Source organism: Vanellus vanellus, assembly GCF_965231255.1.
Source record: "Vanellus vanellus genome assembly, chromosome: 1".
Taxonomy (NCBI): domain Eukaryota; kingdom Metazoa; phylum Chordata; class Aves; order Charadriiformes; family Charadriidae; genus Vanellus; species Vanellus vanellus.
In genome coordinates this window covers 66,746,361-66,890,539 of record NC_138905.1, presented here as the reverse complement: position 1 = coordinate 66,890,539, position 144,179 = coordinate 66,746,361, and the positions used below count along the sequence as shown (strand labels likewise).

The window sequence follows — 144,179 nt, the reverse complement described above, 5'->3', positions numbered from 1 at the left end:
GAGAGCTGTCTCCTCAGTGAAAAACAGATATTCATAACAATGGGATTGTTTTGCAAGTGTATACCCCGTAACCCTTGGTACTTGTCCTTCAGAGCAGCTCTGCAGTGGTGTGCTTGTATGTAGCCTTAAATGTGAGGATTAGAGTGGCCAGTGGTGGAAGGGGCTGTAGGGAGCTGTGGTTTGGACCAACACAGTGGTTGGAGATGACCTCAGCTGCAGTGAATGACAAGCTGGCTGCTATATTCTGATTCATGTTACCCGAACTGACAAGGCTGGATTTGAAATCCCACTTTCTTTCTCCTGCTGGGATGAAAGTGTGCCAGCCGGGGGTCACATGCTGTGGGAGCTGTGAACAATAAAAGAAAGTTACTTGCAGTAGCTTCTCTTTTCAGTTAATCTTTGCGCTTTTTAAAAATGTGCATTTTCACTGTTCAAAACTCACTCTAATATCTTTGTATTCTACCCTGGGGCACAATATCCAGTTAAATATCCAGTATGCCAGTTAAAAATTGGTTTAAAATTATTTTAGTGACTTTCATTCTCTCTCAAATAAGGTAATGTTTTCAGAACAATTCTTTAATTTGACTTTTTTGATCACTGCTCCAGTGTCCTGCATGTTGTATTTACTTCATGCTAGGTGTAAATTTAAATACAGATTATGCAATGAAAAAGATCATTAGAAAAGATCATCATGCAGTAGAAAGAGTACATTTCTCTGGTTGGTACTTTGTTCTCTAACTTGTCCTTTAACCTTGATACTGCTTCAATTTCAAAGAGCAATGCAATTAATAGTGACAAAACTTCCATAGTAGCTGAGGCATTAGGCAAAACAACTTACAGTAGTCCCTCCTCCTCCTCCTCTCTCCAGCAGTTTGTAGGTTACATAAGCTGATTTCTTTGTTTTTCCTCTTCAATAGTGAACAGACTTCACTCTCTTCTCTACGCGGACTGGTTTGCATGCTTACGTTTTTCCTCTCAAAACAGGCTTGCCTTCAAAGAGGAGGAGCATAGGGTAATTGAAAGGCTCAGCATGTAAACTGTGGGCATATACTGAACATCTGGTGAGAAGTCCTTTCTGGCAGCTTGTAGGTCTTGTAAATAGGATATATGTGAGCCTGTCATAGCGTTATTACCACTGTGAAATCAATTCCTCGTGTGGTGGTACTGGATTATATTTATAAACAATGTCTTCTGAACCAGGTAAGACTGAACGGGATGCTTCTGCTAAGCCTTTGTGTCTTCAAGACTTGGGGTGTATTTGTGTCCAGAGACACTAAGAGTTAAACTTTCTAGTTTGAAGCAAACAAACCGGTGAACATCCAGCTGCCTTGTGATGCAATACAGCTGGAATGCTCTGGTGGCTTTTTTCCTCCTATTCTCAGTAAATGAGCTTTCAGTCTCTTGAACCGCTTTCCTGATACGTCTGCTGCACCGAGAACTCTGTTACTTTTGGCTCGTTTTGCTGCTGCTTTCACCAGTTTGAGACTTTCTTAAAAGCAAATCAGTTTTGTGATGTTTATAGTGGTTTCTGTTCCCGGCTCATTTGCCAGATTCATCGAGCTCTGTTCATAGCTGCAAGGTTTCTATAGGACACTTCTATAAACCAGCATTGGCTCTAAGAATTATATATATCATTGTTCTAGGAAGTAGGTGCATGCTTCTGACTTAAGCTGAGCTTTTCAGTATAATGTCGCAATAACCTGTTTAACAGATGCTTACACTACATTTAATGTACAGAATTGGCTTCAGAATTAAAGAATTCTTTCTTTTCTTGCACCATCCAGCAAAAGGTTTGGATTTTTTCCATTTCAAATATGCTTGTAACTTAATTTTTAGAAATACCATTAAAAATACTGCTTTACTTGTGAGTGCATTTTTCAATTCTGAGAAAAGTTCAACTCGGGGCAAGTTAAACGAAAAGTCTTACCCAACCCTAACAGCTTAATATAAGGCAGTAAATATCCTGAATTGTTTTCCACAGAGAGATAGATGAAACAGGTCTGTGGAAGGGTTGAGTTTAGAATGCTGGTCCTCTGAGATTAAAAAGTCCTCTGAGACTAAATAGAGGGAAGGGAGTCACTGGCTGAGTGAGTCGGAGAGATTTGCTAGAGAAGCTTGAAGTAGATGCGTGCAAATAGTTCTACCCCAGGTCTCCTGATTTCAGTACTTGTGGGCATCTGATTTTTCTTTGGCACAAAGAATACTTCTTTTAAAATCATTCTGTTGGCTCCTTATCTGTTTCATGATCAAGTTTGAAATTGCCCTTCATCTAGATTTTGATAACCAATCAACAGAATGGGAATCACACCTTTTGTCCCACTACTTATGTATCATTTTTCTGCATCCTGAGAAGAATCCACGTGTGGATGTAGGAAACTTTTTTTCACTAATCTGGCTCTTAAGAGCTGTTTTATAGGATCTGTAATGCATATTCTTTTCCTGTAAATGTAGCGTAAAACCCTCGTGGATTTTCAGGAAGCTCAGTGTGGTAGCATAACTACTATTTTTGGTATTACGACTCCTTTTCCCTCTTGCCCTTTGGCTTACTTTGGATTATTTCAGTTTGCAGAGGCCTACAGTATGCTTGCATAGAACAGTGGCAGTCTGAATGTCAAATATATTGGTGAAGCTGTGATCCTTGATTGTTTTGAGAGATCAGATATGTGAAGTACAAATATATTTGTATGTGCTCTAAGGTCACATAGGTTATACTGTCATACTATCATGGTATTATCCAGGCAGCATATTTGCCCAGGCTCCAGTTAGAAGCTATATGAAAGCAGTTACTGCAGGAGTGGACTATGGTGCAAATACCTGGTTTGAAGGGCAAGAAGGGGTGAGCTTCTACCAGCCTGTGGAATAGCATATAGATACCTCCTAATGTCACCTTCTCAGAATGGTGTCTTGATACCTAAAGATGTAGACAGTACGCGTAGAAGAGGTGACAGCAAGTAGTTCCAGGCTGTGTGGGTTTCCAATTGAGTGGGCAAATATCCCTTGACACTCCTAAATAGTATCTGAGAGAAGCAGTGGGTGACTGCTTTCTCAGTCACTTGCTGAAGCACCTCCAATCTGAAACAGAAAGAAATCCTTCCACTTCTGACTGCTGGGACTGGGTGAGAGGGCAACAGCACAGATGAAGGGACAGTGCCTATAGGAAGGTATAATTTCACCTGGAGTTTATTCATTGCTATCGCAACATGCAATTGAGAGTGTGGCTGGGTGCCTGAGCAAAGCAGTTTTTCCAAATAGTAAAGGCCCATAACAAATATGGAAAACATATAGAATGTACCTTTGCTGAAGCCCTGATGTTTTTGAAGACTGGAACTTTATAGATTTTTTTTTTTTTTTGTAGTAGTAGTATTCACTATAAGGTAAAAACATCACTGAAAAACTGTTTTTAAGCAATGTCATTTTGAAAGGCTCAATGATACTGTGACCCAGAAGTCAACAGAGAATTAAGTGTTCTTCATTAGTACCATCGCTACACTTTGCTTTGTGACTGCAGCACCCAAACCTCATGTTACTGTTTTATGTGGTAGGTGCTATATAAAAGAAGACAGACAGTCTAATGGTTTACATCAACACTTGTAAACCTAGTGAATTTGTTGGGTTTTTACCAAAAACTCAAAATAGTTACAGAATGCTTCTCTTCGTCTCTCTCTCCTCCTGCCCTGGGTTTATTATTAGTCTAAAACAAAAGGGTTAAATTCCTTTAACATTAAGGGTTTGGAAATTTAGTGCCTGAGTATTCCTTACAGTTTGACAGGCAATGCTTGACCTTGAGAAGGGTAGGTAGTTAGGAAACAGAATCTTTCCTTTAGATTGCCATAAAATATTTAACACATTGTGACTGCTCTTGCTTGCTTGTGAAAAAGCCCTTACAATCATAACCTATCACTAAAAAAAAAAAAAAAAAAAGGGGAGAAAAAAAAAAAAGAAAGAAAAAGAAGCAGGGGCAACAACTGGGTTAGGTCATCTAAGGTCGAGGGATTGGAGTATTGCCAAACTTTGTATTACAAAAGAAATTAAATGTTTAGCCTTAAACAAATGTTATTTTTTTAAGAGTAATTTCATAGATTTAATTTGCTCTTTGCTTTGGAAAACTTTCTTCCCCAACGTGCAAGCCATCAGCTTTTTTAAATGAATATTTTAATACTCTTTCTTCTGATGCCAAAATCTGAGGCTCTAAGGAAAACAGTAAATATTGCATAGGAGTCAGCAACATTTTGTTGGGCTGCAGTTCTGTGAACAGCTCAAGTGATCCAGTAGGCAGTTGCTGCCAAAAGGTTGCCCAGTCCCTCCCCGGGACTTTCCCAGACTTTTGGTTTCATCCACGAGCCAATTCAGCTCACTGACACAGCACGTAACTCTGATGATAAAACCAGTGTCCAGTTGCCTGCTGGCTGCTGGGGTTACGCTGGCCTCGAGAGAAACCCAACGAGTGCCCGAGCTGTGGTGAGCAGTGGGAGCTACGGGGATGTGGAGGGATGGAGGGGATAAAACTTTCTCTTCTTGGTGGGGGCTGTCTCACTCTGTCTGGGGTAGCTGCGGTTTGGGTTTGAGCAGCCTTTTTTGGTCAGTCCTGGGGCCTTCAAATGTTTTCATTTTCAAAATGTTCACGAAGTGAAAGGTTGCACGTCCTTCAGACGTGTTGGACAAAACTTGAGTTACTACAAAATTACTTCTCTTCCTGAAATGTTGTTGGGTTTAATGTATTTTTACATTGCATGACTTTTTTTTTTTTAAAGCATTTTCTATCCATTTGCATGCTCAAAGATAGATATATGACTATAAAGCTGTTTGGAACAGTATGGTAAATGTTCATCCAAGTCTGCATCATCAAACAATTTTAATTCTCTAACTTAAGGAGTTTTATGAAATGACATTTTAAAGTCGTAATTTGGTTATGCTTGTGTGTTTTGTTTTTTTTTTCTTTTGAAAAAAGTATGTTTTAAATGGGGGTCTGGAAAAAGAGAGGAGAGAGAAAAATTCCATTGTTTCATTCTGACTTTGTATCTCTCAGCCAGTTCATAGCATAAAATGTGAAGCTGTTTCAATCTGTATGATGTTCAAGAGCCAACTGTACTGATGTGCAGGTCTGTTATTATTGAGTGAATTCTGAGGACAGCGTGAACTGTGGTCGTCTCTGGCAATTTAAGGCTAAGGGATTTTTTTTTCCCCACTTGGATTCCGGGCAACTTGCATTTGAATTCCTTCCATAAGGATGTTTATGAACCAATGAGTTAGTGTGAAATGTTGATCTCTCTCTTGTTCCATATGGACAGGAGACCCTGTAAAAGCTGGCATGATTATGGTAGGCTTTAAAGAGCCTGGACAAGGAAGGTCCTTCTTGAATGATTTCACAGGAAGGCCCTAAAAGTACTTAAACCAGGCTTTTTGTGGCTATTCTTCCTTTCTTTTTTTTCTTTTTTTTTTCTCCAACCAGGTCAAAAGCAGGAAGCACTTGAATTCTTGTGAGTTGTCCAGCTTTGGGTTCTTTATATTTCTGTTTTGGTGCAGTGAGCATTCCCAGGAAGCTGCTTGTTTTTCTGTGATTTGTAGATGATGGTGGTTAATTACTTGGCAGGGAGACTGAAGTGCCTGGGGAGCCTGACAGTGGGCTGCCTGCCCCTGGCTTGGGGGAGGAAAGGCATTTGCCACCGAGCAGCCGGAGTGCTGCACAGCTGCACCACTCGTGCTGCTGTAAGGGACGAGCAACCACGTGTTCCTCTCCACCCACGCTTTGTTCTTTATCAAGTTCATAATTTTATATTTCCTTGTAATCTTTCAAATAACGGGGAGTAGTGCCTGGTAGCCTGTTGTGATGCTATTGTGTCATTAATACCGTGCAGCCTGTTCCTTAATTAGGGCATATTACTTTAAATCTCAAGCCATGCATTTTTAGAGAATAGTTTTTAATTTTCTCCCCTTTTCCTACTGTTTGCTTCAACCCTGTTGAGATGTGATTCAACAGAATTAACATTATCTAGCGGCTACTTGCTTCTGGAAAGGGAGTCGGGTCTTCCTTTCCCCATTGCTAAATTTGCATCTTTGCCCAAGCTCCAGTGCATCTAAGGTGATGAATGCGTGAAGCTGGCTGCTTTTTTTTTTTTTTTTTTTTTTTTGCGAGGCTACATTTCTGATGGCTTAACTTTCCCAGACTGCATCCTGGGGCTAAATGCATGCCAGCACTGATGCACAGAAAGCGGTGGGAGCAGACAGCCAGGACGAGGGACAGGGAGTGGGTGGAACAACTCATGTCCGTGACAGCTGGCTGCTGGATAGGCTTTGGGTTGTCAGGTGCTGGCTGGACACATGGACTGCCTCAGCAGCTGGAAGTGGGAAGCAGTTTGCATCTATCAGTGATAATTTTATTGGCTTGTATTTAATAATTGACTTCTGTTTGGATCTTTTGGCTGTTCTGCATTTTGGATATATTATATTATGTATTTATATCTTTAAGTTACTTGAATGCTATCAGTGTGTTTATTTATACAACTGCTCAGATCTTTTGAAATAATAGATCAGTTACAGTTTCAAACTTCTAATTAGATATTTCCCCCCCTTTTGAGTCTGTGGGTTTCTTTTTAGTTTGGGTTTGGGTTTGGTTTTCTTTTTTAGCATCCTATTTCTAAAAACGCTTTCTTTTAACAGTCCTTTTATCAACAGAAGTAGCTGATTTCATGTCTCAAAGCATATGGTTATTTTCTAAAATAGCTCTAAGTTGAGATGAATGTGATAGATAACTAAGATAGATAATGTGAAATAACTGTGCAGGTGACTGGGCAGAGTAGAAGATGAAAATGTCAGTGACTGACTTGTTAGAGAAGTCTTCTGAAGCCATGTATACTGAGCAATTTCTAGTTAGATCAAGTTTATCAATGTTTTTTTGAAAGCCTGTATTTGTCTCAAAATCTAAACACACTGTTCTTTCATAATGGCTTATCAGTTATAGAAGAGGAGGACTTTTTGTCATTCCCGGAGTTATCACCGCACTTGCATAGTAAGTATATGTTAACATAGCATCTTGAATCGTTCCAATGGTTTGTGAGATACAGTCAACTGCATCTTTTCCTCACATGACCCCAGTAGTGCAGGTGCTCTCCTTAACGTGAAATGTTAGACGTGCTGCCCAGCATGATGACATGCTGGTTATTTTATATATGGTAACAGGAAGAAAATAAATGATCTTAAGACTTGACTAATAAAGCAAAAGAAATACATAGGGCTCAGTGCCACAACCCTTGCTCAGCAAAGTGATTCTTCTGTTATCAGTGAGTCTACTTATACAAATGGGGTGCCTTATTTATTAAATAGGAGCTCAGGACGTTTAGAAAATGACGCTTGCTATCTGTGCAAAATATGCTGATGTCAATTGAACACTCAGTGGAAAAAAATTCAGTGTTAAGGGACATTGCTCACCTCACACAGCTCTACACGGGAAACTAAAAGGAAAAAAATAGATTGAGGAAAATTCAGTGGAGGTGCGTCCTGTTCATCTTTTCTCTTGCTAGGGTTCATAATCAAAACGGCTATTAATGTCGTAGGAACTCAAAGCCACACAAACCTTACCCAGCCCCTTCTTTCATTAAACGTGTAGGAAGCTGTGAAGAGCTCACAGGGTGGGGAGGGGAGGAAATGACCCTTGGATACAGGGCTCACCAATGTCCCTGTGATCACGACAGGGGAAGAGGTTGACATACGTAGTCAGGATGCTCCTGTGACTTTGTGAAATACTGCCATAGGAGAAGCAGTTCTTGAGCTGAAAGTTGCTATCATATGTTATGGAACTGGCAAAAGGCTGTGCTGACAAGGAGGGAGGAATTACCTGAAGTTACCTGGTGTAGAAATGAGACAGTAACAGCAGGGTAGCTGACTTTGGTTACAGGATCGATTTATCCTGCCTTATCATGGAGCAGTGAAGCTGCTGCTACTTACTGTATCCATTTTCTTTTTTGGTGTGTTTTTTTTTTTTTTTTTGTGGTAACCTTGTGGTTCTTAACTACGTGAAGCTCATGGTAGATGGCTTGTAGGGTCAGGAACTGTGGTCACCCTTAAGTCTCGTACATAGGCTTAATAAAAAGAAAAAAAAATATTGTCTAAAACTGCTGAAAGATATATTGACATTTTTATGAAAAACAAGCCGTGAAAAGTCTCTACAATAAAAGAACACTGTTGTGTATTTTTTCTTTAGATTTGGACTTGATAATATGTGTTCAAAGACCAAAGTGAAAACAAGGGTTTGAGGGAATGTTTTGTAATACAGGAACTAAGTACGTGAAAGAGCAGCTCTTGGTTCCTGTAAACCAAACTCCTCATACTCGAAGCTCTTCCTTCAATAGTATGTCTTGTGGCTCCAACATGGCTTGTCTCTGTTCATATAGGAAACCTCCATTATTCATTAAATAGTTGATGAATGACCATCATCAGCAAAGCCATTGTTCCAGAGTGTAGGTGACTCATAACCTTCATGTAAGAGATGCTGTGTTTTTGGCAGAAGACCTCAGTCATAAGCTACTACTTTCAAACCACAGGCTGCGCATTGGCAGCCTATTCTAAATCAGTGGTTTCCAGTCAAGGGAGATGCCAATGTGCTTCAGCCACCGAGCTGGGTAGTTCTGCCTGCTCCTTCCAATGCCACTGCTGCCCTGTGGAGTGGGGGAACAGCACTGGCAGGTTTCTGGGGATCCTGCCAGCTGGAGCAGATGCAAGGCCTGAAGGCTTGCTGCCTCCCCTCCCTACAATGGGGGAAGAGGTAGGAGTAGAAAACTGCAGCAGCGATGTCCAGGAGCAAGGTTGTCACACGTTATCTCCATGACTTGCAGCCTCTGCACCCTGTCCCATGAGCCGTGCTCTGTAATTCCAACTGTGCAGTCTTTGGTAGCCCTCCCGCCCCTCTATCCCTGAGGTGCCTTCAGCATCAATTTTGCTGCCGGTAGCTTCCAAAAACTGGGTGATTAGAGAGCAGTGGCACTGCTAGACTGTAGATGACAGTATGAAGGCACTAGTCCAGCAGGGGAAAGATGTAGAAGATGGTGACTGCAGGGGTACTTGATCTCAAATGGCTCAAAACTATGTCTTTTTAAAAAGTTGCTCACTGTTTCTTTTTCTGTTTTAGTTTACACAAGTAGTTAACATTCATAGTATATACCACTTAGACTTTTATCAAATTAACTTTGATTTTAAAGACTCTGAGTCAAAGGTGTTTTTTGACTTGCTTTGCATTCCTTTCCCTCGCATTGCATCTCCATTTTCCAAATTGTGCCCTCTCTGATGAGGAATGTACTGTAATCAGTGCATGTTATATGCAGAAAACATAATTATTTCTAAGGAAATAGTTTTGGGGGCTCTGTCTCGGAAAACAGCCATTTGAAGTCCTGTACAGTGCTTTTTGTTTTGTTGGAACAGCACCAGCAGCGCATGGTATGTTATTGTGCTAATGCAAAATTTAGACAAATGTTGAAAGATAATCCAATTAATTGCTGACTTATTCATTTTGCCAAGACTCACAGCAGATGTGCAGGCCTGCCTGCATGGAAATGGCTATCAGATCAGCCAAAAGAACAAAGATCACAGCCAGACAGGACAGAAGACTAAGGCACACTGAGTCTTCCTGCTGTAGCCAGTGTTGGCAGGACATTTGTAGGGAATGTGAACTTCACCTTGCGGTCCTTTACTTTGCATGATATACAATATACTGAGACTGAGATCAGAAGATGATGGATGTTAAATCTTTTGTTAATATTTCAGTGCTTCCTTTTAAAGCTCGGACTTTATAATCTTGAAGCAGGTAACCTTTTTAAACATGACAGCATCCGTAGCTGGTAACTTGGCAAACTGTAGCTCTTCAGTAGCAGTTACTATAAGCTCTATTTCAGTCTAAAAATGAAAGTTACTGTGGGAAAGATGCATGGTTTCTTCCAACCAGAACAACTATAAAGCTTGACAAAACATAGAAAGGGCGACATTGAATGCTTGAGTCTTGTGAATACCCACAAACCAAACCAGTGCAGTAATGTCTCGTATTAAACTAAGCAGATATGGGTATGTATCTACTTTGAATTGGATTCTATCACTGACACTCTGCATAACCGACCTTAGTTTATTAGAAATGAAATTATTTCAAAAGTAAAGTTGTTTCTCTTCTTAGAATATCTTTTGTGTGTTGTGTACAGTTAAACTTACTGAAGTTTGTTTCAGTTCTCCTTCTGTATTACTGCTCTGTGTATTGTTGCAAGTGGTTCTCACACTCGGTGTTACACATACCACAATTTGGAAACCTCTGCTCTGTGTTACTATGTAAGGTAGCGTGTCTACCAAGAAGTTAAATATTTTCTAGTTCTTAGCAAGCGTCGTGTAGCAAGTGTTTGGCCTGCCAGTTTTAAGTTCAATATTGTTTCATGTGTTTAACTTCACCATCAGATGTTGTGAGTGCATTCACAGGGGTCATTGAACAAAAAAGAGCAGTATCAATAGACTTTTTGCTATCTACAATTTATACCTACCATATTTACTTGATGATTTATTTACTCTCTGTAATAAATGCTATGAAAGGGAGGAAAATATTTGTTCGGCAATCTTAGGAATGTTCCTGTGGAGGGAGGAATAATAGCCTTGAATGCTTTCTATCTTCATTATTCCCAGAACGTGGTCTACCTTCTTCTGTTGAACTTAGAATATTTTTTTCCTATGCCTGGAGAATAGCTTTGCAAGAAAAAAAAACCTACATTTTTGCATTTTGTTAGCGCGTGTATTTGAACTAATCCTTTAATAGAACCTGATCTGTGTCCTATGCTTTGCCAAGATTCCACTCTTCAAAGATAATTCTAAACCTTCTGATATTTACCTTTTATTTTTTTGGCTAGCACCTTCTGGCCGAAAGAAACCCAGTTTCTTCAGCGAGACAGGCCTCCTGACTTCAGCAAAAGTTATTTTTTCTCTTTTTACAGCACTGGGTTATCAACAGCTTGCAGTATTTCAGCAGTGGTGCACCACAGTAAAGGCTGGCCTGAAGTGTAACCTTTAGAGCTCATCCGCACAGAACAGGATTTCAGTATGAAGTTTTTGTACTACTCTGCGGCTGCAAAGTGTTCACAACTGTCACCACTGTGATGGGAGAGGTGAAAAGATGTTGAAACACAACTGTGTAATTAACTTGAGGATAGCATTTAATAGAATATGGAGGAAGTTAGGGTGTTTTTTTTCCATGAGAGAAACTCAGAACTCCAGACTTCCTATTATTCTCCTCCATACTCCTAATTTTCAGATGGCTTAGCCTTAATCCAGACAATTATTCTTAAAATGTGTCTGGGTATGCATCAGTAGTGTAAGACTCTTAGTAGTATGTCAGTTCCTCTCACAAACAGGACAAACCTGTGGAGGGTAGGTACCAAGTTACTATAAACTTAGTTTTGAGGGCAGGTTTGGACACGATTGTGGGCAAAATCCATGACCTGATTTACTTGATTTCCTGCTCAGGCCTCAACAAATCCATTGTTGTAACTCTCCGGGTGAGAGGCCGCTGTCTGCCTTCTAGTTTGTGCTCAAGAAGCTGCTCGCTCTTGTCCTGGCCTTGCTCCAGCTCCTGTAGTGTTTGGTGAGTCAGTGGATGGGTTGATTTTAGTTTCTTGTAGTGTCAGTGCTATTTCACACTCTTCTGAACTGATCAGGAGATTGTATGGCTAGGTTACTGGGGCTAAACCGATGCTTTGATAGACAGACTATTAGCTGAACCTCCACTTATGTCCAGGGATGAGTAGGAAGGGTGAAGCTTTGCATCCATCTTACATGAAAAGATCTGCAGTAGAACGTCAAGACTGCAACCACTATGGCAGGCATTCTTGGGACTTAACACACTAAGTATACATAGCTATATAATTTTAAGAGAAGTAATGTTGAGACTCTATGCTTCCTGGAAGTCACAAGAGAATAACCCTTTTCCCATAGACTTTGATTACATCCAGAAATGCAGTATTTCTTTCATTCAGAAGGTACAATCAAGAGTGGGATTGTAATGGCAGTAAAAATTAGACAGTGCTGGAACAGTTTAGATGCATTACATGCTATAAGTGGGACTGAAAAAAAAAAAGGAAGACCTAATGGTGTTGAGATTATCTTCTTGAAGCTTATGGAACTGCTGATGGAGGACCTATCCAATATTAAAACATTAGTTTAACCTTTTGTGAATATAAATAAGCCATGTTTTTTAATGTTACTTGCATTTCAAACTAGCTGATTATGTTTGTCTAAATGTTCATGGCTCCAATTTATTTCTAATTAGAATGCTCTGATAAAATAGCTAATGCATTGCCTAGCTTCAAACATTCTTGCAGATGCAAGCATGTTTGCAAGCATTCTAGTTTCTCATTTCCTTGCAGATGATAGGCAAAATAATTAAGTGCTTATGAAATTTACAGTGTTTATTTCTCTTTTCTGTTAGGTATTTATTACTTCCTATTTCTCACTTACATTCTTGCCTGCCCCCACCTTTCTTCCCTCTCCAGTTTATTTAACCATCCCCCATTATAAGAGCTGGTATTAATCATGTACTAGTGAACACAGTAGCTGGCTGGTAGTGTTTTGTTGTGCATTGCATTTCTGACTTCAAGTCACATTTCTCAGTTATTATAATGCATAGGAATAGCAGTAATATGCAAGTGTTTCTTTAATCAGGTCAAAATAATCACAATGGGAATCTACTTCAGCCCCGTAAAAGCTGCAGGTTTTTGCAGCATGTCTGACTTTTTGCATATATAATGGCATTTTAAGTTGTACTTAGAGCAACAACTGTATTTCTAAAAGGTAGTGTGTTACAGCTTACTCAAATGGACAGACTTGAGCAGCCCCACTGAAATGCATGCTGTTGATTGTTAAGTAAGTATTCGGTATTTTTGTAATGTGCTGAAAATTATGTGGTTTGGGCTTTTGTTATAATAGGCTTGCATTCAATACACTAGATAGAAGTCTGTGGTGAAAATTACTGTATTTCTGCCACAATTTTCTTGCCTACATCACCTGGAAGGTGGTATCTTTCACTGGCTGGAAACCAAGGCTCAGATTTCCAGGGATGTTAAAGGATGCTTTTTATCTAGAGAATTTGACTACTCAATTTTGTACAGAAGTATGGTGTGGCTAGATTTCCATTACCTTTTTTCCATTCCAGCTTTACACGAAAGCTGTTCATCCTGATGTGGCTATATTACTCTTCAAAAGATGTGGCTTGAGGACGTGACAAGATTAACAGAAGTACTAGTTTGAAATACAGGTTAAATGCCTGTAGCCTGCCCATCTCCAGCGAATATGGCTTCCAGACAGGGTGAATAATTTGTGTAATGGCTTGTATCACAACAATGCATTTGAAGACAGTCTGTTTCCCTGCACCCCCTTTGTGCTGAGTTGTTACGCCTGTGAAGTCAGAGCACATCTTGGGTCATGGAATCACAGAGTTTTCAGAGTTGGAAGGGACCTCTAGAGATCATCTAGTCCAACTCTCCTGCTAAAGCAGGATTGCCCAGAGCACATTACTCAGGACTGCATCCAGGCGGGTCTTGAAAATCTCCAGAGAAGGGGACTCCACAACCTCCCTGGGCAGCCTGTGCCAGTGCTCTGTCACCCTCATCGTAAAGAACTGTTTCCGTGTATTTGAACGGAACTTCCTGTGTTCTAACTTGTGCCCATTACCCCTCGTCCTGTCACTGGGAACCATTGAAAAGAGCCTGGCTCCATCCTCCTTCAACCCACCCTTTAGATACTTGTAAGAATTAATAAGGTCTCCCCTCAGCCTTCTCTTCTCCAGGCTAAAGAGTCCCAGCTCTTAACAGAACACCTCTTGGAGCTTTTGCTTTTGTTAAGCAGTTGCAAAAGATCCCGCTACAGAGAAGCAATCTTCTCTTTTGCTTGCGTTACAGTTTTGTATTACAGCAGACAAGCTTTACAAAATGGCTTTTGCCCACTGAAGGCAACTAGTATTTGCCAATCTAGTGGGAGGCATACGATGCTGACAGTGAAATTGAATTTTGCATTAAAGGTTTGTTTTCAGCTCTTCCTAGTTTTGCCGGACTTTGTATTAAGGCTGTGTGTATGTGTGTAAACCAAGTAGAATCCAAGTCTGAATAGGTACTTGAGGGACTGGGGTTGCGTTTAAATGGTTGCTTCAGGCCGATCTAAGTAAGGCTGCTGCTGAGAGGAGCTGCCGTGTCCCCTTCCAGCCACATTCCTGGTGTTCCCCTTGTGCCAGCAGTAGTGCTGGGGTGGCCATGCGGTCAAACCGATCTAAAATACACTCCAGCTTTCAACTGCATCGTTTCTGCTGCGCATCTGTCTGTGTGGTTGAACGAGCACTGGTGCTGGCATAGGGGAAGGAGTAGCCAGAAGCAGAAGCTGGAGCGGATGGTGACAAGGAAGGGGGAGGGGGAGTGGCAGACCACAGAGCTGCCCTGTTCTCAGCAGCAGCTCCACATCTGTCTCAGCTTAAGGTGATCGTGATAAACATGACTAAGTACCTTGATGAAGCTGTGTGTGTAAAATAAGTTCCTATTTTGACCCCAGCAGTACTTTGTTTTCTTAGGGAATCCTTTTAGTACATAACAAGGTACCTTTTTGATGGAGGTTTCTGGCCTCAGCCTGAACAGTCGACAGCAGCAATGCCCTCTACTGAGCTGCGGTTGGGGAGCTGGAGACCTTTAAGTGTATTAGCTGTCCAATCTGCAGTCAAAATAGTTTCCAGAAAGCTCTAAGACTTCACACTTTCACCCTCATTGCAAAGTTATGAGACTGATCTGCATGTAGATCTATAAAATATGTGCAGTTGCGTACCTGGCTTGTGCATGGTACTAATCCTGCAGGAGTTACACTTTCTTAAACTTGTTTCTGAATTGGGGATGCCCCAATTGGTGTGTAAATTGCTACAGTATGGTATGGGATTCTGCAGGAGAGGGAAATTCAGCCTGTTGGCCTTTTGATGGAGACAAGGAAGACTTGCTGGTACAACCCCTTGTACCATCACCTTGGTCTGCCTTAGAGCTTTTAGTACTCCCACCTCCATAGAAGTGACAGAAATGGCACTTAAGGTATCTTCCTAGGCATTGAGGAATGGTGTGGGACAGAGCTCCTGCTGCTTTAGTACAATATAACATTTTGTGTATGGAGCGATACCCAAGGAAACAGAACTGAGGAATTTCTGCCTAAGATCCCAAATGTCTGAGAAGCTTCCGTGCATGGTGGGCCTCATCAGATTATCCACATAGCTCTGAGACGAGCCACCTTTATGTTCTTGAGAGATCCATTGCTAACTGAATGAAATGGAAGAGGGAAAAATGACATGTTGCAGCTGTGGTGTCTTGCATGTGTTGTGATCTGTGTACTGGTGCTTTGGTAGGGTGGGTTGTTGAAATCTTGCCATGGACCTCTGCAAGTCTCCATGTTTGTAGAGGCAGCTTCTTGGTGTAGGTCCGCTTCACTGTTTAAAAGGAAAAATAAGAGTCTAAGAAATAAAGCATAAATACTTGAAAATACTGTTGGAATCCACAAAAGTTGAAGAATCTTTAAGCAGCATTGAGCAATACCTGTGATGTCTCTTTCCACTGCTGTTCTAAGAGCTGGCTTGGCTGTTGCTAGAAATGGCTTGATATGACGGATTTTGCCATGGGACAGGGAGATGGATTAGATCGGAGGATCCAGGCTCTGCAGAATCAGAGGATCACATTATGAAATGGTTGAGTAGGTTTTAGATTTGCTTTTTTTGGAAACGTGCAGAGAAAACCCCACTCATGCTTGCATTTCTACTAGTACAATCAAGCAAAGGTAAAATGATCAAAAGGTAATCATTTTGTTAAAAATGAAAATAATTATGACAACACTGCAATAAATAATAAATGGGGTTTCCTCCTCTCCCTTGTTCCTCTCCACAAAAAAAGCTGTGGATTTTTTTGGTCCAGAGATGAAGGAATATTTGCCTAAGTGAGATCTCAAGGGCCTTCATATTATTTCAAGTTTTTGATTATGTTCCCAGAACCAATTGTTTTCATACCCCAAAACAAAAGTGCATGGTTTAGGCTTGTGTAATCACATTCTAATAAGTGTTTTTATTACAGTTTCCATTGCTTTCTATTTTCTTCCAGATTTCTTACCAATAGCAGCATGTTGATCCTCTTAATCAGAATAAATACCATTTTGCTATGAAGACATGAAATGGAAGAGTCAGCTGGCTTTGTGCTTTGCTTTTTTCTTTTTTTTAATACTTACAATAGGAGCCCTTTCTTTAAAAAAAGTTGCAATATAAGTAGCTAATTTTTCTTTATTACCTTCCCTAACAAAATGAACTTTTTTGAATGTATAGCATTTTGTGAACAATTGGAATACAGAAATAGAATGGCTGAACAATAATGCTGTTTTTTTCTATAGCTCTTCTGTTGGGCAAGTATATTGACAATTCAGATTGGAAAAAATCTGTTAGAGATTGTAATCTTTCTATAGAAGAGCATAGGCTAATCATGGTGGAATTCTTTTTATATCCAGTTCTTCAAAGTTTAAACACAATAAATTTCAGTGAAAGGCAAAGCATGTTTTTAGAATGAGACACTTAAAGGGAAGATGAGTATTCTACCTTTCTCTGTAGAGAAGTGTTAGTACTTAATAAATGTGTTTATAGTCATTCTACCTTATATTTAATCCTGTTTCTAACTCTTGGGCTCTTGTATGTATTTGTTTTTCAGGCAGCAGCGTCTGTCCAAAGTCCTTAATATTGTCTAGATCTTGTACAGCGAGTGCCACAACCAGGCTAGTTGAGCAGAATGTACACAATGAAGCGGCTCAGGGAATAAATGGAAGTGTGCCAGTCAAACAGTCCCCGCGTTCAGCTTCAAATCCAAAGCCACAAGGTAAGTAGTTTCAAATATTTTTGTTAGGAAAATTTTTCTGCATCTTGGACTTTAAGAGGAAATAGAGCTCCTTGAAAGAACTGTATTTGTTAGAAAGAAAATAGCAAGGTAAAAGCTTGCTACTGAACTACAAATATTCTGTAAATGCTTTACAAATGTGTAATTTCTGATAATATTTTGCTGAAAAAGGTTCTCAGAAGGAAAGCTGGACTTGCTAATATGTTACAAGCACATAGGTCAAGCTACACTTTTTATCTCAAATGTCTAGTAATTTACTGTGTGCTTACTGCCAGGCAGCAAGTGTTAAATTCATTCTCTGCCCAAGAAGTGGCTAGTAGGTAGAGATGGGAGAATGCACTTAAGCCCCTTGTTTGTATTAAACTATTGCCAGGGCTTATTTTTCAAAAGGATTACTGTATTTGAGCTGGAAGGTTTTGATACTATTTTTGAATTGGAGTGTTCGGCAGGCTGGTTTCAAGGCACAGGGGTGGTGTGGAAAATACTCAGGGCCTTTGGGGTTCTAGCAGAGCTCAAGAGGAGCCCTCCTGCAGGAGCGTGTGGACTTTGTGCATAAAAGCTGACCAATAACGTCTGCAGAGTAGAAGCAGATTTCTCTTCTTCCTGTCCATAAACAGTATCTTCACTTTTAGAAGCTAAATAGTTCAACCTACATGTCGACTTTATGTATCTAAACCTCAAACCATCTGTTTACGTGGTCTTCTCAGTAATACTGATGATTCTGCTGAGGTTGATCACAGCAAAGAGTTACTATGTTCTGGAAGTCGTGGATTCAAAGTGCATCTGGACTGATTTCTTTTAGGAGTGATGTGCAATAGGAACTTCATTCGTCTCAAAAATTAAAAAAAAAAAAGTGCGTTTAGAAGACTGATATCACAATCCTGCTCAGTGAATTGGATTCTGAGACACAGTGCTGATATGACAGAAACTAGAATTACTTGCAGAAAACTATATCACATCTAAGTCGCATATAGAAACTAGAATCGCATAGAGTCATCATGTAGTGGATTTAACAATCTGCGTATTAATTAATGGAAAAATGCATCTTGAATTTTGTGTGAGTCCTGAGTCATGTTAGAGTTAAGGGGGGGGGGAATTTATTGGGGTGTCAAAAAAGTTTTGTTTATTTAGAGAGAATGAGAGCAAAATAAAGCTGTATTTTTGTATTGCTTGTTTTTATGGATTTTTTGTCAGTATTGTTCACTAAACTAAGATGTTTTTGTCAGTCACATGTAAACATTACTTATCTGAGTAGTCTTTCTGCTCCAGTTTCTTGGTCTCTGAAACACATTGTCTGAAGCTGAGTTAACAAGACAACATGTGTCCTTCCTAAGAAAAATACTTTAGAAATCTGGTAATGGATAAACAGAAACGGGCAATCAATAAAAAGATTTTAATTAAGCCTTTCAAAAACAAAGCCAGCCCATGTATTAGTAATTTTAGCTGTTAGATAAATTAGGAGTCGGATATTATTGAACCCCATTCATTCAAGTAGTTACACAGCTGTTGTTGCTCTTTCCTAGCCATGGCTTCTGTGTTTGTCAAAATTGCTTGCTCCAAAACGTGGCATAGCCAGGAATTGTTGTAGTCTAAGAAATGCAGCTGTGTAGATTATATTCAATAATACTGTTGTATATAGTATTTTGTGCCTGCTTTGTTCGTGGGCATATGTCTTTCTCTGTTTGTTTCTATTAAATATGTGCATTGTATCAAAGTTATATAGCATATCTTTTTGGCCTTTTTATTTAATTGAAGCAAAACAAAATAGAATGAATGAGAGAGCCAGTTGGGAGTCCAAATGATCCAACCAAATGAAATTGCTCTACTTTATTGGTTTAAATCTGGTTGCTAATTCTTTTTTTTTTTTTTTTTTTGGTTTTTAGTAGCAGGAAATGTTTTTTTCCAAATTATTGTTCTAGTCATGCAAATACTAAATGTCCTTTCATAGTGAAAGGAAACAAGATGACAGACCTGAATTGTAATGCCAGTGTATTTGGTTGTTGACGAACTAACTGCAAAATGACCTTCGTCTAGCCTACGAAAATATATATAATTTAAATGAGAGATATAAAGTTGACTTTGAGGTTGCATTACCAGTGGGGTACAGATATTTTTAGTAAACTTAGCTTTAATAGAGGAAATAGAGCTTTAATATAGAGGAAAAATGTCCAAAATCTTGCACTTGAAGTGAACCCTGGACTCTGAACCTATTTTGTCTGTACTTGGTCTCTGAGAAGTAGTTTAAATATTTGGAAACAGATCACTCAAGGTAGCTAGATCAAGTGAGTAAATTTCTGCACAGAATCCAATATAAAATTCTTTCTTTTCATTCTTTTTTTTCCCCCCTGGCATTTCGAGGAGAAAACAAACTAGCTGTCTGATATGCTGACAGTAAAAGAGCAATTTTTGTTCCCCAATAATTCCTTCCATCAACAATTTAGGGATTTGTATGTCAGATTTCTGTGTTGAGTACAGTTTGTTTCATGAAAGTCTTTGCAAAGTTGGAACAAAGCCTGAAACTGACTGAAGGCCGATGAGGGAGTTGAGCAAAGAAATCAGGACTGTGGAGAAAAGCAGTCGCAATGTGTACCAGCTGTGAAACACAGTGTTTTGCATTTGCATCAATGCATTCATTTTCTGATAAAGTGGAATAATCCAGACTGCAGGTAGACAGTGGAAATAGCAAAATAACACTACTGAGTTCCAAGGCAAACATGATGCATGAAAGATGAAGCAAATTGTTAAATAAATTGAAGTTTGCCCTTACCTACAAATACTTGGGCAGCGATCCGAACCTAACAATAGCAGAATGTACGTATTGTGACATGTACAAGTTGACCAGGTTTTTTTTTTATAATTTTTTCTATTCTCCACTTTTTGAACCTCTTGCATGAGTTTTATGTGAGGCCCAATTACAAAATCCTGGGCACCGAAACTGTTGTCTGTACCAGGCAGAATTATTGTAGGATGGAAAATATGTTGAAATGTCAACACTTCTTCAAAGCAGTGAAACGTCTTGTCAGTTCAAGACTGTGCATCAGTTGCTCATTTAAATTTTTCTAATGAGTGCTTAGGCGTACTTGTCTATCTCCTGCTGAGGCTGAAGAGGGATTTTTGATTGGGTTGGAAATGATTTTCCACTCCAGAAGATGACCTGTTTTGTGCCACTGTGAAATGGTATGGACACAAAGCATTCAACACATAGACTTCAGCAGTCAGTTTTAGTTTATGGTCTACTGTGTAGCATCAGTCCTGTCCTTCTTTCTCAGTTAATTATAATATAGTCTGTGGTTTTGAAGGTATTCAGTGGCCTTGGCCCAGAAAAGCTGAAAGACCTCTTAAAGGTCTGGGATGTCGGCTGTATTTCTCTGGGAAATTAAACTTTTACAATTAAAGGTGAATTGAAGTAAGACTGAGAGTTGTTTCTAGCTAGACTTCTCCAATCTTGGTATGCTTTAAGGAACCTGTAGCAATGTCTCTTTTATCAACAAAACTGCTAAATCCCAAACATTATCTCCAGGAAGAAGATAAATGAGAGAACAAAGCACACCTGATTATTATTGGTCTTATTGCTTAATATAATATTGGAAGATACTTGTTCTCATGTGATATAAGAATGTGGAAATAAACTTCCTAAAGAGGAGATGATTTTTTTTTTTTTTTTTCTCTCCTTCTGCTGAGTCTAGGTTACTAGTTGTGTTGTACTCTTATTGTGAGTGTAAATCTTTGTATCTATCCAGCTGTGCTCATTTCATCTTCCTGAAGGTGATGGAGCACGCAAAGAGGTGATGAAGGATGACTCAGCCAGGAGAGCTGTAGTTGCTTACCACAGGAACTTTTTAACTGTGTATTTTCACTGAATAAAAATGTAGCTGCATTTTTAACCAGCAGGAGTTAAACGCGTTATACTTTCCAAAAGACGAGGTAAACAATCTTTGCTAATATGCTTTGGAGTCAGCAAAGGTGGTTGCATCTTTTGAGCAATTTGTAGCGTTACCTCCCATTTTCTTATGTATATGCACAACTTGAATGCACAACTAGGCAGGGCAACTTAAATCTTGATTAGCTTTTTTGGCTAGTGTTATACAGTAGCGGCTACCTGAGTATACTGAGGAGTTTTCGTTGGGCAGAATACGCAGTTCATATCTCCTAATGAGCTCAAAATTCTACAGTATAGAGACAAGAGTATTTATAGACTCAAACAGAGCTCTGTATTATGCAGGCTATTACAATGGACCAGTCTTTTCTCTTTTTTTCTTTAAGATCCTTGCTGTGTGCACATTGAAAAATAATCTTCTTAAAACAAAACACTTCAGAAGTACATTCAGGGGAGAATTAATGGAATTTGTTTTCCATAATCCCTGTTAACAAGGCTGACCTTACAGGAAGGATTGTGGGGTTTTTTACACTACTGATTCTTTTCTTTTATATTGATCTTGTGACTGTCCTTTTCCCATTGCGCTATTTCTAAGACTTACAATAGCTACAGCAGCAGCTGATTAGGAGAAATGCTGTCTGTTAGATGGTAATAGGGAGTAAAGAAGAAAATATCTTGCAGTAGTGAGTTGCCTGGCTGTTACTTTGTGGTTCTCCTCTGAAGCCATTACAGGGATTTCAAATATACTGGGATTGTGCAGTTTAAACAGAGGTTCCTCGTGCTTGCCCTAGCAAAGTGCTGCTTAAACTGGAGGTTTTTTAGTAATAGCTGCAAAAGCGTGCGACACCTCCACAGCATGTCCTAGAATTTGATTTTTGTCCCAGTGGATCCAGTATAAAAATAGCTTCCAACTAATTTCTCCTGCTTTATCAGTAGACTTTAATTCCCTCAAGTTTAGTAGCTTTAATATATCCTTGTGAGGATATTAACATTTTATGAGATGTACAAAAGAATTGAAGAGATGTACGAGTTCCCTCAATAAGAGAATTCACAGGACTGCGGGTTATACAAAATCCATTGCAAGAGCAAGACGTCTTTCTACAAACTAGCATCGTGCTGGGCAGTAAATCCACCCAGTGTCCCCTTTCCTTCCGTCTCCTCCCTGAGGGAATGGCAGTGCCCATGCTCAATTATGTGTCCTGTTTTTTCCCAGCCTGCTTGTCTCGCCTTTTTCAGCTGTCCCACCGCCTTTGTTAGCGCAGCAAGCTATTCAGCGCTTGGACAATTATCTGATGCTCATTGGCCTAATTCTGCCAGACCTTCTCCGAACTCCCTGAGAAGAGGGAATATAGGGAGAGCTGCTCCACTGTACTGCAGCTGAGCAAATGCATGCGGCTTCTCAGAAGAGGCTTCAGTTACTACATATACTCAAGCAGTTACACAATTTAATATTCCGCTTGTTTCAGGATTGCACCGTAACTATTTGAAAATTGCAGTGGTTTAAGTCATCCTTTCTGCACTGCGTCCTCCCCCAAGCTTGCTTTTTTGCTTGTGTTAATATAGATAACATAAAGCTTGAAAGGACCAAAGCTAAACATATACACAGTAAAAGCATCTGATCTACAGTAATTCTCTTCCTTCTCCCTCTGATTATTTCATTTGTCATCAATTGCAGTTGATATGATTGAAATGTTAAGCTTCTTATGGTACGTTCATTTCTTCAGAGTCCCTCATGGTAATTTGGACTGCAGCTATCACTACAATCCCTCCTAAGTGCAATTAGATTATTGAAAGCTCAGATAAATATTACCTTCTTAAAATTTAATGTACGGTAGAGATGGAAAGTCATCCTAAATCAAGTGTTCCTTCAAGTTTGTCATAGTCTGTGATAATATATTTGAGAGATGTTTTTTCAGCAACACTTTCAAGCGTCAGTTGATAGGATTTAAGCTAATTCCTGTGGTGGACAGGTTTTCCAGGATAAATCCCTAAGCTATTCTAGAGTCAGTGATGCGAGGAACATGGCTTTTTCACATCCACCTATTGTGTATCCTATACTAGTGTTTACTTTTTCTACTATGAGTTGCACATGATTCCTAATGCCAATTCCTGTCCTCCTTCCCTTCACACTTACTCCCTGGCAGGTCTATGTAGTTACAGGAGGGCCGGTGCCTGTGGGACACCAGAGCGTGGTGCCTGTGGAGTGGTGGCCGAACCCCTGGGGCCACCGGTTCCACTGGCAGGGCATTGCCTACTCCTGCCAATTTATGTCTGCCTTTTATTAAAGGGCAAATATAGTCTTTGGTTTTCATTTTCATATCAAGTGCTTCCACTCCTCCCCACAGTATGTTTTGGGAGTGCGTGTGGGACTGAAGAGTTGTGTTGTTGGAAATTAAGGACCTTTTCCTTAAGTCTCACCTTTTGATGGAGCCATAGGTGCATTGCTCTGATTGTGGAACACATTTGGGCCCTGTCTGAAATAATTTTGCTGCTCATAAATGCTGCATAGTAGTTGCTTAAAGAGAAAAAGTTAATTTAAAGATCCCCAGCACTTGTGACTTTGTTTGCTTTATATGTTGCTGTGTCTGCTGCATTAAACAATGGCTGATCATTAGCAATCTAATTAGAAGGAATGGGGAAAAAGCAAAGAAGAGTAAAAAATATTTTCTGGGGGCTAGATTTTCAATAGTATAAATAGGCAAGTGTTCAGTGAGTAAAGGAAGCTCAAAGCTGAAGGTAAATACCTTTTCCAATGACTATTATTATTGAAGTCACAAGGGAGAAGGTAAAGAATGAGAGCACCAGAGTTTTGGGACAGTAATTTAAATCTCTCTGTTGAGCACCACAGCACAGCTAGATCCTCTGATTATGCTTAATTCTTTTTTACGACAAAAGCTGCATTTGTGGAGGCCACATACATGTTTATAACAGTGCGCTATAAAGAAACAACCAAACAAGAAAACGCCCTAATTTTCTAGCTTGTTAAAGTAGCACGTGATTCAGCTTTTATCCAGGAAATACAACAAGATGCCCGATACGACACAGTATGTAAAAGACTATATGAAGTCCTTGTATTCATAATGCAACTTCAAGTTAAGGAAAGACAAGAGCATCTCTTCTTCATTACTGTAGTAAGTTCTTATGCAAAAATCTCACATATGTTCTGGCAGTTCCAAGAACGAGTTCATGAGCAATTGATTGTTGTTGTTGTTTGCAGTGCCTCCAAAGCCAATTCATCTGCAGAAGGTATCAACTGTTACATACCAAATCCCTAGGCATAAAGCTTTATCGAATCAGAAACCAAGAATGGAGGAAGAGACACCCACCCCTGCTTCTAGTGTCGCAAAGGAAAAGTCCAGTAAAGTGTCAGATCTCATCAGTCGTTTTGAGGGAGGCAGGTACGTAAAAGAATTTAAATTGGTTTGTAACTCTGTTGTGTGTGGATTGTTGGAACTTGAACCTATGAGGACGAACGTTGGTACCGCGGTAGTGCTCAAACCCATCCCTTCCAGAGGAGTTTATGGCAAAACTGCATGTGTTTTGAAATGGTGCAAGTCAATCATATATTTGGCCTGTACAAGGTGTGCGTTTTCATAAGGTGCTAGTGTTAACTTTTCTTTAAAAACAAACAAACAAACAAACAAACTTGTAGCATTTTAAAAACACCCTGAAAAATGTCAGCAATTTGAAATCAATGCTGATTTTAGAAAGAAACATTGGAGCTAATCTTAAATTATTTTGTTCTTGCAGAAAAAAAAATATTTACTTTTATAAGCAAATAGAAAAACCTGAAAACCTGAGTTTCCTTTTATACTGTCTTAACCTCTTCAGATCATTCATGTGAAGAGGATGAACTATACGAGTTATTTGTATTGACATGGCATACATACTCGGAACTGTTTGCTTTCTAGTACCTGGTGGTTTTGGTGGAATAGCTTGGTGTTCTTGAGTTTTGATACTGCCTTTTACAGGAAACATTTGGAACTTTGAGAAACATAAGCCACGGTGAATTCTGCTTTCACAAAATAGTGTTACTTGTGTGTCTTTAATTAGACGTACGTGACAAGCATTATAAGCTCTGAAACTTAAGTTCTGACTACATCTGCTCTGTATAAAAAGAGTGACCTTCCAGAAAGCCCATGACAGAGGAACAGCTCAAGAAATAGTCCAGTGGCAGTTGATTGTTGCAAGATTTGGACATGGCTTTCTTGTGTTTCCTCGGGATACTGATGTTCTGAAGGGATGCCCCCTACGGGAATGAATGCGTGATGTACAACAGAGCATGTCCTTCTCAGGAGCCAGAGTATTAAGACTTTCATGGAAAGAAGTCCCCCTCAAGATGGGGGAAATTTAATCCTTTATACAGAAGCAGCTGAGCATTGCAAAAGTACGTTTGTCTAGTGGAATAGAAATCATTTCAGAGCTTCATCTGCAAGAAACTTCTGTCATTAGGCAGAGACTTTAATTGCATTGCTGTCATGACATCTGTCAAAAGATGGGGAAAAAGAAATTACTGCAGCACTGGAGGTCCTGTGAATTCTTCCAGTTCAGGTGTCCAGTCCTGTTGTCACTTTGTTTCCCAGCCTTCCTCCAAAGCATCATTCAAGTCTTTTTAACAGTGTGGTATACTTAGAAAAACAATTTTATCCTTTATGAAAGGAAACTCCTCAGGTTCATTGTGCTTTACACCAATGAGCCCTACGTTCCTTCCTCCTAGACATGCCTCCTGGTTTGTACAGAAACTCTTTCAATATTATGTAATTGAAGGAAGCTATAAAGAGAGTAATTAAAACTTTCTTATTTCTAGACTTTTAAAAATTTAGACATTTTGTTTTGGGGACTAGGGGAAGCTGAGTTGCGTTTTGGCCAACATAATTCATTAAGTACACCCAATAACATCTATCCAATGATTTAAGTTCTTAACTCTATGATATCTGCTTATAAGAAACTTTCATAATTCTCATGCGAGCTCTGGCATATCCTGCTGTGACTATGGAAGCAATTCCTGGTTTTTAAATGAGTTAGTTCACAAAATGTGTCTTCCATGAAGGTGAACTTCACTTGTAATTACTGGTCTTCAAATGACTAGGTGGCATGTTCATGAACTGCAAACTGTGATTGTCAATTATGATAACATATTTTCATTAGTCTGTACAGCTCGCAAACGTAAGCATGGAAAAAAGTTAATTAAACCTCTTTGCTTTGTGCATGCAGTTGAAAAATGTAAATTCTATCCTGGAGTTAAGCTTATTTAAAAAATAAAAAGGCATAATCTTTACACCACCAAAGGAAAACTGATTTAATTTTTTTGTTATATGATGGGAGAAGATGAAACTAGTGTAAGATACTTTTTGAGCTCTGTGTATGAAAGTGCAGAATACGTTTACAATATTTGTGTAATCTGTCCTATAAATAAGGAGTATATATATATAGTTTATAAGCAGTCTTCATCCTTCCAGAAGATTAATGGTCCATACTAGAAACATTATGTTAGAGTATAGTCGTGGTCATTCTGCAGGTTGAATACAGCTTGTTAAATATACTTTTGGCAAAAATGTTTAGGTTTTATTTTGGTTCCAAAGGTTTGTGCTTGTTTTTGTTTGTTTTGTTTTGTTTTGTTTTTTAAAAACTATGATGAAGCCAAGCACTTTTACAGAGTAGACTAACATTTATATTAGCCTAAAATTCAAAATCTCAAAAGTAAAACAGAGGAAGAGATAGTGAAAGGTATGATCAAGGAATAACGTATATTTAGAGCAGAGATGAAATACAGAGGGGAAAAAAACTCAGCAAAGATACAGCATGATGAAAGGACATGCTAAAATAAGGAAACAGGGAAGAAATGGGATAAGAACGTAAAGCTCCTTCTGCAACATGCTGAACTAAGGAAAGGGATGCGAAATATTCTTCGGTGTTTTTCATGCGTTTGTGTTAAAGAGCAATTAGGGAACAGGCTGCTTGTTAGTTTAAGCATTGGACTGGGACTTGGGAGACCATGAGTCTTTCTCTATTTTTGCCAATAATCTTCTGGGACGCTCTGGGCAAGTTGCTTCATGTATCAGTGCCTCAGTTCCCTTATCTGTTACGGTAGCTGATCATACTGCCTTCCATTTTACAATTGAGATTCAAGAGAGGTGTGGATGTAATGAATCAATATGGATGGTACTCTGGGTTTCTAGTAAGAGATGCATGTTTGTGTGTGTTTCAATGGCATAATGCAGTTCAAGTCTCGATGGCCTGAACTTCCTAATATTAACACAGGAAAAAATGGTTTGGGAGGAATTGGTTATATGGTGGAACTCTCCTACTCCCCATAAAGAAGATTTTCTATAATGCCATGTTTAACTTTTCTCTCATCTATGTTTTGTTTTTTTGGTGTTTTTAGACCGCTAAATCCTAGTGATTTGAAGAAAGATTCTTCTGTTCTCCACATTTCTAAATCTCAAGGAAGATATGGGTCAACACCATCACCTCAGCCAAAACTCCCCTCCCAGCACCCACTACAAAAACAGGGAAACAGTAATACCGACAAAACTCAGGTTGCACAGCTACACACAGCCAACGGAGTAGTAGCACAAGACCAGACAGAAGATGAGGACAGGAGATTACCTGACTGTGGCTCCGCTATGTCCACCACCGTTCTGGATAATGCCATCAACAGCAGCTTGATAAATGGGGAAAGAGAAAGTACTTCCAGAGAGTCACTGCAAAGTGTGACAGCTTGTGAAGGACAGATGCTTAACAGCTGCTACAGGACTCCAAGCAGTGATACACTGCTTCCAACTGAAAATGAAACCCTAGCAATTAATACTAACGTGAAGGAAGAACCAACTGAGGAAATCAGTAAGCAAGATCTACCTGTAGAAACAAAGGTAAAAACAGAAGTTGTTTCTTTCTTGCTATATTACTACCTTGTATATTCTTTAGATTTTTATTTATAAAAATAAGCTTCCTAGAGGAGGTCAGAAAGTTGAAAATCTTTGTTATTTTTCCCCTGAAACTGAAAATTTGTTACCATTTCCTCTACTGTTAAAAAAGGTTATTTAAAATAAAAAATCAGCAAGAGAGGTAAAAGTTTGACTATCCAGTGGCAAGTCCACCACATGCTTCTGAAACAAGCAAGAGAAAAAAAGAAAGAAGAAAAAAAAAATGGGAATTTTGTTTGGTGTTGGTAATTTTATACTGTTAACACTGCAAAATTAAACAAATTCTAGAGCAGAGGGTGTGCCACCAAAAATATATTGATGTTTTAAATGTGTTCTCAGAGTGTAGAAGGGAAAAAAAAATAAAAAAAAAAAGGAGAAAAAGCTTTGTTTGTATTTTCTCTTTTCCTTTTATCTTCCCCCATTAGTTATCTGAGAATTAAAAAAAAAAAAAAACCAAACCAAAGTGAAACTGAAATATTTGTACATGCTTAGCACCATGCTTCAGCTGTGTCAGACTACAAGGGACACATGTTAGTGGTGTATATAAAATAAAATTCCACGTGTAGTAAACTGCAGCGTCAGGGCTTCAGGCAGAACTGTTGTGTGAATCCTTAACTTGGATGTAGTTGTCAAGTCAAAGCTGGGAAGGCCGTGGCAGTCTGCTAGCTATCAGGTAGATGCAAGGTTTGGAGTATACTAAATACATGCCTTGTTAGCAAGGAGAACTTATATCACGGTGAATTTGAGCTTCCTTGTAAGGACCGTTTTAAATAATTAAGGGAAATAAGTGGGCGGAAGAAAATCTGTCTTGGGAAATTAATTGCTGAAAAATTGTGCATATTTCTACTTCTAAAAAATTGATTATACAGTTTGCTTTCTCGTACTGAAGCACTGGTGGTCAGTGAACTCTATTAACGGTTCTGGTCCAGTGATGCTATGCGTGAGCCACAGCAGAGAGGGTGGGCTGGACCTTCCCAGCCTTCCTCTTCACTGCAGAGCCAAACAGCTGGGCACTGATAAAGCCCTTCACTGCTTGGCAGGAGTACACCTGCATCACTTAACGACAGACCTCTCCAAGCCCTTGAGTTTGGTTAGCTAGGGGGGCCCGCAGGTACACATCCAAGGGTAAATTCCATATGTTGGAAAGGCGGGCCTCAAATTCTCATGTATTACAAGACAAAATATCCTAGATAATGACAAGAAGGCGTTGGGATGTGGGGGGTTTCTTTTTTGTTTTGGGGGTTGCTTTTGCCAGTAATGAATGAACATTATGATTCCTGTCTAAACATAAGCCTGGTCACGGTCCAAGGCACCTTTAACCCACCACACCTTTCATTATGGTGCTATCTCCTGTTCGGTAATGCCTGTTTCCCCTCTCTGTGCCAATAAAGTGCTGAATGCTCTGTGGGCAACGATGTTAAGCTTGAATCCAAGCCACACAGTAAGGCGCTGGCAGCGTTTTCAGGAAAAAGCACGAATGGGAGGCTGTCCTGTTGTGAGGTGCAGGAAGGAAGTGGGCAAATGCTAATGGCAGCAATCTTATCCAAATCTGTCTTTGAGCTGCTGGGTGACCAACATGTGTGATCCGCCTGATATTGGCAAAGAGTCAAATTGTGAGTTGTAGTTTGACTGTTACTATATGCATTGTTTGGTGGTGCTAGAAGGGTAAAAAAAAAAAAAACAAAAACAACACACCACACACCAAAACAAAACAAACCAAAAACCAAACTAAAACAAGCCCATGCAGGATGACTCTTAAGTCAGCCTCAGTGGAGAACTGAATCTGTAAAACTGAACTGGGTCACACTAGCACCTTCTGAGATGCCAGCTTGCTTGCGATACAAGGACATCCCCTTTAGTCTAGTGAGGTGAAGAAGCATGTCTACCGCAGATTGATCTCAGGGCTACTCTTTACAAAATCAAACACTGATTTTGTTTGGGTTAATGCAACCTCTACATTGAAATCAGCCCTGTGGAGGTCTGAGTAGCTGCTCCCATGCTGTCTGGAATAGTGGGGAAGGTGATGAGGAACAGGAGAGGTCTGGTAGAGCTTTAAGCAGTTTCTGCATCCAAGCAGGCACTGGGAAGAAGCAAGAGCATTTAGACAGACTGTGATATTGCTAAGCACCCACTTAGTCAGTAAAGAATCTTAAAACTGGGATGCAGTCCAGTTGAAGTTGCACTGCACTGACTAACAGCGCTCTTCCGCCCTTTTTAATTAAGCAAGTGTAGGTACAATTGAGTAAAAGCAATAGGAGCAGATGCATGTGAGTCATAGACGAACTTTAAATTATGCATCTGATGTATATATTTTGATACTGCAGCAAAGTATCTTCTTTGTCTCTTGCGTGCCGTATTTCCTAATTCAGGGAAGAGAAGAAAGTGGTGCTATTGCATTATAAATGCATACATGAGCAGCAGAAATAAACTAAGTCCACGGCTGGAAGGGGTGAATTAAATTGGGGTATGGTGCAAAACCAGAGAAAAAAATGCTTTTTAGACTTGGAAAAGAAAGCTTATTTTGAAATAATGTTGCTCTTAGAATTATTTTTTTTTTTTGTTCCTCATTGCTCTAGATCTGACTAAAGTCAGATTCTTGCAAGTTCTGGAAAGGTTTAGACAAAACTTAGTAAATCTTGCCATGTTCTGAAATGTTTTCCCCAAATGACAAGAGGAGAGTATACTTTATTTCTCTTATTTACTGTATTAGTTTGAAAGTCACAAACCACAAATATCACAAGCAAAAAAGACAATTTAAAGTGAAAAGTTTCCTGCCTTGCGGCAGAAGTACCTTCTGTCATAAAATTTGGTTTGTCTGAAACGCGGAGGCTCAGTAGTACAAGAACATCACAATCCATTAACTTCCTGAATAACATCTTGTGAGAAATCTGTGAGAGCTAACTGAAGACAAGACGACAAATGCTTCGGTTATTTGTTGTGAGACTGGTAGGAAATAGGGATATAGACTGCATGCATGCCACAGATGGAGAAGAATCCATTGCACATCTTTTAATAAAGTCCTTACTTGATGTCTCCTTTTAATGGCCATGTTGAGGTCTCCGGTATTTCAGATGCAAAACGTGGTGATCGTACATTTCTAAACAGAAGGTGAAGTTTTTTTTTAAATAGGGTGAAACTTCCTTACTAAATTAATTTTCTGCCAAGAAACTTGCAACCTTGAGAAAGAGAGGTTCTACCTGGTTCTACAATTTTATGTTCATCTTTTTCAACAGCGAATCATGAACAAAGCTGTATATCTTCAGCGCCCAATATAAATGCCTAAATCCTCTTGAGGATCATTGCCTCTTTAGGGATACCAGGTTTTTCACTGCTTTTCTTGGTTGCTGTGCAAGAAACTCAGCCATTGTTTGTGCAATGGACTGTTGCATAGAGTTTGTATGCCAGAAGGAGATGGTAGCATTTGGGATTTTCATTGCAGGTATTGCAAAATTTAGTGCATTCCTTGATTTCAGACACTCAGGGCTCAAGACATTAAAGGAAATCTTAAATTCTTATGGAAAATCACATTTGTATTCCCAATGCGTAGAGAAGAAAGCTTTGGATCGTGAAACACTTATGACATGAATGGTTTTAGAAAAGAATACCCCACTGTGTTACTTTCAACCAAACTCAGCACTACAAATAAACACAACATAGATTGAATGGTATTTGTTCATATTCTACATCTCTTACCCTGTTTGTGTTGCTTAATATATTAACTGCAAAGCCCTTGGGGCATGGGCTACACCTAAATAGGGGTAAATCATATGCAGCATCACAATCGTGTTGGTAGGTACAGTTTTGTTGACGGGAGATAGCTCCTGTTTGGTTTGGGTAATAAGTTATGGCTATATTGGGATTTAGTTTAATGTAAAGTCCGCTTTAAATTAGCGTAACTTTTTGCAAGTTTAGGACAATGGTAAAACAATGATAGGAAATAGGAACACAGATGCAAAGAGTTCATACCCTTAGCAGCATTTTTCATACCTCATCTTAACTTCAGAGTTCAAGAACAATTTAAGTAAAAATTACTTGCTTAATTTCTTAAGCATTCATAGTCATGTAATGATTCTAAGGATATGCAATTTTGTACTAAATAATATATAACTAAGCCCCGGTGAAATATTTACTGTAAGCATCCTATATAGGGATAGAAGTTTGCAGTCCTGCCTGATGAACTTTGCCAGATGTTTGGATAGAATAGAAAGTATGGTCTTGTTGAGATTATTAATTTTTAAATATCTTAGGTAATAAATGATTCAACTAAAATAATATCTGTTTTGGGTAGTTGGAGATGATGGTAACAACTGGCTTAAGTTACTTTCATATCCTGTCTTTGCTAAGCAATAAATTTTGTTCCTTGTTTATATACCCATGTTTAGCATAGGAACTATTTTACGAAAGAAATAAAAAGTTATAATATTTGGAATAGTTAGGCACCTTGTCAAATTTTATATGCTTATAGCTTAAAGATATGTAACTAGAAGTTGTCTAAAACTGGAGTTTTCAAAGGTTACTTTGTCCAAGACAAGGAGAACTGAGAGTTTCAGTTCAGCTGCAGCCATAGAATGAATAATAATGTTTTATTCAACTTTCACCTTTTATCTGGAAAAGAGTAGAGGTTCATTCTTTTAAATTGCTTTAGTGCTTAAAAAACTGCCTAAACATTTTTAATGTGCATTTTGCTTTGAAGTAGACACCAGGAACATAATATTACCTCACGCTTCTGATAGTTTCATCATCAATGGAAATACTGCACCTCTAATGTGAACACTCTATATATCACACTAACCATTCCTGATTGTTTTTATATGTTGAGTCACCCTGTGTTATGAATTGTCACAGAGGTTTGAAAAGTTCCATGAAATCATTGAGAAGTTGTCCTTGAAGTGATTGAATTATGTGTGCAGGTATACCTTGTAGTAAATTTTTGTCTCGGTATTTTTTGTTAACAGCAAGGAACCAATATAAATGCCGATGAACTAAAATCATAAAGGAATCCTAGGAGGGAAATATAAAACTTTTCCAGAAAAAAGTGTGTCCATATCTTAAATTTCTATTATCTTATTATCCTACTTGTGAAGAGAGATGTGTGCATTTATGGCTGTAATCTGTGAAAATAAAACTTAACTTGTTGTTTAAAAGAGAATTAAAACTCCCTTTAACTGTTAATGATTAGATTTGATACAGTAGTTCTTTAGGGAAGCATTGAAGCTCCTGGAAGTTGAATACTAACTTCGTATTGTCTATGTTTTGTAAAGCTTTTTCTTTTAAGACCTTTTCCTCTTTTTCTCTACAATCTTTTTCAAGGCTGCTTTGTTGTACAGCTCTAATAACGAATGGCTCTGTCATTCTTACTGCCACAAAACATTACTCGGGGTTTATTTCCAAATTATGTCGTAAGAGTTGCTTCTTGCTACTTGGAATAGCCAAATTCCTGTCTGCAGAAGCCGAGCCCCTTCCTGGGGTCTGCCTGCCCTGAGCCCATGGCTTGGCTGCCCCTGCATGCCTGCTTCAAGGAGGGGTGGCTGGGCAGCTGGAGGTAAAGGTGCAGCGCACTATGGCCTGTGCCACGGCACACCTGGGATGGCTGCGAATGAAGTCCCCAAAAGCAGAAAATAAATATATATGTATATATACACACACACACACGTATACACCAGCTGCAGTACTGGCTTTGTGCAATCGTGAGTCTTTCCACCGTATGTGCCTTGCCATGTAGCATGACGCTGCCAGGACCCATGTGTCCACCCATGCGTCTGGTCCCAGTTCACCCCATGTGCTCAGGACAAGAAAAGCTCTTCAGGAGACAGACACCACGAGCAGCAGAATAGCCTATGGCCTTTTGTTTCCAATCGGAAGGAAGCTGGCGTGACCTTGTGGAAACCAGGTGCTTTTCTTCGGATGGGATAGTAGATAAGACACTGCAGTGGGAGAATGCGTAGTGATGAGGGTGGAGCTGGCAGTAGAAAACACAGCTGGGAGTTCATGTAACGTGGGCAAATATTGAGATGGTGAGGTGGGAAACTGAGGACTTCCCTAAAAGAAAACTAGCCATACAGTTTTGTGTTGTTCTTGCCCTGATCTAACCTTGTAGGTGGGTGTTCTTATGCTGGAATAGGAACGTGCCACTGTGATTAAAAGATAACTGATCTGTGTTGTGTACTTTTTCCCACGTAGAAGATTCCCGAGTCAGGTATGTCGTTGGTGTAGAAAGGAGACTGAGGTTCAAGAGTTAGGAAGATGCGTAAGGTTGGTACTGAGAGGGTGGGAAAGCTGCGGTCAGTGTATAGTGGGAGAGTAAGAGGGATTTGCCCTGATTCAGGAGTGAGGATTAAATGCTTTTTCTGAATTGCTCACTTTGTGTGATATTTTCAAGTCTGTCTGCATGATTTTCCCTCTCTTAATTAGTTCAAGTAATCTTCTGAAAATTGTGGATTGGTTCTATAGCAGTGCTTTGAGGAGGAAAGTGAGGTTTTGCTGAGAGAGGAGAAAAAAAAAAAAAAAGAAAGAAATTGCCAAGGAACCAGTATCCTCCATGGTTTTGTTCCTCAAGTCCATATGCGAGATTCCTTGTAAATGGCTGCACTAAACGGGGCATACTGCAGCGGTAATAGCTAATCCTCCAGCTCCCTGCAATGTCTCCTGACAGCACTTAAAATGCTGTTCTGTAGGTTACTGTGGTTGCTGTGCTGATTTAAACAGATTTAATGAACAGCTTTGAAGTCACTATTGAAAGCCTGTATTTAGAGAGGAGGCTTGCCATGTAGCAGTGTGACTGTTAACACTGCAGATTAGAAATTAAATGTGTCCAAATTTGGAATACTTATTGAACACTGAAAAAGGGAAAAAAAAAAAAACCCGCTGAATTCCTTTAAGTGAAAAGACGGTACTTTAGTATTCAGTATTCTGCAAACCATCTTGATAAATGTACTTGCAAATGTTCATCGTACTGTTGTGGAAAGCAGTGTGCGGTTTGAAATCAGAAATAACTCTTTCAAGCTCTCCTATATTTATTTTTTTTTTAAGAAGAATTTCTACTGTTTGTCTAGAAAATTACCACTTTCCCATAGCACTGTGATAAGACTGCCATTTACTTAAGAAAGACTTGAATATTGTTAGATGTGAACACTTTTCAGCGCTAGCACTACATCTGGAAGAAAAATCTTGTAATGGAAGTGTCATTTTGTTGAATCTGACACTTATGAGCATGAGGCGTTTCCCTAATGTTTTAGTATTTCAGAAGGCTGTGCTTTCATTGTTTGTTTTGAAGTAACTTCTCAGAGCAACTCATGATTTTATATTCTAACATATTTAGTTTAATATTTAAATTTGAATGAACATTTTCAGTTCATCAGAGGAATCAGAAAAATATTTTGTGGAATGAAAAACTGTAAAGAGAAAAAACTTCCCTGAAGATGCAAAAGTGACTTCCATAAAGACCTAGCAAAGGAGTCCTCTAATTGCAGTCAACAATTAATCAGCAAATGAGTGTATTGAATGAATATAAAACATTTTGTACGGTATTTTTCAATAATTCTGATGTGCGAAGAACAGGCAGTTCAAATAACTTTCAAAACGGGGGCGGGGGCGAACACCAACTAATCCCATCTGTTCCCTCTTACTCTGCAAATCAGTTCTTCCAGCTCTGAAAGGTCAGTGGTACTCAATTACCAGGATGTGAGCTGATCTGTTAAGTAGGGAGTTGGTGCTCTGGCAAAGATCCCTGTACAAACTGAGAAATACTAAATGTTTTAGGCTTTGAGTTTTACTCAGCAGTTTGATTTTTATCCTCCTCTGACTTTCATGTTTGTTGATTGAACTGCTGGGAAGTTTGTATTTTTCAAAATGGGGTGTCTATCACTAAATGTGAAGCTTAGATTTCAGTTGCTTTTTGGACTGTAATCCAAATTACACGAAGGTAATCGTATGTCTTTTCAGCTTTCTTTTTTTTGTATTAAATTATGTTTCCTCCAGTATCCTAAGAGCTCTTCTTATTTTCCTCCAGGAGACAGATGAACAGAAACGTCACAAAATTGCCAGTGAACTTCTGCAAACAGAAAAAGCCTACGTTAGCCGACTTGACCTCCTAGATGGGGTACATTTTCCTTGAATTTGTTTTTATTGTCTTGCCTTGAATTCACTTAGATGGCTAGGCATGAATGTGTATATAAATTACACAAGAGATGGTATGTTTTTCACATTTTGCTGACTTTTCCAGTCATTTGCTCTTGCTGTATAACTTTGCCTATGTTTCTCTTTTAAGAACACTCAATTTTTAAAACTATTAGAATTTTGCGGATAGTAATGCAATAGGCTCTGTGTGTGTAGATGTTGCTGTAAGCAATAGCAGTGCAAACGTCATCATGGCAGCCCTTCCAACAAAGAGGGTAGATAACGTTTATGCTCACTCATCTCTTGGCTTCTGGTGATGCAGACAAGAAGAGTATCACTTTATAATACTGAAGTCATCTGCCCACTAGAAAATTACTAAATCTTTCAAATTTTAGCCACCTGAAGAGAATTCTTCTTTAGTGCCAAAGAGCCTAGCAATATGCCCGTTCTTATCTGTTACGCCCTATTTTCCTGCTCTATGTATAGACTAAAACCTATTGAAGTGAACAGAAATTACTTTTATTGCAAGGAAAGGGTTGAATTCTTGTGCTCTGTAGAATCAAACTGATATTTCTTAAATGTGGAAATCTGTAGTTCTTGAGTATTTTCCTTTTTAAACCTTGTTTACTTTCTCACGTAACACTATACTCATTTTACCTGGATACCTATAGCTATGCATTGCCTTACTCCATATTTCTCTCAAATGTCGCTGTTTAAATTTCTCAGGGCCAATGCATAATTTGATGAACAGTTGATGAAAAGCAAAAAGTCTCAACCGATACAATAATTATTCAGGCTGCTTGGAGATCTAAGTGATTGTCCTCATGAAAGTGCATTTGCGTAGCAGACCCACATTGGGATGCATGTATGGTGTATTTTAAAAGACAAAGTATTGCAGAAAAAAGAGCTTTGCTTTAGAGAAGTTTAAAAATAGAAAAGGAAAATGTTTACTTCATTCATAGGTTTTTCTGATGAGTAATGTACAATTATTTTCCTTGATGCAATCATAAGTGCATTACTCCTATGCCTGTTTTCCACATATTAACCGGACAGAGCTCTGAAGCATGAGTTTCAACCCCAGCTGCTCAACTGCTGCTAACAAGAGGAAATCAGAAGACTGGGAAGGGGCTGTTTTGTTTCTAAACTTGCTTAAAAAGTTATGTAACCTTTATAGTCTTCAAAGTAACTTGTCAAAATCAACTACCTCTCCTCTCGGAGATGCAGCAACGTGAACGTGTTTTAAAGCATATGTGAACACGTATGGCTTTTTTCCCTTTTAAGACACTTTTGCTGTCTCAGTTGGCATTATCAGAGTCTTCAGACTCTTTTTGTATTTCCCAAACCCTTACCCAAACTTCTGAAGACCTTTCTAGGGAGATGCAGTCTGTTCAGGCATGGGAGAGGGAGATAGAGGGACCATAGCTCCCTATAAGCACTGTTTTATGTGATATGCACGTTAACAGCTGCACGTGGGTCTAGACATTTTGTGGCTGCATCTAGTCAGGTAGAGCCCACTGATAGGGAAAGAATATATATATATTTTTAAAAGAGGTTATAGTAGTGTCCAATTAGAACTGGGGCCCTTTTGTACTTTAAATGGTATGTGGCGACTGCTCATAGTCTGCCAACTACTTTGATTTCAAAAGGATAAGGGGATACAGCATACAAGCAGAGTGGTTGTGCTCGTGGTGATCAGACATCATGCTAATTAAAAAGAAAGCAGGAGTGGAAAATACGACTGGAAGACTGGGGAAGCTGAGATGATCTAGCTGTTAAAACAGACAGGATGCCTGGAGTCGATCCAAAATGGCACTACTTCAGTTTGGCTTTCCTTATGTCTGCTCCGCCTGCAGCATTTTCCTGGCTCGCAAGAAAAAAAATGGGGCGTAAAGGGAGGAGAAGCTTTTAACTTTTGATGAGGGAAAGATGATAAATGATTTTGTCATTACCTGTCCACATTATTGAAACATTAATCTCGCCCCAGTTGGAGAAGGAGGGGTGGATAGGTCTTCATCCACTGATTAAAGATAATAGGCTGATAAGTTTGGGGTTCTTTTTCTGTATTGCAGGTATTCTATTCCAGACTTCTTGAGGAAGCCAACAGAGGCTCATTTCCAGCTGAAGTGATTAACAAAATCTTTTCTAATATTTCATCAATAAATGCCTTCCACAGTAAATTCTTACTTCCAGAACTTGAGAAAAGAATGCAAGAATGGTAAGAGGCGATTCACTGGTTAATATACTACTGAAACCGTATCTGTAGAAACTCTGTCACAGGGTTGAAGTAGGGAAGGTGCCTTCATAATTAAGTGCTGCAGGTCCAGGAAGCACTGTGGGTAGGAAAACATCTGCTCTTCCACTCTTCATCAGGATCTGACTCAGTAGAGGACTTGCATCACTTGCTCAAAATAAAGGGTCTTGCTGAAGCCAATGAGATTACTCATGATTAAATGCCTCACTGAATTAGGGGTTCAGACTGAAATTATGTGATACCTGGTGAATTCATTGCACAGAATACAAAATTGAGATAAATAACACATATGTGTATTGCGCTACCGTTGTAGCGCAGTAACCTTTGTTGTTATTGCTTTCTGTAATAAGGTGGGTTCTTGTTTTTCTGTGTTGTGGTTTTCTGTTTGAAATAAAAATCCATGTCAGGTATATATATTTTGGGGGCATTTTTAGCCCAGCTTTTCTTGACTTCTCTTTGGAGAAAGCAAGAATAGCTGAGGTGTAAATACACTCTGTAATGATCATGTAAAGATATTATAGTAGCTTTATCCTGCCTTGGTGTATGTGATTCTAGACATATTAAAATATAGCCATGTATTTTCAGTCTCTTTTATGTAATTGTCAACAACAACAACAAAAAAGTGTTTCAAACGATTGCTGCTTCCCTACCTTATTTGGGAAAAAGGGACCAACTCATTTAAAAAAAAAAAAATAAAAAATTATAAATATTGTTTCATCCATGTTATCTAGGGTTTATTATGAGGAATTCAAGTATTTGTCCATATATCATTTCCAGTTACGCTTTCACAAAACTCCTTAATTGTCAAGAATCACACTAAAAAAATTGAGAAATAATGTATTTTTGTGATATATATGAAAATCTTAGATCACACATTGGTGCTTTAGACAACAACTATATGTTTCCTGACTCTGTAAGATGATTCCCCTTTAAAATGATGATTCTTTAAAACGGAATAATTTCCATGCACAAACACATGGTGGCCCTGTATAGTCAGTCTAGAATGCAAGAAAGTAAGTAAAATGTAAGCATCGGGAAACATATGAAAGCTTAAACCTCAACTTATTTTCCTTGCAGAACGACCATGTAAGGTAAACTCACCTTTTTCTTCTAATCAATTGAAAAAATCTGATAGGAAATATGAATGCTTGGATTAAAATAGAGCGCATATTCATGAGAAGTGGAGTTTAACTTACTGTAATGATGTTTAAAAAGCAGCTTACGCTACATTATGTCAGTGCTGTATATATTTAAGGTGAAATTTGTGATGCGCTCTTAAAACTTTGCTCTAGACACTTTATAGAGCACAGAAGACGGGTTGCACTACCTTACGTATTTTCAAAATGCTAAATCACTCACCAATATTTTGTGTATATAGCTTCAAAGGTTGAAAAGTGCTTTTGCACATGAGTTTTGACTATTAGTGCAAAACTAATAAATTGCATCATAACAATATTATCTTTCCCACATTGGTTGGAAACGACCTCTGTGCTGTCCCTGAGACAGCCTGTTTAAATGTCCTTAAAACGTTATGCTTTTGGGAGAAGTTAGAATAAAGGGTGCAGTTGAAGAGAACAATTTCTGATTGTTGCTGAAAGAAAAATCTGGGATAACTTTCTTTCCCAACACCAATCTCTGAAACAACAGCTTCTGCCAGATAGTTCATTTTCCTCAGCATTTCCCTTAATTGAACATAGAAAATATTTAAATATGTTCTGTTGGTAGGTTTATGTGCTGCTTCTGCTGTTCTTTAGCTTCCAATAAAAATAGCTGGATAGAAATTTCTGACATTTTCCCTGAGTTATGGTTTGTTTTGAAAACTTAAGGTAAAAAAAACATAGTTTTGGAATTGGGAAAGCAGATCAGAAGCAGATTCTTCTTTCTTAGAAGAAAAGGCAGTGTGAATCTAAGCTTATCGAGTGGAAATGAAATTGTCTGGTAGTTTCATTTTGAATGAGTTGAGCAACAGCTGGAGGTCAGTATCTCTTTTACAACATATGGCTTGAAAACACTGGAAACAGCCTTGTTGCAATATATTTCCCATGAAAAGAGCATAACAGAGTATAATAGTGATCCCACATCAAATAAAATACCTTTTAAACTTCGTCTTTTGTACCTGAGGATGACCAATAGCAAACACCTGGGGAAGAATTTAAGGACACAGTGTGATAGCCTCGGGGGGATGACGGGGTGGTGAAGAAATTATTTCACTCTTTCAACACAAAGTTTTGGAATCTGTGGCAATTACAGAGTTGACCTATTCATATGATTTGTCTTGCTTTGAAACTGCAACTTTCAATTTTGTTGGATACCTGTTAGCTTATGTATTGGAAGAGAAAGCAATTGTTCTGTAGTCACCTTTGCTGTGCTGTGATTTTACAGACCTTTGCTTAGCTTTCTTGCAGCCATGACAGTTTTAAATGAGATACTACAAATCATGATTAGTAAGCCAGCTATTTCATATTTGAGTTTTTAGAATGCAAATGTGAATACCATCGTCTGATAATACAGAAATACGAGGTGTTTCTGTGCATACTTTACAATGTGAAGACCTATGTCTTGACCCATATAATGCTGCTATCTTTGTTGTCTGGCAATAGTGCCATGCTGGTTTGGGTCCATGGTAGTAGTTCTCTTTCTGATCTGTCTATCCAAGAGCACAGTAACTGTCCTAGACCTGATGATATTTAGCAGAATTTAATATTTTGGCTCATGGTGCGTAGTGTTTGAATACGAGATGAACTAGCTCTCTATACTTTAAGTCCATCAAGGGAGGCTGCTGCTCTCAGAAGGTTCTGCTTTCTGCGACTTCCTCTGTCCTTCCTCTTCTTCCAGAGCTCTTTGTGTGATGTGTACCTTGTCTTTCTTACCTGAAATGATGATGGATTTGTGTTTTTACAGCCTCAGAGTCTTTGGACATATAAGGGCCTTGCATGAAAAGTAGTTATGAAATTTTTGAATCTTAGAGCGAGTGAAATAGCAGCGCTCTGTGTAAGTGAGCTGCTGTCGGTATCCAAGAAACAGGCATAGCAAACTGTTCCTACTTCTCAGTTTATAAGAGTTTTAATGTTTTCTTTTAATGTCTGTTTAGTATCGTTGTGGAACAGTTAAGTAGAATTATTCTTTTTTTTTTTGTGTGTGCCAGTTTCTTTAGATAGAAAGGATTGTCATAGTCTTTTCTGCTTTAAGTTTTTTTTTTTTAATTGCCTAATTTTATACTTACCCATTAAATTTATGGGAAAAAGTGATTTTTTTTTTTTTTTTTTCTGGTGACTTTTAGAAATGAATGCACATTTTCTTCAGTTCTGTTGGAATTGGCACGATGCATATTTTATCATCAGTTAAAAAAATGTGGTGCATTGCAATAAAATGACAACCTAGGGAAACAGCATTTGGTGAATCAAAGGGGAGAGGTTTTGTTCTAAATTGCTAGCTTGCCTTTGAAAGTATATGTGTCTGCTTCATGTAGAGTGGTTGAACAAATACGTGAAGCTAATTAAGGGTGGAGAGCCTTGGAGATTTCGGAGACCAACATCCCACCTTGTCTTGTCCCCTTCTCTAGTTGCCAGGCCCAGCAGTAGCTGAGGTCTCTGGCAGGGCTTTACACAGGCACCTTCTGCTTCCAAGGGGCAGCTGGAGCTGGACCAGCACCAGCCTTTACCAGTCATGACACTATTCACTATTCAAATAACTCTTCCCTTCTGCACAGCTTTTCTCGTGAAGAAGTGGTGTGCTGGAGTAGGCTGCTGAAGTAATTACAGTAGATTGCTTCACTTGAGACCACTACCATGACATTGATTTCAGGCTTCCAAACATCCAGAGATAGTGAGTTTCTGTCCTTGAAAATGAAATGTGAAACGTGTTTCCTGTTGTAGTTCTCAGAGATGTACGTGTGCTGTTCCACTTTCGTTGTGTGCATCAAGAGTGCACCTTCTCTCTGCCTCTCCGTCAGCTTCTTTCCTATTCTGTTTCATTTGAAGATGATATCAGTAATTGGGAGAGATTGGGAAAGTTCTCACAAAAGACTGGAATCCAAGGGATTCTCTCTACTTCATACGTTTTCTTAGATAAATAAGGATTTTTAAAAGTTCTAAATACATGTATTTATATATATATACAGCATAGAGGGGAAGCTGTACAATATGGATTTCATCCTCAAACAAAACTGCACGTTAGATATTTAGAGGGTAAAGTGTAGTCAAAGGAGGACAATGTAGTTTTAAGGAAAGGAACTGCAAATAAAATAAATTAGGCCATGTTTTGTAAAAAAAACCTTTCAAGTTTTTCATTATAGATAGCTTTTCTTTCTATAATGCTTATATATCATCAGAGGATACAAACACTTTTTCGATGTTAATTCTGGTCAGTTTTAATGGTTATGTCGGAACTCTATATGAGGTGATCCCAAACAGAAGGATTCTCTATTAAACGCTTGAAACCGTTTTGTAACCTTGTGTGACTTTTTTTCTTTCCTGTTTGCTCTGAGATTCCGCCCTCTTACTTTGCAGGACTACCACCCCCAGAATTGGAGATATTCTGCAAAAGTTAGCTCCTTTCCTCAAGATGTATGGAGAGTATGTGAAGAATTTTGATAACGCAATGGAATTGGTGAAAACGTGGACGGAACGGTCACCTCAATTCAAGTTCATTATTCAAGACATTCAGGTAATGGGGAGAATAATGTAGATCTCCGAGTTATATAAGCATATATAAAAATATAGATAGGTTTGTGGGTGAAAAAAAGGATTAAAGATAAAAATTAAATGCCAAATTCCTTAGAATTAAGGGTTGTTGGGTTTGTGCACTTCACACCGCAGTCTGTTTCTTCTCCTTCTCTCTTCATATGTGCACAAATATCCACACAAATCCAGACTTTACACTGCAAAATAGAAGACCAAAATATAAAGGTTGAAACGTGAGAAGATTAAAAATACACTACGTTTTGTTGTAGATACCAAAAGTAAATATTATTTTAGGATAAAGTGACCTATCAGTGTAACTATAGATCCTTGCACTGAATCTGCAAGTAGTGTGTTGGTTCACACCAGTGCTGTTATGCAGGGCACTACGCTTTGGAAGGAAGTATGTAATCCTAAACGCTGAGCCACAAAAGGTAAAGAAAGCTTCAGGGTTAAGCAATGTGTCAGTCTTTATTCTAAAGTGCGTTTTACACCTTCTAGTGCTCCCTGTAGGTTTCTCTGTGAATTGGCAGGTTTGTGTCTTCCTACTGCAGACTGAGCAGCTAGAAATAGGATAAGGTATTTCTGCTTAAATTTTACTGCTCTGTAGGGTCTTGTGATTCTAAGCCAGGGAAGACAACTATGTGTATTTTAAAGTAATCTTTTAATTACATCTAAGATTATGGAAATGAATGAGCATCTTAAAACACGGCTGCGGGGCTTTACGTTTTAAATGAAACTCAAAGAAAGCATTCCCTACTCAGATAGGTAAAATACACCTTTGAAGCCCATGTAAGCGACTTTTTCTAATATGTGGTCATGAACAGTTCTTATTAATTCAGTACTAATTCTCTTGTCTGAGTTACTACAAACTTAATTTAAAATACACTGGAGTTTGGGAGATTTTTTGATAGAACTTCTATTTATGAATTGGATACTAACTACTGGATACTTAGGAAATTTTTTACAATTATTTTTAGGAAAGAATTTCTAATTATTTGGTTTGGTAAAATACTTTTATTTGCTTTCAGAAGGTCTATCATGCATGTTTCAAAATACATTATTTATGTTTCATCAATCATAACTTTTATTTTACTATATTGTATTTTGCCTGTTACATTGAAATATGTTTACAATTTTTTAGAAGGAAAAAGTGTGTGGAAATTTGACATTGCAACATCACATGCTAGAACCAGTACAACGCATTCCACGCTACGAGATGCTTCTAAAGGACTACCTAAGGAAATTGCCTCAGGATTCCTTAGACTGGAAAGATGCTGAAAGTAAATATCTTCTAGTAATTGAAATAGCTGAAATTAGATAGTTGTAAAGGGATACTGTAAATTAAAGATATTTTCAGGAAAAACAAAGTGAAGCAGCAAAGTCCCTCTGAAAAGAATGACAATTTCTTCAGTGGAGTTGTAGGATTCTTTGAAAAATTCTGTTTGAATAGTGGATTAAGTTAATATAAAACCTATAAAGCCTTTAGTATTCTTCTCCTACAGCACATAAGCTTTGCTTTAGTTTTGGAATAGTGCACAGGTTTTGATTTGTTTGCTTTGCAGATGATCAGGGGTTGTGGTGGTTTTTCTTTGTAGTTTGTTTTTTTTTTTTTTCCTGTCAGCATTTTGGTTTGCTTTATGCACATTTGGAATGTATGTCTCTTATTTGTAAAAAAAAAGTGGAGTTAGGCTCATTATTGTATTAAGCTCCCATGGGGAAAAAGAACAGCCCATTTTTAAAGTTATTCCTCTCTGTATTTACACAAGAACAGTTCAAAATATTCCCATGGATTGTTCACAATTACTTGCCAGATAATTTTTTTTTTTAATATTTCATTTTTTCTATGTAATATATAAGTATGTAAAAATGCAGCTTGGAGGTTTTACTTTTTTCTTTTTCCTCTGTCTAGAATCCCTGGAAATTATATCCACTGCAGCAAGTCACTCTAATAGTGCAATAAGAAAAATGGTAAATGATCCCTGTTTTCCTGTTTGCTTTTTAATATATTGTATTTGGTGAAGATAGGAGTGTGAATTGCAAATCTTCCCTAAAATGGCAAAAATGGATTTCCTGGGTCCAAGTGATTGCTCCTGCTTAATATATTTATACAACTCCTGGGAATGATAGACAAAATTTGGCATTGCACCTAATTCTCTCAAAATGGGACAGACTGGGTTCCTCTCCTGGCTCACACAGCTGACTCTTAACCTTGTTTCATCTGTTTCTGACAGTAGAAAGATAGTGTTTGTGAAGAGTAGTTACTGTTTCTCTACCATATCAGGCTGGAATGATAGGTACTTAATTAAATATGTGAGATATTTTGGACAATAAATAATGCAGGCTGTATGTATAACTGCATTTTGAAAACCACCGTGGAGATAACATTTCTATACGTACTTGTTACTGTATCAACTAGGTTAATCAGTCTGTATGGCTGACCATTCGTACTGGGTGTATATATGTTTTTCAAAGCTGACATTCTCCAGACTTACGCAAGCTCCCTTCATTTCATTTAAATATGCTTAAAGATCTGTGCTTTTAATTAATAAGTTTTATTACTGTATTTTCACTGTAAAGGAGAATCTAAAGAAATTGCTAGAGATATATGAGATGCTGGGAGAAGAGGAAGACATTGTGAACCCTTCAAACGAACTGATAAAAGAAGGACAGATCCTTAAACTCGCTGCTCGCAATACGTCTGCTCAAGAACGGTATCTTTTCTTAGTAAGTATGGTGGCCTGTGTTTGCAGGAGTGGCCTTTCTAGACCTGACCTACCAAAGAGTGAAATCCTCTTCTAGTTATGTCAGTGCCTTTCTACTAGTGAGATTAGAGCATAAGAAAACATCATTTAGAACAGAATACATGGTTTTAAATAAATGGAATCAATGTCCAGCAACTTCGTTTTAAACAAGTGGCTGCTGTTTATAAATGCAGGCCCTAGAGCACAAGAACTTCCACGTTTTCATGAAACTGAAATGCAAAAGCTTAGGATTTTAGTCCTGATCAATTGTGTTGGGGTCCCAGTAAGTCTCACGGTCCTGTGGGAGCTTGTTAATCGTGGCAGGTCATCCTCTTGCCACGTGCCTGTGTCCTGTCTTGGAACTAACAAACTACAGCCATGCTCCCTTACAACTCCCTTGGAAAAGGTTTGATGTCGTTCATTGCTTACCACGCGCTAGAAATTGTTAATTCATTTTTGCTTATGGGCCTCTGGCATTGCACATCTTCTGGTTAATAAAGATGAGTAACAGGTTGTTGAGGCACAACACTCCTACTAATCTGTGCTTCAAACAAAAGGAGAAAGCATTGAATAGCAAGACCTTAAATGGGGCTCGACAGGTGATTTAAATGATGTGCTCTTCATATGACCGGTGACAAGTTCAAATGTGCTGTATCTGTGATACAGACTAGGCAATACTCTAGACAGGATTTCTGTGAAATAGAGTTTTAATTGAAGTGAGTTTCTCTTTTTAATAATTAATTTTGAGAAAAATGTGAGGGGGAAAAATGTGAGAAAATTAAACACTATAGATCTGATTTAATAACTGCTTCTAGGCTGGGGCTTTAGACATTTAAAAATTATTTAAAGTTCTAATCTTTAATAAAGGGATATATTTTTGTCCTGCTCACATATTATTTTTTTCCTGTGCTATTGAGTGTTTCAGTGAATATAAACTCTAAGAAATGTTCTTGCTTCTTGGAGAAAAGACAAATAGTGTCCTCAAATAACATTATTTACAACTTCTACAAAATCAAATGGTTTTGGTACAGGGTAAATATAATTTATATTTATTTCTCTTCAGTGTATACACTGAAGAAAAGAGTTCTTATTCTGCAGTTTAGAGTACGTTTTGCAGAATTGGGGCATAATAATGGGGTTTTCTAAGAAGCAGTTTACAGTGGTATAAGATAGTCAGTCTGAGTATAGTCGATAAATGCTATGAAAACCGCTGCACATATAGACCAATTATTCTTATATACACTGAAGCTGTCCTTTAATCTTATTTCTAAACAGGTAAGAAAAAGAAATTGTCTTGCATTAGAGCATTGGTCTTCTCGCCTATTGACTGAGCAGGAAAGAACATGCTTTCTCACCTACTAAGTCTAGCTTTGCTGTGGCTGTATCTGTGTTTTTGTTAATGCAAAGCCATGTGTTTATTTTTTCCCCAGTTTAACAATATGTTGCTCTACTGCGTCCCCAAATTCAGCCTGGTAGGATCAAAGTTCTCAGTTCGAACCAGGGTCGGTATAGATGGTATGAAGATTATAGAAACCCATAATGAAGAATATCCACACACTTTTCAAGTGTCTGGAAAAGAGAGAACACTGGAGTTGCAGGCCAGGTAAGCATCTTTTCATCTAGGTTTTTGAGGATTAAATACATACACACAAAAGAGTGGACTAATAGACGTGGAGAATGATGCTGTGGGCTTTGTCTTAATATCAGTGTTTTGAGAATAGCCTAGGCTGCCAAAAATCATAAATTGTCAGTCTAAGAATCTCTTGAAGTAGAAGATGCATCTACAACGTATAGGGCATTGCCTTACTTTGCAGAAATACCTAAGGTAGCTGTGAACGTGCTGGCTAGAAAATTGAAAGCACCGTACCTAACTGATGTAAAGGCAATCTGCCTGACTTAAGCGTTCTGGGACACTGAGCTCGTTAATCTCTGGGCAGTGCTGCTGCCTCTGGTACCTGAGCCACCTTGGTACAAATGAGTCTGTTCACCTCAGGGCATGTCCACCCAACAAAACTCTCCACCCCGGTGGGTTTATGTCCACAGAACATAGTTTTCTACGGTAGTAGATGGGCACCTGCTTTCCTCCATTCCTCAGGCCTGTTTCCAGTCTAGTTGTTTTCCTCCGGTCCCAGGTATCAACCTCACCCTGGAAGGCAAGTTCTCCTTTTAGTTCTCGGGTCCTTTTCCTCCAGTTGCACCCTTCTGACTGGCACTTTTCTGCTTTCCCTGTTAGTCCTTGTATCCTCCTCTTGCTGGGTTACCGTCCCACTGCTGCTTTTTGCATTGCCTCGGCGAAACCTTCCCTGTCTAGACTGCCCCACTTCAAACAAAGTAGGGTGCTCCACCTCTCCTTCAGGGCCTGTTTAAAGATCCTATTGTTAGCAGTCAGGCTTCAGTGCAGAGAGGCGAGGATTAAATAAGCTTGAGGATGCCCGTGGTGGATAGAGTTCTGTGTTGACACCGTGTATCTGGGGACAAACCACAGCTTGCTAGCAAACGAGCTTGAAAGCTTCTTTCCATTACGGAAAAAAAAACTTGTAATATTTAATGACAGTTACAGCAGCAAATACAGAAAGATAACAGCATATAGAAATTTACCTACACTATCATTTAATTTGAAATTAAATATATACTTTGAAAAATGACAGGAAAAAGCTTTCCACTAAGCTCTGCAAGACTTCTGGGGCACATTTTTGACAGTCAGTCACACGTACTATAAATAGCTGTATGATGTCTTGCTAAATATTTGGCAAGTTGTTATGCCATGTACCTATTTCAATAGTGAAAGACAGCATCTTGCTGTATGTGAAGTATGCTTTAATTGGAAGAAAAATGATACACCAAAGTAAGTTTATTTTGTGAACTTTGCTGTATGACCAGTAATTGAAGGTTTATTTTAGGTGTGAGAAGAACATATTTTCGTGTTTTGTTTTGTTTTGTTTTATGAACATTTTTAGAACACATTAAGTCTGTACAAAATTGTGAAGGAATAAGTACCAAACGAGATCATATTCCATTATATTAGAACAATCTTGATTAATGCATGGGTACTGTATGTACTCTATACCTTAATGTCTTTAATTCGTGAGCTTGTATTAACAGTGTTGTAATGTTTAGTTTACTCTTAAGGTTTTCTTCACTAGGAGGCTTCTATTTATTTTTCAGAATACTATTTGAGGACAATTGCAATCACTGGTTTTAAACAGCTGGTAGATTATTTCTTTGAGAGGTTGCTGATCTGGTACAACATTTAATAGCTCAGCTTTTATTTTTCACTGTAAGCAGGTAGGGAGAATTATTTTGGCTGTTTACACAGGTTTCTTCTGCCTTGCGTGTAGATGATAGGTGGGAAGGGGAAGCACTTGTTTAGGATTCTGCTCGCTTAAAAGGTTTACTAATACTGCAAAACAACATGTGAGGAGCCATTTTTATTGAGATGCTGTGAAAGCTCTCTTTTGCACCCTTCAGAGCAATCCATAGAAAAATCAAATGTTGCATGGCTGATATTGCACGGCTAGACAAGGAGTTTTTTCCATATCATTATCCAAGGAGGAGGCCACTTTTGAAGAGCCAGATATACTGTGGTGTTAATTCTCATCTTTCTGATGTAAAGTTTGCAGATAAACTGTTTTCATTACTAGCACTAGCCAGTAGTTTGTAATAGTACTATTACTTATGATATAAGATGCTTTTCCAGAGATTTGAATGTCAAAGTCCTGATGATGTATTTTAAGGACAAAGCTGTTGTACAAGATCAGAGTTGAATATGCTTCTTCACTCCTCTCTGTCTTGTCGGTATATCTCATCTGTACTTACTGATAAGTCATCTGTGTCTGCTCTAATGCATAAAAGGGAAATCTCTGCTCTTTGGTTTATAATACGAAAACACGTTTTTCTTTTTGTTTAATGGGATAATCTTGCCACTGTAGACAGGTTTAAACAACAGCAACAACAAAAATGCATTAAGGATGAAGATTTAAGAGATACACAGGAGAAACGTGTGGTAGTATGTGAACTTAGTAGTGCATGAAATGAGAGGAGAAAAAAAACACGTACAGCTAAGCTTTAGATTCTCCTCTTTTCCTCTGTATTCCATTGTCAAAAAAAAAAGGAGAAAAAAAAAAAAGAGAAAAAAAAAAAGTCTAGCAATGCAAATACTATTACTACTTTTATATGCGTTTACATTTATCTTCCAACTTGAATTCACTGCTTAGTGGTTGCAAACTTTTGAGGCCTGAAGTCATGCTTTTGTTTTCTGTTTTGGTTTGGCTTGTTTTTTAAGTTGGACAGTTAACAATTAGTATTGTTTAAATTTAAATTCCTGATAATTACTCCAGAAGCTTGGCTTTTGCAAGAAGTTGTTGATAGTGAGATAATGTTTCCTCTAGTTTTGGACTAATGTGTCAAATATTTCTTTTAGTTCTGAACAAGATAAGGAAGAATGGATAAAGGTAAATTCATCTACATTCTTTATTTTCTACACACTTTTTCATTGAAGCAATCAAAAAAGTAATATTCATATTTTGTGACTGTAGCTTCCCTCTGCTAATCAATAACTGGTCAGAATGCAGAGAATCTGTCTTAAATGTAGTATGTTTGAGGATTTTCTCCGCTGTTTCTTTAGGCACTTCAGAATACTATAGAAGCTTTTCAGCAGAGGAATGAAACTTTCAGAAATGCTATTGCTAAAGAATATGAAGATATGCCTGTTGAGGTTTCTGTAAGTTGCTGTTGCTCCTTTGTAACCTTTTTAGTACCCATTTTGTTCTTCAATAACTGGAAAAAGTTTGGCAGAAACTTTGTTTTCAAGCTCATCATTCTTATAGCAGAGGATTACAAAGTAGTCATCTTGTTGGTAATTGTTTTTCTTCATAATGCCAAATCTTATAAACAAGCCTCTTTTTTTTCTTGAAATACATAACAGAGTACCCTTTCAGTGATGCATAATGATTTTTGACTGAGTTCTTTGTTATTTCTTGTATAGATTTCAAAATACATCTTGAGCTGTGTTTTGCCATTTCCTTTCCAGAGGAAGAGAATAATTATTTTCTCTATTTAAAGTACTGTGCAGCTTTTTATACTCGCTTTTGTGTTTGTTTTTTTTTATTTTTATTTTTTTATTCTCCCATCCTCCCTCTGCCCCCCCCTTCAGAACGCTGAGCTTGGGAAGAGAGCACCGAGGTGGATACGAGACAACGAAGTAACCATGTGCATGAAATGCAAGGAGCCCTTTAACGCACTGACAAGGAGAAGGCACCACTGCCGAGCATGTGGACATGTAAGTGCAAAACTCGCGCTGCTGTAGCTGGTGAGCAGGCTTGGGAATGGGTCTCAGCATCTACTTGACTTCTGGTGGCTGCTCGTTATGCTGCAGAGTTTGTTGCTGCGCTTGTGGCTGAAAGGAGAAGCCGTGTATAGCGTACCACAAATGATCCTCTGTCTGCTTTAGCTGGCACGGTAAATTTGGAAGTAATTTTAAGCAGTGGAAGACGTGCGTTTGTGTAAAATGTCCCAAGCCCCTGGCCGTACTATACTGTTATTTCTAAGGGGCCTCCACTGATCTCAACAGTTTCAAGACCATATTAAACTGGCATAGGCCAGCATTGTCCCTGGCAGCACTGACTGCCTCCTCTTTCCATTGTGCTACCTCCTCTTTCTTCTTCACAAAAAGGTCATGAAGCCCTGCCAGTGTTTCGCTGAGTTCAATGGAGCTCTTCCCAGCTGGGTTCAGTGTGTAACTCCGTCAACATGCGTGAAGCATCAGGGAAGAAGAGAATGTTAGGATGGGGAGAGAGTATTACTGCTGCTTTCTATGGATGATGCTACGGTAGCGTACGCCACTTTAAAGCCACCATGAAACAGTGGTGTGACTTGAGAATTTTCAGAAGTTAACAAAAGAAGAGCAAACATACATTCTGTGCTTTTCTTGCTATCCAGCAGCGATGCCTTTCTCCAGCAGGTGGTAGTACAAGCTCAGGTTTTAATATTTGTCTTACAGGTTATCTTGTATGATTTCTTTCTAATGTTTTTATGTGGTATGAAGGCTTATGGCATTCACAGTGCTGGTTTTGTGCTTTGTGGAATACTAGAGACTTTTTCAGAAGCTGTGAATTATTGATTATACAGTTGTCATCTGGCGTTTTTTTCCAGATCGTTCTGTCTTAAAACTCCTCCATTAATCCTAAGATCACATCCTTCCTTTCCCCCCGCCTTTTGTTTAGACTCCTAGTTACTTCCTTCTATTGTAGTTCTATCGCATCTCCTTCCACTTTAATTTTAAAACATTTTTCATGGGAATTAATTTGGGTCAGTGATAGTGTCTTTCTGACAGTGACTAATTTGGAATGCTTAACGACTATTTTCTAGAGATACTACGTGAAGGTAGTGATCTAGATTAATACTGCAGAGCCCTGGTCCACAATAAAATTTTGTTCAGATGTTTCAGTGGTTCAAGACCATTTGTCTACCTTTCTTTCTTGAAATAACTGCACTCACACTTTTTATGCACGGCATATCTTTCCCCTGAAAGGACACTTCTGTGGAAAAATATTTCTAATGAAAGAAATTCTCTCGGCTCTTCTTGCATTTCAGTTTTCTCTATGTACTTTGTGAAAAGACAAAAGACAGTGTGACATTGACTTATATATTCTGTGTACTCGTTAACAGATTCTGAAACTATAAATTTCATATTTCTTAGGTTGAAAAATTAACCATTTCTGATTTTATTAATTTTTTAATCATTAAAAATGCATCTCAGTTGTACATTTCTGACGTTACGTAGAAAATAAAATGGTAAGTGCGCCTTTTCAGGTTGGCATCTAAAGAAACTGGAGGATTTTCTTCCTGCAGGATGGTTTGTGCTATATTCTCATTCTATTCCTAGCTTTCAATTATATCTGTAGGTTAAAGCCTAATGTGATTTTATACGAAGTACAAAGTTCCCACCAGGTAAATAGTAAATAACACTTCTAGTTAAGAAGCAGCGACACAAATTTGGAAAAAAAAACAGTATTTCCAGTTAAGTTACTGTTGACATAATAGTATCATCAAGCAATTATCATTCTTGTTCTGTGTAATTTAAAAAAATATTACTAATTAGATATAATAATATTAATTTAAAATTAAATTCTCTTTCCATAAAGTTTTATAAATACTTAAATTTTATATGTTTGCTTATGTTTTTTGTTTCTAAGGTGGTTTGCTGGAAATGTTCTGATTATAAAGCACATCTCGAATATGATGGCAATAAATTGAACAAAGTCTGTAAGGACTGCTATCATGTTATAATTGGTTGTACAGACAGTGAAGAAAAGAAGAAGAAAGGCATCTTGGAGGTGTGTCATTTAAAAATACTCTATGTGCATAGTTGCAAACAGTTTTGGCTCATTAGTAGGTGAAAAACGGTAGCATTCTTGCAGGGCTATTTGCTCTTTGAGAAATAAGAAATATGCGGACCAAATTCATCCAATCCAATAGATTTTGGGTTTCACCATTCTTCTTTTACAATACTACTTTGTTTCTTACAACTTCTTTTAAAGCGGAAATTATGAACCTTAGCTTGTTTGCTTCTTTCCCGTTACATCACCTAATGCGATAAAACATTACCTTTTCTTATAAATCTCCAGTTTTCTTCTGCTGCACTTAAGTTGTTGTGGCAACAAAATCCACTGCTACTACAATGATTCTTGAAAACGTATACCCAAACTGAAAGAACTTTGGATGGAGGAGATGGGAGTGGGGGAGAATTTTGCTATTCAGAGTCTGAGTAGTTAGATACTGTTTTGATCAGTGTATACAATGTACCTTGAAGTCATCAAGTTGCTCTCAGCTTTTGACATCTAAAAATTCAAGTTCTCAATCAGACAACAAAGACGTATGTTTCTCTTATGATTGGGGAAGAAATAGGCATCTTAGAATTGCAATTAACCTTCACATTTCTTAAATTTCTCATTACAAACCCTTTTAAAATACTTAACATACATTAGAGAAATATCATCCTAACTTCGTCGAGGAGTATATTTATCTTGGGATGTAGTCGAGAAGGACTGACCCTTGAGCTAAATACCAACAGAAAAAGAAGGCAAAAATAAGATACAGATTTTAGCTCTGTATACAGTTCGTAATGTAGTCAACACAACATGGATTCCCTTAAATGAGAAAGAATACGGAGCACAGGACTCCACTAGTTTAACTTATAGTTAAGAGACTGCTGTTTCTTGGCATGATGGCTTTTTTAAGGTAGCTGAATGAACTATAGAGTGTCTTAGAAATGTCTGTCTACATGCTGGATGTCATGACAATGGAGTTGTGGGACCATGTTGCAGCATCCAGACAGCATCACTACTGGGGGAGGAAAAAAACGGATGCAAGGAAATATTAACATATAATCATTTTGTGTTCTTTCTGTTCTTCTCAGGATCACTATTTAACCCAAGTAGCATGTCACGCTGTCTTCAGATTTTAAGCAATTCACCGAATCTTTTCTTTAGGATTAGTGTTTGCATTTTTATGTTTTTCTTAGAAATGTGTTTGCATCTGAACCCATCATAATATTTTGACTGCCAGAATAAAGTAGTTGTCATATTGAATAGTTAGTGGCAATTGCATGCCTAACGTGATGTTATCTTAGCAACAAGACTAAGATACAGAGAAAGGCTAGCTGTGGTGGCAAAATGGCATTTTGAGTGATCTAGAAGTGTGTAATCCAAAATTACTGATGAAAGAAGGAACAGATTACACATGTGATGAGGAAGTACACATTGTGATTCTATGTATGCGTTATATAAATATTCTCCGTAAATCCAGTCCTTAACTGACTTGGGTATTTGCTCAAGCTGTTTTGCAGATGTTATCTATGATTTGATATGAATGATGATGTATTTCAGCTTTTCTGTTCTGTGTGGTTTTAGACTTTAAGAAGTTCATTTTCCTTTTTATGCTTTATACTGTCTCCTAGATTGAATCTGCAGAAGTCTCTGGAAATAGTGTCATATGTAGCTTTCTTCAGTACATGGAAAAATCAAAGCCCTGGCAGAAAGCGTGGTGTGTTATACCTAAACAGGAAGCTCTTGTGCTGTACATGTATGGTGCTCCCCAGGTATGTACAGAGAAAACTGGAAAGATTTTCGTAATCATTGTCACTGACATCTGAGGAAGAGGAGTCAAAGTAGCTTGGGAATGGAAGGAAAGACCCAAGTGTTTTTACCAACTTGTATGGTAAATGAGAGGTAGCGGGCAGATTAGTTGTCTGTTCTTAATCAAGAACTTCTCTTCCTTCTTAGGATGTTAAAGCTCTGGCTACAATTCCGCTTCTGGGCTATGCAGTAGATGACACTCCAAGAAGTGCTGACCTCCCGCACAGCTTCAAACTGACCCAGTCTAAGTCTGTGCACAGCTTTGCTGCGGACAATGAGGAACTCAAACAGAAATGGCTAAAAGTTATCCATTTAGCTGTCAAAGGTGAGACACCAGAATGTCAAAATGAACTGCAAGTGAATTTAGAAGACCAACCTGAATCTTCTAAAACATCTGAATGCTGAAGCTCAAGAACACGTGGTATTTTTAAAAGATTTCAATTGAATTTGTGGTTAACCTTTGTGTTAACCTTTCTTCGCTCGATCAATTAAAAAAAAAAAAAAAAAAAAGAAACTTCCGTACACATCTTAGCACTTTATGTTTGGGAAAAATTCTGGTCTTTTTAGGGATCTTTTTCTTATATTTATGTTCTGTCAATAAAAGTGATGTACAGGTCCATTTCAGAGACTTTTTTAAAAAATGTGAATGCTATTAAAAATACTTACTAACTTTACTGTACTACTACTTTGTTGTGATGCAAATTTTTTTGAAAATCCAGTTGCTCTTTGGTTAACGTTTGCTACTTTCATTATGAATGCAAATATTGAAGCTTCCTACTTACATGTTAGGACTTGCAACAGGATAAAAGATATACCTCCACATTGCCAAAATAGATCTGTAGTTAAATATGCAGGGACAGTTTGGTTTAATGTATGTAGTTTATAGATTGAATTCCACAGATCTGTACATATGTTGTATTCACTTGTCTCTTTTTAATTAATGCAAATTGCTTTCACAGGTATATTGGCTTTTAAAGTTTCAATTTATCAAGGAAACAGTCTAATGATTTTCAATCTAGAAATGAATACCTAAAATATGAGAAAACAATATATAATATATGTACAGTATTAAAAATGTACAATACTTGATTTTCGCGTTGATTTCATGATACTGGGTTCCTATTAGTGAATAATTTATTTAAAAAGCATGTCTTCTATTTGAAATTAAACACAGTCCTAAATTAACAAACACTGTTCAGTGATTTGTTTTAATAGCTGACATTTAATCATCTTGATATTTTTATGCATTAAAAAATAGCAGTAATGTAAGTGGCATGCAATGGACAAATAAGTTCCAGTTGTGTTTAAAAGAGTAGTCGCTTTTCTTCAGTGTCCTATCACTTTTAAGAGTGCAGTAGCTCATTACTAAAATGCAGTATGTGGTTTGGAAAAGCAACAATTATGGTAACCTTCTGGGAACGTGTATTTTTGCTGTTACGGCTATTGGAACAAAAGAACATTTTGAACTTAGATCTTTTACAGTATCTAATCTGCAAAATTTAATACTTACCTAAGACAACAGTCTTCAAGGATTATTGTTGTAAAGTAGAGCCTGCTTTATACGAATCTAGTATGAGGTCTGAGCCTGCAAATCGCAAGTTGCATTAACTGACGTTATTTGCATTCTGGTTGTGGGAATAAGGACTTGTTGGCTTTACGGTATTACGTCCCTTATGAACTTCCATTCCTATTAGGGTTTTTATACATAAAGGCAAATGACCTCCCTAAACTTTTTACTGCAACATCCTTGGATGAAACATGACAAATTTGGAGGTAGTGATCGACTATCAAGTAGACAGTTAAGTTCATTGCCGTTTTTCCTTTTCTGACCCCTCAATGGAAGCAAAATCCATAACTTTTACAATCAACTTGTCATAGGAACATTCAGGAGTCTTACTTCTCAATATAAATGCGATCTGTATTTGAAATCACGTCAAGCTGAAGAGCTCAGGTTCAAGTCCAGTTTTGTTAGTAACATGAGGGCAGATTTAAATTGTCACTTTTTTTATAATGAGATTTCCAAAGTATTCACTGAACTCACACTTCCCCTTTAGTCTTTTTGCAACACTATAGGGGAAAAAAAAATAGTTATTTAGCACTTAACAAAGATTGTTAAGGTAACCTCCTTTTTTAATGTCAAGCATACATCGAGTACACAGTGTCTGTCGTTCTTTGGTAAGAAGGTCACACAACTTAATGTTAGTGGGCTGGATTTTGTTCTCACCTGCACAAATCCAAAATCTACCATGGCCTTTAGACTTCCAAGCTTTAAACTAGTGTTAGCAATGATCAGGACATGGCATTGGCGAGTACTAGCTCTACAACTGACTTTGTGCCCGTCAGTTCTGAATTATTCCTTGGATGTTCCGTGTGTCCAGATTATTCTGCATGCAACCCTACTATTAATTTTACCTGGTGTGCAAGCTATTCTGTAATTCTCTAAGAGATTTTAAGTTATTTCTACTGTCAACTGTATTTATCTTTATGGGCAGCTTAAGCCCATTTTGATTCATGTTGGTGAGTACCATCAAATCTTCACCAGGGTCTCCCTAGCTAGTATGTGTTGTCTTGTGTATACCTTGGCGAGGGATGGGGGAATATTCAGGTAAGCAAGAAGAACTCTCCATGGCTAACTTCTCTTTCATGGTCATCTCCTGAAAGTGGGTATCTTCTAAAAGAGTTTCAAGAGCAATTGTGGGATCTAGAGGGTCATCTTACCACATCTTCACATATTAAAACATTGTTTCCCATGTTCAAGTTGTTGACTGTAAGGGGAGAAGTTGCCTTTGCTCAGATAAAATGGACTGAGCTATTCTGAAAGTAACATGATGGTATGACTGTAATCGTGCAGTACGTTCTGTTTTCTAAGCTCCTGCAAACTTACTTCTGAGCCAAATAGGAAGACCTATCAAAGCTAAGTGACTAGGGAAATGATTAGAAGCAGCAATTTCTGGGCTGCCTTATTGTTACAGTGGTGTCAAGTATCTGAAGCTGCTTGAATGATTTCAGCGTCTCCCAGATGAAGCCCTGCACTTGGGCATAAACAATTTGAAAGGAAGTTAGCACTGGGAGTTATTTATTTGGATGTTAGCCTCATGTGTGCTCTCAGCCATTAAAGTTTATATGGTGCAGGATATTTTATTTACCCTAGTGAAACCTATTTCTGGTTCTCATAATCAAGTGCTTGGTTAGAATTTTGGTTAGAATTGTTCTCTTCTGAGTCAGAATGTCTTGGCACTCAAATGTATGGTTCTGTGTGTATTTTGTAGGAAAAGTATGTACCACCAATGTTTAAAGATCAGAAGATGGAGAAGTTTCTTCTAGATTTAACCACCTCACTTTGCTCCATTCTCCACAGACAAGCCCCCCTTACAGCATCCAAAACATTTTCTTTAACTCTAAATTGTAAATTATGGCCACAGAGGAATAAATTTAAAGTAGTATCTGCTGCGGCTTAAGTATCATGACCAAAGCAGTGAAATTAAAACTATCATTCAAACAAGGTATAGGCTGTTCCCATTTCAGCTGTTAAATTCTTTAAAAAAAAAAAAAACAAACAAACAAAAAAAAAAACCAAAACAAACAAACAAAGGCATTAAACGTATTTGTATAAAGCTGTGTGTGTAAGGAATAAACTATAACTTGGCATTCACTCATAATACAGGAATGTATATGAATGGCTCTGCTGAATTATTTAAGCTTTGCAATTCTTGTGTTCAAGAAATGCTTCTTTCTCACTTCAAAAGTGATGAGTCTTCTGTGCGATTTAAAGCAGATCAAAAGTTATTTTGTGCATTTTTATCTGTGTTCAACCAGAACAAGGGCTTGATTTTGTCATTAATATATTTGGAACATATTAATATATTTTTCAAAATGAATTAATATTTTTCCCCTTATATCATGGAAAAATAGCATATTCTGACATCTGGATGTTTGCACCATTCTTCCAGATCCGCTAATAATTGTTTTCTGGTAGCAGGTACTCCTGCTCAGTTGAAGAGCAGCTGTGAAATCTATAGCATCTAGTAGTTTCAAATCCCTTTACACTGAGTAGGTTTGTTTACTCCAAAATGTATATAGTTTTTATGTGCAAAATAGGTATTGAGAATACAAAACATTCTCTTCTATTTTGAGTAGAATATTAAGCCACTTTAAATTCATATAATATATAGTGGCACCTTTTTATGCAAAACCATCTCAAAGTGCTTTATAAATATCCTCAAAGATTCTAAATCCTTTTCATAGAAAAGAGGATTTTTGTTCTTCATATTTTTAAATTATGGATGAAGCCAAGGCACTGATTAAATGTAGAATAAATACACTACCACCGGAGTAAATTTTAGATGAGGTTATAGAAGTATGTTCTAAAGAGTTCCTAGTGGAGTCAGGAGGGGAAAGAAAAAAAACAACAAACCAAGTGTATATAAAAACAAGTGGGAAAGATGTGGAAACACTTGACAGGTTCTTTGGGGTTTTGTTGTTTTGTTGGCTTTGTTGTTTTTGTTTTGTTTTGTTTTGTTTTTTAACCTGCATCACCACCTAGCTAGAATAAAAACTAGTCAGCTTTTCATTTCAAGACAAGCTGTAGTGGTTCCTTGTACTGAAAGAAGGGCTTTCAGGAAAGAAATAAACATTCCATGTAGAAATAATTCTAAGCAATAAAAAAGGAGCTTTCTCCACATAAATCTATTTAGAGATCTTTAGCTGGTGCAGACTACTATAGACCCACTGGAGCTATTATACATTCAGTGATTTAAATTCATGTAGAATCTGCCTTCCATTATATAAAGACACTTGTGGAAAATCAACATTTCATCAGTTTGAGAGTTGCTGACTTACTGTGTCTCATCTGGAATCACAGTGCTCAGCTGAACTGCAGATGGGTTTCAGTTGGGCATAACTGATGTAGGGGTGAATGTAAACAGCTGGAAATATAAATAGAAAAATAAATAATTGGAGAAGAGAAAGAATTTTGCTGCAGAGTTTACTATCCTTAAGATTAATCCATTGGTGAAATGGGCATCATTCTTAGTCTGTGGGGTACTGTTGTTTGAAATCTGAAACGAAACATATGGAGTTACTTTTTTTTTTTCTTTGGTCTGTGACCCTATTGGTATTGAGGAATTTAGCTACCTGGTTCTGACCCATGGGACCGTAATGAAGTATGTTCCTTGGATAGGAGTTTTAATCTGCTAGTCAGATTGTTTCCTAAACCCTTTTCCTTTAACAGAAATTAACTTAATGATTGTGTGTGTGTATATATACACATATGCATATGTGTGTGTATATGTATATATGTGTATTTATATATTTGAGACTATTATTCAGATGACCTGTTTTCAAAGCAGTATTTTACAATCAAAAAATACACTGTGCTGCATTCAAAATATAATGTATATTGACTGTGTTGAGTATGCTTTTCAGAAGAAAAAAATCGACAGAAGTTGATCTACTTTTATGGCATGTTTACTATTTCAGCCTAATTTAAAAAAAAATAATCAAACACTAAATTCAGTAAGGCGTTCAATCTGCTTCCTTTAAAACCTCATGATTAAATTTCTTTCTAGACTCAACTATGGCATTTTGCTTTCATCCCTTCCTCTTCCTAGCACAAATGAATGTTGAATGTGATTTTTTTTTTTTTTTTTTTTTTTACTACTAAAATCTTCAAGCAGATTTCTTTGAATAAAACACATTTTCAGCAACTGCATAATACCAACCTGCTTCAGTTTATAGTTCATCTTTGTAGATTCATGAACTATTTACAGTGAAAACATTTGGAAAAGAGGGAACTGTCAAAGCATTTTTGCATGTATGTGCCCTAGTATTTTTAAGAAAGAAGCCAAATTTGTTGCATTATAGGCAGCAGTTTGCAATAGAAGTATTTTTTTTTCTATTAGCATGTTCTCTATTCTTCAGCCCTCAAAGCAGATTAATACATTAATTTTAGTGGGACCTGGATCAGCTGTAGGGTTTGACAACATAATTATAGACCATGCACTGCAATTCCCCTTCATTATGAAAACATTTCTGGTTTTAATTCAGAAAACACGTTTTGTTTTTTTTTTTTGTAAAATACTAATATTTGGAAGAGGTGTAAATTTGTTCTGGTTTTGCAATAAAGTGAAAAATATTAAGGTGAAAAATAAATGCTGTTATAAGTTGTGCAAATGTAAGTGGTCATTTTTATGGTCAAAAAAATATATGAATGTAAAAAATCTGCAGATATTGTATATATGTTCTGTAATATATGTATATTTGGTCATAAGGTGGGTGGAGGATTGTAAAAATTAAGCACTTTAATTCCTGTTGAGTACTTAAAAGAAATTTGTATCCTGTAAAATAAAAGCATCATTAAATAAGCATTGATGCTTGACTTTTTTTTTTTTTTTTGGTCCACCTATTGTTTACTTTCTCTGCTGATGAAATCTTTAATCTGCATTTCCAGTTGTGCAAGTAACTGTAAGGACCTATCTGTTGCTGAAGGGCTGGCTGCTCACAAGTACTGCTGGGGCAGTGGAAGATACATTCTGAACAATTACAGGGCTGTATATAATGCCATGACACCTTAGATTGGGAAAAGATGCAACCTTGCACAGTTTAGATCCAGATTTCTGTAATGGGAATAATGATGTTCTCTCATGTGACCAGGAGTACTTCATGGGCTTCTATACCACCCCCACAGAAAAGTGCAGAAAGGAAGGAATGTGTTCAGTGTAGCCCCACGTCTTTCTTCCTATTACTCCAGCGCTGCTCTGGACAACAGGATAAAACAAAACATTTAGCAGCTGCTCAGTGTAATCTCTTGTGCACTGAATTAAAGTGGTGCTGTGAAGCAAAAATCACACACACACACAGAATCACCCAGAATCTCCTAGATTGGAAAAGACCTGTAAGATCATCTAGTCCAATCATTAACCGAACACTGACAAGCCCACCACTAAACCATGTGCCTGAGCACTGTATCTATACGACCCTTAAATTCCTCCAGGGATGGGGACAAGGATGAGGTAATTAACTGGATCACACTCCTAAGCATAAGCAACTTTGATTCTTTAATTAATTTGCGATCTAAGCGCACATTCAGTTTATGGAAGTGCCACTTAAACCGCAGCTATTCCTTTTCTAAGTATCCTTTAACAGACAGCATCATCTGCAGTTGCCTCCAATTTCCATCATCTGCACACAGTACACCTGTTTTGATTGTATTGGATTTATTCATTGTATTCTTCTGCAGGTGTGGGCACAATGTTGCAGAAAAGACCGACCCCAAGTTATAGAGAGGAAAATTCACTCTATTACTTGTTAGTTCCTGTCTGGAAGGGGTTGCATACAAGAGTTTTGTTTAGTTTCTACTTTTTCTTCTCTTTGTAAAGACAGTAAACAAATTAGTGTTTGAAATAAGTACTGATGAACCACAGAAAGTGACGCTTCCCTCTCCGTTTACGTAATTTTTTCCCCACTAAATTTTCTAATTATTTTTTCCCCTGTGATTAGCTCTGTTCCAAAACCATTATTTTCCTCATTAAACACAATGCAATGCCTTCTATACGGAGACAAAAATAACAGAATTTACCCTAAAACGTGCTTTAATAAGAAAACACAATTATAAATTCAAACCCCAGGAAATCCATAATCACAGCTCCTACTTAATTCCATTACATCAGCAGGTGTAATAAACACTGATATTTCTACTTGGTAGCAAATTGTCCAGGATCCCATCAAGTACAGGGTTGGTAAGTAAGTGGTAGGCGGTGTCTCCTCTGGCTCTCCCCAAAAGTCCAACTATAACTATAGCCTCACCACCGCGGGATTGTTCTTGGCATTGCATGAGTTCCCTGACACGAGAGAAGTGCTATGACTGCCTTTGGTAAATACAAGACTTGGAGCTTGTTTGCTTTAAAGAAACTGCTCTGGAGAGTCTTGCGGTGTCTCTAATGAAGGACAGGAGGGATCCTTACCATTGTGATCTTTTTGTCTTGGAGCCGCTTGCCCTCTGCCTCCTTGACCCTGTGCATTAGACAGCTATGACAATATTAAGCCTCATCAGACCTGGTTCATGCAGTAAATCGGGATAGACCCGGCTGAGTTTATTTGCTTGAGGTCTACCCCATGTCAGCGTTGCTAGTTTCTGTTTCGACCTCAAGAACATAATGCTCTGGTGTCGTCAGCAGGCTGTGCTACCTACTCTCTGTTTCAAACCGATACATTTCTTTGTGTTGCAGCATATTTTTCAAATTACTTTCCCTGATTTAAAGTCTTGAGTTATGAAGAATGTGTCACATACCCTGGTAAGTTTACCAGTTGTTAGCTATACTCTCTGTAGGGTTTTTTTTTCTTTATTTTTTAATTATTTTTATCACTAGTCAGAACTCATGTAGCCTCCAACCATCAGGATCTTATCAAAAGAATTCATCAAGAATTTCAGCCACCAAATCTGTGCTGTCTTTTGAGCATGTTTTAACATAGTATGCCCAACTCATTCTTCCAAACTCTAGGTAAGGGACCCTGCTTCAGGGAAATGGGTTTTGGACTTGGGTTGCTACTCTATGGAGGAGCCTTACCACAGTGTGAAATTAAACGAATGACCCAGTGATGGAAGAAGATAAGATTTCAACTGTAATTTTGTTTAACCTATTACCTAGCTATGCAGAACTACTTGCTTTACCTGTTTTGCCTTACTCGCGTGTTTCTTGGCTTGCAAAAGGAAATCCAAATCTTTTTAGCTCAAGGCTTTGGGATGCAGTGTTTACAGAAGACCTACCTTACCTGTGTTGTATTTTGGAACTCAATTTCAGACTAGCACTAAGTGGGTCCTATTAACTCATTGCTCTTTAGTCGCTGAAGTGCATCTTGCAGTTCTGTTTCACGTGAAAAGACTCGCATCCATGTGCTCCAAGTCAACTCCGTGATGCTGAGCAATGCATGGCAGGTAAGACATCAAGTGTCCACTTGAGAACTTCAACCCTGACATGAAATAAAAAACTTCAGACAGATGTACTAGAAGTATCCATTAGTCTTATATGCAGGCTGTCATGTTGTAAATCACATAGGCTCAATTGTTATATTTCCAATTTAAACTTAAAATTGTGCCAACTATAGTATGAAAAGCAGCATGCACAAAAAAAAACCCCATGTATAAAAATAAGAAATGCTCCTATTGATGTACTATTTTATCTTAAAGACCACAGGAGATAGCCTTATTTAAAATATTAGGTCCAGAAGTAGAAGATACAAGCTCAAATCTCCTGAATGCCAGCAAGTTTGCTGTTTGCTGCTTCCTGCTTCCTTGGTTGGGGTAAGGTTTTTTTTCTTTTCCTTTCTAGTTACATGGCCTCAGCTGAATGTTAACTAAGCATGCATTTTGTTTTCCAATAAAAAGTTCCTTTCTTGATATCAGACAGGAGGTTATTACCTTTATTCAGGAGCGATGCATCCCTACACCAGGAGCAATGCATCCCTACAAAGAGGAAGGCAGGCAGAAAAGCCAGGAGGCCTGCATGGATGAACAAGGAGTTCCTGGACATGACCAAAAGGAAAAAGGAGGCCTATAGGGAGTGGAAACAGGGGCAGGTAGTCTGGGAGGAATACAGAGGAATTGTTCGAGCAGCCAGGAATGGGGTTGGACAAGCTAAAGCCCAGACAGAACTAAATCTGGCCAGGGACATCAAGACAAACAAAAAATCCTTCTTTAAGTACGTCAGTGAGAAAAGAAAGATTAGAAAAACTGCGGGCCCTCTCCGGAAGGAAACGCAAGAACTGGTTACCTGGGACAGAGACAGAGCTGAGGTACTCAATGACTTTTTTGCCTCAGTCTTCACTGCCAAGGACTGCAGCCACACTGCCCATGACACAGAATGCAAAGGCGAGGATTGGGAAAATGGAGAACCACCCACTGTAGGTGAAGATCAAGTGCGAGACCACCTGAGGAACCTGAAGGTGCACAAGTCCATGGGACCTGATGAGATACATCCACGGATCCTGAGGGAGCTAGCAGATGAGGTCGCTAAGCCACTAGCCATAATATATGAGAAGCCGTGGCTGTCTGGCAAGGTTCCTGCTGACTGGAAAAGGTGAAATGTAACCCCTATTTTCAAAAAGGGAAACAAGGAAGACTCAGGGAACTACAGGCCAGTCAGTCTCACCTCTGTGCCTGGCAAGATCTTGGAGCAGATCCTCCTGGAAATGCTGCTGAGGCATGTAGAAAACAAGGAGGTCATTGGTGACAGCCAAGGGCAAGTCATGCCTGACAAATTTGGTGGCCTTCTACGAAGGGGTTACAGCGGCAGTGGATAAGGGAAGATCAACTGATGTCATCTACCTGGACTTGTGCAAAGCGTTTGACACTGTCCCACATGATATCCTGGTCTCTAAATTGAAGAGACATGGATTCGACAAATGGACCACTCGGTGGATAAAGAACTGGCTGGACAGTCACAATCAAAGAGTTGCGGTCAATGGCTCGATGTCCAAGTGGAGACCAGTGACAAGTGGCGTTCCTCAGGGGTCAGTACTGGGACCTGTACTGTTCAACATCTTTGTCGGCGACATGGACAGTGGGGTCGAGTGCACCCTCAGCAAGTTTGCCGATGATACCAAGCTCTTTGGCGAGGTAGACACGCTGGAGGGGAGGGATGCCATCCAGAGGGATCTGGACAGGCTGCAGAGGTGGGCCCAAGCCAACCTCATGCAGTTCAACAAGGCCAAGTGCAAGGTCTTACATCTGGGTCGGGGCAATCCCAAGCACAAATACAGGCTCAGCAGGGAATGGCTGGAGAGCAGCCCTGAGGAGAAGGACCTGGATGTGCTGATTGATGAGAAGCTCAACATGAGTCAGCAATGTGTGATCGCAGCCCAGAAGGCCAACTGTATCCTGGGCTGCATCAGAAGAAGTGTGGCCAGCAGGTCAAAGGAGGTGATTCTGTCCCTCTACTCCACTCTCATGAGTACTGCATCCAGCTCTGGAGTCCCCAACATAAGAAGTACAAGTTATTTCATATTTTCTTTCAAATTTATTGTTATCGATTGGCACTGCTTTAAGAATAGACCTGACAGACTCCATAAGAAATTGCCCTGGTGGCTGTTTCCACATTTAAAATCACTTTTCAAGCTCTGTTAGGCAATATGCGATCCATGAGATTGCTTGACTTGCGTCAACAAAAATTCTAGGGAAGAAATCCTTGGGTTTCACACTGCCACCTGTTGATTCCTCTGTTTGTTCAGCAGTACGTGATATACAAAAGGAAAGGGCTTCTATCAAAACGATATAATCAAAGCATCTACAATGACGTGGGGAAATACCAAGTGAAAATTTCCAAATTTTCTATGCAAGACTGCATAATGAGAGTGAGAAACAGCTTATTTACAATAACCATCCTTTGACTAATGAGGTCCTGTAACAGATGTTGAGATTGATTGTTGGTGAGCCCATCAAAATGCGTGAAGAAAACAGAAATCTGCCATTTAGAATTTGCGAATTACTGACTTGGTACTATGCATTTGCGCTGCGTATCACCAATCAATGCTCAGCAGACAAATTCAGTAATGCACCTCCACTGGAGAGGAAATTAACTGCTCAGCTGAAATACATCTAACTGTCCTCTTGCCACTGGAGGGGTGAAAATGATTCACTGAAGCAACTCTTACTATTGTGTTTGGTATCCCAAGAAGTCTGACCACCCCAGTTGGGGGAGGAGAGGGGAGCACTGTTGTACAGCATTACAGAGCGATACAGAGGTTATTTTCATCTCCAGCCAAAGCTTTTACCTCATCTCCAGCCAAAGCTTTTACCTCTGTTGGCCCCGTCAGAAACACTGATGTCTTACAAACACTTAACCAGAGTGCTTGGGCTTTGTTACCAATTGATGAACTTTGACTGCTGCAATTGCCCTGTGGCTCTCGCCCTCTGTGGCCTGCGCCTTCCTTAACTTGAAACCTGCTTTCAGTTCGGCGAGCCTGTTTTATGAGAGGTTGTGTGACACTCCAAATATTAAATGAATTTAGTTAAATAACTTCTCTGTGAATACAGCGAGAGAATATAAGGAACTCTCACTTCTCTTAGTTCATCATATTGTCCAGCAAAGTTGCAGCCCTGTACCAGGATTATTTTGTTTTGTCAGAGACACGTATCAGCACTCTGACTTTCTTACAGCCAGTTAAAGTGTGGAGGAGAGTTCTCTTTGCCAATTCAGCAGAACCCCTGGACTATGGATTTGAAACTTCTGCTTTTGGTCTCTTCTAGGAAAAGACCAAGGTTTAGAATGCGTCAGTTTGCAAAATCTGCGTAGAACATCCAAACAAAGGGTCATTCTGTCAAGGGATTTCAGGAATTTATTTATCTCAGCTTCTAATGGTGTTTGCTGTGGAGATGTCTGGTATAAATGCTATGAGAAAGTGTTAAAATTACATCTGTGATGAGGTTACTCTGGAGAATACAAAAACACCATTCAATCTGGCTTCACATAAAAGTCAGGCTCTGCCAGATCCATATAATTGCTGTATTGCATGGTTTCAAAAGGTGATGTTACCAAGGAATAATTTACAAAAGTATTTTGCTAATAGTGTTTGTGCAGTACAAAGTAGTATGACTATGTACGCAGAGCAAATGTTATGTTACATACTTGATACATTTCAGTATGATAGTAGTCAAAGATTTCTTTCTCTAGACAAATACGATGGCAAGGAAGTGTGCTTTACTGAGCTGCTAGTTTGTGGTCTCCTTGTCTGGCATAAATTAATTAAATGGCAAATGACTTGTCCACTGCTGTCAGTATGTCAATGTAAAGAGCCTGCAGCTGTCTGAGCAAAAATGGAAGCAGATGATGATGCAAAACTATAAAGAAATTTGCATCGTGGAGAAGAAAGACTGGAAATTTTGTTCTCCTGTCTTCAAAGATAAAATCAAGGAAGCTTATAAAGAAATTAGAAGATGACAAATTTAAAACTGACACCAAATTGATTTTTTGCATTATGCATAATTAGATCATGAAATTTACTGTCACAGGATGTTATTGGAGCCAAGAATATAGTGTGATGGGACAAAAAAACTATTATAAAGGAATATAGTTTCCAGCAACATAAAATGGAAGAAATATTGAACTGTCTACTTCAGATCTTACAACAATATCAAAATTATCTAATACATAGTTTTGAGATCTGAAGATCTTATTACTGAATTTTTAAATTTTCCCCAGAGCAGTGGTGCTGGACGGTCTTAGAGATGGGATTCTGAGGTAGATTGATAGCAGGTCAAATTCAATGTGGCAGTTCCTGTTTCCTCACGTCAATTAACTTTTAGTAAATAATCAGTCTGACTACTACTGCCTTTTATCAGATCTTTGAGTTTCTTGCTCAGTACAATACAAGTCTGCCAAGGAAAGTTAGAGTAAAAGCTACAGATGACCACTGATTGTTAAAAGTGTCCATTGCTTTGGCACAGGCCTCAACTGGGCTGAAATAAGTGCTGGATTTTGTAAGTTGGTACAGGATATGACACTTCATAGCAGAGGCATTACTGGCTCCCACTTTTTAGCCAGAAATGTACAATGTGTTGAACTTTGCATTCTGATGTTTCCTAGCCTTATATCTTCTTTATTCCTTTCTTCTTGCTTTCCTTCATTAATTCACTTCCTCCATCTAAGCTGCGCTTCTCCACAGGGTATCCAGCCCTTGGTGGGCCTTTCAACATCTCTGCTGGTCAGGCTAGGTTATCTCAACTCTGTTCAGCAACTGATATTTTCCTTGTGTGCTTCTTGAAATATTATACTGATAAAATTCTGAGAATAGCCATACTGGGACAGACTAAAGGGCAAGCACACACAGTACTTCTGCAAGGTACTCTCCCAGCTTCCAGCCATTGTCAGCTCAGAAACATCCAGAGCTAGATTTGATTCCTACATAGCTATTTATTTACATGCAATACATTTCTCTTTCTTAAACTTGTCCAAACACCACCTGAATCCATTTATACTTTTATTGTCTACAACATCCTTCGGCACGGACCTTAACAGGTCAACAACCCAACCATGAAGGGCTACAATCTTTGCTTTGTTCTGCCTTGGCTCCTAGTTTCATTAGATGTTGTCCAAACACTCATATTGGAAGGAAGTGTAAACAAAACTGATGCTCTTCCACCCACTCCAGGCTACTAAAGATTACTCAGGCCTTTAATCCTCCCTTACCCCTTACCATTCCCTTTGCAGAGCGAAGACTCCTAACTCACTTACTAGGTCTTGATATTGCAGCTGTTCTACACCTTTCATCATCCTTGTCGTCCCTCTCTGACCCTTTCCCAGTTTTACATTCTTTCCAAGATTTCCCACTTCTGGTCTAAATTAAAATATAATAAGCTCCATTTAAGCTCCATAATATAATAAGCTCCATTTCACAGCTAGTGTCCATGAGGCCCTAAGGCAAAATAAAAGTGGCAGGAGAACAGAGATTCACATAAAAAAATAAGCTGGTGTCACTTTAGGTGCCACAACTTCTATTCCTGTGCACCTGAGATGCTTTTTTTTTTCTTCTTTTATTTTCCTTCCGGGGACTCAAGCAAGGAGAGGAGATGAGGCTCCGTGCTAGACAGGGAACAGCAAACTCTGTAGAAAGAGTATTTGCTGTGTCACGTGTATAATGTGGGGAGCACTTGCTATTATCCTGGAAGCTGGAGAGGCAGATGCCAAATGGCATCCTGGTATTAATGATCTCTGAGAGCAATTGGCTCCAGCACACTGAAAGCTAATGGCTGAAACCACTGGATAATCATGCCTGTACGGCTATGACAAGAACCCCTCACCAACAGGTCATTCAGCGCTTTTGTCAGAAAATTTTTCCTGTCTCTCTCTGCGCTGAATATACTAATTTTTGAGTGTTTCAATTTGCTTAGCCATCTTCATGCTTTTATCATAAAATATTCGTCCTCTGACAAGCAGTGTGGAATTTCCCAGGTAAGAATGAGAAACTTTGTTGTATAGATATATAGATAAGAACGTGTTTTCTTTGTATGTTTTTTCCTTGACATTTGAGGGTTTCAAAAGGCTTTCAAGACATGGAGACTGGAAAAGACTGATTTGTATAGAATAAGAATAGAAATTCTAATGCTATCCAGAACTTGAAATTTTCAGAAGCATTTCTACTCTGTTGGCATACAAGAAAGGACAAAGCCAGAATTCAACTCAGTGCTAGCATATTCATAATTTATCTTTGAGAAAATGCATTCAAGGGAAACACATTCAAAGATCAGCCAGCTTATTTGTTGTGATCTCGCATCGCAAGTCATCCTCTGCTTTCATTTGATCTTTCTCTACAATGCAGCCGAGTATTAGATCTCACAGTTTCCCACTTCCCAAGCCCTGCCAGACACCTCATCCTCCCCTACTATTATGCACCCGAGTTAGAAAATTTCAGTTGCAGAGATCGAGACTTGCAGTGAAAACAAAAGTATCCACAACAAAGCAACAGAATAAATATAGTCCTTTTAAATGTGCCCATTCTAATTCTCAATATGTGGACAGAAATAGGAGCGTATTCTTTTTGCTGCACAGCTTGTAGGACCAGATCTTCTCTGTTTCTTTTCTCCCGCTGAAGAGACCTCCATAACGCTTCCTCCCCAGCACATTTATTTTCCCATTCTGTTGGCTTTGTGATGTGAGAGATGAACTCAGGGTTTTTTTTGCTTCAGCCATTTTGTGTGTCGAGGACACGAGCAGGGCTATGTAACTTAGAAAAACAACTCCTTAAAAGGAGAAAAATGTGAATCCAGTTTGTGATAGGCTAACCGGTCGTGAAAGAATGTGTGCGCTAAAGTACCAAACCAATGGGAAAAGGGGACAGGATCTTGGGCAATCGGGGGGAGGGTATAAATACCTGGAGTTTCGTATCTAAGTGTGCTCTTTCTGAGACGCACCTGACTCAGCTGACTCGTTTATTTTGTTCTTGAATAAATTTTTATCTTTGCTTCAAAGACTTTGTCCTCTACACTTTTTTTATCTGTGAGTGAGTGTTTCTCACAGTGAGACGAGGTGCTGGTGAGGTGTAGCCACATGCCTTTCCTTGCTCTATCTGGGCAGCAGCGCCGCCACACCTGAGGGCAGTGGAGGCACATGTTTGGTTGTTTCCCACTTTTCAAAGGTTTTTTCAAAACATAGCGCCTGGAATAAATGTAGCCGCTCTATGCTGCTTGCCAAAAACTACCTCCAGCAGCCGCTGTGGCTGGCAATGAGGCCTGCCTCCCTCACGTGGGCTGCCTGCAATGCCTCAACTCGCAGGCCGCACTGCTACCAGTGATCCCCAGAGGGGATCAGCTTTACTGTGCCAAAAGAGAGGGTAAAGCTTGGGAATGGCCTGTCATATAAGACGCTGCCCGATCTTCACACGCCTTCGGCCCCTGGGCGCTGGCCAAGCAGAAGGAACCCTGCCTCCCTGGAGCCAGGGTGGGGCCTTCCCCTGCACTACAACTCCCATGATGCCCAGCGGCGGCGCTGCGCCCGGCGGGCGCGCACAGCCTGCTGGGTACCGCGCCGTGCGCGGGGGCCGGCGCCAATGGCGGCAGGCGGAGGGGGCGGCTGAGGGGAGCCGTTGTCCGTCGCGCCCATTCATAGCCGACGCTTTCCCCGGCCCTTTCCCCTCTCCGCCCCTGCTCCCGCCGCCGCCGCCGCTATGGAGGCGTTGATCCCCGTGATTAACAAGCTGCAGGACGTCTTCAACACGGTGGGGGCCGACATCATTCAGCTGCCGCAGATCGTGGTGGTGGGCACGCAGGTGAGGCGGGGCGGGGCAGGCCAGGCCGGGGTGGGGGAGCGGGTGGGCGCGGGCCCTCACCGCCTTGAGGGCAAAGTCGAGGCGTCCATCGGCCTCCGGTGCTGCTGACCCGCGGTCGCCTCCGTCAAGGGCACGGGGGGACGCGGGCAGCCGAGGGCGGCCGGGGCTCCCGCCCGCCCCGGCCTCCCTCGGCTGCCCGCGTCTCTACCCCGTGTTCCCTCCCCGAGCTGCTCTGGCTCCCCACCATTTGCAAAGGGAGTGCCTCTTCCACCGCCCGCCCTCCTCTGCGCGCTTCTCGGTAGCGGTTTGAACGGCCGAGGAGCTCTGGAAGGCTGCCGGGAGGGCCTGCCCCCCCCCCCCCTCCATCCTCCCCACCTCTCATAGCCGCGCATCGCCCCTCACACCTGGGAATGTGGGTGGCACTGGCCGCCCCCGGGGAGCCCGTTGCCGGCTTTGTGACTGCCATCGCTAGTCGGTGGCTTCCCTTCTCTGACAGCTGCCGTGAAGTGGGGGGCTGAGTAGAAGGGATGTGGTGGCAGAACAGCGTTTGGAAGGCGTGGATCGTTTTTCCTTTCTGTGAGTTCTCCTGCTGTTTGGACCGCTTTGTCTTAGCTGATGAAGGTGAGCGGCGAAGCCAGCTTTTGTTGGCTGCAACAGTTACAACGTGTGGGTCTCAGCCTGATAATGCAGCTGCTGGGCTCGAAGATAGCTCACACCCTTTCAGATCTATTCAAATGGGATGCTGTTCTTCAGCAAAACTTTTGGCAGCGGAACATGCATGACCAGAACTGTAGCAGTCATAAAGCAATTGAAAATGAAATATTAAACGCAACTAAACCTTGATGTTAATGGCTCTCTCTTTTTGTTTCTGTGAAACTAACAGCGTGTACTGAATGTGTGATGTTACCTGACAATAGCATGCCTACCTAAGACGGTAATACCAACTACTCTGCAGTCAGGAATTTTATTATATGACTTAAAACATGAGCTGTTTGTTCAAAGCTTGTACATTGCTGAAGCATGGAATAGGTTTGCTCAAAGCCAACTACAGTGTCGAACTGGTTGAGGCAACCAGCTGTCATTCGGTTTTACCAATATAAATCGGATAGGTTAATTGACTTTATATCAGCCACTTTACAAAATAAATCTAAAGTGCTTGAATTGGGTGTGAGAGACTTCACACTGGTAAGCTATATTGGGTACTTGCTATTTTGGTGGCTGACAGGAGTCCATCACTTAATGAAGATGTTTAATCTCCTTTACATTAAAAATCATACAAGCGAGCAGGTTTTTTGTTTGAGGTTTTTGTTTTAGTTGAGTTCTGCAGCGGAAGGTGCAAGGCAGAGGTGTGGCATTTTTCTATGAAAAATTAATAAAGAGATTTTTTGTTTCACTTTATGAAATGCATTGAAGTGGCTTTTTTTTTTATCATCCCTTTAAACAGCTTTGTCCTAGTTAACTTTTCTTAAGTGTGTACAGTAGATACTGGGAGTTAAGCCAGTATTGATATACATTTGACTTCAGTTGTCTACCCATCAGTATTAATATCCATTCAGTATATTCAGAAAAACCCTTGAATTAGTATAATACTTCTTGGTGTGCTAAAACAAAGTCCTTTATAGGCTTCAGGAAAATATATAGCAAAATGTCTAGCAAGCTGTATCTTGTTTTTTTGTTTTGTTTTGTTTTTAGTCAGAGTTCTGGGAAGAAATAATTGTCTTTATTGACATGGTAGTTCTGTAGATAGTTTTTTTTATGCAATTAGTCTTACAATAATTTAAATAATTTTATTATTTTATTAATTTGAATTTAGTGTATTGTAGACCAGATTTCTGGAGATGTCTCAAATAAGGCCTTAGAGCTGATGGTTTTGTTGCTGGTAGCTTGCTTCCATGTTTTTTCGAAATATGCCTTGAAACAGTCTTGTTTCTTGAGATATTTTTGGTTAAGTGATATGTAGCCTTTAAGTTTGTTTACAGAGTTGTTTTGTTTGTAGCCTACTGGCATATGCAGTTTTTACTACTTTGAATAGTATTCATAAACAATTTTGAATTCTGGATCTCTTTTCCTTTGTAGGAAAGAAAGGCTACCAGTTAAGATTTCTGTAACTCTCTGGTAATTGATTTATGCTTTTTTTTCCTTCCAGTTTGCCTGTTGCTTTTCTTAAATTATCTTTTTACATATTCAGCAAGGAGAAGAAAAATGCTTTTTAAAGTAGTTTTTGCTGTTTATTTTTCTCACCTGTCTTCTGTATCTCTTCTTTACCCTTTTCTCACTTTGTGCTTGTGTCTTTCTTCAGTTCTCATTTATTTCTACTTCTGTGCATCAAGTTAATTCTTCCTTTTCTGGAGTACGTAGAACTAGAAACTGCTTATAATCCTTAATTTAGCTTTGAATGTTTTCTGTTTCCCATGTCCCCTTTGCCTCTCCTGTCTTGTTTTGGGATTCATTTCCTATCATCCCTGTGTTCCGAGCGGTTGAAGTGTCTTAATTTTCCTCTTTCTAGATGGGTTTTGGTACTAATTACAAAATATTTATCAGTGAATTTTACACATCTAGATGGCCTCTTGCACTTATTCTGGTGGTGTTTCTGTGACTCAGTCATGTGAGAATTCCTCCTCATTCTCCACATAAATAGCATGTAAGTTATTTCTGTATCCTAGTACAGAGTCTATTAAGAAAATTGAAGGCTGCTGCTGATAGAACTTAGAGGACACCCCCAGACTGCCAGCTTTTCATCACTATTTCAGGGTTTTTTTTCCATTCCCAAATAGGTGTTCTATTTTTTTCCCTGATTCGGTATTTCAGTTCCTTTTTTAGAACTGTATTACTGAAGTGCAAAAAAAATATAAAAATCAAGGCTGGGAATACTATATAAACAGTATTTGTTCAATAATACTGTAATACCCAACCTTCTGATGTGTTTTACACAAATGGTTTGTGATCTGTACTTGTGATACAAGGTGATATTGAGGTATCTCAACCAAATGCATTAGAACTATCATAAAAGGAGGCAAGGGGAAGAAGTTTGGTTAGTTATGGCCTTTTGTATATTAAGGGCACATAGATGCTATCATAAAAATGAAATGCCTATGCTATGAAAGTGGGCATGAGTTTTAGAATAAATTTTTAAAAAGCAAACAACAAAATCTCTGCACAGAATGTGTAAAAATGAATTGCCTTTTTTTTTTTCAGGTCATTAATTCTTAAAATTTGTTTTGGGTTTCTAGAAGTCATGGACCTAGTTATATACAAACTTCAGTGGCAGCTTTTAGCAAAGTTCTTCCAATACTGACATTATCAAAACTAGTTGTGGGCTTTATTTGCACTTGGTAATGTTGATCCTAGAGGAGACACCATGGTGAAATTGATCTAGCAACTAATGAAATTCACAATGAGATTTTTACATGACCTTTTGGGTGTATGTTTATGTAGTATTTTTGCTTATTCTTCAGTTAATGCTGTTCTGGGACTTTAAATGAGGAGGTGTTGCTTACAATATTTAACATAGACTTTCTGCTGGATGTTTCCATCTGTAAGAGCTGTTTTATTAGCCTCAGTGATTGGCTTGCAGATGAGCATTACATGTATTTCTTTTTTTTTGCTGTTTGGGTTAAGTACCGTGTTTGAGATTTCAACACTAAACCAATTTTTGTTGCCGAGGAGGAAGGTTTCTTGATCTGAGGTAACAGATAGCCTGAGCATTTGAGTATGTGTAACTGTATATTTTGTTAGTCTAAACAGTTAGGATGGTAATTTGCCTGTGAATAAGTTGACAGCAGTGGGAAGCTAATGTATGGTCCGGGCTGCTAGGATGAGGAGAATAATCAAGCAGATGATGTATCAAAGCATCCAGTTTGAGAGAGACTGGCATTGTGGTCTTAAACTTCAGATGCTCCACAGAGCTCCTGTGACTTTGTCAGGGGAGGTCAGGGGAACAGAAATTTATACCACTTCAGCTTATTTAGTTTATTCAAACTTTCCTGCATTGTGTTGGCAAAAAGCCAGTTTTAAGTGATGGAAACTCCATCTTGTACTAAGCAACCAGGAAAACCCCATGCCAAGTTCAGCTCGGGAATGTCTTCCTCCCTCTTCTCTTGTTGGGGTGTGTGTGTGGTGTTTTGTTTTGGTTTGGGTTTTTTTGTTGTTGTTGTTGTTTTGGGGTTTTCTTTGTTTGTTTTTTCCTCCAGGGATCTTTCCTGGGATTTCAAGCAGATGCAAAAAGATGTTTTTATCTACATTTGTAAAAGGGGATTTAACTAGAGCATAGCTTCAGTGCTGCCTGTGCTGGCTGGAGAGAGCTTGTTTTTTCACTGAAATATTTTGCAAACTTCCTGTTTTGACTTTTTGTTTGTTTTGATATCTGACATTCACTGTATCTGGTTTTGGGCATAATTGTTTTCCTTTTTGCCATCCCTTCCTCCTGTCAAATCGTGCCCTGACTGTTCTGGTGTCTGTTTCAGACAAGCAGCAAAGTGAGGTGGACATTAATTAGCTGTTTACCTTCATGAGGCATAATATACAGTTTGCTGCTAAAGTTAAATAGTGAAAAAAACATTTGTCATTGTGCTGTTTCTTTTCTCTGGTGGGCTCTCACTGTTTCTGAACAGCTGTACTACTTAGGTCCTGAAGGCTTCTATGATCAGAAGGATGGCATCTTCACTGTGTCTATGTGCAGGCTTTATATGAATAAAAATAAAATTATGGCTCTAATAACTGTGATCATGCCTTTAGTTTCTACAGATTTTTAATATGATGGCAATATTAAGCATCTTTTAAATGAAGATACTGATTCTACTATTTGCAAACGCCAAGTTATTTTGGAAGAGTGGAGAGAATACACAGTTGCAGAAGGATGTGAACAAAGTGGGTTTTCTGTTTGTTTCCCACCCCTCCCCCCCCCCACTAGTTTTGTATGCTTGCTGCCAGGGTCCTGTTCATCTTGTGACTGGCAATTGTTTTTCTTGGAAAACCTGTATTTTAATTAGAACGGATAGATCTTTTATCTTGTCCACAAGGGACAGTGAAAGGAAACATATTTTCAGGAAAATGAAGGGGAAGAGTTTTAAAGCAGAATCTGGAGAGAAAATGGCTGTATAGACTTCTTCATGTAGTAGCCAGAAGGTTGACTGGCTTTCTCTTTTAAAAAAAAAAATAAAAATCTGTTTAGAACTTTTTTAATTTGAAGATATAAATTGGCTTTGTTTTGATTCATTTTACTGATAATGAATATAGCAGAATAAGCAATACTATTTAAGGTCAGTGTATATGGCTTTGAAATGTGGAACTTCAAATACCACAGTTGCATGACCTAACATAGAGAAGTTCTGTACTGATTGTTTTAAATTGCATGAGGTATTTTTTCTTAAGTGAATTACTGGAGAACTTTGGGAATTGATGTATTGAGAAAGAAGACATCTGATAATCTTTTATCAATTTGCTGTTGTTGGGCGTGTGTCTACATTTAGATATGGTGTAAATATAAGAGTGCTGAAGAATTTGGACTGAGCTGTGCAAATTCTCGCTTTCCTTACAACTTTTACATAAGCTATCTTTTGTGGAGGGAGTTCCTGTGGATTCCAGTTTCTTCCTGACTGATTCAGGAAAGCTCTCCGTTCAAAGTGAATGGGAATTGGCCTGCAGCAACAACAGTCTTGTATTCCAGACAAGATCTTTCACAGAGGAAATGTATTTTGTAACAGCTGGTTTCACTGCTTTCTCAAGTTGCGATCAGCCTGTTAGCTCTTCTGCATTTTTTTAGAAGTATAGTCTTGTTTCAAAGAATGTCTTACGGTAATTCATCGGGCCTGCTTATAACTTCAAAATTCTCTTCTGATTAGTAAATAACATTTTTAAATTTGTTGGCTGTCTAGAATCAGCCTCGCTTGGCGTGTCCCTAGTTCACATAGGAAAATTTTGCTACAATAGCTATTCCAACCAAAGCAGTTCCCTTGTGGAATGGCTCTGGGATTGCATGTGCACGTGTGCTGACTTCTTACTTTAGAATAATTCATGTTTGCAAAGGAAAGAAAAAAGATCTTGCTGCTATTTAGTTATAGCATGCTGAACTCTTCCAGGATAACTACTGAAACGAACTGCTTTTCAAAGCACCTGTCTGGATAATGGTCCTGTGGATAAGATCCCAGAAAAAATGCATTAGCAATAATAAAGTTAAAATTTAGTAAACCACACATGTATGTATTGCTAAGAGTATGATTTAGCCAGCAGGACTTTTATAATTCTTCTATGACAGAAACTGCAAAATTGCCACCATTCTGCCTCGAGTGTCAAAGTAGATGCATTGCTGTTCTTAAGAGAATTCTTCAGGAATTTTTATGTCGCACTGAGAAATCTCTCCTACTTTGCAGTTCCTTACTGTCATTCTCAAATGTCTGTTACTGTTGTGCCACTGAAAAAGTCATAGGTGGTGTGGTTTAGGCTGGACTGGCCACTGAAACAGATGCTGTCCTCCGCCTCTTTCCAAGGAGGGGAGGACGAAAAAGACTTATGATTTTAGAAGAAACTAAACTAATGATAAAATAAAAAGAAAATAATACAATATATACAATATATACAAAACCAGTATTGAGCTCCCAGGATGATGATCATTTCACCAGCGGGCACTGGGAAAGTCCCAGACTAGACTCAGCAACAGATGGGAACTGAATTCTGGGTCTGGATTCGGGAACACACAGATTAGGATCAAAGGCAGACAAACAGACAGAGTCTTCCTCGGACACCAGCTGTAGAAGAAAGAGGGCTGACCCTTTGATCCCTCAGCTTTTATACTGAGCCTGAGGCAGATGGGATGGAAAACCCCGTTGGTCAGTTTTGGGTCACCTGTCCTGTCCGCTCCTCCCTGCAGGTGGGACCCCTCTACGCTTTTCTGCTTCTGACCCTCCTAACGGGGCAAATAACCAAGTTAGCTGCCCTTGGGTGTTATAGCAATAAGTATAAGCAAGAGCCTCTCGGCATACCATGCCATGTCATAAATTAGAAACAATCAGGTCTTATTTCTCTGAGAGCAAACAGTGTCTCCACAGTATGCTGTTAAATTCAGAGAGTTCAGTTAGTTAGAAGAGGCTTAGGTGCAAAGTGAAGTTACTGAACAGAAAATTGGTTCTGTTTTACTTAAACCAGGACAATAGGGAATACTGATATTACTGCTTCTTTATCTTCTTATGCTGTCTTGCAGTAAATCTGTATTGTGTTGCAGGAGTTCTTTGCAGTTTTTTCCTATTTGATCAGATAAAAAATTTATCAGTTTGTCCTATCAAAAGCAATTAAGAAAGTTTACACCTCTTTCAACCAATTTTCTTGTTGGAAGTTCCCCAGTAGTTTATTGGACGTGTTTCCTTATAAAGGTTTTTTTCCACAGATGATTTATTTCTCATTGGTTCCACGAAGGGATTATGAAGTCTAAAGATAGACAGGAAGGCATCAGATTCTTGTAAAATGACTTGAAATTTGTTGCAGCCCATACAAGTCCATTATCATTCTAATAATACTTGAAATGTGCAACAGTCTGAGCAAACGACTGTAAAAAAAATCTCATGTTTCTTGTGTATTAGTGAGAGTCCAGGTGAGTCTTGTGTTTATTGCCTTCTTGTTGCATGGGCTTCATAAGAATAAGAACGGACTTTGGTTTATTTACTGGGCTAACTGGTAGGATCCAGTGAGTTACAGGACAAGAGACCTGGTCTGCCCTTAAGCACAACCTCATTGGCGCACAAAACGGTAGTCCATACAAATGCTCTGGAAAATGAGTAGACATGCAAGGAGAGCAGTGTGGAGGGTACTCATGACTGAGCATCAACGCAGAAGACTCACGCAGGAGGTAAAGTGAGGACAGGCTTGCTCAAGGATGTTAAAAATACTGCCTTCATATGCAGAGATGGTATTAAAAAAGCCAGCATTCCACTAGAGTTGAAACTGGTAAGGAACATCAAAGACAACAAGAACTTCCAGAACTGCATCAGCGGTTAAAGAGGAAAAAAGAGAAACGTGGGAAATGGGGGCTTGCTGCTGACTGTGACAGATGATTTAGTGCTAGTGACTATGGACAGAGCTGAGGCACTCAGTGCTTTCTTTGCCTTGGTCTTCACCAGCAGGTCTTGTAGGCCTTTGTGCCTATAGATGGGGCTCAACGTGGAAGGTTGTGGAATAGTGGAAGAGGATTGGGTCAGGGTTCTTTTTTGGATATAGACAAGGCATCTTTGCATGCTGTTGAGTATAAGGCACAAGTCTTCTAAAGTTAGGAATGCTAATGAGGACTTGGACAATGAATAAGAATGCCAGTGAAGTAAATGTTTGGGATGAATGTGAATGGTTGTTCGTAGTCTTACTTCAGAATTTTCAATACGGAATTTCTTCCATTTTGCTTCTCAACAACCCTGAAGAGTTTTTGAAAGTAACATCTCCTGCTGTTAATGAAGCTGGACAATTATAAAGTCATGCACTGCTGTCCACTGCTTCTGAATTCCTGAAAAATGTGGTTAGTAATACAGCAGGCTGCAAACCAAATTTTCTTGTAAGAATTAGCATAATGGGTCGGAGCAAATGCGTTTTGATACTTAAGTGGTGCGCGCAGTTGAAATATGCAGGGACAAGTAAAGAAGAAATGAAGGATAGGGAGGCAGAAGCAAGATCATTAGGACTGTTAAAGAGTAGAGGTGCTGGCTTTTTCTATTGGATGACAGTCTTACAGATTTCAGCTTTTTAATTTGTGAGAGTAAGTGCACAATCATTTCACTGTTTTTCTGCCCTTCATCCTTGATTGTTTTAGATTAATCTGAAGATGATGTTGACAATGATGATAAAAGAACTGTTAAGGAGGTGGTGAGAAAGCTGTTAAGTTTTACATTATATATACTGTCAGTGTGTATTTAAATAAAATATTTAGCTCCCTGTGTGCAACTTCTCTTCTTACCTACTTCCGGGAAAAATGGTATTACTGTCCGTCAAACTTGGAGACGTATCTGTGAGACTGATGATGGTTAACAAAGAGTGTTAAACACTCAGCAATGGAAGTTTGACACAACGGTTAAAGAAGCAACAGACAGCAAGATGTTCCTGTATTTGCCCCTTTTTTCTGAACAATCTGTATAAAGTTCCTCTAAATATCACAGCTTGTAGGTATTTCAAATTAGGATCAGGTATTAGGGTCCAGAGGAAAACCTGACTGATCTGCCACAAAAGGTTAGAATTTGTTAATGCTTTTCTGGACCTGTCATGAAATGAGTTTATGGATTTCAGTCTGTGCTTAAAGTTCTGACAAGTGTTCAAATGAGATGGCAAACCAAGCGTGATGCTGCTGCAGACTTATTTCTAAAAATTCTGTGGTATCTTTGGTCATCAGTGTTAGTCTTGGTCTACAGCTGAAGGACTGGCTGAACTGAATTTGTATTCTGAACTGGCCCATATCCTTCACTTCCCTCCACCAGCAGAAAAAGATCAGCTTTGTGTTTACTGCTTTCCTTACCGTGTTCCCAGACAATTCTTGATAATGGATGTGTATGGGGCGCAGATTAAGGAGTGCGTCATTAGATAATGTATTATGTTCCAAGAACAGATTGCTCTAATAAGGGAACGTAATGCAATTTGAAACAAATTTCCTGATATGTGGAGTACTGTAGTGTCTCATCTAATGTATGATTTCATATTTGCAAAGGATCCAGATTGTTCCAAAGATAACTGTGGGAGTGGTGTAAGACATAGTGTTGTAGTTCCATACATAGTTTGGTGTGTGCCCATTTCAGCTTCCTGCAATGCCACTCTTTTGGAAAGACCAAACAATGAGCAGTAGCGTGCAGCAATTTGTTCCATGGACTTTGGTTTCCTGTCTTGATGAGGTTCTTGTTAAGGACTTCAGCTATTTATTACTATTCCTTCTTTACTTGGATTATATGTTCAGGAGATGCCACTTCACCTAAGTTTCACCTCCAGCCTTTTGAGACTGAATGGTCATTCTACCCATGTGTAAGAAATCTTGCTCAAGACGTGTTCAAGATATTTTTAATAAATGAAACCCTTGTGGTTTTGTTGTGTTTTTCCCAATGCAGTTGATGAACCTTTATCATGTCTCATCTTTTTGAGCAGGCATTCCACCTGTTTTAAATTATGAAGTTTGTTAAGAAGTAGTTTGTTGTTTGTCACTCTGAAAGTTATGTGTTTTTTTTTTTTTTCACATTCTGAAATATCAGTAATTCTTCAGAAGTGTGCTACAACAGGAGCTCTCTCAGAGAGGCTTCCAGAGCTAGTTTGTGCTTTGGCCAAGTTGTTCTTCAGTTACTCTTTGATAAGATTTCAGTGCCCAATGTCCTGTCATAAGGACAATGTCATCCTTGCATGGAAAGTGCCCAACGTTGATCGGAGAAGGTCAGCTGAAAAAGAAAATTACTAATTACTTTCTAAGGGAGTCTTTTGAAGCAAAAAATCTTAATAAAGCTATCCTTCTGTTTCCTGAGACCCCGTCCTTCTCCCTGTTTTTTCTAGACAGTTGACTTCACTGCTGTCAAATTTGACTTAGATTTACTTTGAAAACTGGACACGATCTGCATTGGTCTGTTATTTACCTATTGAGACAAATTACATTGTTGATAAAACAGCATTTTTCTGTACTGTAAAGCATAGTTATACAGTAAAGTGCTAGAAGAAAAGGCCTTCATTTGTTGTCATTGCTCAAGTTTTCTATGGGTTTTGCCTTGTATTTTAATATTTATTTCGTGCTTCTGCATGCAAGTCCTATTTTAATAGGTTCTAATGCTTTCACGTAATTTGTTCCTGTCTTGTCTTACTGCACTAGTAGAAATGTGCTGTCTGATAGTGCCATGTTGCTTGATCTCTGCTGGTCTATTTTTCATTTTTAGAAAAGTAACCTAAGGTGTCACTAAATATATGATATTTAAGATATTCAACACTGCTTTTATTTCATATTATGCTAGGTTATGTTCTCATTTTATGATTTACTTGAAGTCTTGAATCTGTTCTTTTAGAACTGGTAAACTGAATCGAGGTTGTATAGCAGTAATGCATATTCTAGCTGTCAGAAGCATCTGTTGATTTGTTGGGTTTTTTGTTTTGATTTTTTTTAAGGGAATTATTTGGTAGTAACATTAATATAGAAACATGTTGTAGCTGTGGCAATGATTATCAGAGCAACTTTTCTCATGGCATGCCCATGTTGAGTTTCTGGCTGCAGAAAACTTGAAGAGTTTAATGCGGTTCTATTAAAAAGACAAAATCTTATCGGTCAGACTTTCAAAGCATTATGTTGACACATCTGGGTCTGTTGCTTATTGTTATTTTTATCATGGTGGTATTCTTGAATCACTCTTAAAACCCATGTGTTCACAGCTGCTTATTGGACCATTTAGCCCAATTCTGCATTTTATCCAAAAGTGCTGTAAGTGAACATTTTACATGTAGACTCTTGAAGCAAATTTGTAATTTCACAGCCTTTAAGTATTTAACAACTTTTTACAGTTTTTTGTTACATAGACAGATGTTTGCAGTCAATTCAGCTGGAAATACTTACAAATATATAGAGATATATATATATACACTGAGAGAGTGGGAGAAACTGTATAAAACAGTGTTTGTTATATATTTAGAGTATAAAACAATGCACTTATGAAGCTGATATAACACATTATACCAAAATGAAACCCAAAACCTGAAAGGAGTAAAAGATTGTAATATCTTAATGTACTCAAGTTTGCATAGCTAATATCTCTTTATATAATGCTTCTGTTAGTATTAACATGTCCAGCCCATGTTAATACTAACAGATGGTTAAATTCTTTAGTCTACAGAGTGAAGTGTTACTGCAAGGTGTTAGAAAATGACATAGTAGAAGACATGGAATTTCCTTCTGAGCATTATAAAGAAAAATCATTTTTTCTTTTCCAAAAATGTTTCTGGAAAGATTAAGATTTGGGGTAGAAAATGTTAAATAGGATATTAATTTTTCTGAAACCTATTATGAGTTTAATTTAGCCTTAAGAGGTAGACAATACTTCTATCTACATGGCTTTTAAGTGTCCCAAGCAGGTTTAGGCAGTTACTGGTTTATAGCAGACTTGAGTCCTTTAGTGCCTATGCAGTGTGATGCCACTGTGTTAGATGCAGTGAGTCGTATCAGATGCTCCTTTGGGCACTGTATAGCAGAGGGCAGAATAGAGCACTGTTTGCAGGAGCGATGAAAGCAAGCTAAAACTAAAATATGACAGCATTTTGATGTTTAAGAAAATCATTTAGCTGTATTCCAATTTTCAGAGCAGTGGAAAGAGTTCTGTGTTGGAAAGTCTTGTGGGGAGGGATCTGCTCCCACGAGGTACTGGAGTTGTCACCCGGAGACCCCTTATTCTGCAGCTGGTGCATGTTTCCCCAGAGGATGGTCGGAAAACAGCTGGAGATGAAAATGGTAAGTGTGATCCAAGATTGTGTTTTGCTTACTAGGAAAGAGACTTAGAATTTCTTTCTTGTTCATTTGACTGAAAAATTGGTTGTTGTAATCTTAAAACTTGAGTGTGCTTTTTAAAATTTGCGTGGAAGAAAACACAGATGATGTCACATCTGTCCATTTAGCAAATGTCATGAAGTCAAAATCTTTTGGATATTCAATATATCTTTAATGGTTTAAGCTTTCCTGTTTGTTCTTAGGAAATGCTTTTGAGAAAACCAGGCTAAAGAAAGCATTTCAGTTATGATAATGATTGTCTAGAGTGCAGAGAACATGATTTTCTTGTGTGTGTTTTTCTTCCTCTCCTCTTTTGCTGTATAAATAAGGTTTTTCCTTGAGAGGATGAGTATGTGACTTTTTAGAAGGTTAGGAAATAGGTGTGTTCTGAAAAGAGCAGAAGAAAGAGAAATGAAAACAAACTTGTAGTAGATGCAAATACAATTTAATGGGCACATTCTGTAGTTCACAGATGCTACCTTACTGGCCTGCACTGAGACATTCCAAGTGCATCAGGAGCAACACTTTAAATGTTCTGAAGCTGTCTAGTTTGAAGCTCGTGTCTTCTGTAGTGTTTCTATGTTATCCTTCAGCGGATGAAGAAAGTAATCTCAGTTGTTTCTTGGAAGTTTAAATGCTCATTCTATACTAACTAGTGCTCTTGATCTTATGAAAGAGCAGCAGGGGCATATCCCCCTTCTGATTGTAAGATAAATCTTAGCTTTTTGATGTAGACAATAAAAAGTAAACAGGCTTCTGATGAAGTGATAAACTTGGGGCTATAATTATTAATTCTCATTGTGTTCAAACTTTTTGGAATTTATTTCTAGCAATAGTAAGTCAAGGTATCAGAAGTTCTTTACAGTGTTTGTTTTCATGTAGTACTTATACCTTTTGGTTTCTGAAGTAAAGTTATTAATATTGTGCAGTTCAAAAGGTTCAAGCTCCAATTTTCATTATTGCCACAAGCAGAGAACACCATTCAGGTTTATAACAATTAACTTTTAGTTGAAGATTGTAGGACAATTCAGGTTGGAAATGATATCAGGAGGTCTCTAGTCCAACCTCCTCTTCAAAAAAGGGCCAACTCTGAACTCAAGACCAGGTTGCTCGAGGCTTTATCCAGTTGGGTCTTGAAAGCCTCCAAGAGAGAATTCAGAGAGTCTCTGGGCAACCTTTTAGAGATGGTACATTTTATCTCTTTAAATTATGGTTTTTATTTGATCTCTTTAAACATGGTTTTATATTACATGCATTGTGTAGTGTATAGTTACTAGTACTTTTCAGAATGCTTTGATTCTGAGATGTAGGATAAAATATGATTTTGTTCTGTTCAACTTTACAGGTATAAAAAATGGTTTTGTAATTAGAGTATTCTGAGTCAAGGCAGAGCCTTTCTGCTGTAGGTTGCATTTGATCTGGGGATTCAGGTTTTAAATTTAAAATTGGATAATGATATTGCATGAGGGTGTTGGGCTAAATTAATATTTATAATATATATTTATATATATTTATATATATATTTATATTTATTAATATTTATATTAGAAATATAAGTATTTATGATATTTATATTATTACAATGTTATTTATAATATTTAGTTCTTTGGGGAAGAAAGAAAATAAATGTGTAAGATGTACATGTTATCTCTTCTTGATGTTCCTTTGAGAGAGATGTGGGCTTGTTTGGTAAGAAAAGACAAACCTTTATGACTTAACAGTTGCATTTGAAATGTCTCTCCTCTCCCTCCAAAATTCAGGAAAATCATGGTCTAAATGGCTTTGTCACTGGTCTGGTTTAGCGTATGTACAGATTGCGGTGTTATATCTGAGAAGATGGTATCAAGTAGCTTGGGAAGAAAAAAGGTGACAACCTTTTATCCTGGCTATGCTATCTGACATTGTGACAAGGCACTACACTATTGCAGGTCATATTTTTGTTTGTTATGAGGTGGATGTTGAGGTAGGGTTGAATAGGTGTATGGGATTTCTCAGAGGGAAATCTATCCATAGTCTTGCAGAAAAGGATTTTCTCCAGATGAGGGATTTCTTCTTTACAAATTGAATATTGGACAAGAGAATATGAGTCTTGGCATGGTGCTTTCTGAATGTGTTGGTAATAAAAGTATCTGTGCACACAGAGAGTTCATGCAACTGCCTCTCTGTGTTGTGACTTCTGTTTTGTAATTTGTCACCTTTATCCATCTTAATGCTTGCTCTAGATACGTACTAGTATTACATGTAAATACATCCATTTAAAAGAAGTACTTCCTGTGGTTCTTATAAGCTTAAATTTTACTTCTGAATGTTTGTCCAGAAGGCTTCCCTGTTTCTAACATAATGCACTTCAGATTGCTGTGGTATTTGTTTAAGCATGGACAGTTGCCTTGTCTTTATGACTATGAAGGAAAAAATTAGCTTAGTTTTGACATCTTCTGATGCATGTGAGCTGCCAAAGAATATCAGTTCATATCAATTTAGGGTTTTTGCTTGGTTGGTTTAGGCTTTTTTGGTTTTGCTTTTTGGATTTCTAAGAATTTTTTTATTTGATTCTGAGGAGCACATTGGGAAAGATTGTTGAGAAAGAATTGCAGCTAGACATTTGAACTTTTGATTCTGATGTGCAACATTAAAGATCATCTCTGCTGTTCCTCAAAGGCACTGATTGGCTGTGTGATACCCTTGTATGGTGGTCACTGCAATAAATCAAGATAGCCAGAAAATAGCAGAGATATGAATTTTGCATTAAATATGAAGAAGTTCTGTGTTTTTATAACATTGCAGACTGATTTGTATATTCTACAGACATGTGTGGTTTGGTGTGAAGGAAATGTTCTCATTATGCTTTTGCTGTTTATTGTTAGCCTCCAGTGATTCAGCACATATGGTGTATTTGATGCGGTGATACCACACCTCATAGGAGAGGTGCTCCAGCCCTCTGATCATCTTTGTGTCCCTCCTCTGAACCCACTCCAACATGTCCACGCAGATGGACCTGTTAATGCAGATCTGTTGCTTGCTAAATCAACACTCTTTTGTCAGGTTTTTGCTCTCTACTACAAATAGGAATTCCTTACGCCTAGGTCCCAAACAGTGTGGACTGATTCATTGTACTTGGCTTTGTAGAAGCACAAGAGAAAAAGAACTTTCCACTCAAAAGAGCTTGCCATCTAGTTAGCGTCAAGGATGGAGAAAACTATACAACATACAGAAAGGATTGGAAGATGCGCACATGTTGTTTTTTTTCACAAGCTGGATTTTTCTTTTTTTTATTTAGAGAAAGAGCTAGGAAAGGATGAGGTGATGGGGGGGGGAGGGGAAGAGAGTTCAGATGGTAGTCTGCTGGGTCCAAGAGCTCTGAAGGTATGGTAAATAGAAAGCTAGGAAAACGGGTAACATTCTTCATGCTTTGCTGTTTTTTGTCCTTTTTAGTATTTGGGAAGTTCTTGTTGCCATGCTGCAAGAAATCCTCTATGGTGGTAGCCTTCTATGACTCTGAACAGTTTCTTTGTGCTCCCACTGTGTATGAAGAACACTTCTACTGCTTTAAGAAGGGAGAAGAGATACATGAACAACTGGTCAGTTAGCATTGTACTGTATTTGAGCTTCTTAAAGGAGCATTGCAGTACAGGAGATAAGTAACAATTTGGTGGAAGGAACACCTGAGAAAAATACTGTCATTGTGTCTAGTTTTCCGGTATATTCATTAAATATTATTAATATTATTAATCTCACTCCAAGATATGAAAAGCCATAAAAGCATACAGACCGGAATGTCATTTCTGCATACTTTTATCTAGCATTGAATCTTGAATGTAATCAGGTGATTAATTCACATGAAAGTTTTGCCTGAAAAGCTTCCAGAAAGTAACATAACTGAGAGATGACTGATTTACCAGTGAAACTAGCAATAAAAAAAAAAAAAGTTCTACGTGTAAACCAGAACATTGGGCTGTTTAATATAGTCTAATTAAAATATTTTCTCCTTGCCTTGAGCATCCTTGCAATTTGAGTTATGCAAATCCTTTCTCCTCTCCTAAAAAATTCTTTGCGTTAAATTAGAGCTATTAGGAAATTTGTCTCAAGTGTTAAAATGGTGTCAGTACAGACTTTCTCAGAAGAGTGGGGCAAGAGTTTCCCTGCTGTATAAAATGAAACTTCTAAAAGTTTATACTTGGACCAGACGAGATTTTCTTTAAACCTCAGCAGACTGCATTTATTCCTTAACTTTTTTTTTTCTTCTTTTTTTATATGCACCAAGGCTGAGGTTAAGACTAAGCCATTTATCATGGCTTCAATCTTATCTTGTGTTATATATAGCAAAGAAAACTTGCGACTTGTTAAAGCTTAAAATTTTCATTTTCCTTTGATCCACAGATGTTAATAAGTTAAAATGCAATGCCTCTGACCAGAATACATCTTTTTTTAATATATATTTTAAAGAGTTAATAGATTATACTAAACCAAAACATTTCTTTAGGCATAAAATTAAGCCCAGTACCTAGCTGCAAATTCCTGTGCTACCACAAAACCAGTGATTTAAGACTAGAACACTGTGTTGTAGGAAGACATCACCTCCGTAGGAGGGCCATAACAGAAGAGTGCTTGGTCCATGTCTTTCAAATATAATGGTGGCAGTACCTTTCTATATTTTTTTCTTCCTGACTTGATGCCCATCTTTACTTTCTTAGATTCAGTTTTTAAGAGGGAATGAGCAACACAGTCTTGAACATACTGTAGTTTCTTCCTGTATGTGAGTTTTCCTTTATTTCTTCTGAACTGCAAATAAACTAAATCTGTTTAATAACCTGGAATGAGCCCTTTCATTTTGCACTTATTTTGGAGGCTGGTATGTAATTTTGCTTATTTACCAACCAAGACAAACAAAAGCTGCCCCCTAGCAATGGTTTCTTCATAGCTTGTATGCCTGCAGAAAAGTAAGGATAAAAGCAGTCTGGTTTTTAAATTTTTTTCTTTAATGGGTCCAGTCCATCTAAATCAGCATATTTCCATTGATAATAAACCTTTGACTTACCCATCTCAGCAAGACATTAAAATAACTCTCCAGATGTATTAGGCTTTCCAAACTGATGAACTGATTGTTGTTGTGCTTCTTGCATTTTGTGCCAAATGGGCACATGCAAAAAATATCTTCACCAGTTTGTTTTGATTCTTGCATTTCTGTGGTGCTGTACTGCCATCACATAAAGATATAGAGTGTAAACTCATCAGCCCTTCAATAAAAAGTTTTTTTTGTAATGGGATATCCGTAAATATTTTAAGAAAATTAAAGGTTGAGAGGGGTGATAGCTAATGTTGTCTCTTCTTAAATCTGTCTCAGAACTGCCATAACTGGCTTTTTTAATTGAGCATTGAAAGATTGATGCAAACCTCAGATTTCGTTCCCATACAGTAATATTACTTCCAGTGACGTTAAAAATATTTCCTACTTTTCCTCATTCTTACCATGAGTAAATGATAAGAAACATATTTTTGACAAAGAAGTTCAGCTTTGTGGAACCTAATGGTTTTCTGTGCTCAGATAAAAATATTGTGAGCTGTTGGAATTAGATGAACAGCAATAATAAAGTCATCATCATCAAGTAAACTCTGTCTAGAATATCTGATTAATATGCATCATTTATCAGTGTTTAGTTAAGATCTGTGCATATTGTTAATGTTACACATTCTCATCAATAGTAGAATAGCATGCACATCTGTCTGCATGCATTTGTGATCTTTGTAATACAATGTGGTACAGAAAGTTAATAAAATGCTATACTAAATATGATTAAAAATTTTAAACATCATTCAATGCTGTTTCTCTTTAACTACAGACCCTGCTACATGGAAAAATCCAAGACACCTTTCTAAAGGTTGCCTTTATCCACTTGCTTTTTATCCCTATGCATAAAGCGCATGCTTGTATACACTAAACACATACATTTCATGCCACTTTATTGTTGATTACACTTTTACTTTTACACTTTGGCTACTGTGTTGATTGATTATTTTGCTGAGTCTTGTGATCTGGTTGTTTTTTAGTTTTCTGACCTTGTTGTATTAGAATGAGATGATTTTTTGCTTTCCTTCTATGTCATTGCTGCTTCATAGAATTTCCTGCACTCTTAATTCCCAAATCCTTTAAAAAAAAAACCTCTCTATTGATCAGTATCTTGAAATTCAACTTCAGTGGAAAAAATGTTTTGAAAGATGACTTGATTGTATGTAAGCAGTGTGTTTGCCAAATGGTCAGATTTCTTGTAGACTATTCTTCTAGAGCGGATTGCTGTATTGGGGAGCAGAGGGGAAATGACCCCAAACTAAAAATTTGAATTGGAATTTATCACTAATGCTTGGAAACCTAGTTGTGGAAGTGTGAGTATCTCACAGTGTGACTCAAACTGCTGCCTGTGCCATGAAGCAGGAAGTGACAAAACCTCCTTTGCTGTTTCTGGGACTGCTCTTGAACAGGCCCCAAGTAATTCCGGACATCAGTGGTGACTGATGAAAGAGTTAAAATGTTTGATCCTTGACAGATTTGGGAAGAGACAGGCTCTCCTAAGACTTCATTGCTATGCAGAATTCTTACCTATTTTCTGTTTGCTTGGTTTTGGTTCTACAGGTTTTTCTAACTTTTTCTTTCAGCTGTAATTTGATCTCACTTGCATGGTAAATGAAAAGATGCTAAAAACTGGTATTTTTTTCAGATTTTTTAAGCTATTGCTAATAATTCTTTTGTTTTCTGTTGCAAGCTGATTTTTAATGGACTAGAACATTTCTGAAAAATGGTAGGCTAGCTGATTGGCTTAGTCACCATTAAGAAGGTGGACCTTGTGTAAAAGTGACAAAAAGAGTCATGAGATGCAATGTTTAAATGAGCAGAATCGTAAGCAAAATCGTAAGTTTATTTGTACTGAGGTATTTAATATCTAACAGTAGAAAGGCTAATTTTAATCTTGCTGCTTAGAAAAAAAGAAATATCACATTGTAGTTTTCAACAAACAGGTTCTTGGAAGAAATGTCATTGAAACATCTGCTTCCTCTTCCTCATGTGTCAATTTTTTGTTTTCAGAGATAGATGCTGAAGAGTGGGGTAAATTTCTTCACACCAAAAATAAGGTATGTTTGCTCTGATGATGGAGTAGCAGTGTCATAAATATGCTATCATATATGTACTTAATTCGGTATCTCTTTCCTTGACTTTCCCAAAAAGACTATTCTACCTGCTGGGCTATATGCCAGAGTATTGAGGATTTTCTGTTTTGCTTTTTATGAGTAGAAAATTTCTGGAAATAATCTTTTAAACTCAAGACAAAGTTTATCAATGGCTGTCTGTTGTGTGGGTCATTGATCTGCTGAGTCTCTTAATCCTTTTTGTGTTGATTTTTTGATTTTTCTTTTTTGTGTATCGGCAAAATTAAAATGGTAATTGTAAAGACACGGAATTATATAATCACAAGTCAATTCAGTCCACTGAAGAACTGGCTACTTCAGAGATTTATTAGAAAGCTATGAAGAGGAAGGAATAGCCTAGTGCTCATCCAGGGGGAGAAGCAGGAACTAAGATGACCTAAAACTTCAATAAGAGAGTCAAAGCTTAATTCTTTGCTTGAAAACAGTCGTCATCTTGTTGTCAGACAAACTATTTAAGAGTTTATTACTTCTAACTTATTTGCTCATCTTCTAGGCAGTGCTAGAAATTGAAGGAAATCTAGAGAGGAATGTGGAAGTAACCTGTGCAAGGGTAGCACTGTGCTAAGTTATTTTGGATTGGTGGAAGCTGTATAGATTTGACAAGAGTGGAAGAATTTTGACATGAAACTCTGTCCTTTTTCTTTGTCCTCTTTGAGATGAAGCAGTGTTCAGACTACGTGTTGTTTATTAACTTCAAAGGATTGCAACTAGATTTGGAATGGAATTAAGTTTTTGAAATTCTCTTTAGGTGAACACTATTTTATGCCTTGTCTGACATTGATGGGGTAATTGGTGGTGATAACTGTCATCTCACAGTATTAATCAACAGAGAATATACCAAGATTCCAATTTCTGTAATTTTTAGCACTGAGGATTGCTGTTAGCATTATCTTAAGGGCTAACAGTCATTTTTCTCACCTTCTGTATACTTAGTTACAGAGTTTTTCACTGTCTCTTGGAAGAGAGCATTTTTTTGCAATTAGGTAAGTGTATGCTGTCTTTGAGTTTTAAACAATTTTTTTCTTCTGTGCTTCAGATCTATACAGATTTTGATGAAATTCGTCAGGAAATAGAAAATGAAACAGAGAGGATTTCTGGAAATAATAAGGTAAACATTGCACTGTCCATTTTTGTCTTGCCATAGATTCTCTTGCTTAAACCTTTCTTAAACAGTTTTGGCAGCTAGAAGTGAAAAGCATTGAACTATTGGAGTGAAGAACACAGTAATGCTGCTTGCTGTCTTGAGATTTTTTTTTACTGGGTTTGTGAGGTAACAGCTGAAAAAAAATGCGGAGAATTGCTGTTGTTTACTTCAAAGCTTCTGTAATAATAGTGCAAAAAATAAACTTTGAGTTAAACTTGTTTCCATTTTTCCCCATACATGGCTTTATGTGCACTTATAAAATTGAGTATTCTGTTCTTGCATATCTATGTAATTACTGAAATATAAAAGCTTTTATGCATTATATTAAGTGAGAAAACAGCACTGCTTCTTAAGACAGAGGAATTGCTTGACAGATATGGCTGGCTTTTTTACCCTCACCAAGTAGTTTTAAGGTGAAAAAGAAAGATGGAAGAAAGTTTTTCTAGTAAGAAACTACAGCTTTTGGCTTTCTAAAGGGTGCATTTAAATAATCCAGTACAGTGATTAATTTTTATTATTAATATATTTCTAGGGGATCAGTCCTGAACCTATTCATCTTAAGATTTTTTCATCTAATGTTGTAAATCTGACTCTTGTGGATTTACCTGGAATGACAAAGGTAAGATGCGGAACACTCCTCTTCTGACTCATTGTGAATTGTGTGTTTTGAAACAAGGAGTGTGTGTTTACTCTTTGGCATTATTCTGTATTGTTAGATAAACAGCTTTCCTCAGGTTAAGTAGTTGGTTATGTAAATTTGAGATGTCACCATCGTCTGATGTGAGATTTGGGTTTCTGGTGCTTCTTGCTGTTGTAAGAGGTAGGTCTACTTAAATTATTCCTGTTTCTATATACAGCCAAGGGATTGGAAGTGTTATGCAAGTTCCATGTTCTTTTTAATAGAAGAGGTAGCACTTGAAGTTTTAAAGCTGTACCTGCAGATTAATGGGTAGTTGACAAATTGGAAAATGTTTCCCCCATCGCTTCTCCAGAAGTTGCGATGTGTGTAGTACGTAAGAAGTTGTATAAAGTGAGGATACGCTAGAATAATTGTTCAGGTCCTGTTTGTTCAGGTTTTATACTGAATAATTTTCTGTGGCGTGAAGATGACAAGATGACTTCTTTCCCTGCCTATGCACATGTACATACTCAACTCTTGTCAGTTGTGCAGGTGGTTCTTTGATACCAAGTCTTTTTGACAACAATATCAAATAATTTGAATTGATTCTAGGAGTGTGTTTGACTTTTACACCTTTCAAGATCTTCCTTTTCTTTCATGTTTGTTTGTGAAGGGGGAAGGAAAGGGCTGGAAAACTTTATCTTATACTATTGTATAGGGTATGAACTTTCAAGGAGTGGTCTCACACAGGTGTGAATATACCATTTTGAACAGTTCTGTGTTGTTTTTTCTCTAGGTGCCTGTTGGTGATCAGCCTAAGGACATTGAACTTCAAATAAGAGAGCTGATCCTTCAATTCATCAGCAACCCAAATTCAATTATCCTGGCAGTCACAGCTGCTAACACAGACATGGCCACTTCAGAAGCACTTAAAATTGCACGGGAGGTGGATCCAGATGGTAAGCAGCAAGAAAAACTGGATCCTTCAACTTCTTTTTTTTTTTTTTTTAAATTAAATCTTAAAATAAAACTGGCATAGTTTGGAGTCCCCTTCCCTGGAGATTTTCAAGACCGGCCTGGATGCAGTCCTGAGTAATGTGCTCTAGGCAATCCTGCTTTAGCAGGGGAGTTGGACTAGATGATCTCTAGAGGTCCCTTCCAACTCTGATGATTCTGTGATTCTGTGTGATAGTTTGGGCAAAAATTAGTAAGAAAACCAAATGTCATTGCATTTCCTAGAAACTACCATTATTATATTTGCTTAAAGACTTCCTGTGCAGTCTCTGCGACTCGGAGAATGCTGTGATGCATTAATATCCAATAAATTTCTGGCTTATGAATGGGCCAGTAATCATAATAGGAGCTACTTCTGTTTCCAGAGCAGCAAAATGCCATTATAGAATGTTGAGGGGTTTGAGATTTTTAGTAGTTTACAGTGGTCTGTTAGGATTACTTTATGCTTTATTGTCCAACATTGTTTATTTCAGTAGAGAAAATACGCCATCCTGCAGCTAATAATTAACTGTCTAGCTGTTAGTTTAGTGACTTTTAGTAACAATAAAATTAACATATACTGTCGGCATCCATTTTTCTGCCCTGCATTTATGCAACAGAACTGTCTGATGTGATTTTAATCTAAAAAGAGGATTTTCATTTTACGTTTACCTAATAACTGAAGCATATCTAAAGCTACTGGGTACCTTCTTCTTATGTGTAGAAAGTGTTCTCGGTACCATTGAGTAATAAATGGCAATGTGTGTTTGGAAAGAATAAGAAAAAGTATACTCTAACCATAGGTATACTGAAATTAGGCTAAAATTTGGTGTTGGCATGCTTTACCCTCAATTTTTTTCTTTCCATAGAGTGTAACATTTCTTGCTTGTTTTCAGACTCCTAAGTCTGCTTTGGCCTGTCTGCCAAAGCCTTTATGGGTTCCACAACCATGTAACATTGAGGGAGAACCTCTTCTTGTGGCAGCCTTCTCAGTCAGATAGTCCTGGTTCGAGGCAGTAGACTTTTTCCTTTTAATTTACCCCTGTAAAAATGATCAGCTGTGATTTTTTTTTTTTTTTTTTTTCTTTTTTGATCAATTCCCAAAATTCTAAATCTTAAAGCTCAAGTGGCAGCTCATGTTTCAGGTCCTGTAGGAATAATGGTATGTAATGAGACCTTGAAGTATGTAGACTCTGACTTGCATTAATCTGAAAGTTTCAGGACCCAAGAACCTACTGATTTTGCTGAGTTACTGGTTTATTTTTAGACTTGAAAAGTATGTTATATTTTAAAGAAAAAGTTATTGCCACGTTTATTTCAGACCCAAGAGCCTGGGAAATATTAAGGTCCCAGACAAATCCTGTGCATGTTAGCCTACCTGTTTAGATGTGCAATATTTAATGAATTTAGGTTGCGTTTTCCTTCACAGAGTCGAATATGAACTTTAGTTTTAATTTGAAAAAACATTCAGTCACATACTCAATAAAAGTCTGTTTCATTAGGAAAATTAAATCCCCTAATGCTTCTTCAGTGGGTGGATTTCAAGCTATTCAGTCTCTTGGGGCTGTCAGCTATGTATTTGATGCCCTATGCTAGAAGTGGGCCTGTTGCCTCCTTTTGCAGCTTTGCCAGTGGGTAGTGGTATTTCAAAAACAGATTGCCATTATGTCTGGTCCTACATACACGCTAGAAATATGTTCATTCCCCTCACGCTTGCGAGCCCCCTGCCTGCCTTACTTAGTCTTCTCCACAAGTGCTTAGTGATGCCTCTAACCTCATATAGTATGCAGAAATGTTTGTTGTAATCAGTATTTACTATAATTTCAAACTGCAAGGTGCCTAAACCTTTCTCCTTAACCAGATCTGTGTGGGGAGCGGTACCTGCCAAATACTTTCTTATACTCCTGTTAATGGGGGCCTCCAGATAGACTAGTATTGTGTGTTCTTGTCCTAGTCTTTGCTGGTTTGCAGTATTAAACTTCATGCAGCTGTACGAGGAACTTTCTGAATGATGCGTTTTAGCTACCCCTGATCAAGACAAAAACACCCCTGTGAGTGAGTTTTCCTTTTGATAGGTCGAAGGACCCTTGCTGTTATCACAAAGCTGGATCTCATGGATGCTGGCACTGATGCTATGGATGTTCTTATGGGAAGAGTGATTCCAGTCAAACTTGGCATCATTGGAGTAGTGAACAGGTCTGTCTGAGCACATTGATACTATTCTTAAAATGGTGTTAATATGAAGTAATGCTTTCAGCTTTTTAACCATTAATATGATCTGAAGAGTACGGTGACTTGATGTTGAAATAAACTTCTGAATAAGCAAGTGAGAAGCTTGTTGCTCACTCTTCAAAAGTTTGCTGCTCTTCCACTCAACCGACTGCTAATTTAGAAAGGAGTAGGGATGTTTCTTCTAAAAGAACTGTAGTGTCACTTCTTTCTGCTGTTGTTTTCTAGCTTGAGGGGTGCTCCTGATCAGCTGTTCACATTAGCATTGATCCAGTACAGATCTTGTATAAGTTCATGATAATCTACTGCTGACTACATATGGCTGTCGTAATGTTCACTTAACTTATTGAGTATTAGCTAGGTCAAATCTAATGCAGTTTTGATAAAAGCTTTGCTTAGTCTATGTACAGCTGTTACACATACTAATTAGTTGACTATGCTGCATAGAACAAATAAAACCCTTTATTGTGTAAGGAAGATGAGTTATGTGTGTAAAGCAAAAACCAGCTGTTCAGATGTCCTGTCCAGAAAAACAAAACTGTAAATTATTTTTACTTTTCATCTATTAACTAGCATGTAACTCTGCCTTTTAACTTCAGGAGTCAGTTGGATATTAACAATAAGAAGAGTGTAGCTGATTCCATTCGTGATGAGTATGGTTTTCTGCAAAAGAAGTATCCTTCCCTAGCCAATCGAAATGGAACCAAGTATCTTGCTAGAACACTGAACAGGTATTACGTATTATGTAAAAGAAAATAAATGTGTGCTTTAAAGATAATTTAAGATATAAATTGGTGTGAGAAATATGCGTAAACATTTATTTTTACCTTTCCTTTCTCTTTTGGTGTTGTACAGTGATACATTAAGGAAAACTCTGTTTGGTTCCAAATTCAGTTTCTGAATTTACTGTAATTGTCCTGAGTTAATGTTTTCCTTTGGTAATTATTTTCTGTCTCTTCTCTGTTTTGATGGAGATGATAAAGCTGCAACTTCTCTTCTCTTTTCATGAGGGACTATTTTCTGTTTTTAGACTACTGATGCATCATATCAGGGATTGCTTGCCAGAACTGAAAACCAGAATCAATGTTTTAGCTGCTCAGTACCAGTCTCTACTAAACAGCTATGGGGAACCTGTTGAGGACAAAAGTGCCACTTTATTGCAGCTTATTACCAAATTTGCCACAGAATATTGTAACACTATTGAAGGAACAGCAAAATACATAGAGACTTCGGAGCTGTAAGTACCAAATGTTTTTTTAGAATATTGACTGAGCAGTTAAATTGACACAGTGGCTCTTGCTGGCTTTCATTGGCAATAGTACTACACTAGAGCACAACATACTCAAAAATGTTTGAATCCAAGTAACTGTAAAAAAAAAACATTTGCAGTGAGAGCTTTTCTCGTTTGATACTTCAGTTGTTATTTTATTCTTTCAGATGTGGTGGAGCCAGAATCTGTTACATTTTTCATGAGACCTTTGGAAGAACTTTAGAATCTGTTGACCCACTGGGTGGCCTTAACACAATTGATATTCTGACTGCCATTAGAAATGCTACTGTGAGTGTTCTGTATGTCTAAGTGTCGTTACTATGTATCAGATTAGAAGATAAAGTTCCAACAAATTTTTGCTCCTTCAGTCCTGTGAATTAATGATCTCGGCTGAATGAGTCAATATGAAGAAGCTGAATCTTTTTTTTTAGTATTTTAAGGGAAAGAGTACAATATCCACATTTTCAGCCATGGAATGAGTTTCAGGTGAATGCTTACCTCTCATTACTATTATTTACAGGCTGAAATAAAGTTCAGGCTCAACTTTGGCAACCCTGTGCTGAAGCTATTAGGAATTACAGAAATGGTGATGGAAGATTACCTCTGCATTTATTTTGCATTAAGCACTTCTGTTAGCCATGAAGGCTCAGGCTGAGATGTATGGGCTAGGGCACATTCAGATGTTTTAATTCTGTATAAGGGACACAACTCATCAGTGGTTCAGTGTTTACATGACAGATTTGGTTGTGAATATGGGAATTGGTGTTGCTAAGATTAACAGATTAAGTTCACTTTTAAATTTTGCAGTATATAGAATGTTCACTCCTTACAGCTTGACTTTGCATGTCAAACATGTAAGTCTGCTTTTGTACTGTGTTCTGTTGGGTGTGGACAGACAGTCAGGTTTCTGCATGGTCAATAATTGCTCAAACTTGGAGTGCATTAGGTACGCTGCAGCAATGATCTGTGTGCATGCTCTTATCCTTCTGTAAATGTAAAATGTAAAACAGCATTTAGTAACAGGAGAGATGTCTTGGTTTTATGTGACATCACATCTTTGTGTTTCTAAAGCTCATTTAATGGGGAAGAAAAAAAAAAGGAAATTTCAGGTAAAAAATGTTTTCTGTGTAGCTAAGCATTGGTCTTAATTTCATTTATGACCATAACCCCAAACACTGTAAATCAGTGGTACTGTATTATGATTATACTTAGCAGAAAACCCACCTACCTTGCAGTAAGAATTGTATGCCCAGGACTGTCAGATAAATAGTGGTAACTGTTCTCTTTGGAGTTAGGAAGAAAATGTCTTTGCCTTTATAGTAAATTTTATTTAAACTTGGATCCACAAATGTGAAAAGAATTGTTCATAGTTGTAAGTCTAGAATGACATTATTAGGCAGAAACCTTCAAGATTCTATAAGAATGGTGGTTAATCATTATTTAACACAGTTTTTCTTAAAGGTAATAACTTTATATTTTATAGCTTTTATATTGAAATATTCTTGTAACGTATTTTACTCTTAAGACCTGTTCTGAGCGTCCTTTTGGGTAGAAGCACTGTGACCTGATTTATTCTGGGCTTTATCAGATACTAATTCTTAGAAATGCATATTGTTTTAATACACAGTTTAGCAACTCTTTCCCTCCTTTTGAACTAGGGTCCCCGTCCTGCCTTGTTTGTTCCTGAAGTTTCGTTTGAATTGCTGGTAAAAAGACAAATCAAACGTTTAGAAGAACCCAGCTTGCGCTGTGTGGAGCTGGTTCATGAAGAAATGCAGAGGATTATCCAGCATTGTAGTAATTACAGTACACAGGTAAAAATGCATGATTTAGAATTATGTTTGTAATTATTTGCCTCCTGCTGCCTCCCCCCCCCCCCCCCAAAAAAAAAAAAAAGAATCTGGAAGTCTCATCAGTAAATTTTTGTTTTGTTTTTAGGAATTATTGAGGTTTCCTAAATTGCACGATGCCATAGTTGAAGTAGTAACCTGTCTTCTACGCAGAAGACTTCCTGTCACAAACGAAATGGTAATTTTTCTTCTACTATAATTTTGCTGGAAAAAGTGTGTGTTTTTTCTGGAGTCTCTCTTGATGCTTCTGTTTGCTCTGTAATGTCAGGAATGCAAATTATTAAAGGAAACTTAACTTTTATTTGTTAAATAGCTAGGTATTTAATATCTACACAGCTTGAAAAATCTTCTATATTAAAAGATAGCTCCATAAAACTCAAAGGGCTGGGGGAACCCTCTTCAGCTTATTGTCCCCTATATTTCAATTTCCCAAGAACAATTTTACTAAAACTTGGATTTAATATCTTCTAGTCTTTCTGATATAGGTACATTTCCCTCCCTTATAACAGAAGCTCTGCATTTACTGTAGAGTTAGGGATGCAGTGATGAAAATTATAGTCCTTACTCTGTTTGTTTCAAAGATAAAATCAACCTAAAATGTTGATTTTGCTTGTTATGCCCTTTAGATAGTGAGAACCAAAAATTCAACTTCTAGCTTTGAATAAATATGTTTTAATAGAATAGAAAAGTCTGCTTTGGGTTGCTTATTGTGGTCGAAACTGTTTCAGTTACTAATTGCGTATGTTTGATGTGAAAAGCAAAAATTGTTTTCTATTCTTGTTCTGCCCCATACTGAGCCATCTGTCACTGGTTCAAATGTTGTATGTGGCTTGTGGCTGAAGGTTGACTATATAGCTCACTATATGTCTTACAAAACTCAGTAATGTAATGATTGTTTATTTATTGCTGGGGAGGGATTATCTTGATGAAGCTAACAAATTCAACTGATGTTGACATCCAAAACAGATGAAAGTTTGAAGGTATTGCAATGAATGAATGAATTCCTTCTTGCCTTCTGGATCAGAACTTTCATGTCTTTGGGGCAGTAAGAACGGTCTTTTGCTATGGACAGTTAGACTACGCTTTCTAGCATTGTAGGTTATTGCTTTTCACTAGCATTAGATTCACTCACTGAATTTTTGAACTGTGAATGATATTGCATTGCAGGTTCATAATCTAGTGGCCATTGAGTTAGCTTATATCAATACCAAACATCCAGACTTTGCTGATGCCTGTGGTTTAATGAATAACAACATAGAGGTAAGGAAATACATTCTCTTATGAAGTCTTGTTACTCCTTTAAGCAAGGTCTTAAATGATGGGTAAAAGAAAAAATGATTCAATTCCTTTCACTGACACTCAATTCTACATTTTGAAATATAAAAATGTGATATATTACAAATATGGTGTATGTTCTTGAGATCTGTTGATATGTTAGATTTATATTGCATATCTCATTCAGGAACAGTGGTTGATATTTCACTGAAAACAATTCTGCCTGTATTTCTGTCTGGAAAATAAGACAGGCACCTAATTGAGTATTGGCTATTAAATTAAGTTTTGGAAGAGAAACTTTAAATAGTCGTCAAATACTCTGCAACGTTGAAGTAACTGCATTTTGTCTCCAACAGAATGTATCGATAGCTATAATGTTACTCATTCATGAAAGGATAATACAAGTATTATTTCCTCTATTCAGGTTCTAATTTCTGTTTCCTGTCGGCATTGTTCTTGAATCTCTGTGTTACCACGCTTAGTCTGCCTAAGACAATTTTCTCCATCAGTCTCCCATATTCCTTTTACAATTTCAGTAGACTTTCTGTTTTTCAAGCCTAGCTTTGATTAGTAATACTTGTTGCTGTTATCATACTACAGGAGCAGTTGTTCTACCACTGATTTTGTTGCAGTGCTTCATCCATCGGGCTAAGAGCTAGCTACTGTTCATGTGTTCCCTTCCTTATCCAACACATTCTGTCATAGTAGTGTTCTCTTTTTTAAAAAAAAAAAAAAGCTTATGTTACCGTTTCTGTTCTAACCTTTTACTTTCTTTTATACTTAAATTTTGTATTGACTGGCTATGCAATTGAGTTTGCCTTGGTAGACTGCTCTTGAGTGTACTTCAGAAACAGCTGTGCAAACTTCTGTGAGTACAAAAATTAGGACTTTGTGAAGTTGAACGTAGGAGATTATTGGATTATCATGTGTTACTTGAACTAGTTCTTTCCCAACATTTTCCTGAACAGGACATTGAAATTTTTGAAGAAGCAAAGCACGTAAAACATCTTATCCTTTTTCAGTGGACAATCAGTTCTTAATTTCAAGAAAAATCAGATCTTTGTCCTGATTGCTTCAAACTCTGTTTTGCTGTAAAGTGAATGCTGCCACCTCCTTCCTTTTGGGCTAATTATAGTTAACCCTGCTGTCCACAGAATCAAATCCTTTCAGGTTACTTCAAATATTTAAAGCTTAATGAGGGCTGTAGGGTATCTATGCTGATCTAAACTGGGTAGCTTCGATCTTGTTTTTTAAAGGTTCTGGTTTTGATTATGGACTGTGCTACAAAAGTTTTTATATTGAGAATTTACTTTTGATTAGGTAATCAGAGTAGTTTTATCCAAATAATAGAGGTTTTCAATGGATCATAGTATGACTAGGTAACACTGGATGAGATGAAATTACTAGTGTTTGTCTCTGAAATGTAAGTCAGCTGTAAAATATGAATCTTGCATATGTGTTGATACAGAGTAATACATAATTGAGGTCTTACTGGATTGTTTTTAAAGGAACAAAGGCGTAACAGGTTAGCCCGGGAATTGCCTTCTGCTGTGCCACGAGACAAGGTAAAGTAAATGTTGATTTTTATTTTTTCATTCATTTAAAATTTAATGCATTCTCCTTTTTGATCCAATCTAAAATTGGAAACTTTGATACGCTGCCCTAGTAACAGTCTTGGGAGCTTCCAGGTATTGACTTTTTTCTTTCAGTTTCATAAGACAGAAGTGGAATGTTACTTTCTTCTTCCAAAGATGCAGTTTTTGGCATGTTTTAAATCTGGGATTTCTGAGGACTTGCCTATAAATTTACATTAATACTACACTTATTACCTGAGTGTCACCTGAGGTAAGGCTTGAAATGCCTGGAGATGTTAAAAGACAGATTCAGAACTTGCGTGCTTGAATTTATGGCTGAGACGCACTGATTTCAAAAGATACATTATTGAAAATATTCAGTGTGCCAACATAGTGACTTGGTTGTTTGGGTTTTTTTAATTCACTCTTAATACTGCAATTTATTGCAGTCTTGCTTTCTTTGGGAGAAGATGGGAGAGATGATGTTTTGAGTTGATTATCATAATCCAGTCGTGTATTCTGTCTCTGGAGCTCACTTAGTTTTACCAGGTTTTAGGATTAGTTCAATGAGAAGTACGTATGTGGGTGAAAGAATCAACTGCCATGGAAAACATTGCCTGGCTGTAATGGTCTGACAATCAGCTGGAATTTTAGACAGTTATGTATTTAATATTACATGAAGTATTTAGCATCCAAATATACAGAATATAGTTTAAGCTCATCAGAATGTAACAAGAGTTACTACAGCTGATAGAAATCAGTTCATCAAGTTTGTTAGCTTAAAAAGTGAGACAAAGTCCCAGAATGGATCTAATATGACTGCCTTTATCAGGAGAAGCCAGCTGATATATGAACTGGGAATTTAAGGTAGCTATCTAGAGATTGCTTTCAGTGCTGTTTGATCCTTCTGTTTATTGATTGTATTTATTTCATCAGTGTAGGAGCTGAAATCAAATTGAAGATCAGATAAGCCAGAAGTCTCTTAGTTATCTTGGAGATTTTTATTTTTTTTTGCTTATATTACTGTGTTGCTTGCAAATTCAAAATATTTTCTTTTGTGGATTTTTAAAAATGCTAGTAGGTAAAAGTGTATGAAATTTGCTAGGTAGATTTGGTGGTCTTCAGTTGAAATTTTTTTCCCCCTTCTCCCTGCATTTTTTACCTTCTTCAGTCTACTAAAGCTCCAGGTGCATTGACACCTGCTTCCCAGGAGACTGTTACTGCTGCTTCTGCTGAGGCTGATGGCAAGGTCTGTCTTGATTTTTCCTATAAGCACTGCATGCACGTTTCTGTTGTGGTGCACCACAGATAGTATGGAAAGCAGTTTGTATTTAGTGCTCTGTCACTGACACAGTACGCCCTACAGAGTATAGACTCTTTGGCATTACTGATTTTAGTATGTGCAGTGGCAGGTAAAGATGTGCCATTAGGTGGCAAAGTGACTGCTTTCTGTTCGAACTCTCGGTTGCAATATATTGTGGTGCAAGTATGCAGCATAATTTACCTCAAACCATAGTCAGTAGATTGTTTGGTGCAACAGTGTTGTAATCAAAAGTGTTCAGCATGGTTGTTAAACTGCATGTTTTTAATGTGTTGACAGTTAAAGAAGGAGGACAGAAGATAAGCTAAAAATGTGAGTTTCCTGCTTCCTGCAGGGAATTGTTACAGGCTTTGTTCAAACAACCTCCTTTTGTTGTTCCACATAATCGTTCAATCCCTGGTTTACTTATATTTGTGTAATGTGTTCTGCAGTGGTTTTTTAAACTTTAGGTGTGCTGTCTCTCGTGTTAAAATAACAGCTCATTACTGTAAAGACTTTTTTGCTAATTGCTTTCACTTGGAGTCAGAAAAGATGAGTAGTCACAAGTTTGTTTATTAGGAGTACCAAGAGGACTCAGCCTTTCTGCTTCATTGCATGTGCACATTCAGCTTCTAGTGCAAAGCTGCCATTTCTGCCCTGAACAAAGTAGTTAGTCAAAACCCAGTCAGCGATAGAATTTTAACTATTATTTTCATCAGAGTTGTAGAGGTTCTGATACCCTGCATCTACATCTACAATGAAATCAAGAGCTGCTGTGAGGATACTGTTGTGCCTTAAGAAGTTGCAGAAAGCTGCCAAATTTGGTTTGTGTTTCCCACAAACCCTGTCCTTTATTAGGTGGTACATATTTAACACTCTCTTGTGAAAGAATGTAGCTTTGTTTCTGAAACTACTTTGGAGATAGAGCAGGCTCCGCAGTAATACTAAATGAGAGTGGCATAGGGATTTTTGCCACTTTGGATAGCTATCTTGCAATGAGAAATAACGTAATGGAGCTTTCCTCATCGATGGCTCTCTCTTATTAGTAGAGGTTGATTTGAATCCTTATATTGTATTTTTTGTAACACCTCTGAACAGTTGTGCAATTATAAAATTTCCAATGTACACAGTTTAGCTTGGTTTCCTCCCGGTATGCAACTGTTGGTATTCTATCTGCCATGCTTTGTTTCTCACTTTTCTTTTTTAAAATCAAGATCAGCCTGTGGTGGATTAATTGTAAAAACAATAGATAAATTTAGCTTACTACTTCCTATAGCTGAAATGAGACATAAGTAGTAGTAGTTCAGAGCTTTGAATGACCTTGAATGTTTTTCAAATGGCAATAGATTTTAAAGCACAGTAGTAAATAGAATGGATACTAGGCTTATGGAAAGATATAGAAGAAAAACTACCACTGTTCCACACCAAAATAAACTTTTTTTTCTAATACTAATTTGACATGTGGTGGATACCATCTACTAATATTTCTTTTGTCCGGTGATTCCTAATGTTTAAGAGTTGGGTGTTATATCCTTTTCTTCAGGAGATCAGTGAGTCATTCTTTGTCTGGAACTTCCCAGAAACTGATCTTCACTTCCAAAGGATGGAGATTTTTGTTTTGTTTTGATTTGGTACCAAAAAAGCCTCCTGTAAATTGAGATCTGGCAGCACAAATACATTCATAGCTTTGGTACCCGGAAACACAAAGGTGCATATTTTTTAGCTGTTACTGTAAGAAACTTCAGTTTATATTTAAATAAAATACCAAAGAATTTGAGTCTTCCAAGAGCTGTGGTGATCTTCAAAACATACTTTCATAATGATCCTGATGGTATAGATTGTATTGCTCCAAGGATGTATGGTAAAAGTGGTAAAAGCCAAATGATTTAAGAAGACCGTTCCATATTTCAGAATTGATTTTTAGACCCTTCAAATGCTGGTGAGGTTCTCTGAGGCGTTTTCATACCATTATGAGGAAGAATGAGTTTTAAAAGGTTTCTTTTTATTGGTATTGTGTGTCAGCTGTAAGCAGCAAAGGAAGAACAAAGGTGGGGAATGAAGAATAGAATGAAAGGAATATACCTATGAAAATCTTATTTTTAGTGAGTCTTACCTATAGCTCAGTCATAGCACATTTGATGAGACACTGCTTTGCAGTGCCCAGTTCTAACTCTTCAATGTTTCTTTATTGTGCTGTTTGTGCAGGCTGCTACTGGAGCTGGAGATGTGTCTCAGGAGCCTGGAACAGGCAACTGGAGAGGAATGCTGAAAACCTCAAAAGCGGAAGAGGTATCAACAGAGGAGAAATCCAAGCCAGCTGCAGCCCTACCTGCTAGTCCTCAAAAAGGACATGCTGTAAACCTATTAGATGTGGTGAGTCATGAATACCTCCGGTTTGTAGTTCAGGCTCAGGAAAGAACACATCTGAATTCCAGAACTTGTAACTTCACTATTAATATGTGATATCTTTCTAAATGTTTATCGCAGTAGGGACAGGGAGCTCTAGTCAGTCTCTTCTCCTTTCCTGCACGCCGAATCCTTCATTTTCACCCCCTTCCAGTTTCAGCCTATGATTTGGGATAACTGGCTTCCTTTCACAAATTCCTGTGTAAGTGAACTCCTTATCTAGATCACTGTTTCTACAGAAACAAATCTCAGCTGATGTCTCAAGTCAAACGCCTCCTCTTTTTTGCTGAAGTTAGCATTTTTATATTAGACGAAGAGAATTATTAAAACCAAAACCCACTGAAGTTAAAAAGAGATGGAGATCCCATAGTGTTTGGAGAGCTTAGTTCCTTTAGTGAACTTTTATAAAAAATGTGGTAGTAGTGCCCTCAGACCTTTGTTTCACAGATCTGGATTTTGACATGTCTCTATTTCTGAAGAATTAAGGTTTGTTGCAAGACAGGTTACACCTATCAAACTATCAGATTAAAAGAGCAATAGTTTATTTTAGACTCCACAGTTTGAGTAAACTGAGGCTTTCATTTTGTTTTTACATAGCCTGTACCTGTTGCACGCAAACTTTCTGCCCGTGAGCAACGAGATTGTGAAGTGATTGAACGACTTATCAAGTCTTACTTCCTTATTGTCAGAAAGAACATTCAGGACAGGTAAAACAAAACTTCCTAGAAATGTTTAAGCCATACAAATGTTGTGGTATCTCATGAGTCATGTATATAATCTTGTTATTTTATCAGGTTCTTATGTTTATAAACAGAAAATATGATTATTTTTTTTTTTAGAAGGGGAAGCAGCAGCAAAACTTGAACCTTCACAAAATTAAGAAGCCTGAAGAAGCACTTATTTTCTCTAATGGTTCAATTTCTGTATTATATTGAGTAAAAGGTTTAATTATTTAGGAGATGCCTGCTTTTCTGGAGGATACTGCAATTCAGATGGATGACTTCCAGCAAATAACTGGAATGAACTTTAGGTGCTGTGTAGTTCTGACAGAACTTAGCTTTGCCATCCTATTATTTCAAATGGGGAGGTCAAATAGGAACTACTGCAGCTGAATTTTCTAGTACTTAGCTATAAGGATGGAAATAGCATAAAAGTGATGTTTCTGCTGTATGCAACTTTGTAAAATGCCTTTACCATTTTGCTTTAAAATTGTCATACTTTTTGCTAATGAAGAATGATGTAAAATTTTGTGGGATATATGGGAATTTGGAAACCAGATTTTAGAGCAGATTACTGAGGTCATAGCAGTTCTATTATATCCAGTAAACTAATATAGTCCTCAATATAATTTTTAGTATTTCATGGCAGTGAATAGCTTTGTTTACCTTATTTTTACTGATATGTTAGTACTAGTAGTGTTACCTCCTTGCATACACTAAAGAAACCCTTCATATTCTTTGCAGTGAATATGCATACATAACAAAAAAAAAAAAGGCGCTATCTCAAGCAGCATAGATTTGATGTATTAGGGCATCCTCACCTAATTCAGAAATATTTATAGGAAGTACCTCTCAAAGATGGTACTCATCCATCCCGTATCATACTTGTTGGAACTAATTCATGCTCTTACTTGAATGGTTTGGATGGTATCTGTACCCACACAGCTTCGAACCTGAGTTTTGGGTTGCTTTCACTCTTAGTCAGGTGACTTCCAAAATATTTTAGACTTCTTTCTTAAGCTCTTTTTCTGGTAGAACTTGCAATATATTGGCTTGAAAGGAGGATGTAAATTGAATTAATTGAGTATTAATAGATCTATATGGTCTTATCATGATTTCCCAGAAGTCTTCCCACAACTGACTAGTAAAGACCCATAAAGCAGCAGAATGTAGTGAGAAAATTCCCAGTGAAACTTGGGAGTATGATTTCAAAAGCTCAGATGTTTTGATGGATCTTGGTTAATTTGGGGTCTGGCTGTTTAGACTTGCATGATCCTTGTCAAGTTAATTCTGTGGTGACAATTGCACAACTGTGAGCAAAAATTCCTGATCTGCGCATGAAAATTATTTTGGTTTAGATCTAGGGCTATGGGCACATGGGAAGGGTGATGTGGTCACTACTTAATGATTTATATGGAGTCTATACATTGATTCCCAGTCCACTCTAGTTGCAAAATACTGCTGCTAAGAATACAGCAACAAGGTTGTCTAAACTAACTGTCCTGGTTTGAGGTAAAACAGAACCAATTTTGTTCAGTAACTTCGCTTCTTAGCTGGGCCTCTTCTAACAACTGAAATTAACTGCATATTGTGCAGACAGTGTTCACTCTCTCAGAGTGATAAGGCCAATTGTTTATAGCTGATGCCCAGGCATGGTAAGCAGAGAGGCTCCTGCTTACACTTATTGCCATAACAGCCAAGGCCAACCAACTTTGTTATTGGCCACGTTGGAGGGTCGGAAGCGGAAAAGCATAGTGGGGTCCCACCTGCAGGGAGGAGCGGACAGGACAGGTGACCCAAAACTGACCAACAGGGTATTCCATCCCATCTGCCTCATGCTCAGTATAAAAGCTGAGGGACCAAAGGGTCACGGGCTCTTCCTTCAATGGCCGACGTCTGAGGAGGACTCTCTCTGCCTGTGATCCCAATCCTGACTCCAGATCCGGAATCCAGTTCCCGTCCAGCCTGGGACTGCCCCAGTGCCAGCCGGTGACGTGATTGTCATCTCGGGAGCTTGATACGGTTTTGTATATATTTTTCATTATTTCTTTTTATTTTATTATTAATATTTCATTAAAGTAGTTTAGTTTCTTCTAAACTCTTAAGTCTCTTTTTCCTCCTCTGCCTCTCTCTTTGTAGAGGGGTAGAGGGGAGCATCTGTCGGTCCCGTCTGGGGTCCCTCGGGTCCCCAGTGGTGGATTTGGCCTAAACCACGACACTAACATATTTTATTTCTCAGTTGGGAACAACCGTCAGTATTTTTATTATCAGTTACTGTCACTCTGATGAAGTAATCTGAGGTGCACTAATTCTATTTTTGATCCTCTGTTTATATCCCCAGATTTTGGTACTGCGTTAGTACAATGATTTGATTTTGTCAATACTTATGTAAATATTTTACCCCGCTTTTTTAGAAGAGTACTGCTATACATATCCTAAGGCCCAAAGAACATCTGGTTCAGCTAGATTCAATACTTGGAATTTTTTTCAGGAAGCTTAGTGGCATGGAAATCAGAGCTAAGACAGTATGGTGTTTTTCAGGTGTTTTACCCTGACGTAGAGATGAAGAACTTTGCTGTACAGATTCTGTAGTGTCTTTCTGATGGATTGTTCTTGAATCTCATTGGTTGCTGCATGACTCCGTGCCAGACAGATATATTTTTTGTGGTTTAACTCCAGCTGACAACCAAGCACCATGTAGCCACTCGCTCGCTTCCCTCTCGGTGGCATGGGGGAGAGAACTGGAAGGGGAAAAGTGAGAAAACTCATGGGTTGAGAAACAGACAGTTTAATAGGCAGAGCAAAGACCACATGCGCAAGCAAAGCAAACAAGAAATTTATTCACCACTTCCCATCAGCAGGCAGGTGTCCAGCTATGTCTAGGAAAGTAGGGCTACATCATGCATAATGGTTATTTGGGAAGACAAAATGCCATGACTCCGAGTGTCTCCCACTTCCTCCTTCTTCCCGCAGCTCTATATACTGAGCATGATACCATATGGTATGGAATATCCCTTTGGTCAGTTGGGGTCAGCTGCCCAGCTGTGTCCCCCTCCCAGGTTTTTGTGCACTCCCAGCCTACTCACTGGTGGGGTGGCATGAGGAGCAGAAAAGGCCTTGACTGCTTAGCAACAACTAAAAACATTAGTGTGCTATCAACAGTATTCTCATCCCAACCCAAAACACAGCATTTACACCAGCTGCTAGCAAGAAGGTCAACTCCATCCCAGCTGAAGTCATGACAACACTTCAGGTCCATTTGCAGTTTTAAATTGCCCTCACGTTGTGCTCTCTGATACCAGAGATATTGTGGCCCAGTGTTTGAACAGGCATCCTGTTTTCAGTTCATCTGCTAAGTAAGATCAGGTAAATTAATTCTTTCTTTGCCCCTTTCCTTTCTCATTCACACATTAAAATTGATTCCAGGGTTGAAATACTTTAGCTTTTTGTCATGCCTAGCACAGTGGAGACTCAGATTGGTCTCTAGTGAGCAAAGTGGTTTATTCTTTTTACACCACTAATATTCATGATCCCTAGAATGCAACTGTCTTATTTGGAAGAAATTCAACATCTCTTAAATTGCACAAGATACTGCATTTACTTGAGAGAGAGTTTTTTATTTACGGTAGTAGCAGATTCCTGGTACTTTGAGCCAACGTTGTGCGTAGCTGCTTGCTCACACTGTGCATTCTTCAATCTAGAGCAGGCCTGGTTTTGAATACTCCTTTTTGAAGAAACAATATTTATGTGCTTGCAGTGTGCCAAAGGCAGTGATGCATTTTCTGGTGAACCACGTGAAAGACACTCTGCAGAGCGAGCTGGTAGGCCAGCTGTATAAATCCTTGTTGTTGGATGACCTTCTGACGGAATCCGAGGACATGGCACAGCGCAGAAAAGAGGCAGCTGACATGCTAAAGGTATTAATAAGATTGGGCACTTATGGGAGTAGCTAATTAAATTGAAACCATATAAATGTGAGAATTTTTTGGAAGACTTGCCTTCCTTTTTTCTTTGGTGCTTTTTAAGGATATGTCAGTGTATTGCTTCTCTCTGCTGGAGGAATTAGAAGCAATACGTGACCAGAACGTATTATGTAGATTGAGTACTTGGGAAGAGGTGACTTAAACTCTATTTTGAGCATAAAGCAGAATCCCTAATCGGGTGTTACTTTCACTTATACATTTGGTTTTAATAATTTCCTCTTATTTGACTTGACTTTATAGTGTTCAACAGTTCTCCTTGGGGGATTAAGCTTATAGTGTTTGAAGTGCCGTTCAGGTGTATGCTTCACACAGAACCTACAGACCAGTGGCGGGTGTATCTAAACAGTACCCCATCATATGAACAGTGGGAACGTTGGGATGCGCTTATGATGACCCCATGTACATCTGTATGACAGTGCATTTGTGACAAGTCCATGTTACAGAACTCCTCATTTCTTCTTTGTGCAATTATGTGGTGTATCGGTGTCTGTCAGTAGCTGCAGCAGGAATATGCTGCTTTGCATTGAACTGCAGAGAAAGAGACTCTCTACCGGTTCAGCTCACTGAAGAAGGAGCAAGAGGTGCTTCTCTCCCATACTCAGTGTGGTCAGACAGCGTGTGTTTGAGAGATTGGATACCCTGAGATACCGCTTGTCCAAGAAGTTTAATCTTTGCTATTATATGATCAACATTTGAGTGAAAGGAACTGTCTGTTAACAGTCTTTTAAACCATAAACTTTACAGGGCCAAACTCGTAGCTCAAATTTCTCCAATTGGACTAACACTTTAAATAATGTCAGTATTAGTTGTTAATCTGAGCTTTTAAATCTGCAAAGTGTAGCAGGCAAAACTGCAATGAATGCATCAGAATGCGAAAAGTGATATAAAATATATGCAGTTTCCCTTTTATTTTGAGGAAGGTGAAAAAGTCTGCCCTTCTTGAGAATTTATTTATAAATACAAAGGGTTAAGGCAAATACAGGTGTTATTTGGAACACTGAGTACGTATAAGTAGCTCAAAACAATGACAATGAGCTCTTTTTGCTTTTAACTGGAAGGTCAGTTTTCAATTAATTTTTAATTCTTATCTTTCTAGAGAAATGATTTAATGACACCTATGCCAAGTTTTACCATTACCTTTTACTTTGTAGTATTTTCCACTTGCATAATCTTTTGCAGACGGAAGGCTTCAGAGTTTTTAATCAATCTTGTTGCAGGTTGTTACTGCTCATTTCATAATGAAAATTATTAGCTTTAATTTGATTTTCAACATCCCACTTCCTAGACCGCTGCTGGTATCTCTCTGAGAAATCTCTTCAGAAAAACTAAGTAACTTTGGCTTTTCTGTCTTTCTGTGTGCAGGCCCTGCAGCGAGCCAGTCAGATCATTGCAGAGATTCGTGAGACGCATCTCTGGTGAAGACTGTACCAGCCACACTATTTATATGCATTGGAGGTTACATTGACTTGAAAATCGTTAGGCATGGTATACGGAGTAGAATTTTTATTTATGAACTCTTATCTGTGTACTGCAACTGTGTAAATCTGCTCATGTAAAGACAGTTGGTTTGATTTGCAAATGGAAGAATATGCTGTATTTTGCAAAATAAGTCATATTTAATCCACATAATAAATGGCTCTAAATGTTTCCTTACCAGCTTTCTGGTGCAAATTAAAGCAGACCAAGTCTACTGTCTCAGTGACAGTCTCATCTGAACTTGGGAAAAAAACATTAAAGTTCCAGTGCCTGACTTGCTAAACAGGTTGCCTGTTGTTAAGATGGACGGTGTAGTCTTGTGGCATAGTTTTAAGCTGCTTTTACAATAGAAGTTTAAATACTGTGAAGAGAAGAGAGCACCGAGTATTTTCTTTCATGAATCTATTGCATGCACTATGACAGATGGAGGTATATCAATTTTATAGCACAGTAGAGATGTCTGCTGTATTACTATGTATGTGTGTCCCCATTTTTTTCCCCAAATGTTAAAACTGCAGACAAAACTTTGAACTTCATTTAATGGAGTATCATGTAGGAAGAATTAGCCTGGAGCTTGCGAACAATAACAGCTACTAAAAAGGGGGTGCAAAGTTATTCATGTGCACTGGAGCTTGTGTATAAATGTTGGGGATTATAATCAGGTACAAGAAGATCTTCCCCTTCCTCCCCTGTGGGACCAAGCCCCTGGACCATCCAATGGTAAATTTGTTCTGGCAGAACTGAAAAATAAAAACAAATTTCAAAACTGTTATGGGATAATAAGTGTTTCTTTTAAAAACAGATTAAGTTGGCCAGGGAGAAGGGATCCCCACAACTTCTTCCAAATTTTGGAATGTATGACAGTATGAAAGGAAGTCTGTGGGATTGGAATATTTATACCAGAGATTACAGTTACTTGTGAGGAAATTTTACTGTGCTGTAAGTAGTGCTTTTTTCTTTTTTTTTTTTTTTTTTTTTTTTGAGGACAATCCTAAAATTAGGGAATTTTAGGTTGAAAATTATGCTGATGAGTTATTTCCTTCTGATTGTAATTCATACAGATAAATATTGATCACAATAGCCTTTAAAAAGTAAACATTTTAATTTTTATGAATAAAAATTTATTTAAACTCCAGCCAGCAGCACACTCGCATGTACTTTTCAAGCAGATTCACTTTTTTGTATAAAGTAAAAATGTTTACTATGGTGTTGCTGATATTTTATCTTTCACACAACTTGCATGAAAAATAGGATGCTGCTGTTAACATCCATGGCTTGCTTTTACAATATTGGGCCAATATAGTGAGGTTTTTATTATCATATTCAGTTCCTTCCCCATTTCATCAGTTAACGGAAACAGAAGTCCTTTTGTAAGCTGCTAAACAGTGAAAATTTAAAAACTGTTAAGACCTCAGTTTACAAGAAGGTCTGTATAAAAATGTATTTTTCTCATGGCAGTCTTCAGTTTGGCACCAATACAAGCACAAGGAGTTAAGTTTGACAGATAGAACTTTTGGATGCTTTATGCATGATCCAAAATAATTCATGCAGAACACAGAAATATATTCTGTATTTTTAAACAGCCATTATGTATGCATTACGTGTAATGAATACAAAGGAAGTCATTTTAACTTCTTGCATTGTATCCAGGGATGGTAGTTCTCAGATTTAAGAATTGTGACTGTAGGGAAGACTGAAGTGCAAGCCACTTTTCAAATCAACTTTGGCCAACAGTGAAAGCGTTTAATAGTTTTGTCAAAAGCATTACATTTCTGTGTGGGATTCACCTGACACCTCTCTCCCTTTTACTTTCGACACCCAAGAAGTATGTGTCCAACAAGGTAGAGCTGTCCATAAGTGAACTGCTACCTAAGCTTTAACTCCCAAAGTTCATCAACATCCTCTTGTGAAGAAATATTCTGACTTGTAGTTTTGAAGTGCTGCATCAAGCAAATTAATTCCATTTATTTAAGAAATTCCTGCAAGTGATAACTGGCTCTGTAATGTCATGTGAAATTTCCACAGTGTTAATTCGTTTTTTGAAATGTTTGTTTCACAAAAATTTTCAATTTGGTAATGTTTGAGTGCCAAGAAATGAACTTGATTTGTAATCCTTAATGCAAGTCTTTAAAAATCTGTGCTGTAACAATCTTGTTATTAAATAAACAGATAATACACAAAATTAATTATCCCAGAAATGAAGTTTTGAACTGACTTGTAGTTCAGGTGGCAGGACTTACATGCTTAAATAAGGCTGTACAAATATAGGTAGCTATACTATTAATTTGTATGCTTGCACTTGCCCTCATGCAGTTCTATGTTGTTAGTTCTTGTATGGTTGCATAAGTAATAGCGTAGACAGCCTGGTAGTGGCTATTAATGGTTTTTAAACAATCTGTTGTCTGGAACTGAACTAAAATACTTAATGCTGTTACTGCCACCATTAAAAGAAATTATGGGGAAACTATGGAAAAAAGCTTAATGAAGGCAGCAACTAAAAAATTCCAAGATTAGACTGATGTTTTACTAATGTCTTCTAGTTCACCTTATTTAATTTAAACTAAAAATACTTTTGTCATCAGTGCACGAATTTCAGTGAAGTTAAAATAACTTTCTATCCAGTGACACATGCAATCCTTGGGGAGAATAACCACTGTAGCTAAGTTTAGATTAGTAAATGTTTGACATTATTGCTGACCTATGTGTGGTACTACTGTAAATAGTATCCCTGTATGAACAGAGTTTGTCAGTAAATTACTTGGGTTTTTTAGGAGTCGGTTTCAAATTTCACTGAGTGGAATAGATGGGCAAGGGGGGTGTCTCTGTGCTTTTATGGAGGATTGACTTTGAAAGATGCCAGATTGGATACTGCACCCTCAGGTCCCTGCTTTAGGGAATACAGCAGGGGAAACGACTTCCCAGTCTGTTGTGCCCCTGTGCGTAAATTGAATTGAATTATCTTGAGTATTTTTTTTTCCCACATTTAAATTCTTTAGGTATGAGGGTGATTGCTAGCTAGCAGATACTGAAGAGCTTAAATGCATCTGCTTTTCACTTGTTGCCAGTTAAACTCTTGTGCTTTGAGGTGAAAGCTAGGTGATTGATACTTCAAAGTTTAAGAGAAAAACAGAGTAGACCACCTGAATACAGTTTTATCCTCAGTGACACTGTTGAAACTTGTGAAGGTGTTTTTGTGCTTTGGTAGCTCGTTTTTAGTTTACTTGCTGCACACCCTTTCAACCTTTCCTTCTTCATTGCTAGCTGCCACAATAACAAATTCAAGTCCTCCAGTGTTTGCTGTCCCCAGATGCTGTACAAATGTTTTCGTTGGGTTTGTTTTTTTTTTTTTTATAATCTGGTCTGAATAATTACTTTTCTTCTTGCACTTCCAAATCACACATTTGTAGACATGTTAAGTATTTTAATATTAGTTACTACTTGTTTAGCTTTGAACAAGCTCTGTCTTTGATTACCTGAACATACCTGTTTGGGGGTTTATGAGAATACAAGACCAGGCTAAAAAAGAATACTTGATTTTTTTTTTTTTTTTTTTTTTTTTGTCATCCTTGATTGTCAGCCTAAGCATTCAAATGCTTAGTTGTGATAACCCTGTACAGTCATGAAAAGTAGTGGTTGTGTCCAGCTGTTTCTTTGGGGGGAGTCTGGATTGCTAGGAGTTTGTCAAAAGGAAGCACCAATTAAATTTCTTGGAGTTTATGGATCTTATTAAAAACCTTGTATGCAAAGACTTTTTTATTTTGTATTTGTAAAAATTAAATAAAATCCTTTTAATACTTGATCAAAGTGGGCACTAATGCTTTAAAAAAAAAAAAAAAAAAAAGGCCGAAATTTGTGGATATATGTGTATCTGCACCATTTGGAGATGAAGGATAAAAGGCAGGAGAGAAATCAGACATGAAATGTGACTTACTCTACTCCTAGGAGTCTACTTCCTGCAACCAGAAAATAACTGTATAATCTGATGTGTTTCTCTGGAGGCTAACACAGGTGTTTACTGGCATATTTTGTTCCCAGGTGCATGTTTCTCTATTGCTTTAATGCTTCTGCCACTTAAGGAACAAGGCAGCTATATTAAGTAGATGAACTTTGCTGTCTCTTCCCTGTTTCTACCCTTTTCAAGTCAAAGTTGTGATTTTTTTCCTCCTTATGCTTTCTGTAAGATAGCGCTGATCATTACTGCAGCTTAAGGCAAAGTAACAAGCAACACAAAACTGGTCCTGAGAGCTAACAGGCTGTGTAGAGCGTTTTTTTTAAGGTAGGAATGACTCAACTACTCTTCATTTTTCTTTATACAGCAGACCTTAGGATAGAGAGATGTCATTATCAGGCAGGTAAGTGGGATCTAGAAACTGAAATTAATACTAGTAACTCCAGGTGGTGAGCTACTGAAAATACTATTGCAGTTTAATAATCTGAACGAAACAACACCTTTAAATGTAGATGTTGCTGTTCTAACAAGTCTTGAAGTACAGTCTCACTTTCATGCTATCTTTACAAGAGAATGAGGAAGCTATGATCCCAAACATTGGCGAGGCCATAAGCAGTAGGGTCACTTTCTGCTCACTGATGAAGATGTGCTGCTTTTGCATGTTGCCCCATCTGAAGGATCTGACTCTTAATTGCAAAAGCACTACAGCTTCCCTCACAGTTCCTGGTCCAGATACCTTTGTGCTGCTGTTCACCTATAACGCCTCGGCAGCTAAAATTAAAAAAGCTTTCACGTACATGCTTCAAATCTTCTGGTATAACAGACTATCTTGCAACTGAACTAATGCCAGGGTATCTTTAACAAAGATTCTAGATAGCACAGATGCATCCTTGTTGTTCACAGAAGCAGAATGAGTGTCACCCACATTGAAAGGCTCTATACTCTCTTACATTTCAAAAAGCGAATTTACTCTGTATTACCACATTAAGGCTGGAAAGCTTTCATGCAACGTTCCCCCGTACATAACCAATAAGAAACTTACATATTAGGGCTTAATCATTTTACTCATTTATTGTGAATCTTTCGCTACTTCCTTCAAAGCAAACCTGTTCAGAAAAAAAATGTTCATTGGAGGTTGGTTGTCCTTACCCACTTACGCAGGTTTCTTTATTAGGATGAAGTCAAACTGGACAGCAGCATATATCCTCTGTAAGGAGTACTGGTTTTGAATATGGTTTTGCTCATCTTGCTGTGGATTATGTTGTAGAGTACCTGGCCAGTGTTGTCCTCCTACAACACAGAAGGTTGTTAAAGGAGGGGAAGAGCATCTCCATCTTCAGACTTTGAAATTAATCTTTTCATGTTCTTGTGCATACCCTCTCATGAATGGTACTTCAAATACGGCAGAGTATCTAAAATTCTCTTCAGTGGTATAACTTAGCTGCCTTTATTTGAACTCTGTTGGTGTATTTTGAAAATGAAACTATGGTATTCGGCAGTTTGTGAGCTGCATAGTAATACACAGTATAGAAACATCTTCAAGTACAACTTCAAGCAATAGAGTCGAAATGATCTGTTGTTTTAGGGAGATAGTGTTGTCACAACTGCAACCATTTTATAATGTAGTAATTTTTCTTCCCAATCCTAAGCAATGATACTCCATTCTTGAGAATATGCTGTCCAAGAATAAGAACAGTCTCAGGATCAGTTACGCGAATCCCATTTATTGAAACTCCACCATCTGTAATTCTCTGGTACCTTAAAAAAAAAAAAAAAAAAAAAAAAAATCAAACAAATACCAATTGGTAATTGCAAGATGAAGCTATTTATTGCTGTTAAGTATGAAAGTTCAGTTAAGGGTTTTTTGGTTGGATCCATAATTGAATAAATTTTAATCTTCTTCCACTTTACTTTCAGTCCAGGTCAAGAATGACTGAAATTAACCTTAGCCACTACTACTCCCACTCTTTTTGAGAGGTGTAATGAAACAGGCTGTTTCATTAAGCTGTCCCTTCATTGGGTGTAGATTTTACAGCTAAGGTACATGAGATTGCATTATCCTACACTTTTTACTTTAAAATGGAATTAGGCTGCCTGCTCCACTCTTCAATGCTGGTATGTAGACTGCTAGACTGTTTCTACTTGATATTGCTGTCCTGATCTCTTGCTTAACTTCTGAAAGCATACCACTACAAGCTGTTTAAGTGTGATATTACCGAAGAGCACAGGTAATAACATACCCACTAGGTCCATCTGGAATGGCGTTTGCTTTGCGACACAAGTCAAGAACGTTCATTCCAGGTTCAAGCATCAATTCAGCTGAAGGAGCTTGTCTAAAAAGTTCCTGCAACTCTTGGTCAGACATAGCTTCCAATGCCTCCACACTGCTGTAATAAAGGGCCTTAGTGCACCTGTGAGAACAAAGATCATTCAAAATCCAGCGCTAGTCTCATCTTCACACAACATGCTACTCAGATTCCCCTCCCCAATTTCTTCTGAGGGTCCAGACAATAAAAGAAGTACTTAAAGTAGACCCCAATTTTTCTTCTGTTGTAACATGCTACACTGCTTTTTTTATATTGTTAATGTATTTTTAAGTCTACAGAATTACTACATTTTTCTCTTTTAACAGCTGAGCAACTACATGAAAATAGTCCCTGAAAAGCTACGGATAACTACCATTGAATAAATCTGAAAGAAAACTGCTTGACAAATCAAACTTCACCTCTTAGCAGATTCTAGCCCCTCTCTACCATGAACAAGCTTGGTTACTTCTGCAGCAAGTCGTTTCTGAGGGCCCCATTTTTCAGGTTCTTTAGCATGCATTTTCATGATGTGGTCAATCTCCTCAAGAGGAAGGAAGGTGAAGAGTTTCAGGTATCTACGAGCAGGGGAAAAAAATATTTTGTCTATATAGCCATCATTATAGGTTTCCCGCCTTTGTCATTCAAACTTCTTTAACTAGACTAAAATGGTTCTTAGTCAGTTTAAGAAACCCGTATTACAGATATTCTGTCCTTTCAAACAACTCTCTGTTTTTGCCCACATGCTTCAGCTTACCAGGATAACTCGTGTTTTATTTAATATTCTGCCTCGGGCAATGTCTTCAGACATAAGATAGTGTCAGATGCTTTTATGAAGCTTGCATTACAATCAACAACTTGGTTTCCTCTTCAAATGTTTACAGGATTTATTGCAATTGTGTGTCAACTAACAAGGTTTTCTACTATATTCTCAGTAGTTGCACAATATGCTAATGCAAAATACCACTGGCAGTCTGTGGTCATCATGGGACAGAAGTATGCTATGTATTGACAAGTATCTCAGCAGGAAGATTATTTAGGGTAATCAAGAATTTAGAGGTGCATATCTAAGCATATTCTTTACAAAAAAGTCCATTTTAATGGGCTTACAGTACCATGAAATGCAGTGTATTAAAAATGGTACCTTTACTGTTACAAAGTCAGTGAACGCATGAAATATTTTAAGTATCCACATACCCTTCTTCTCAGTCTGGAAAGTGTTGTGGATGCAGAACCTAAATTTGAAATATCAGGGAATAAACCTTTGAGAGAGGTAACCAAGTTATGAGATAGGTCACAATATGAAAGGGAAGTACCTGTCTGAGGTTTATAAAGATTCAGATTTGACAGTGATACTAAAGTTCAAAGAAAAGCAGATTTAAAAAAAAGAACATACAGCAACTTATTAAAATTAACATAATGCCCTGAATAAAGCTATTGCCTATTTATTTTCAGCCATGTCACTGGCACACCAGCACGGAGGCTAGCCATCGATGAAGGTAAACCTGTCAAATGGTATTTCTCATATTTTTGCTACCCTTTCACATTCTCATTATATGATTTTTTTTTTTTTTTTTTTTTTTTTACACTGCTTAGTAAGAATATGAGTTATGTGTGGTTGAACTGGATTCACAGACAGCACAATGAATCTGAGACCACGTTTTGCTCATTGGAATTGTTCTACTCTAAGTAATGATTTTTCAGAATTTTGTCTTTGTGTGTGCTACAGCTTTAAATAGTAGTTGGATATCCTTCCAGGTTTTGATGCATTACAGTCTCATCTGCTTTACAGATCAATCCACTTGCCAATATAATTGTAAGCAGAAATCCTTGACTCCGCTTTCCAAGATGAGAAAGATGAACAGTTAACTTCAATGAAACATTAGCAGAGTCAGAATGATTGCAGATAGGAACTATTTGTATTTTCAAAAAGATCCACTAAAATTTCCATGCAAGTTCTATGAAAAGAACATCAAACAGCTGTAAGGTTTCACCATGTTAGTACTATTGGTCATTTACATAACAAGTACTTCTCCCATCATCTAAATGTTTTTAATTAATGCTTAATTGTGTGAGTTATTGTACATGGACAAAATAATAGTATGTTTGTCCAGAGGTAGGGAAAATTACATGAGACATTTTTACCACAGTTACACTACTGAACTAAAGCCTAGGGTGATATCTACTACTAGCTTTGAAGAGGTACATGCAACTAGTAATTTGACCAGGTATATGAATTCTGTTCATTCTGGTTTTCTCCTCTGCCTTAGTTTTTACTTTCAACAATGACTTAAAACTGATGCCCGAAAACCTCTACCTTGTGAATTCGCTGTATACTACCTTGTATACTGCCTGCCATGAGCTTAAAATGGTATAAATTTCTCCCCTTTTTAATTGCACTACTACCACAGTGTAAAACTGTCTCCTAGGCATGTTTTTATCTAGACCGGTAGTCTCCAAAGTGGAGGTATGCAAGGTGATCCATTGGGGTGCAGGAAGAAAATATTAGAACTTCAGTAGTACACTTATATACGCTATAAATAAATAAATAAACAAACATGTATTGGCAGTGAATGTTAAAATTGTTTTCACTGGTAGGGGCGCATGGTTAAAGTTTGGAGACCACCGATCTAGAGAGTTAATATAATCATAAATACGAACTTCTTGGCTTTTTCTAAACAAGGCACTATTTTAATTTGCTTAGGGATATGCAGTTTTTGATGTGATGCAGTTCTAGAAGCTGAACTTTATGTGTTTGTTTATAACCAGTTAAGTAGCTTCATGCTATTACCATGTGGTGTTTCTGGATACCTTATACTCAGTAAAAACTTGTTGTAATTAATATCTATGAAACTGCAGTTGCTCATTAATCAGCAGGAGAAACTTCATTTGATACTGTGATGTTACAGTACAGAAACTAACATACCTTGTAAGATAAAGTCACCCCACTGGCAGAACAAAATGCGTTACACTTTGTTCATCCACATTCTAATTGTATGATGCACATGGCAGCATATGCAGACAGGTTCCACTATCCTGTATACTTAGGAACCAGTCATGCCTGTTTATGTAAGGAATGTACATGGAGCTCGTGTTGCACATATCCAAATTAAACAGTTACAGAGAACAGTTAGGATCAGGTTTTATAAGCAATGACAAAAAGCAAGATGAAGAAAAACTACTTACTTTTCAACTACGTTATCTTGTTGTCTGACAAAAAACTGATACAGCTCAAATGGAGAAGTCTTATCTCTGTTTAGCCAAACTGCATTGCCAGCAGTCTTTCCCAGTTTATCTCCAGTAGTACTGGTAATAAGAGGTACAGTAATTCCAAACACATCTGTTCCTGTCATCCTGAGAAAGAGAAGAGTCGCTACATGTTACAAAAAAAAGAAAGAAAAAAAAAAAATCACATCCTGGTAAAGTAGACTAAAATATAAGCATTCTGTAAGATTCTATCCTTGATATAAAGCAGTTAAATAAGACAGGCATTGAGGGGCAAAAGATGCCAGAACACTGTTTTGTGAAGAGTGCTTTAGGAAAAAGCCCCAGCTTTAACTTAAAAATTTAAGTTCTTTTGTGTGTAGCAAAGAAGTTTAGATACTTTAAATAAGTAGTTTCATGAGCAACAGCACCAGCAAATTTGTATGTCCTGCAGCTTTCGCCTTCTGCTCTGAGCGCTAATTGAAGCTGCTTGAGTGGCTGGGACACTTGTAAGGCTTTTCTTCTGTGCCGATTCCCTGTCTTGCAATAGTCAAGCGTGAACTGAAGCACTGCCACATACTCACTGATTGGCTTGTATACGTCTGTGAATTTTCTGAAACTCACCAAATTTGACGGATAAGCAAAAGCTTGTTTGAAGCAAAAGTTCATTTGATTTCCGAGAAGAAATGCAACCACCTTTACCAATATACCACAACTGCCTCTACTTCGGTATGATTACACTAGAATGCATTTGCCGGCAGAAGGCTTGCCTCGATTGTGTCCCATGTTTCAGGGTATTTGATTTTGGTTCCTGGATTCAGGAATACACGAACCCATCCTTTCCGTTAAAAATTCATTTAACGCTCCCCGGGAAAAAAAAAAAAAAAAAAAAAAAAAAAAAAAAAAAAAAGCTTCAAACCATGCCCAAACTGCACGTATCCGCCAGGCCCATAGCCAGGACGACTTATTACTCTTGTCAAACCCCACAGTTTTGCGGGACGCCAACTCTCGGAGAGGCGATTTCTGCTGCTTCAGGGGTCCCCGACACCAAGCTGCAGCACCCCCCTCCCCTCACCTCCGCCCCCGGCGACCGACCCCCGCGCCGCCCGCCCGCCGTGCCCCCTCCCCGTACTTGCTGACGAGCTCGTAGCCGGACATGATGTTGCCCATCTGGTCGGCTCCCCCCAGCTGGACGCGGCAGCCGTGGTGCTGGTGGAGGTGCAGGAAGTCGTAGGCCTGCAGGGCCGGGTAGAGGAACTCGGCCAGGCTCATGCCCTCGGGGCTGCGCAGCCGCGCCTGGCAGCTCTGCCGGCTCAGCAGCGTCCCCATGCGCAGCCGCCCGCCCGCCCCGCCGAGGAAGTCGAGCAGCGGCTGCCGGCCCAGCCAGCTGGCGTTATCCAGCAGCGCCGCCTGCCCCAGCCGCCCGCCGCCAGCCCAGAACAGCTCCCGGTGGTTCGCGAAGAGCCGCTCCAGGCCGGCCCGCAGCCCCCCCGCCTGCGCCCGCACCCGCTCGGCCGACGGCGCCTCCCGCGCTCGCTCCCGGCCGCTGGGGTCCCCCAGCCGCGCCGTGGCGCCCCCCACCACGGCGATAACGTTGTGGCCGGCCCGCTGGAAGTGGAGGAGCCCCATGACGGGCAGCAGGTGCCCGACGTGCAGCGAGTCGGCGGTGGGGTCGAAGCCGCAGTAGGCGGTGAGGGGCGGGCGGCCCGGCTCCAGCAGCGCCGGCAGCTGCTCCTCCGCGCTCTGCGCCGGGAACACCTCCTGGAAGAGGCCGCGCTCGCACTGCGCCGCCAGCAGCCCCCCGGCCCCCCGCGCCCGCCTCGGCTGCTGCTGGTGGTGGGCTCGCCGCCGGAACGGGAGCGGGAGCGGACCAGCCCATAGCCCCGCCGCCCGCCCGCACCGCCGCCTCAGCGCGGGCGCCGCCATCTTGCCGCGAGGGACGCTGGGAGTGGGGCGGGGCTGCCCCCGCCTCTGCCCGCCCCCGGGGCCGTACCGACCGACCGGGCAGGGCTGGGACGGGCCACGGCGCCCTGTGAGCCGTTATTGTATCGTTAAAGAAGCTCTAGACAGAAACGGAGTGTGTTGGGTCCTCCGTCCGTTTTGGTGTCGTTCCCCCCCCCCAACCGGGAATACCGGGATTTCAGGCTGCTTTCGGGCCAAAATACACGCGTTGGAAATCCGGCTTCCGAGTATGGCGTCCGGCGGAGGGGATGCCGGCTGCCTAAATTAGCAGTGCCGCGGCTTTAGAACTGTCGGGGTTCGGGCTGGGACGGCGCCGGGCTGCTTCACTAGCGCCGCGTTGTGGGTTGGGGCCGGGCCGGGGCGGCGGCGGCGGTTCCGCTCGTTGCTGCGCGGTCGCGGCCTTTGCTGCTGCTCGCACCGAGGAGGAGCGAACGGCTGTGGGGAATGCTGGAAAAAATAACACCGCGAAGGTTGTTTTTCTTGGGCTGGCAGTTCCTCGAAGCGGCAGGTGACCGGTGCAGGCCTTTCCCTCCGTGCTGCCGTGGCGGCAGAAGGGGTTTGCTTCAACTAACCCCGCGACTGGGAGGAACGGAGGAAGTTCACAGGTAAGGGAAAGGCATCTGAAGACCCTGAATGCTGTTGCCGATTAAATCCCACCAAGACAGTGTTTTAGACAGGCTCAGACTTTTAAAGTTCATGAATTCTGGGGTTTGTAAGATCTTGTCGTGGTTTAACCCCAGCCCGCGAGTAGGTTGGGGGTGCACGAGAAGGTGGGAGGGGACACAGGACAGCTGACCCCAACTGACCAGAGGGATATCCCATACCATGCAGTGTCGTGCTCAGCATATAAAGCTGGAGGAGAAGAAGAAGGAAGTGAGAGGCGTTCGGAGTGATGGCGTTTGTCTTCCCAAGTAACGGTTACCCGTGATGGAGCCCTGCTTTCCTGGAGATGGTTGAAACACCTGCCTGCCCGTGGGAAGCAGGGAATGAATTCCTTGTTTTGCTTTGCTTATGTGCACGGCTTTTGCTCTACCTATTAAGCTGACTTTATCTCAACCAATTTTTCCTCTTCCAATTCTCTCCCCCGTCCCAACTGGCGGGAGCGAGCAAGCAGCTGCGCTGGGTTTAAACCATGACAAGAAGTTACAAAGTCCAGAATTTATATACTTTAAAAGTCTGAGCCTGTTTAAAACACTGTCTTGGTGGGATTTAATAGGCAACTGCATTCGGGGTCTTCAGATGCGTTTTCCTTGCCTGTGAACTGCCTCGTTCCTCCCAGTTGCAGGGTTAGTTGAAACAAATCCCTTCTGCCGCCATGGCGGTGTGGAAGGAAAGGCCTGCACCGGTCACCTGCCGCTTCGAGGAACTGCCACCCAAGAAAAACAGCGTTTGCGGTGTTATTTTTCCAGCATTTCCCAGAACTGTTCGCTCCTCCTTTTGACTGACTTCCTGCTTTAATTTAACAAAACATTGAGTCTACTTCAATTTGGTGAGAGTAATAAAAGACGCTGGAAAAACTTTGGAAATTTCATATGTTTGGTACGCTTTGATGCTTCCCTAAAGCACTGTAGTACGAGGAAGTCAGTAGTAGTTTAAAAAAGAAAAAAAAGGTGTGAATAGCATGATTGAGTGGTGTAGAAATTAATATTAAGTCATTTAGGGAAATCACATCATTTTTATAACAAGCCCTTGCAATCTTGGGCAGTCCTGCTTTGCACGTTGATTCCATAGTATTGGCAGACTGTATTTCAGAGGGGAATATACATCAGGAAATAGGAGGTATTTAGATTGTCCAATTTCTTGCGAGTTCACACGGCCCAGAAAAGATCTTTCATTAGAGATTTGGGCAGTGCCAAATAACAATACCTATACAAATCTGGCTTTTAATTCATCACTTTCAGTTGTGGGGAGAGCATTTTTTACATGTCTGTAGCGGTCATAGGTCAATGTCTAGTTGCCCTGGTCAACTTCCTTAATTAACCAAACTGATCTCCTCGTGGCATAAAAATATTGACAGGGTGGGTCCAAGGTAGCGTCAAAGGCAAAACAGAGTATACATGATGATGACTCACAGGAGAGAAGGAAGATATAAAAGCATTGGTTTTGCCATTTGAAAGCTATTACGATTGAAGGCTTCTTGATAACAGACCTGTGGGTAAGTGAAGTACAGAATTGTTCTGTTATGTCACATCGGGGATAAAGCATGATGGAAGAAAATCAGGTTTTGGTGGAAAATAATGAAAGAAGAAAAAAACAGTCCATTACGCATCAGTGAGCTAATCCTAAAATGATGAGGTATCTGTCAATGGGAAATACTTAATGCTTATGCTAATGGTGTTTTAAAAGTAAAAGGTGCTGTGAAGTACTTTGTGATTGGGCTGGTAGTTGCATACTTAACAGGGATGGTACAAATTGGTTTTTGTTTTTCTGAAGATTTATTGTGCTGGCAAAAAGAATGGTAATCAGCAATACAAGATACCATATTTTCCTTTACATTTTGTTTGCATTTATGTGAGGTGAAGGATGTTTATTATTTTTAAAATGTGAATAAACACGTTACATGTTCAGATATAGATTTATATATATATACACACATGTACATGTATGTTTTCTTTACTACAGTGCTTTGCTTCAAAAGTAAGTTAAAAGGAAGCCTTTTTTTTTCATTGGAAGAGGAGACTTTCTGGAGCTGAGGACATGGAGGATGGTTTGTATCTCTTTGCTCTGGTTAATCATATCAATACAGTCAACTGAAACAGGCACATCTCTTCAGCTTCAGGAAATAATACAAAAACAAGACACCACAACTGAAGTTTGGCTACTTCTTTGTAGATAGAATGAACAGCAGGAGTTTAACCACAGCCCAGAGCTTTTCTTTGAGTATTAGTTTCTGTGGGGTTTATTAGATTTATTATTTGCGTGATGGTATTGCTTTATGGCCGTTAACCAGCTGCATGTTGCTTAGTAATAAGTGGTGCGCTCCTTAGGCAACACCAGCACAAACTTCTCTCTGTTGCACTTGAATTTTCTGACAGTTAATCTGTATGCATTATATTTAAAAAAAGAAATTTATTTTTACATTTACCCAAATATTCTGCCTTCATTTCCCATATTACCAAAAGTGCAGCCATCAACAGCGTCTTTTCTGTAGCATGAACCTTTTTGAATTTGCCTGCTAATTACGACCTCTTTATTTGGACCTATTCAGAAAGTCATCCATGCATACGCTTAGAGAAGAAAGATTTGTGTATGTTTCTAGCTCCTCTTATGGAGGAGTCTCCAGAGTGTCTTGTCCCATCTGACCAGGTATGTAAAAAGTTATCATTGCTAGGAAATATTTTTGCTGCTTATTTTACTGAGAATTATCCTTTAAAATATCTAACGACATCCATCAAACAAAACATTTATAAATCTCTATTGTACTGTTGTGTGCTTTCATGGGGCAATGGATCTGCTGAGATAGTCATGTTGAGTCCTTTCTAGTCTTGTGTTTTAAAAGTTACTTGTAATAATCAGTGCTGTTAAATTTTTTATTGTCATCCGATAAACATATATAAAGATACCGGATTCCTAAGTACCAGTTAATACCAATTTTTTCATTTCCTGTCACTATATCATATCACTGAGACACACCAGCGTGCCTTAATTGTTAATGAACCCCATAATGGAACAGGAGGAGATTGCCCTGGGAAAGTGGCTCTGTCTAGCATTTGCTTTCCCTACTTGAAAGATGGAGATAAAGCGATGTTCAATTGTCTACATGTAGCGATATTGTGAAGGTTATTTTGTGTTTGCCTGTGATTTAAAATAATAAATCATTTTGTGAGACGGTGGCCTCTGTATTGGTTTAAGTGACACGGGATTAATTTCTCTTTCAGTAATTTTACTTTGCAATAAGTTTTTTTTTGTAACGATAGGGAAAACTGCATTTTTAGAAGACTCTAGTGTCTGAATTTGTGAAAATACTTACTTTATACCCAGCTATGGTATGCAGGTTTCAAGGTCTCAGTGTTTTCGAGCTCGCCAGGTGCAGGGACAAGGAGGAGTGAGACCCGAGCACTTGACCCAAGCCGGCCAACAGGATTATTTCATACCTTGAACGTCACATTCAATACAAATTAGAAAATTTGCTGCGAAGTTCTCTCTCCCTTGATAGAGAGAACTTCTTGCCCCAGTGCTGGACCCCTGAGATCTTCCATTCCTCCCACAGCCGTAGCGCTCACAGTGTCCCACATTTGATGTCCACTGCTGGGAGTGCACAGCTTCCCACTGATAGATGGGCTGAGTATAACCCTTGTATATTTTATATTGGTATCGGGGTCAATATTGGTTCTTTAGTATTGTTAATGTTAGCTGGCTAGTCTTAGTCTATTCAATCTGTTTATATGTAAACCCTCAGGTTTCCTTGTTTCTCCTGATTCCCCTTCCCAGGTGGGGAGGGGTCGTCAGGTGATAGAATAATTGTCTAAATGACAATAAATTGTTGTGGGTTCTTCAAACCATGACCACCTCCCTCTGTCCTTCCTGTGGCTACTGAACCAGATTCAGTTTCTGTTCCCGATGATCCTGGTTATGTACATAGTTTCAGTCATTAAACCAGAGCTGTCATTGCTTTTGAGAATGGTGCAAAGCAGGTGAAACACCCAGGTAAAAGAATATTCATATATTCAGATTGACAGCCTTGTCAATAGCTGGAATGGTACTAGACAGCACAGGTAGTAGTAATGCATTTCATCCTTGGAATTATTAACTCAGGGACTACAATTCTTCATGTGAATGTCTCGGAAGACATTTTAATACTTTGTCCATTTATATTATGAGAGTAGAGCAAATCACGGGTCGTAGCAAGGCCAACATGCAGCTCTGCCTTTTGTGTGCCAGATTTTCCAGTGTGGTGAGTCTTCCTCAGGTGCATCTCAGCAGAACTGTAGGCTGCGTGTGAACTCATTCACGTAAGGAGCACGACGAGTTTAGGGACGACGTTCGGTAGGTGAGAGAAAACAGAAACATTTCTCTGCGCTAGGCACGGCTGTAGCAGCAGTAGCTTGTTAATCAGAGCTCCTTAATCTTTTCCTCATGGGGCGAGAGTGGCAGACTTTGCAGTTAGGGCTTGGGCGGTGCTTTAACCATAGCCGAATCGGTCCCAAACACTCTAAGGGTCATCGTGCTTTTCTGAAAGAAATAACTGAAACTCCCCGTTTTATCATTTATTCATGTTCTCATTCCCACAGTTAAAATACATCCTAGCTTAATTTTAGTTGTGAATATGAAAATATTAAATATTTTCTCTTCAACTCCACACACTGTTTTGCTTGTGTAGAAAGCTTTTCCTACCCCAGGTTATCTGAGAATGGTTTATAAAACTGTAAGTACTACACAGTGATCAAGTTAGCAGATAACAGTAACAGTGATGGTTGCACTTTTAAAAACTTTAAGAACTACTTCTTAAATACTCCTGAATTTATAAGCAGTTGGTCTGATGTGGGACCTAATAATAACAAACAGCTTTGAATGGAAAGCAACAGAATCTTAGAAATGAGCTGAAGTAATCTAATCTATTTTCTTGCAGCGAAGCAGGATTAAGTCTAATTGGACTGCTCTTGTCGGATACTTGTCTAACCTGATCTTCAAACTATTTTATAGGAGCGATTTCTCAACCTTCTTATGTCAAGCTCCAGTCTTTCTCCTAGATTTCTGTTGTTTTGTTGTTTTTTTTTTAAGCCTCTAAGGTTCCTTCCTTAGATTCTCCAGTGTGCTTATGCTTTTCTTAGAGCGGGACAAAAACCTGATGTGACACTCTTTCAGATCTAGTAACTACAGCCGTTCGATTCCTGTAATCATCTGTCATACCTGGAGGTCAATAGTAACGTGTTGCCGGTCTGTTGAACTGTAGTTCGCCATAGTCTCCTGACTCTTGTGGCTGGTGGATGTTTCTATATTGTATTTGCTTGTTCAGTTTCTGTTTCCTAAGCAGGATCTCGCTTTGCTTGGTCTTGGTTTCATCTTGTTGCTCTGCAGCCTTTTCTGTGTTCGTTTGCTCTCTTTTCCTGTTGTGCAATGTAGCTGTGCCTCCTTTGATTTTCTTCCTACAATTTTACATATATACCCTTTTCTATTTGCATCTTGTATACCTTGCTAGTGGAAGCACCTGTATTTTGTCAGTAATTTAGTCTTTCCAATTTTATCTGTACATGCTATACTATTCCTCTGTGCTCATTCTTCATATTGCCTTTACTTCCTTTCTTTTTTTTCTGATTCTGGTTTTGATTTTCAGACTAATAAAGATCTGTTGGTACAACCAAAGTGTTACTGACTTTTCCTTTACATCAGGATGTTGTACTCCTGTTTCTCTTCTACTAAGTCAGACTGTTATAGTCCTTGGATTATTTTTCCAAGAGACTTCTGAGCAGTTCATTAAATTTGCTGATATATATCTTTCTGAAGTCTTTATAATCATTCTATTCTTACAGCATCCTTTCCTATGTATCACATAATCATAATTTTTATTGGAGTTGCTTTCCATTTTCAGATTTATGGCCATTTCTTCTGTGTTAGGATCAAATGTAAAATTTCATTCACTGCTGTAATGAAAATAGGCTATGGCAACGTTTCCAGAGCTGCAGTTTTATCCTGAACATATTACTTTCCTAGCTGCTATCTCCACTAGTTTGTCTACCATTATCAAAGGTCCTTGAATGCATCAGATAATGGTTGCTCAGAGGAGTGGCAGGCAGAGTGGACCTGCCTTCAGTGAGACCTTCCCTGTAGGAGTTACTGAACTTTAGAACAGTTGAATCTGTAGACGATCACCCAGAACAGATTATTCCAACTGCTTCTGCGACAGAGAAGACAAAAGCTGTTATCTAAGTAAGAACTGAATAATCCGATCTAATTTTGAAGTTGGCCCTGCTTTGAGCAGGGAGGCACGTTAGGTAACCTCCAAATTTCAGTTTCAAATCTAAGTTAACTTTATGATTCTAACTTGTTATGGTGTAGTGTATCTACTGGCCTTAGAGGGGAGCTGTATCCAGTGACAGTATAATTTACTTTTCTGCTATTGTAGCAACGGTGGGCATCAAAAAACCTGGCATTACGTGAAGGTACAGAAGATTTAAAGAACCTGGACACTCATTATTAACTTTAATACCATTATATTTTTTCTCCAACACAGCTAATACAGTGTTTGTAAAGAACCCAGTTATATATACATATGTGTGTATATATATTTTCTTGGAAAAAATTGTCTAAAAGAAACAAATATTCCTAAGAGTGTTTTAGAAATCTATAGTTTGATCTTTCTGATTGATTCCAGTTGTGGTTTCATGTGTCTCTTAATTGGAGCAACACTGGATTTCTCCAGAACTAATGCACAGGGGGGGAAAAAAAAAAAAAAAAAGAATTAATACTAAATTTACATTAACTTTTCCTAAAGAGAATTTGTGATCTAAAGATTGTGGGACTACAAGAGCAGTTATATTTAATACAGTGTGGCAAAACCTATAGCGTATTTTTAATTAGTGTAAAGCATGTGTGCTTGTAAAATCAAATCAAATCTGCTGTGGAAAAATAAGCTTGCTTTTTTTTTTCTCTTCAGTTCAATAAGACTGGGATTGTAATATGTGAATCAGACAAAGTACACAAAATGGTAGCTATGAGTTTCTCCAAATCTGGGTTGCATGCTGTACAACAAATCGTTCGGTGTCTTCCCTCTTCTTTGCGTGACTGCACTGTGTATTTGTCCAGGAAACCACGCACAACTTGTACCACATTCCTCATTCAAGGTATATAATGCATTTTTAATCAGCCTCATGCAAGGTATATGATATGTGTATTATATCAATCTGTGTTAACCGCAGTTCTGCCTGAATAACCTCATAAATTACCCATGTCTAGAAAAATGTTGTATGTGGCTCAGTCCAATAAATCCCTTCTTAATCAAGTAATCCTTTTCTGCACGGGTAATCTCTTAGAAATAAGTGTGACTGCTTGCTTGGGAAAGGACTGGCAAACTGTGTGAGGTCGTTTATAAAAGTGAAATACTGGTTGGTGCAATAGTTGTATGTTCAATTCAGATCCTATTGCAATGGGAGTGGTGTAAGCCTGTGGGTAGCTATATAGGCTTTGGACGCTAGTGCATACCACAGAATCACAATGCAACAGCAAATCGGCCCACTGTTTCCAAAACCACGTGAATTGGACGTCCCAACCAACTGCATGGCAAGTGACTTTCAGTGTTGGTCTCTAGGTTCAGTTTCTTCAGTCTATTACTGGCCGATGGCTCCTGAGAAAAGGGGAGATGATTTGGTGGTTAAGGAAGATGTTGAACAAGCTGACCGTATGTTTCTCAGAAGTCATATAAGTAGCAGTGTGCTCTTACCCATCCTGAGCTTTGAAACTGTGAACGTGATTGCAAAAAAAATACGATGCAAAGGACAGCTTAAAAGCAATTCTAAGTTCCTCGATGATCAAACTAAAGACTTTGAAAAATATTGTTCACTGTTTAACATAGATAGCTCCAAAGATCCGTGTGTCAAAAGGATGGAAAATGCTTTTTGTTGCTATGATTTTTTACTGGAATGTTCCCAACTTGAGAAGAAAGAACTGGAGGAAGCTGTTCATCAACAAGCATTGCAACTTTGTTATTTTTTAGCAGCAAGATCTGGTAAGTTATGATGAAAGTATATAAGGAATAGTAACCAAATGTAAAGAATGGATTACTGTATATTTATTTTTTATTATTGCTGTTGATTCATTGAGCTCGTGCAAAGAGTAAATATTTCACAACATATGTGGGTATCAGAGAAGTCGGCACACTTTCCTAACGACTGCTAAAATACTTTTCATTAATGTATTTGTTACACTAATATTTAATGCTATTGTTTATAGTGTTTGTTGCAATACTGAGGTTAAACCTAAAGCAGAAGAAGGAAACACATATTATAGAAACATAGAAAATAATATTTTGTCACTTTATCAGTTTTGGAGGGGGGGAACTATTATAAATATTTATATACATTTAAACATTCTTAGTGTATTGTTAATGTACCTAGTTGAACTTATAGCGAATTCCATCAATGGAAGATCTTAAAATCATAGAATTGTTTAGGTTAGAAAAGACCTTTAAGATTAATGAGCCCAACTGTTAACCTAACACTGCCAAGTCCACCACTAAACCATGCCCCTCAGTACTACATCTCCCTACACGTCTTTTAAGTACTTCCAGGGATGGTTACTCAACCACTTCTCTGGGCGGCCTGTTCCAATGTTTGATAACCCTTTCAGTGAAGAAATTTTTCCTAATATCCAAACTAAACCTTCCCTGGTGCAACTTGAGGCCATTTCCTCTCATCCTATCGCCTGTTACTTGGGAGACCGACCCCCACCTCTCTACAACCTCCTTTCAGGTAGTTGTAGAGAGTGATAAGGTCTCCCCTGAGCCTCCTTTTCTCCAGACTAAACAACCCCAGTTCCCTCAGCTGCTTCTTATAAGACTTGTTCTCTAGACCCATCACCATCTTCATTGCCCTTCTCTGAACATGCTCCAGAACCTCAATGTCTTTCTTGTAGTGAGGGGCCCAAAACTGAACACGGTATTCGAGGTGGGGCCTCAGCCCCACTAGGAGGATGATCACTTCACTAGTCCTGCTGGCCACTGCAAACCAGGGTGCTATTGGCCTTCTTGGCCACCTGGGCACACTGCTGGCTCTCATTCAGCCACCTGTTGACCAACACCCCCAGGTCCTTTTCTGCCAGGCAGCTTCCAGCCACACTTCTCCAAACCTGTAGCGTTGCGTGGCGTTGTTGTGACCCAAGTGTAGGACCCGGCATTTGGCCTTGTTGAACCTCATACCATTGGCCTCGGCCCATTGATCCAGCCTGTCCAGATCCCTCTGTAGAACGGTCCTACCTTCAAGCAGATCAACACACCTGCCTAACTTGGTGTCATCTGCAAACTTACAGAGGGTGCACTTAATCCCCTTGTCTAAGTCATTGATAAAGACGTTAAACAAAACTGGCCCCAATACAGAGCCCTGTGGAACACTACTTGTGACTAGATTTAAATCCATTCACCACCACTCTTTGGGCCTGGCCATCCAGCCAGTTTTTCACCCAGCAAAAAGTACTCCCGTCCAAGCCACAAGCAGCCAGTTTCTGCAGGAGAATGCTGTGGGAAATGATGTCAAAGGCTTTACTAAAGTCTATGTAGACTGTTATCAGGATTTTGTATCAAATTAGTACTCTTCTATTACTAATCAAAGGTACTAACTGTACAATGAGTCAGATTTTAAGTTGTTATGCTCTTCTGAATTCCTACATTTGTTGTACTTGATAGACGTGATAGAATCATAGAATGGTTCAGGTTGGAAGGGACCTTGAAGATCATCTAGTTCCAACCCCCCTGCCATGGGCAAGGACACCTTCCAAAGCCTCTTCCAGCCTGGCCTTGAACACTTCCAGGGATGGAGCTTCCACATTTTCTCTGGGCGATTTGTTCCAGTGCCTTACCACCCTCATAGTGAAAAATTTCTTCCTAATATCTATTCTAAATCTACCCTCTTCCAGTTTGAAGCCATTCCCCCTCATCCTATCACTACATGTCCTCATAAAAGTCCCTCTCCAGCTTTCTTGTAGGTGCCCTTCAGATACTGGAAAGCTGCTATAAGGTCTCCCTGGAGCCTTCTCTTCTCCAGGCTGAACAACCCCAATTCTCTCAGCCTGTCTTCATAGTAGAGGTGCTCCGACCCTCCAATCATCTTCATGGCCCTCTTCTGGACCTGCTCCAACAGGTCCATGTTCTTCTGATGTTGAGGTCTCCAGAGCTGGACATAGTATTCCAGGTGTGGTCTCATGAGAGCGGAGTAGAGGGGCAGAATCTCCTCTCTCAACCTGCTGGCTTATGCAGCCTGGGATACGGTTGGCCTTCTGGGAAGCAACCGCCCATTGCTGGCTCATGTTGAGCTTCTCATCCACCAACACCCCCAAGTCAAGTCTTTCTCCTCGGGGCTGCTCTCAATCCATTCTCTGCCCAGCCTGTATTTGTACATAGGATTGCCCCAACCCACGTGCAAGATCTTGCACTTGGCCTTGTTGAACTTCATGGGGTTTGCACGGACCCGCCTCTCAAGCCTGTCCAGGTCCCTCTGGATGGCATCCCTTCCCTCCAGCATGTTGACCATTCCACACAGCTTGGTGTCGCCAGCAAACTTGCTGAGGGTGCACTCAATGCCTCATTGTGTTACTGCGTATGGGTATCTGTCTAGAATTGGATAATGTATATATGTGGAGGGATTCCTTCAACATATGAACAGTCACTTATGCCTCCCGTTTTTATACCATTGAAACACTACATGTTAATCTATATAATATGTTTTTAAGTATAAAAAAGTATGCTTCTAAGTGACATGAAAATCTTTCTCTCTTCTAAAAGATGATCCAAACCGAGGTGTGGGGTGTACCCTCTACAGTCAGGACGGTTATTTTGTAAGTAGATTGAATTCTCCAACACTTGTAAAATTTCTATTCAGTGCTCCAAGGGTTGTGGTTTATTTGACCTATTGTAGACATCTGCAGTATGGATGACTATGCCTGAGCTATTTGCCCTGGGTCCCCTTTATGGTCGGTGGAAATCTAGAGTGTCATTTATCTCAATCCAGACTCTGGAATAGGCCAGGTGCACCCGGTTTTCTCCCTTGAATATAAAGAGAATCTAGGGTGACTAGTTCAGGTATAGATGTGTGAAGAAGTTAAGGGAGATGAATTTCCCTCATGAGCACGTACTCACATAATAAATATGCTAATAGTAATGACAATATTTTATCATTTAACTTTAAAAAAATAATCCCTAAGGCCCACTGAAAAGGAGGATCCTAAGTTTCTTGCAAAGGTAGAGAGACAAGATGATGGTGATGAACCTGATGGAGGACAATGACCTCACAGGATGCCAAAACAAAAGTAGCTCTTGACTGTGTTAAAAGCAATAACATGATGGGGTGGTAAGATGGTCATGGCAAACTGTTAAAACTGATAAAAATTTGATATAAATAGCTATACAAATTAGAATTTGTATGTATCAAGAAATATGTAGACAGCATATATTTAGCTTTTGAAGCTGTATTAGTGTATCGTTAAAATGTCGCTGATATTTGGAAAGATCTGTTAGATTTTGATTATTTTATTGCATTTGTTTTTTTGACAGTTTGGGGCGGGTTATAATGGATACCCTATTGGCATATTATATGCAAACTTGCCCTTTGTGAGAAAAAAACGAAGGACTGGACTTGCAAAATGGGAAGTTGTTCTCCATGCTGAAGCAAATGTTCTCCTGTACAGGTTATTGTTACAAATCTAGTAATGGAGTGACTTCTCAGGCATTTTTTATGACAATAGATATGAATAGTGTGTAGTGTGAATAAGTCAGTGACAAACCATGGATTTTCTCTTTGACCTTTCCATCTGTTCTTCACCCATTAATCCAGTTTCAAAGACTTAACATTTTACAGCTCTGAGCTTGCGATCAACATGTTAATGCGTGTGTTTCCTCTCCTCCACCCCCAGGAAGGTGTAGTACCGCCTTGTATTCCTAAACTGCCAAAATAATCACCCAATCTTGTTGGGACAAAGCTCTAAGCAGTTTTTGAAAGACAGTCTGCAGCGTTCTGCCTGGCAGTCTTTTTTGGTGGTCCTTAGGGTAGCAAGAGTATTGTCAAGTCAGCCAGATCCCTTAAGACTCTAGCTGTGAATAGTTGGAGAATTGTTAGTCTGTAAAAACCATATGGCTCGTAATGGTAGCACTTTTGTATGCACAGAGGTAGAGAAAGCAAAAAAGATCAGACATTTGAAGGGAGAATCCACATGAAATAGCAAACTTGGAGAAGGAGACAGAGAGTAATTTAATTAGAAATAGTGGTCTTCGATGGAAATGCTAAATTTATTTTAAAGAAATGCAAACATTATCTTTAGTTTTAGCTTTGCAGAAAATGAATTAATTGTGCAAATGCATATATTTTTCAGATCAAAGACAAAAAGAGAAGAGAGTGATGTTCTTTACTGCACTAAACCTCCCTGTCGCGACTGTCAGAACCTTTTGAAGCATGTGAAAATCAAGACAATTCATTGTGTAAAAGAATCGTCCAAACAAAGTGAAGAAGTATGCTTATATAATACTATTTATTTATTGTCATAACGTAATTATATGTTTGGGGGCAGGAGGGACAGTTTATTTATAGTTAACTTACAAACACATCAGTTCTTACCCTTCTGTATAGGAGAGGAACTATAGCAGATAATCACCTACGAGATACTTCATTCTTCGTACTCGTATACAACTGAAATTTTATGGCTTGCTTTCTGCCTTGGAAATCTTTACACTCATATACTTCTAAAGTGAGGAAATGAACAAGTTACATATTTTAGAATCTGGCATTGGGAAAGTCCTGTCTACTGTTTAGCTATATATATGTGGCAGAGCTCTGGAGTGGTCCCCGATTTGGCATTTGAATGCTTATTTCGGATGTGCCTGAACTTTTATGATGGTGAGACCTGGACATGTGTCTTGGTTGCTATATGGAGGAAACCTGGGCAGAGATGCTGAGGGGAGCTGTAGCATACTTCATTAAGACCTCCAATATGAAGGAGTATCTCTGTCCTGCATTGCGCACACTTAACTTTTAATCCCTCAGGGTAAATGCAGCAGTCTTCTTTCTAAGTCTCACTTTCTCGTATTTGAAGTGTCTGATGAGTTTGGCTTCACTGTTTACAGGTCTGTGTCAAACGAGGTATTTTTGGCTCCATCACAAGATATAGCCCTCCATTTAGTGTAACGAACAAGTATTTCCTGAGTTTGCAAAGGAGTATTATTCCTTTCAGGGAAGTCCCTTAATTACTTAACAGGGTTTACTTGGGTGTAATTTAAATCAAACAATTTGTGTATGGCTTTGGAAAAATCTCAGGACTCAGTCTTGGCTCAGGCCCAAGTATCCAGTTAATATCCATGTTCTAGGTTAAAGACAAACATGGCCAAGGTATTCAAAGTAGTCTTTGCCTTGGTTTTTACTGCCAAGATTTGCCCTCAGGAATCCCATGTCCCTGAGACCAGTGGGAAGATACGGAGCAATGAAGATTTACTCTCAGTAGAGTAGAATCTGGTTATGAAATATTTAAAGAAGCTGGATGTACGCAAGACCATGGGACCTGTCAAGAAGGTGACTAGGAGTAGTTAGCATGGATTTAGGAAGGGGAAAACATGCCTGACTAACCTGACATCCTTTTATGATGAGATGACCGGCTTGGTGGATGAGTAGAGAGCAGTGGATGTTTTTCATCTTGGCTTTAACAAGACCTGCAACACTATCTCCCACAGCATCCTCATAGACAAACTGAAGAAGTGTAGACTCGATAAGTGGACAGTGAGGTGGATTGACAGCTACCTGACCTGCCAGACTCAGAGGGTTGTGATCAGCAGCACAAAGTCCAGATGGAAGCCAGTCCCTAGTCTTATACCCCTGAGGTGGATAGTGAGACCAAAACAGTTTAATATTGTCATTAATGACCTGGATGATGAGTCACAGTGACCCCTCAGAAAGCACGTAGATGATCCAAAAGTGAGAGAAGTGGTTGGTTCACCAGATGATTGATTCAGAGGGACCTTGACAAGTTGGAGAAATGGTAAAACAGGAACCTAATGAAGTTCAACAAAGGGAAGTGCAAAGCCCATGCACCTGGGCAGGAATAACCCCATGTCCTAGTACAGGCTGGGGCTGACCAACTGTAAAGCAGCTTTGCAGAAAAGGACCTGGATGCCCTGGTGGGTAGGTTTGCTAGGATGCAGCAATGTGCCCTTGAAGCAAAGGCCAACCGCCTCCTGGGCTGTGTTAGGCAGGGCATTGCCAGCAGGTTGAGAGAGGCGATCCTTCTGCTCAGCACCGGTGAGGCCATGGTTGGAACATTGTGTCCAGTTCTGGCCTCCTCAGTACGAAAGAGAGATGGACGTGTGAGAGTGAGTCCTGCTAAAGGCCATGAAGATGATTAAGCGATGGGAGCATTTCTCGTATGAGGAGAGGCTGAGAGAGCTGGGACTGATCAGCCCAGAGAAGAGAAAGCTCAGGTGGGATCTTATCCATGTGTATAAATAACTGATGGGAGGGAGTAAAGAACACAGTGCTAGACTCTTCTCAGTGGTGCCCAGTGATGGGAGAAGAGGCGATAGGCACAATTTGAAATACAGGAAATTCCACTAAAACATAACAAAAAGCCTTTTTGCTGTAAGGGTGATAAGCACCGGGACACATTACCCAGAGAGGTTGTGGACCCTCATTCTTGGAGATACTAAAAATCTGAGTGGACACAACCCCAGGAGATCTGCTTTAATTCACCCTGCCTTGAGCAGGGGGTCTGGACTGCAGACCTCCAGAGGTGGTTCCCAACCTCAGTGATTCTGCAAGTGCCTGGTTTATTTGCTTGCTTTAAAGTTTCTTTTTTCTTTTAGGATCATCTAGGTGATTTAAAGAAAAACTTTGACTATCATGAGGTAGGTTTGCATATTGAAGATTAGACTCAGGGTTGTATTAGTAAAAAGTATTTTTGAACATTTATTTAATAAAAGCATAGAATATGTTGCTTTGATATGTGTCATCCTTCTGGTTTGCCTTACTTATATGGGTTTTTTCCCTGTTGTTTTTAAGAAGCACATTTTTATTAAATGGAAAATTCATTAAAATACACTCAGTGTTCGTGAACCATTTGATGATATGTAAATATGTATTCACCTGAATATATACATCAGATCTTTTCAGTCATTATTTTGAACTCCATCAGTAGGTTTAGGAGCCAGTCATGCCCAGGTGTCATAAAAAATAATTCAGCGGGTAGAAAGCATGTCAGAAGTGGAAGCAGATGATGTAGAAAAGTATTAATTCACTTTTCAAGATCCATCAGATACATCTGAATGGGGTAAAGCAGTCTGAGTTTGGAAAAGAGAGAACCGGGACACACAAGACTACCAATGAACTGGATAAATGCTTACAGGAGAGTAGGCTACGTAACTGGCTTTTATCTTCCTCTATAGAACAAGAGCTTCAGAACTGAAATAGATAAGAATGACTTTAAGGACCCATGTTTGTCCAGCGGTCCAAGAAATACTCATGGTAGATTGATTAATAGCTGTTAGATATAATGGCAGATTTGAGCAGACAGATAGTGAAAAGTACTGAATAAGTGTTCACTTATATTTTAAATAAATTTATTGAGTTTTTGTTTGGTTGTTTTTTTTCCAGTGGAAACAGTGCAAAACTCAACTTACGGCACATATGTTTAAGATTAATTTCCTTGTCCTTTGGTACTGTTCCATTTGATTTCTTTTGGTATTACCTGGTGTTTAAATTTAGAAGCATGGCATGTTACTATATATTTTTCTTTTAAGCCCTTTTTGCAGCACGTAATAAATACAACAAAATCTGGTTATAAATTGCATCTAATTACTGTAAGTTAAATTGAGTCCCCTGAATTCATTCTGCTCATTCCAGCCTTTCTTTGGAGCTATACATTATCTGTACCCTGCAGGTTCCACTTCTGCCACAATAATTCTGAATATGCAGAAGACAGAGTTATACAGAAATGTTGCCTTTGAGGTCTATAAGTGGCCAGACCATGTAACTTGTTACAGCTGAAAAGACAGAGGAATAACATAGCAAGTTCCTGGGGTTAATGGTTTCTGTTCGTTCTCTGTGTCCTGGTTCCGGCAAGGATGGGGTTAATTTCCCCAAGGAGCCAGCAGGGGAGGCAAGTATTCCATACCACGTGACCCATGCCCCGCTATAAAAGGAGCTAGCCGCGGAGCGGGAGTCAGTCGCCACTCGGGGGCGGGACGCGGCGGTGCGGGTCCGGTCGGTGCGCTTCGCGGCGGTACTGTAATCGCGTTCTTATATTCCTTTACCGGTGTTATTGTTTTTCTTTCTTTTTCCCTTTGTCTGTTCTGTTAAATTATAATATTTCAACCCACGAGTTTTGCCCTTTTCTGCTGATTTTTCCCACGGCTGTGGGAGTCGAGCGAGCGGCTGCGTGGTTCTCTGTTGCTGGCTGAGGCCAAACCACGACACTCCGTTAGTCATTAATTTTTTGTTTTGCCCAAATGACTAAGCAGCGTTCTTCATGACAGTTTTTTTTTTTTTTTATTTCAAGAGTTTTCTGTTAATTTCTTCTAGCCTTAAATGGATATATCCAAATCCTTGGAGGTACTGGGCTTGAGTCTTCTCCCCATGCCACTGGCTTTATGCTGTCCTGAGATATGCCAGTTAGGCAGTTGAGTCTCCTACCACAGAATAATGCCATTTATATTGACGTTTTCTTAAATAACTTATAATTTTATTTAGACTGGACAACCAGTAAAAAGTAACAGAAGTTTTTAAGAACTTGCCCAACATTTTTGAGAACACACAAACTTTCATATACTTCTTGCTTGGTTTAAGCAAAAACAAAGTTAAAGTCTTAATGATTTGTAAGCTGAAGAATCATTGCCCTTACTGAGGGAGAAAAGGGATTTGAAATCAAATCGAGAATTGGAACAAAACAGAAATTAGAAACTCCAAAAAAGTTGCTGACCATATCTTCATGGAGTGTGAAGACACAATGGACAAGTGAGTTGAGGGAAAGCATATAAATGAAGAGGGGTAAGGGATGGTTTATTTTAAAATTGAGAACAGTATGTATTTGCAGTAGAATGAAATCAAACTAACGGGGAGAGATGATGAACCAGGATGATAAAGTTCATATAAGGAGGATGGCAGAAATAAACAAGCAGAGACTCGGTATCGAAAACAAGAAGAGTCAGTCCTGAGTGTGAAAGGGAGAGAGGAAACAGTGTAGGTATTGGCTGTTCTGTACGCAAGGAAAGCATTGTGGATTTGTAGGTTAAAAATGTGGAATTCAGACTTCAAAACTAAACTAAAAACCAAACCCAACTCCCTTGTCACCACCACTACCATTGGGGAGCCCTATTTTTTTCTACGTGAGATTCAGCTAACTGTTTTATATCTGGGCAATTCCCATTCATTTTAATATAGTTTCTTTCTGAATAAGGTATCGGAGCCTGGACTTCAATGTTCTGACTGTCAAACATTGTCCTAAATCAGTTGTGGCTTCTGAGACGCCCAACTCACAGTGGATAGTCTATCAATGTTGATAATGAGAAGAGGAGGGCTGATGCACTGCTACACTTTATGTAATCTCTTTTTATGTGATGTTCCTAATCAAACCTTTCTCTTTTCTGTCTTCCAGTACCCAGTGATTCAAAAGACAATGGAGAAACAGAAGGAAGGAGTGATGAAGGCAAAGTGAAATAAATTTAGTAAACTTTTTAAAACTCATCATAGTTTTTGCTTTCCCTAATTGCATTTCCTTGAACAGAGTTGAATAAATGTAATTGTCCTGAAAGCAGTGAGCTGGATATTATACAGTACAGAAACCTGATACACGAACTTCTGATGCATCTCTCTGGCAGCATATTTGTCTTCATTTTAATTTTACTTTAAGTAAAAGTAATTGTATAAATATTTTTTTTCGGTCTTACCTAAAGTTATTGAAATCTTAGCAGAAAATATAACATGAAAGGGAAGGTTTTGTACTATGATAGTTGAAAGATGTAATTTTTGAAGAAGAGTATCACACAGGGGAATAGTGTTGGCAATTCCAGATATTGCATATTCACATACTGCTTCTTCCCTCTTGAAGTCAATAGAAATCATTCCCTATGTCAGCAGAAAAGAGTAGATAACATTAAAAAAACAAAACAAAACAAAACAGAAAAAAAGAGACCCAGGATACCTCTGCACTCTGCCAAGCAAAAGCTCCTGGGACAATCATTACCGTTTGCCTCAGAGGACTGACAGGCATTAATGGATGTGCTGATGGGTAAAGCGCGAAGATAAGGCTCTTTACAGAGTAACTGGCCAATCAAGCTCTGATACATTATTAAGAAACAGTTCTTTAGTTCAACATGCACAGAAATTATAACCTTTTTCTCCAAGTTTTCACCTAAGACTGGAGAGCTAGATAATTATCATTTTTATCTCATTACCAGTAATAATTTGCTAATTTTAGGACATTACCTACTTTTTTCTCCAAAACTGTTTTGATTAACTTTTCCTTCCATTGTTTCTTTCTAGGTCCTCCTATTCCTTACCTGAAGAAGGAAGACTTGTGCATCTTCTTAGCACTACATATGGAAAATTCCCCAAGTGAATCATAGACACTCGTTGAGTTAAGTCAACTCAAGAATATTCACTGTTATCAAGGCTAAAAAAGCCATAGTGTCCAATAGAATCTTGATTTAAAATTACTGAATTGGTGTTGTGGACAAAATGATCTTAATTTGGGGAAGTTTTACTTAATTTAATTTATTGCCAATAAATACAAACTTCTGTTTGCTGAATTGGATATGGAGGAAACAAAGAGAATGTAAGGAGTTAAACATCCTCCATCCATTTTTTCTAGGTTCAACTTAAGCCAAACACTTACCGTCCCACCTTCCTAGTCTCAACCTCCCTTGTCTTCACCATAGGTTACTCTCAGTTGGTCCCAATTCCTTCGGTAAGGTGACAGGTGGTGCAGGAGGCTGGGGCTGTGTGTGTGCGTGCTGGTTTGTCTGCAGCTCCTCTCTGCTTTTCCCCAGTTTTCTTCTGCTCTTCTGTGCTTCCTACTGGCTCTGTCCTGGTGTGAGTTGTCTGCTGGCTGTGGTCCCTCAGGAGTGTCCCTGCCTCAGAGTGGGTCACTTGTGGGCCACAGTGCCGCAGTTAGGATTTTAATCTATTGTATGCTTACACTCTAATAATTTTTGATAAATCAAAGCTGTTTGATTTTTTGGAGCTCCACAGATGTCTGGTGGTTCCTACTGTCAGTATCCTGAGAATGGTGTTGGCATTTGTTTGAAACGACACCTTGCACCTCCTTTCTCCTGTTTTAGTAGTCTGCTAGACCAGCTATCAGGATATTCATCTCCCTACTTTTTCTGTGATTTTACAGACTTACAGACTTTTCAGATGTCTACCTCTTACCCCCTTCTGAACTCCAGTCACAGTACTTGCACTGTTGATCTAGAATGCAGCAATATACTTGGCCTTCCAGTGCCAAAAGGGGGCCAACAGGAGAGCTCGGGAAGGACTTTTTGCAAGGGCATGTAGTGACAGGACAAGGGGGAATGGCTTCAAACTGGAAGAGGGCAGGTTTAGAATAGATATTAGGAAGAAATTTTTCACTATGAGGGTGGTGAGGCACTGGAACAGGTCGCCCAGACAGAGAAGGGCTTTGAGCAACCTGGTCTAGTGGGAGGTGTCCCTGCCCATGGAGGTGGGTTGGAACTAGATGATCTTCAAGGTCCCTTCCAACCTAAACCATCCTATGATTCTATGATTCTAATTGAGTTATGTGCTGTAGACACACCAGAACTGACTGAAAATCCACAGGAATCAGCACATTTCTACACTGCTTGATCCCTACACTTTTGCAAGAAATGCCGTTCTTTTTCCATGGGATCCTTTGGTTGCTATTACTTTACATAATCTGGATAGACTTTCATTCATTGCATGGTTATACATTTATTTGTGTACATTTATTTGTGTATGTGTACATTTATTTGTGTATGTATATGCAGGATTGCAAAACTGGAATTGTCATCTGTGAAGCGAGCAAGCCAAAAAGGATTATTGCCCTGGGCTGCTCAACAGAGGAACTTCATGCCGTGCCAAAAGTGCTGTTAAGGTTTCCTAATGCGCTGAAAGGCTGTGAAGTTTACGTCTCTGGGATGCCTTGCAATTGTTGTGCAAAATTGCTGGTTCAAGGTCAGTATCAGAACTGAAGTATCTCCCAGACTAAGATTGCACATGTGGCGTACTTACAG

The 144,179-nt window shown here is 38.7% G+C and overlaps 4 protein-coding genes across 6 annotated transcripts; 3 read left to right on the top strand and 1 right to left on the bottom strand.

Moving 5' to 3' along the window:
• The first annotated feature begins 24,066 nt into the window (after nt 1-24,066).
• FGD4 (FYVE, RhoGEF and PH domain containing 4) lies at nt 24,067-55,795 on the top strand. Its single transcript, XM_082485670.1, has 15 exons — nt 24,067-24,173; nt 27,161-27,647; nt 35,710-35,799; nt 37,886-38,031; nt 42,576-42,732; nt 43,891-44,029; nt 44,659-44,717; nt 45,327-45,473; nt 46,921-47,093; nt 49,911-49,941; nt 50,115-50,210; nt 50,643-50,768; nt 52,684-52,824; nt 54,447-54,587; nt 54,772-55,795. Exons 1-15 carry the CDS (start codon nt 24,082-24,084, stop codon nt 55,027-55,029), a joined length of 2,283 nt encoding a protein of 760 aa, XP_082341796.1. The 5' UTR covers nt 24,067-24,081; the 3' UTR covers nt 55,030-55,795.
• A 15,358-nt stretch (nt 55,796-71,153) lies between these two features.
• Nucleotides 71,154-112,644, top strand: DNM1L (dynamin 1 like). Of its 2 annotated transcripts, XM_082479357.1 has the most exons (19): nt 71,154-71,379; nt 83,656-83,803; nt 90,915-90,961; nt 92,073-92,144; nt 92,713-92,799; nt 93,596-93,758; nt 95,868-95,988; nt 96,621-96,752; nt 97,052-97,258; nt 97,459-97,579; nt 98,950-99,105; nt 99,230-99,319; nt 100,309-100,401; nt 101,925-101,981; nt 103,162-103,239; nt 105,496-105,663; nt 106,294-106,403; nt 110,173-110,332; nt 111,761-112,644. In XM_082479357.1, exons 1-19 carry the CDS (start codon nt 71,278-71,280, stop codon nt 111,815-111,817), a joined length of 2,169 nt encoding a protein of 722 aa, XP_082335483.1. In that variant the 5' UTR covers nt 71,154-71,277; the 3' UTR covers nt 111,818-112,644. The 2 variants fall into 2 exon arrangements, with proteins under 2 accessions (XP_082335483.1, XP_082335484.1); XM_082479358.1 differs by lacking the exon at nt 103,162-103,239.
• A 4,235-nt stretch (nt 112,645-116,879) lies between these two features.
• On the bottom strand, nt 116,880-123,256 carry YARS2 (tyrosyl-tRNA synthetase 2; the record flags this gene model as incomplete). Of its 2 annotated transcripts, XR_014269121.1 has the most annotated exons (6): nt 116,880-117,113; nt 117,200-117,581; nt 118,064-118,234; nt 118,549-118,704; nt 121,313-121,480; nt 122,463-123,256. XR_014269121.1 is itself a non-coding variant. In XM_082482526.1 (5 exons), the coding sequence occupies 5 exons, from the start codon at nt 123,254-123,256 to the stop codon at nt 117,422-117,424; spliced, it is 1,449 nt and encodes a 482-aa protein (XP_082338652.1). In that variant the 3' UTR covers nt 116,880-117,421. The 2 variants fall into 2 exon arrangements, 1 of the variants encoding a protein (XP_082338652.1); XM_082482526.1 differs by having other exon boundaries at nt 116,880-117,581.
• Nucleotides 123,257-124,607: 1,351 nt separating this feature from the next.
• Nucleotides 124,608-138,842, top strand: LOC309668846 (cytidine and dCMP deaminase domain-containing protein 1-like; the record flags this gene model as incomplete). The annotated part of the gene is made up of 8 exons (XM_082479373.1): nt 124,608-124,686; nt 126,501-126,598; nt 130,887-131,073; nt 131,538-131,954; nt 134,721-134,773; nt 135,489-135,622; nt 136,304-136,439; nt 138,777-138,842. The coding sequence occupies 8 exons, from the start codon at nt 124,608-124,610 to the stop codon at nt 138,840-138,842; spliced, it is 1,170 nt and encodes a 389-aa protein (XP_082335499.1).
• Nucleotides 138,843-144,179: the final 5,337 nt, after the last annotated feature.

Bases quoted from the DNA above. Each gene is read 5' to 3' on its own strand.
- FGD4 (XM_082485670.1), top strand. From the start codon at position 24,082: ATGGAGGAAGAGACACCCACCCCTGCTTCTAGTGTCGCAAAGGAAAAG. The intron at 35,800-37,885 runs GTACATTTTCCT...TCTGTATTGCAG, and splicing joins GACTTGACCTCCTAGATGGG to GTATTCTATTCCAGACTTCT. The intron at 47,094-49,910 runs GTAAGCATCTTT...TATTTCTTTTAG, and splicing joins ACACTGGAGTTGCAGGCCAG to TTCTGAACAAGATAAGGAAG.
- DNM1L (XM_082479357.1), top strand. From the start codon at position 71,278: ATGGAGGCGTTGATCCCCGTGATTAACAAGCTGCAGGACGTCTTCAAC. The intron at 90,962-92,072 runs GTATGTTTGCTC...TCTGTGCTTCAG, and splicing joins TTCTTCACACCAAAAATAAG to ATCTATACAGATTTTGATGA. The intron at 105,664-106,293 runs GTGAGTCATGAA...GTTTTTACATAG, and splicing joins CTGTAAACCTATTAGATGTG to CCTGTACCTGTTGCACGCAA.